Source organism: Lycorma delicatula, chromosome 5, assembly GCF_047948215.1.
Source record: "Lycorma delicatula isolate Av1 chromosome 5, ASM4794821v1, whole genome shotgun sequence".
Classification (NCBI taxonomy): domain Eukaryota; kingdom Metazoa; phylum Arthropoda; class Insecta; order Hemiptera; family Fulgoridae; genus Lycorma; species Lycorma delicatula.
Genome location: NC_134459.1, coordinates 20297707 through 20441885, shown reverse-complemented (window position 1 = coordinate 20441885; position 144179 = coordinate 20297707). Strand labels below are relative to the sequence as shown.

The window sequence follows — 144179 nt, the reverse complement described above, 5'->3', positions numbered from 1 at the left end:
TTTCCAAAAAAACTGTTAATACCTATTACTTATGCTTTTACCAGTCGCAGAATTTCCGCAATAGATTCGAATATAATTTCTTTGTTCGACAGTTACTGATTTTATTACTGCGATTCCGGGGTTAATCATTTTTATTTTGTAACACTCAAGTGTTTCATGCGAAATCTTGAAGCGACAACAATTAAACGTCAATTTACGCATTTTTCGTAAGATAGCGGCTGCGTTAGACTTTTGCACAGGCTTTTATGAGTCCGAATTTCTGTACAATGATTTCGCTACAAGAGACATCATAGAGAGAACACCGGTTCTCATAAATATATGACTATCGAACAAAACAGTTATACTTGAGTTTACCGTAGAAATTTTCCGAGTTATAAAAACACACGTAAGAGGTGTTAAAATTTTTTTTGGAAACGGGAAGCGTTCTCAAAAAAAAAAAATCACCTGGTAAACCTAAAACAAAGCCGAAAACTCAAAAACAATTCGACTGTCTTTAAAACGAAGTCCAAAAGTTGAACTGGTAGAGTTATACGTCAACTAAATATTCCTAAAAGCATTGTCCATGTTGTTCACATGAATTAAGACTACGTGTTTATAAATTGTAGCTACTCCATGAAACCTAACGATAAGTCATAAATAGTTCAGTTTGTAACAACCATGTTAGACTTCATTTCTGTTAATGAAAACTTCCTGAAGCGCATATCATTTTCCGGTAAAGCAACATTCTATATTCATAGAATGGTGAATATTTACAATTTTTAAGTATGCGGCTCAGAAAATCCACATGAATCGATGGAATTTGTCAACAAGTGTCTGACAATGAATGTTTAATGTGATATCATGCATACCGCAAAATTTTGGACCATTTTTCTTCCTTAAGCAAACTATTACGGGCATAGAGTATTCGGATATGTTAGAAAACTTTGTCTTTCCGTAATTGAAAATACGAAGAGCCTAATTTTCCAACAGGATTTAGCCCCTCCGCATAAACCAGAAGTTGTGCGGACTGCGTTCAACGATATTTTCCAGAAGGTTAAATAGGCAGAGAATCTGTTATCGCTTGGCCACTGTAAAGCCTTGATTTGACGCCGATAAATTCCTTCTTTTGTGGCTGCGTAAAAAATATCGTATACCAAGAAAAAATTTAGTTACTAAGCCGCCTGTGCCAAAGAATAATATATTATAGTGGTAGTCATGAATGCGATCCTGCATACATTCTTTCCAGAGTTTGGAATGAGGTGGATTATTAGTTTGACGTCCGCAGGATGCTTATTCTTGATAGAAAGTGAAAAAAATAACTTTGGACTTTGTTCTTTCATGTAACAAAACACATACACATTAGTGTATGTGTTGTAAATGTAATAATTAACTGTAAATGTAATAAAGTAAATTTAATATAAACCGTGGAGTTCTTTTTCGGATACGGTATATATAAATGACTAATTCGCTAAATAATCTGTGAATGAAACAAGGAATGGAAAATTTTAGCGTATTAAAAATACAAAAAACCTTATCTGGATGGGATTCGAACCCGCGGTCTTCCAGATGAAAGACTCAAATGATACTAGTCAGCCACGAAGGTTAGAGAAATCACTTATGTTATGATTCTATGTTCGGAGTTCCTTTTCTCATGGTCATTATCTAAGTTATCTGAAGATAATGGCAAAGTTACACCCAATATATTAAAACTATTTTTTCATTCTCTACCTGGTAAAACGTAAAAAGGACAATTTTATGCAATTAATGCACTAATAGCATATTAGTCCATTTAGGGGTGTTTGAAGAAAGTTAAAACTGTAAGTTATTGACTTTTATACAATTATAAAAGCGTTATTACAAAATACATTTTAAGAATATTTAAATATAATATTCCCTCAATCAATTTTTAATATCTATATTTTTCTTAAATTAGGGTAATTTAAGTAATTTATTTTTTAAATGATTTTTTTTCTTTAATGGAATTATCATTAAACATTTAAAAATATTCGTAAGGATTCCATGTTTTTGAGTTGAAAATTCTATAAAGCATTATATAATTTATTAGGTATGCCTAAATTAAATAAAGAACTTGGCCTATTTCAATTTATATTTGTTGTATAATTTTAAATTATATTATATTGATTGTATTCTCATAGCATTATTATGAATAATATTAATCGGAAAGCAAAATAAAAAAGGACCTCACAAGATATAAATCGCGAAAAGCTAAACACAATCAGTTTTGGACAAGTTCGATTTCTTAGACTTTGTATTAAATACCAAATGGGAGATACTTTTTAATTATTTCGGGTAGGGCAAGAAAAACAAAAAAGATCCACAAAACGTTAATAATAATATAATGATACCAGATAAAGCCACACATGATAAAATTAACAGTCACGAAAAACTACAGAAAATACATCATGAAAGAGAAGATAGTAACAGATACATGCAGAAATTCCTACAATTCAAATAAACTATCAAACATATAACGGGAGATTGTAAAATGCTCGCTGGAACAGTCTACACTGAAAGACACTACAAAGAAGCGAAAATAATTCAAGAACATCCACTAAGATACGGACTTATCGCAACACACATTCCGTATTACAAGTATACACCTGAAAACGTACTAGAAAACTCAAACTACAAACTATATTGGGACAGATCAATTCATCAGACATCATATAATCAAGAAATCAGAAATTCGTTCTTAATAGTGTATATATATATATATTCTGAATATGAGCCAAATCGGACCATAAATATAATGTTTTCAAATATCTCGACCCCAGCGCTAGGTAGCGCTGAGGTCCAGATATTAAACTAATTCAGAACCTTCGCGGGCATACACACAACTCACCAAACTTTCATCGTAATCGGATGAATGGTATAGAAATGCATACAGAACAAACAAATATTCATTTTTATATATATAGAAGATATAAACTAAAGATTAATCTCGTATTAAAGATTTCTTCATGAGGTTTTTTAACATACCAAGTCATAAGTGCTCAATACGTCCCGCTTCGGATGCACGGCATACGTCTACACGGTAGTCGAATTCGTCTCACACCTTAGCAAGTGTTTCTCTGTTCACTGCTACCACGGCTGCTACTATGCGATTTTCCAGTAACATAAACGGAATCTTTTACAAAACTCCACAAGTAAAAATCGCACACAATGAGATCTTCGAACCCAGTGACGTAAAGCTGAATCGTTAGGTCCCATTCTGCCGATCCATCATTGAGGAATCCTATCGTTCAAAAATTCTCGTACGTACAGACTCCAGCGAGGCAGTACTCCGTTCTGCTGGAAAATCAAATCTACCGAATCGGGCTCTAATTGAGGGAAAAGTCAGTTTTTAAGCGCATCGAGAAAATCTTTACCCGAGAAATTGCACAAAAAACATTGACTTGTGGATAGTCTCTCTCATGCTGTACAAATTCATGTAGCTTCTCCGTACCCATATTCTATTACTGTGGCGGTTTACCTTCTCACTTAAATGAAAAGTAGCCTTGTCACTAAACACTAAGCATTTTACAAAATTGTCATCTTCTGCCACCTTGTTAAGGACGAATTCACAAAACCCCACACATTGTTGTTTATCATCTTCATAGACCTTGGAGTAACTGATTCCTGTACGGTTTCATAAGCAAACGTCGACGCAAAAAATGTAAGATAGACATTCTGGGAATGTTCAGTTCTCTACAGGCACGACGAATTGATTTTTAGGGGCAACATAAGAAACTCTGATGGATGCGGTTCGCATCTTCATCTGACACAACTGGACGACCTCTTGATTTCCCCTTACACAGACATCACATGTCTTTAGATTTTCTATATCGCTTAATGGTCTGAGCGGTAGGAGGTTCAGCACCGTATTCACTACGGGAATCACTTAGAACAGTAATTACCGACTCACACTGCGATGATTTCTGTTGTGGAGCCGCCATTTTCTCTAACGCTGAAATGAACGAATTTCTGGTGCTACCTAGCTGCAAACACGTAAAACATGAGAATTCTTTCTAACAGTAATTTTCTCGATCAAAACTGATTATAACCTGAAGAGTTATGAAATTTTAAAATCGGCAGATTGTTTTAGGGACACGCGATAAAGATAGTGTTATAGACTTAAGTAAGCATTTTATTAAATGTTACGTTTGGATTGTACTTCTGTATGAAAAAATAAATCATGAACGGTAACAAGAAAAATGGCTGGTGTCATTTGAAACTGAAGAAGATTTTAGAAAAGTAAAAGGATAAACAGAGTAAAAAATAAGGAGAATAACCAAAACAATGCCGATATCCGCGGAGAAATGATTTCGGCCTTCTATCAGAGGGTCTCGGGTTCGAATCACGGTCAGGCATGGCAGTTTTATATGCTTCAAAATCCTATTTCCATAATCGTACGTACAAGCTTTTCAAAGCTTATGTGGTGAATTAATTTAATAAATAAACAAAAACTGCATATCACAAGAGGAAAACAATTGATTAAAACAGTGCAAAAAGGGTTAAAAGACAAATGCTAGAAAATTATAAAAAATTTAATCTAACTAAAAGGAAATCGGAGTTATGAGTAACTTAAAATTTCAGCAGTATATTATAGAGATGGTGCATAAAGTGTGCATTGCGTATAAATCTACATATATAAAAATGAATATTTAATTGTTTGCACCGTATGCGTTCCTATACAATTCATCCGATTTCGATGAAATTTTGGTGAGTTGTCCCCGCTAAGTGGTCCTGGGGTTGAGATATTTAGAAAAATGTATCTATAGACCGATCTGGTTCTGATTCTGAATATATATTTAATTATGTGAAAAAGAAGTTTTGCAAAACCTATATACCCGTTAGGTGGCGCCGATATCGAGATATTTACGAAACAAACAAGCAAATATACAGACAGACTTTCTTCTTCTACATATATAAAAGGCTATGCTCATATGAGTGTCCGCTATAAACTAAAAAACTACTGGACCGATATACAGGCGGGAAAAAGGGAAAAAAATGATAAAATGGAAAAGGGAAAGGGGAAAAGGGAAAAGAGAAAGAGGAAAGGGGTATAGAAAGAAAAAGAGAGAAATGAGGAAAAGGGGGTAAAGGGAAAAGGTAAAAACGCATAAAGGGGGGAAAAAGGGAAAATCGAGTATGGGAAAAAGAAAAAAAGGGAGAAGAGTGAACGGAGAAGGTAGAAAGGGAAACAGTGAAAGGTTAAATTTTGTGAAGTTGCGTAATTTCAGTTTTTTAATTTTTTATTCAACTTTTAATTTTGTTCATTTATACACACATCTAGCAATGGCGAGGCATTGTCGAGTCTTCTAGTCTTATATAAAAATCGGCCAAAAACAAAGAATGCGATTGGTTGGAATTTTGTGTCGATAATGATTAGAATTACTCTCACCTTATGATTGGTTAAAATACAAAACAACAGTTGGTTGGAATTTTGTGTCGATAATGATAAGAATTGCTCTCACCATATGACTGGTTAAAAAACAAAGAATACAATTGATTGGAATTTCGTGCATGATAATGATAAGAATTAATCTCACCGTATGATTAGTTAAAAAACAACGAGTACAATTGGTTGGAATTTTGTGCCCGATAACGATAATAATTACCCTCACCTTATGATTGGTTAAAAAACATCGAATACGATTGGTTGGAATTTTGTGCCCGATAATGATAAGAATTACTTTCACCTTATGATTGGTTAAAAACAACGAATAGGATTGGTTGGAATTTTGTGCCCGACAATGATAAGAATTATTCTCACCTTATGATTGGTTAAAAAACAAAGAATGCGATTGGTTGGAATTTTGTGCCCGATAATGATAAGTATTATTGTCACCTTATGATTGGATAAATAACAACAAATTCAATTGGTTGGGAGTTTGTGCCCGATAATGATAAGAATTACTCTCACCTTATGATTGGTTGGAATTTTGTTCCCGATAATGATAAGAATTATTGTCACCTTATGATTGGATAAATAACAACGAATACAATTGGTTGGGAGTTTGTGCCCGATAATGATAAGATTTAGTCTCATCTTATGATTGGTTAAAAAACAAAGCATACGATTGGTTGGAATTTTGTGCCCGATAATCATAAAAATTACTCTCACCTTATGATTGGTTAAAAAACAAAGAATACGAATAAATAAAACAAAGAATAGGCACCACGTACCGGGTCCGTTTTTTACAAAAATATTTATTTTCACATAGCTAATATATACGCGTAGATAATTCCTCACCGAACTACAATTTAATATCAAAAGAAAGAAAGAAATTAGAAAAATATATCCCCCTTGCAATAGAACTGAAGGAAATCTGGAAAGACAACTTTATAACAATAGCACCGATCATAATATCAGTCACAGGCGTAATAGGAAAAACAATCACACGATACCTGATGCAAGTAGATCTCTCAATACGTATTTACACCAACATACAGAAAGCCGTAATTCTAAAAACAACTGCCAGGAATTTTCTGCAATAGAAAAACATGTAAATTTGTATACAACACTAATAGTAAAATAATAAATTCACTAATAATAAATAATAATAATAATAATAATAATAATAAACAATAACGATTATACTAAAATAGCAAACTCCAAAAATATAAACATCTTAAATAAAAAAGAAGTCTACAGTTTGAAATGTGAAGACTCCATTTAGAATATATAGGTATGACCAACCGTTATTTTTCTGTTACTGCCAAAGAGATTATTAACAACATAAAGCGAGGCTATTTGGATAAACCAAATTATGTTAACACATTTTTAAAAAATGAACACAACTACAATCCCGATAATTTTATTAAAATATTAGATATTTCTATCGACTTTTATAAAAGCAGTATCCTCGAAAAATTCAATATATACTATTACAACAATAAATTAATCAACGATCAGACCAGATTCGAGAACGATATTTTATTCAAACAAATATTTTATTCAAATCTAAACTGTCTCCCTCCAACCACTAATATTCATAACAACTGCAACCTTCTATCACAAAAGACATGACTTATATTATGACAACCAGTTGTTGGAATTTTAACATTTTATAAATTTTCATTCTACATATTTTAATTTTAATGATCTTAAATTGAAGAATAACTTTTTCTGAGGATGGTCAAACGACCGAAAGTGCTAGAAAAGAGAATGCGGACGAATTGTTTGTAAGGTTGAATTTCATTTTATTTATGTATAAATATTATATACTAGCTGTGACATGTTTAAAAAACTTAATTTTTAAATTGATTAGTTAAAACAGTCAAAAATTAGAAAAAAATATCTTTAAAAATCTTTAGAGGAAAAGGAGCTGTTTTTTTCAAATATATATACATTTTTTCAACGTAGTTATTTTTATTGATAATTTATGTAAATATTATTTTTTTCATAAGCTAAAAAATACGTACCAATTATGCTACCACTAAACTACCACACTCAAATAAATTTCATGATGGTAAATCAAACCATTTCTGATATAAAAAAAATTTAATCGTCGTCAAGAACTCCCCTGAGGTAAACAGAAATCAGAAAATATAGATGAATAGCATTAGTAACCCACCATTAATTAATATTTATTCAGCCATTTCCTATTATTAATAATGGTAAATTTAATAAACAAATATTTGCACCAGTTAATCAATCGTATATTCACACTGTCAAAAAAATAGGGAATATATGATTAACAGGGCATGCGTAGGTAAATATATTATTTGGATAGTGTTTGAGGTATGTTATTTGGGCAATTACCAGATTAATAATTAACTAATTAACAATCTGTTCTAATTAAAGAGGAACCCGTAATGGGTAGTTATTAGTTTAGAAAACTGGCTACTCCGGCTGCAATAAATGACGTTTTATTTGCGTAATATTTGATAAATTCAGTATAGATTAGTCTTTTTAAAATACCACTCTGTATAAAACGTTTAAGGTGGTTTCTAATGTTGTTACTCATAACACTAAAATGCACGTTTAGTTATCATTAGAATTAAACAAAAGAGTTGGTAAAGTATTACTTTTGAAATAAAATTACAAATTAAAATTCCAATCTATTGACATATTTTGGTTTAGAATGGAGTATTTCATTAGTAGGCTACTTTATGATAACTGAAAAGTAATACCTAATTTCATTAAATTATCTGGTAAATATTTTGAAAAATTAATTGAAATATATTTATCTTTATCTGGAAAGCAAATATTTTAAATCTGAAAGGTAAACTGGTTGTTTATTACTTTTTGTACAAAATATGCTCGCACTTTTATTTGTAAAAAATTATTTTATTTCTAAAATATTAAGAAAGGGAAAAGAAAGAACAAAAATGTAGGATTGCATTATCTCAATTACTATCAGACTCGTTTATTTTCTGTTATGTTCAAAACAGTTAAAATTGCAAAAAATTCGTATTGTAACATTTTTGTTAGTTAGATATAAGTTTACATCTAATTTAACATTTTTACCATCATGTTTTATTAAAAGAAAAAAATATTTCAGATTAACATCTCGATTTATAATTTTTATTTTAAAATAAAAAGATAGAATTGAAATTATACATATTAACCATAAAAACCTTTCTCAAAAAATATCTGTTTTCAATTTTTCCAGTTTTACGTTAAAAAACGTAAAAACTGGAAAAAGAAATAATCTTTATTAGAAAAATGAATAATTTGACATTTTATTTTTTTAAATTATTTTAATATCTTTTGAATATACTCGTATATATCTTTTTTTACGATCTGATTCAAATTAAAATTTACGTAATGAATCATGTATAAGACAAACAACAAAATATCAATAAAGTATACACAAAATTCGTAATCTGTAAAACCAATCAAGAATTATAAACTAATATAAAAATTGTACCACGAAGTCTCCAGACTTTCATAACAGAAATTTTTAACAATAATTTTGTTTTCACAAATTTTTCACATAAAAAAAAGTTGGTTTTTGTTTACATTAAATGAATATTTTTCTGACAAATATAGTAATGTACTGTTTCTAAATACAATTTGAATTTTTCTAACTTTTATCCGATTCATTGAACTCATCTTCGACCAATTTGTTCAGAATTAAATTCTCTATAAGTTTTGTTTAAATGTTTTATGTGTTTATTGCTCATTTAAGAAAGTTATTGGACTTCAAATAAAAAAACAAGTTTTTTACACCAATTTTTTTGGTTTTCACTCCAGATTTCTCAAAAGCTACTGCAGATACGGTTTTGGGATCTAATTTATTAGATTCTCAGGTCAAAACCTATATGAAATCACTAATTCTGTTCCTCAATTATCGTCTTAAAAATTTCAGTACGACCTCATTTCACTAGGATAGCTGAAATTAGAGCGAAATCTTTTCACTAGCTGCAACTCGAAAACGAAGCATTTTAGGACATATGTTTATATCGGCTTTTCTCATTATTTTCACGCGTAGAATAGTTTGTGAAAGTTCGGGGAGAACTTTGTGATGTAACCTGTAGAAAAAAAAAACTTTTTGAGTTACTTAAATCTCGCGCCGTCTTAAAAAATTCGAAACATAAAAAAGTATCAACTTTTAATGTAGATGTTTTAAAATAAACTGTTTTTTAAAGGTATATATTACATTTTTTATTTGTTATTTAAGATTTGATACTTAAAAACATTGTCTTATGATGAGAGCCGGTTGCAGGAAATACAAAGTTGAGAAACCTGTCTCATAACGAAAGTAAGAAATTTAATGAAAACTGCTACTGAGTATGAGGCTCTCTGGAATGTGGGAATATATATATATATTTTTTACTGCATTTCGAGAAAAAAATTTATTTATAGAAAAGACGTAAAAGTTGCTGATAGGCTTGAGATAAAGCTTTTTTCAATTAAATTTCTTCATTTTTTGCGTGAAAATAATTTAAATATCAAAATATTGCCAAGATCCTTTTGAAAAGTTTTCGTTTAAAAAAAAACTTTTTTTTAAACGCGCGCGCACACAATAACACGCCTACTTTCACGAACACACACACACACACACACACACAAATACAATTTATATATATATGTATATACATACATACACGTAGAGGTTTAATTGAGAAACTTCTTTTACTGAGATCGATTAATTGAAAAAATTAAAATTATCGGAACCTGGAGCGAGGTAAATTATGTAAAACCAAGAAAAGAAACAATTTACTGCAAGAGCCGTGAATTTCACGGAAAAAATAAATTCATGCCTTTTTCACGAGTTTTCATGTTATTGTATTCATCTTATTATAAAAAAATCAACAAATGAAAAATAAAATTTGTAAAGTTAATTTTTGTATGTATTTTCATACACCTAGTTTGTGATATTTATTTTCTATTAAAAGAACGTAAGATTTTACATTGAGGAAACATTATTTTCTAATAAAGTTACCCTTATTTTAGAATTTACGAATGTGTATTTAAAATAATATTTAACAATAATTTACTTTCCAATAATTAATAATATATTAATTAATTTACAATATATAATAAATATTGTAATTTAAAAAATATAATATTGTAAATAATTAATTTAATTTTTTATAATTAATAACTTACGAAGTTTTCTATTTAAGAGGGACATAAGATTTTACATTGAAAAAACATTACTTTCTAGCCAAGTTACCCTTATTTTATAATCCATGAATTTTCGCGTAATTAACTTCTTTTTTGTTGAGACTCAGTAACTTTGTAGTAGATAGATATATTTACGTAACCGTTGAATCGATAGGTGCAATCGCGACGTCAGCTGATACTCCTATCAGTTATAATGCAATGATAACAAATTTATTTAATAAATTATATTTTATTACAAAGAATAAAATAAAATTAACGATAATAAATAACAATACATTTATATTCTTGACCTATAAATATCTAAAACTGATATTTTTATAGTTTTATTTTCTGCTTATAATGTGAATAAAAGCACCTGATATCGGAGAAGCAAATAAATAAAACTATGCAACATTTATTATAAAATGTACCACAAATGGTGAAATACCGTGTAATGTTAAAACCGTTATTGACAATACTCTATAACCCATGATTTTTTATTATTAATTTAATTATTATAAATAATGACCGGGCAATTAAACAATAAAATATTAAATAACCTGGTAATAACAATAAAAGGAAAAAGTAAATGGCCAACAATAAACATTGTTTACAACATAAGTCTCAATAAAACGGTGCTGATTTAACCCTGTATGAAAAATGGTCGAATAGTATTCCGTGGTCAAGCGTCATAAATTTTGTTTTATGACTCAATTGCTTTGAAGGACTGAGCAAAAGCCTAAACGACTCTGTACGATTTCTTTTATAACTGCGGCAGTTTATTTCCAGACGATTGACTGAATTTTTTGTCACGCAAAGTCGTAATTTAACCTTTCCTTTAAAAAAAGTTAAGAAAAATTATAATAAAAATAAAATATCTTTGACGAGATTTGATGAAAAATGTAGCAAATATGTTATACTAATTATTAAAAAAAAACTGCACAGGCATTTTCTTAAATCTTAAATAATCGTAAATAAAGTTTTAATAAATATTTTTTCAATAATTTTCTTTTGAAAATGCACACTCATTAACTGTATGTATTCTATTTTCTATTGTTTAACATGAAAACAGATGTCTACGTTCCCATTGATTTAAATATTACTTAAAAAAAAAGAAATATTATTTGTAAAATTAGTTTCTTGGAAATTGATTTTATTCAAATTATATAATATTAAATGAGGATTATTATTATTTCCTTTCTCTGTTGGAAAAAATGTTTTTTTAAAGCCATCTATTTTTTAAAATATCTGTAAAAATATTCTATGAAATGATTTTAAATATTTCCATTACGGTAAAAATGTTAAGTAACTGGAATAAATTAGTAACCATAGAAATTATTTTTTTTTAAATTATAGAATTCAGGTAAGTACTTCCACAATTTTTTTTCGATATTCAATATTTTGTAGCGTTATTAAACCCTAGACCATTTTATATTTCTAAATTGTGCTTCAGGATTTATTTATAATTAAAACAACTTTGAGTGTGTGTGTGTGTGTGTGTGTGAGTGCGGATGGACACATGTTTAGTAGAGTACTAAAGGAAAATAATATCAGGTGATAATTTTTTTCCGAATAGTTCACCTTGGAACACGTTAGAGAACATTTATTTTTTGCGGTTTTTTTTTCTGTTTTTCTATCTGTCCAGCACCTCTTCATTTTTTCTGATATCTTTTTCCTTTATTCTTCAGAAAATGCAGCTCTGTTCTTGCGTTTTGGCGCTTTTTGGAACCTTTTATTTTCATCTTTTAGTATTCTTATTCTCTATAATTTCTTCAGTAATCTTCATTTCTTTTAGGTGTTCTTGGACTTTTGTGATCTATTTGCCTTTAGTTATTTTACTTTGGAAGAAATCTAAAATTTCTTTAGTCGATCTAAAGAAATTATTGATTTAGATTAAATAAGTTATTCATTCTACCTAAATGGAAGTATAATGCAATTTGTCTTTTTTTATAGTATCTGACAATTTTCTAATTTTAATATAAAGTTTGTTATTTGGAATTAATTTTATCTGATCTTTTTTTTAATTTCAGAATGTAAACTTTTTCATATAATTTTCCTTTTCTTGTAGACTTTTTCGCAGTCTTAGGACTGATAGAATGGTCCCGGCTTTATTACAGTTTTATGAAAACTTAACTTCATTAGCTTTCCAGCTAACGAGATTTTCAGCCTAAAATTTATTATTATTATCGGTAAGTTTTATAAAATTTAATACTAAATTATAAGTTTTCAAGTATCTGTGAAAAAACAACGCTTTTGATACACTTTCAGTGAAACATATTACACTGGGAGTCCACCAACCATGAATGCTACCGTAGAGTATTGGAGCCAAATGTCGGCCGGTGCTGTGAGCCATAATTCTCAGGCAGAATGAATACAGAAGAAAGAAAGAAAGGTGTACTTCGGGCATGGATGCGCCCGTAACTTCCTCCGATGAAATAAAGTAAGTTGTGGGAAAGCTACATAACTGAAAAACAGCAGGACCTGATTGGTATTCAGAATTTCTGAAGGAAGTACTTAGTAGCTCTCCACGTCCCTCTGGAAACGATTGTGAATGATCTGCTCCGAAATCCTTCCGAAGCACTCACTTTTATCTCCCAGGCAGTCACATACCTGAAAAAAGTCTAAGGAAACTCAGAATCCAAAAAAACTGTGAGCTAATCATGTATTTAAATACGGTGTATAAAATTATCTCCTCCTTATTGGCTCGTAAGATCACTAATTATGTAATATCTGAAAACATTCTTGCTGAGCAACAAAAGGGTTGCCGGAACGACGCTAGAGGGTGCAAGTAACAGTTAGTCATAGATGCAATAATAGGGGGCAGGTAAAGAAAAGGAAGAGGAATCTTTCAGTTTCGTGGATAGATTATCAGAAAGCCTATGACTCGGTATCCCATAGTTGACTGTTACACGTTTTATAAATATCGAACAACGTATCGATCTTCTTAAGAGGTTAATGAATTCATGGTGTGTAGAGTTGGTACTCCCTGGAGGAGGAAATAAGTCAACACCACTCCCAATATAACGCGGTATTTTTTCAGGTCGAAACTTTGAATCCCCTGTGATTTTGTTAAGCGATGAACCCAGGACTCGCTTTCAAAATGGTTGAAAAAGAGAAAAGTGTTTACTCTATTAACCATCTAGACGATCTGAAATTGTAAGCTTGCAATGATATACAGCTTACAAGTCTACTGAATATTACGGCCATATTCAGCAATGACATCCAGATGGATTTTGGTATCGGGAAATGCGCTATTCTAAAGATTTTAAAAGCAGGAATTGGGGATGTCCCAAAAGCCTACAGTTTGCCGGGAAATGGATAGGTACGACCACTAATCGCAGAGGACACTTACAAATACCTTGGTTTCAAACAGATCCTCATGATAAATAGTAAGTAAGCGAACAGGAGTTGGAGAGGGTGTTCAGAGAGAGATTCCACAGAATCCTGGAGACAGACATCAACACAAAAAAACAAGATCAAACCCATTAACTCTTGGTGTGTCCCAGTTCCCACATACTCGTTTGGAGTTGTTCATTGATTCCAGACAGATTTTAAAAACCTGAAAATCTTGGTACGCACAAAATTGACAATATAAGATGCGTCACCTTGCAGTAGAACGTTTGTATATCTCTCGGAAAGAAGGTGGTAAAGGCTTCCTTCACCTGAAGTCACTTTGTAAAAGACAAATTGCTTCGATGAGATATTTTCTCTTCAGATCTGAAACATTTCCCTATTCTCTCGAAAATGCTGATGAGAACGCGTTGGCTAAGGGATGGGTTTCTATTTGAAGAAATTGAGGGGTTTATCTATGCCATCCAGGACTAGATCGTTGTAACGAACAATTACAAGAAGTTCATAGAAAATTAGGACATCAGTGATGAGTGCATGATGTACCACCAATCGTCATTTGATACCACCAATTGATCATTTGATAACTAGATCCTCCAGTTTAGCTAACACGGAATATCTGCATCGTCACAATCATATAAAGTTTAAACATTGTTTAATCATATAAAGTGGAGGTTGGCGGCGGGGGCTCCTCGGAGTCGTTGCTCGTCGATCGCCCCCTGGGAACGCCTTCCGGTCACACGGATTCGGATAGTAGAGTGCCTGGGTGATCATGCAGGGGCTGTACATACCATACGGCTTAGATCCGACTCCTGCATGGTAGGAGGGGAGGTTTTTTAGCGGGTGAGAGCCCCGCACCGCCATCAGTGTGGGCCTGACGGCGGCTGGCAGAGCTTTTTCCTTCCCAACTGAAAGAAAAAGAAAAAAAAAATCATATAAAGTAAACATTGTTCATCAGGCGCTGACGTTGAAATTAGGACTCATAGATAACAGGGAGAAGTGTCCTTATTATGAATATAAGACCAAACCTACATTGGAAAATGATCACTATAGAATTTATTGTGATCTTTCCGTACATACTGATAGATTTATTGCTGCGAATAGGCCAGACATGGTTTTCCAAAACACTGTAGAAAAGACTGCTCTTCTCATTGATGTGACTCACCCACTGATCATAATATTAATAAGGCTGAAGCAGATAAAATAATCAAGTACAACCTTCTGGCAATAGAGTATAAAGAAATCTACAGACCGAACTCAATTGAAGTCATTCCCGTTGTGATAACAGCAACTGGATTAATTAATAAAAATTTGAAGAAATGGAAAGAAAAGGTTGGCCTGGATCCTAGACTCATAATTCCAAAACCCCAAACATCGGTAATTCTGGAGAAGAGTAGGATTGTACGGACTGTGTTAAATGTACCACAGCACTGAATGAGGTATGCCTCAATAGCCCCTCGTACTGGAGTTCCGGATGTGAAACAGCTCCGAGACGATACGATAATAATGTGTTGAATAATTCACAAAAAGTGTAAAACAATTTCAGGACATATACGAGTATATACATACTACTGGTGGAAATAAAGAATATTTTTAACAACTTTTGATTAAAACCTGTATGTGTTTATTACCGATTTAATAAAGTTATTTTACGCCTAACATAAAATAAGATGTTTCTCAACCCATTTTCTTTCTTTTACCCCAGATTTCCCGAAAACTACTAAAGGTACAGTTATGGAATTCATTTTCATTTTTTCAGGTCAGATTTTATATAAAAACCACTAAATTTATCCCTTAATTTGGGTCCCAAGAATTAACCTGACTTAATTTTGTCGAAGACGCAGAAATAAGGGCGAAATCTTTCGTTAGCTGTCATTCGCTAACAAAGCGTTTACGAACCCATGTTTATATGAAGTTTCTTTTTTATTTTCATCAGCAGAACATGCCATGAAAATTTATTACATTCTTCTTGTACCTATCTACATGTATGTTTATATAATGTAGTTTAAGAATTGATAATTCCAAGTGGAAATTATTAAAACTGGAACAAATAGAGAGTTGTAAGATGATTTGTTAGGCGTTTGGTAATCGATCTACATAGCGAAGTAGTAGCAAATTTTCTTTAGGCTTGGAATTTTTTAAGCTCTAAAAATGTATTTTTCATCATAACAAAAGATGTGTTGTTAAACTTGATATTAATTTGTTGTTAAGAATTTCAGTCAAAAAAAAAAAAAAACAATAAATAATATTAAATGCAGCTTTACAATACACGAAACGAAGCAAGGGAAATAACGTCAAATAAACTTCAACAATATATGTGAACCATTTATGTAGCTATCCTATGTTAAGTTCTAGATTTGTTAGGACTGGGTATTTATTATTACAAACAAATTATTCTTATAAGACTGAACTGAAGGGAGACGATAACATTCAAATAAATTAGTACGGTTCCGTTTAGTCCCCTTTTCGAAAAAGAGGGTAGATAAAGTGTATGATATACGGTTTTGTCGTAAAATAATGTGTAAAATATAATGATGGTGAAGCTTACAAATCGGAGTGATGTGAAAATTTTTATCCTTTGTCATATCATCAATAATTATTTATAAAAATTAATTTCTGAGAGGTAAAAAAATTGTAATAATGAATAAATTATACAAAAATGCGAATATTTTAGATATCATAATGGAGTAAGAAGGAAAGATAAAGTTAAGAATGATCGAGTACGGAGAACATTGAACATGGATAAAGTAATTGGGAGAATGAGTATGAAGAATAAGAAGGAATGAATACTAAATTTGTACTGATAAGTGTTAGATTGTTACAATTTAGCTCATAGGAAAGAGAAAGTGGAAAGATCTCATCAAAAATGGATTAATAAGGGGAATAGAATATGTAAGAATAAACGCGTAAGAAACACATTGATAGACAACGAATGATAGAAAAAAGGATACATCTAATCAATGCTTCAAATGCGAATGATACTTTCCGAAAGAGGAATTAATATGCAGAGAATTTAAAAAAACAATCGAACAAGAAATTTTTGATACCTCCAAAATCATCACTAACATAAAAACCTTCAGTAAGGTTTAAAAAAAAGTTGCTAAAGGTTTCATGAAAAATATTTCTCCTTTAAAAGAAAGGAAAAGGTTAATGCGCTAGAAGCTTACTGAAATCAAAAAGTAAAAAATAGAATTTTAAAGGCAATATATCTCAATCTAATGTAATTTAAATTCTAATTTCTTCTTCTACCACAATTTATTAGTCTGCGCTAGAAGATAAAGAAAAATGTTGAATTTTTGAAAAACATTTTAAAACTATTTTTAATACTTGTGATTTATTTATAAACAAGACTTTTTTAAGTACCGTGTATATTAAAATGAATGTTTGGGTTTTAAAGTTATGTAATATTTCTTAAGTTCAGGTACATTGATTAATTATACATGAAATGAAAGAGAAACTCGGTTAGTTTTAGCTGTGTGCAAGTTTTAAAGACTACAGATTATGGTTGCGTCTTAGTTTTGCAAATGAAATGATGCACCGTGACAATGCCGATTTTCTTTATCGTGTGGTGTTTGGTGTTGAATCAACGTTTCAAGTTAATGGAAAAGTAAACTCATAATGTCCGTATCTGGAAAACAGAAAATCCTCATAAAATAATGCAATGTAAACAAGACTCCTGAAATTGATTGGTTTTTGTGCCAAAAAAGAAAAAAAATAGAGAGAGAGAGAGAGAGAGAGAGAGAGAGAGAGAGAGAGTGAGAGAGATCGAATGGGTGGACTGAAAGCAGATGAATAAAAAAAATCTCTTGCGGAGATTTTGTCGTTTCCGACGCCCTCACTACTCGTAGTCAGAAACGCCCTGATTTTCAAAGTACAACGCTCTACATATGTTCGATTAATTAGTAGACCCGAAATCATCAGAGTTAAGACCTTATCTAGTTAGATAACGTCATGAGACAGTTAATAAAGATAATTACTTGTTACAACGTTATAATCACACGTTAATTAGCTGTAAATAACTATAAATTTTGAACGAAGATTAATCTATTTCTAACATAACATTTATCGTTATTTTTTTTTTTAATCTCAAAATCTCAATTAAATAAATGCGTTCCTATTTTTCTATCACATAAACCCCCAACAAAACATACAAACGACATCTATAAATATATATATATTTTTTTAAATCCATGCGTCACATTTAAAGCTAGTTAGTTAACTTACTAAATAACACGAGACGTCATTAGCATTAATATTAATTATCGTGATTTAGATATGAATCTACATTTTTCCTACAAAGGCGAATGTAAGATAACCTAAACAAATGTTCATTAAGGTTATACTGTGACAGACTTAGGGGGAATATTTTTTAAATTGTTTGTATTATCTACTTACATACAAATCATGTAATTCTGACTTATATATGAAGATCCATGGAGTTAAAAGTAATAAGTAATAAGTAGTTTTGAGAATTGCTTGTACGAGTTTATGTAGTGTGCAGGTAATAATAATTGTGTTAAATAATTTGACTAGGGATCGATGAAAATTTATTCTAAAAAAAGATTTAACAAATATAATAAAAAAACTGACACTGCGTTAGTAAGAAAAAAAACCATTTATTTCCAGAAATTTCTTCAAACTATTTCAGTTCTATTTTTTTGAATTATTACTGTTGCATGTGTGTCTGTGTGTGTGTGCACGCGCGCGCACGTAAAACAATATAAAATTATATATTTATATATAAATGCACATATGTGTGTCTGTGTATATGGGTTAATACACAGATATTTTAATTCATTTATCTATGTATGAAAGATTGTTATTTATAAACCGTTCCAAATTTTACTCATGTTTCGCGATTTCATTTTTTTAATTATTTACTCTGATTGTCTTTTACCGCAATACCACTTCCTCAGCAAAGTTTAATGTACCTTTGATTTAAAAATATTAAAACGTTTATAAAAATATAATTAAAAATACAGAAAAAGGTTCTCTTTATTAACAGATGCTGATTACAAAAGATTTCTTAACACTGAAAGATTTTACTAATTTTCTCTATTATTTTATAACAGAATTTCTTTTGTAATAATTTAAAAATATAAAAGAATAGCTCGTCTGAAGAAGTTGTATTGCACTAAGAAAGTGTTCAGGTTAAGAAAGACAGTGAATTGTGAAAAAAAAAATTAAAGTATTTTTTATATTAAATATATTCTATGACAAGGAATGCATTTTGGTAAAATATTTACGTGTCTTGATTAAAAATTGCATTTTAAAAAACATTACAACTATTGTAATTCTGATAGAAATTAATTGTATGTATACGTTAAAAGTGAAAAACAAAACCTTTCTTTCTATTTCCTGTTTAGCCTCCGGGAATTACCGTTCAGGTATTACTTCAGAGGATGAATGAAGATGATATGTACGAGTGTAAATGAAGTGTAGTCTCGTACAGTCTCAGTTCGACCACTCCTGAAATGTGTGGTTAATTAAAACCCAACCACCAAAGAACACCTGTATCCACGATCTAGTATTCAAATCCGTATAAAAGTAACTGCCTTTACTAGGACTTGAACGCTGGAACTTCCAAATCAGTTGATTTAAGAAGACACGTTCACCACTAGACCATCCCGGTGGATTAATAAACAAAATCTGAGACGAGATAAAGTCACTCATGGAACTGGAATAGCTATTCTCAAGAAGAAAAAACATCCAATACTAGGCATATTAAAAAAAAATTGAGGAGATTTTATGTGACTTTCGACGAGCCAATTAACGGCTTCGGATATAACATGCCAGCCAGACAAGTTAAACATTAGCTCTGTTAACTACAGACTGAAAGTATAATGTAAATTCTTATTCTCAGAGATAACAAATTTGATTGTTTCTCGTACTTCAGATGCTTTATATAAATTGTAACAAAAACTAAGACAAATATTTATAAAACAACAAATTGATGTTTCTCTTTCGTTAAAACAATATACAGTAAAATCTCCTTATTCCTGCTTCCCGTATTCGCGATTTCTTTATTCGCGGTGCAATATTTTGCGATGTCTTTTCTATATTTGCGTACATTATTATGTAGTGAAATTAAAATGAAAATATTGAAAGATTTAATGGCTCAGGTACAGTATGAACGTGAAGAGGTAGAAAGAAGATACGATCCCTGGAAAACCTTACATGGTAAAACACTTATTAAAGGCATTAAACTATCCCAAGATGTTTTCCCGTTTTTATAGATGCTGATCCATCTTTGAATAGAAGCTTAATCTTTAAGCGCAAAATTGAAGATGTCGTGCGAGAATACACAGAATTTCACACGGATTTAAAAACAAGAACAAGACAAGGAATAATTACAAATTTTTGTAAATGCAATCCAAAATACTGTAGGTTAGTTTTGTAAATTTCCTTTACAATAATTATAGTATTAGTGTACGTACCCACCGGGTTGGTCTAGTGGTGAACGCGTCTTCCCAAATCAGCTGATTTGGAAGCCGAGAGTTCCAGCGTTCAAGTCCTAGTAAAGCCAGTTATTTTTACATGGATTTGAATGCTAGATCGTGGATACAGGTGTTCTTTGGTGGTTGGGTTTCAATTAACCACACATCTCAGGATTGGTCGAACTGAGAATGTACAAGACTACACTTCATTTACACTCATACATATCATCCTCATTCATCCTCTGAAGTATTATCTAAATGGTAGTTACCGGAGGCTAAACAGGAAAAAGAGAGAAAGAAGTTTTAGTCTACGTAGTAGTCTCCTAAGCTTTTTCAATTGTTTCAAAATAAACATCTGAGATTATTGCACTCGACTTCATAAATTCTACTAAAAAAAATTCCTTTAGGGTTACAAAAAGAGTTAACCAAAACATTTGCTGGAATTAGTTTGAATTTTTGGGACTTGTTCGGCAAGTGTGTGTACGTCCACTATGTGGAATGTCTTTTTTTTGGTCTCAATATTGATGAACTTACCCCATGTTTCTTCTCCATTAACAATACTTTCAAAAAATCTCCTTCTCTTATTTTGATATTATTGAAGAGAAGTCAATTACTTTCGGTTTGTGTGAATCTGTAAGCTATTTCCATGTGCATCGTTTTACAGTACTTATGAAACCCCAGTATGTCTATAACGATTCTGTAAAGAGTGAACCTCGAAATTTTAGGAAAATTTCGCTAAGTTCAGTAATTGTGAAGCGGTATTTATTACAAACAGCATATTCAGATTTTTTAAAAAGTCGGAACTTAACGCAAAGGTGTCGGGAGATATGTTATTGTTCTCAGAGCCTGGATATCGTTCCCTTGCAGCTGGACTTTTCTAATTATCGGGTAGGAATTGAAATTTTAATGACCGTTATATATTTGTTTTTATTCTAAGATGGTTGGAATTGGGAATTGCGTTCCGGTCCTGTGTAGATCGGGTTTTGAAATGATATTTTAATTTGGGTTATTCCTTGGGAGATTAGAAAGATATTTCCATCTTTCGATCGACGTGATTTCCCTTCAGTTCGTCGACTGAAGGTCTTTCAGTCTACCAGGAATGCTCCTGATGGGGCCTATTTTTGGAGGATGCAAAGCACTCCTTTTGGGGAGGGAATCGCATGTTATCTGTAGGTTAATAATTGTAATTGTAAGATGAGGTAACGAAGGATAGTGACTTGATTTTGTAGATTCTTCTTCTTCCTCTTCATTATCTTTGTCTTCTTTCATGATTTATCCTTTTTGCCACACTCTCCGTGTTTGTTATAAATATTTATAACCATAACTTTAAAAAAAATCGAGAATTCTGAGAAGGGCAACAGATTGGAAAGTGCAGGTCTCTTCGTTCTCTTCGTCGGACGGCTGCTGGATTTCTTCTCCGTTCTTCGTCGCTGTCTTCCACCAATCTTCGTTATCTTCTCAGTTCGTAGGAAAAAGGATTGTAGGGGGGACTTACAACTCGGCCGCAGATATTCCTTCTCCTTGAAAAAAAATAATAAACGAATGACACTGCGTACCTCGCAATTGGAATCAGCCACAACAATTGCCTCCGTATTCCTTAAAGTACTACTCGAGTTGTATAGAACCAAATAGAAAATGACTGTACGTATGAAGATATTTAAGCTTATCTGATATCTACTGCGCATGCGCTATTTTGTTATGGAAACCGGTTTCTTTTTAACGCCATCCGAAAGTATAAAGTAATAGCCTATATATATTCTTAGCTAATTAGTAAATATTTTTATTTTTAAATTGCGAGATTTCACCTTAGGCTAATTTTTAACTAAAATATTAAAGCTCCTTAAAAAAATTAATTAAATTAAAACCTAAGTAAAATTTATTTTGGCCTTAAAATTCTGTAATTATTAAAATACTTCTTGCGCTATTAAAAAGTTCTAGTGCTGATCAACAACTGTCTGGTAAAAAAACCGGGTGAGTAAGTAGTCACTCCTGAAAAATACAATATCTGTAACTAAAGCATACGAAGCATTTTGTGTTAGGTGAAGTGAGAAGTGAAAAGAGTAATAAAAATAAATCACTTTACTTCTAAGTGAGAAGTGAAGTGATTTATTTTTAACTTCTCTAGAAATTTAATGTTGCATAAGAGCATCTGAAATCCCGTGTAATGCAGCTGGTAATCCTTTTTAGAAAGGTCCGTAAGAAAGACTTAGATAAAGTAAACCGAGATATTAATGTAATTTTTCTGCACGATACTATACCATTAAAAATAGAAGCAAAATTGAAGGTCAAAGTGAATATTGGGTGACAAACTTGATGTGTTTTTCTACGAATTGAGACTTCAACCGAATCTGTAAGTTATGTCAATTAATTTTTATATACTTTTAAAGTTGAGAAGTCCTTTTTGAATCATCTCGAATATTAATGCAACTTCAGTAGAGGGAGTTACATATATTGTGGAATTTAATTTTTTGTAGGTACTTTATTGGTATATTACAAATAATCAAAATATTTCATACAATGGGTAATCATGTGCAGCAGAATTGTTTTTTAATTTCATTTATTTAAACGCGTTTTAAGTTATTTTAAATTATTATTATTTAATAAGACAGGTCAATACATTTTTAAATATAAAATTTAAGTGTATATAGATATGTTTTTATTCATTTTTATATTACGGAGTTTACGGGCCATCGCCAGATGGAATGAGCAGGGTTTTCCAATACTGTCCTATACAGGAAAGTCTATCAGTGAGTGTGGAATGACTGAATGTATGAGCGTTAGGTGGTAGCGCTAGCAATCTTTCTCCCTTCCAATACCCAGAATATACGAGTTCACCGTCATTTCACTGCGTCGTCGATATCCCTTTGGCTTCTGATATAAAATATGTTTTCCATTAGCACAGAAGCGCACACCGCCACCCCATCAGTTGAGTAATGACCTTAACGGTTCTTCTTCCTTTGGTAAGCCATAAAAAAAAAAAAATAAAATGAAACGCAACGCAACGCTGGTCTTTCCGTTAATAATATCGATAGTTAAAAGTATGCAAAATATAGAAATTACAACCAAAAAATCAATTAAACAGTGGTGTTATATAATTCTCATAATATTTGCCTGTCACGTAAAGCCTTTATCATAAATGAATATTATCGTAGTTATAAGAATAATACCGTTTTTTATGACAGATTATATAATATGTGTTTGTTACAGTGTTATCAAAATGATCTTATGATAATTCTATATAAAAATCAAATTCAATCTAGTTGATTTAAAATTTATTCTAAATCAAATAAACTCAGGCCAAAATCAAATTTTCATTAACTTTTCGGGGAATAAATTGCCATTAACAAATAGTTAATTAGTTAACTATAGTTATCAGTTATTATAGTTATTACTATAGTTATTAGTTCACTAGTTACCAACAACAATTTGTTGATTTTTAACTACCAAATATATTTTTAAATCGTCAATTTGTTTTAGACTACAGTCAGTACGATTTAGATTACTTTACTGTTAACATTTTTTTTTTATGATAATTTAGAACCAGCTTTAAAATCTAACAATTTAACCTTAAATGAATCTCCGTTTGATCAGTATACGTTGTTCTTGTTTCAGCTAACCATAATTATTTTAGAACTATTGAAAAAGGCGTAATTAAGTTTACAGCCTGTTATGAAGTACTACACTAAATATCAATTAAAGAAAAGGAAATACATTCCAAAATAATATTTAGTTGAAAATTATCTATTTCAAAAATTATTTAGGGAAATTTTCATCAATTTAAAACGATATTAGATAAAACAATATTTTGTTTTTAATTTTTAGCAGTACTACATTACTCTTATATTTTGTGGATTTAAATATTTAAGGATGATTATAACAAGCCGTAATTAAATTAATAAGAAAATTCAGAAAAGGTTACATTCAAGTTAAATACATGTTTTTATTTAGTAATTAAGCTATGGAGTTCTCGATTATAACCAAAACTGATTAAAAAATTAGTATATCTGAAACAATAATTTTATCGGGTGTCTTATAAGGTTGTGAGACTGGCAGATAAAGGTAAATTAAGAATTTTCGAAAACCCAGCGGGTTGGTCTAGTGGTGAACTCGCCATCGCAAATCAGCTGATTTCTACGTCGAGAGTTTTAAGGTTCAAATCATAATAAAAGCGGTTACTTTAATTCGGATTTGAATAGTATGTCGTGGATACCGGTGTTCTTTGGCGGTTGGATTTCAATTAACCACGCATTTCGGGAATGGTCGACCTGAGACTTTACCATAATACATTTACATTTACACATACTATCCTCATTCATCTTCTAATATAATACCTTACGGTGGTTCCGGAGGCTCAACAGAAAAAGAAAGAGTTGTTGTTAATAAAATTTTGAGAAAAATATTTTGCCTTGTAACTGACAACATAGTGGGTAGTGAAGGAAGCATCACATCTTTCAACTGTACATATTATATTAAAGAGTCCGAATGTAGTTAGATGATTAAAAGTAGTAAATTGAGCTGGGTGGGACAAATCGCGAGAACGGATAACAACAAAAAAAACCGAGTTAGAATATTTAACTGGGAGATTCAATAGAAGTTCGGATAGACCCAGGCGTCGTTAGGAAAATAATGTTATGTTTGATTTAGGGCAAGTTGGGTCAAGGGACCGTGATTGGCTCAAGGTAGGGAGAATTGGAGGGCTTTGGTTAGTGCGATTATGTATTTTCGAATTCCTAAGGCCGTGGAATAAATAAATATGGAGTAAGTAGTATAAAATTAAAATGCATTCTTGTTAATTATATCACTTGTAGGATTATATCTTTATCGATTAGGTTTAATCTTCATAATTTGCTTTATGATAAGTGTATAAAAATGTGGAGTGGATTATTTTATTCAGTAACTTTCTCCATGAAATTGTACAATTTTATTACATTATTCAAATTTTTCAAATTATTCAAAATATGAAGAAAAAAATTAATAAAAAGTCATCTTTTTTGACAAATTTATTACCTGACCTTAAATAAAAATGTCTAACCAAGTAATAACTAATACCAATATATCTAATAGGCTATTAATAAATAATACATTCATATTTGTTCTCAAGTAATTTTGATTTTTTTGCATCGTAATTTTTCAGTTAACGATCTTTTTACACGACTGTCCAAAAAGGAGTATAATGTATTTAGGGTGTGTATGTGTTCATTTATTTCACCGTAGCAGCTCAACGACTAAACGATTTAGATGCTTGACCCCGCGTTGGAATCCTTACGTTACCGGAAGTGTATTAGGCTATCTAAATATGTATATAGTAGTAGAGATTTTATGGTTAAGTACAAACTTTAATGAATTCAATTAATGAACTGTGAGCTTCTGTCAGTGTGTGAGCTGGATTTAATAGAATGAATCGAATCAGTCAACTGAATACTATTACAAAACTAATAGAATTAAATTTACTTTAAATAAATAAAATAAATTTAAAAAAATGTCTATTTAGTAAAAATTTCTGTTTAATAATAATGAGTTTCCCGCGGGGATTGCGTGTGAGACTAGAGTGATAAGATGATGCTAGTACTTCGTGCGATGTAAATCAATCACCATCAACTGGAAACAAACGGAGTACCTCGGGGAGCAGTTTTGGGAGGAACAATGGGATGCTCTTATAATATCTCTGCAAACAATTGTCCGATTTTCAAAATTCAAATGGGATATTTGTTAGTAGGCGAAGGTTAACTTTTGCATGAATCTGGTACACTCTCGATTTAATACATCACGGTTAACCAATCTTCTGATTTTCATTCATTAACGTGATCTGTATATTTTCATCTGTGTTAATGACATTAATGAAACTGCACGTGTTCTTGAAATATTTTTTGCCCAAAAAGGATTGAATGTATTTAAGGTGTATTCCTAATGTTTGTTCCACCCGGAACGCAAAAACCAAATTCGTCCACAAATAAAACGAGAATCTATAACCGCCACTAACTAATAACCCGACCGACAAAAGAAAGACTCAGCAGCAAGGAACATTGTCCAATTGTCCAGGTTCCACCATTAATAGGAATAGAATAATAAACTTCCGCTACCCTTGGGTTCCGTTCTGTTTGTTCCACAGTAGCAGCTCAACGGCTCAACCGATATAGGTGTATGTCCCCGCGCTGGAATTCTTATATTACCGGAAGTGTCGTAGGCTATCTTTATCGTAGGCTATCTTTATATATATATTTCTTGTGTGCGTGTGTATGTCAGTGAACTCCTCCTAAACGGCTGGACCTATTTTGATAAAATTTGTTGTGTGTGTTCAAGGGGATTCGAGAATAGTTTAGATTCACAATTTGATCCGATAGAAAATGTTTTTTTAATTAATTTATTTATTTATGTGTTGTTGTTGATCTTGGGATAGTTAAGGTTCACAATTGGATCCGGTAGGCAGAGAGAGCTGCGATCGCGTTTTAAATTTTTTTTTAATTTTTGGCGTATCAGTCAGAACCGGTCATTGGTGCTGCGATCGGATTCTAGGAAATTTTTTATTTTTTTATTTTTCACATACCAGTTACTTGCGTCGTAGCTTAATGTTGTTATTACATTAAAATTCGTATTTTTAACGGTCTACTGTGTTTAGAGAGTAGTTCGAATTAAATCGGATAGGTAGTGCTGTTCTGACAATTGGATTTATTTACATTCTGAATTTTATAAAGTTAAAGGTGAAATTTTATGAAGTTCCGTAATGTTTTGTAAGTTTCTTAAAGTTCAGTATTAATTGTAATGATTTTGCAGCCACAACCCTTTTCGTTAAAAAATTATTTTCAACCGAATACTGTGATTAGAGAGTGGTGTGAATTAAATCCGATAGGTAGTGCTGTTGTTTTGCCATTTGGATTTATTTACATTCTGACTTTTATAAAGTGAAAGGTTAAATTTTGTGAAGTTCCTAATGTTCATTGTTTTTAAGGTTTTATGAAACTTTCAATTGTATTCATTTAATTTGTATGTACTCAAATTTAGCAATAGCGAAGCGTTGCCGAGTCTGCTAGAATTGCGCGCTTATTGAGAATATTATTTATTTAAAAACGTTTTAAAGTGTAATTAAAAAATATACATTGTGCAAATTTGTAAGATGCAGTATTGACGTGAGTATTTTAAATGATTTTTCAAGAATTTTAATGATGTATACACGTGCATTCTATAACAATCAACTTAACCTACAAATTTAAATTGTCAGTTCTCATTTGATTCTATGCAACTTATGAAGTATTGAATAGCTCTTTGAAAATAAAAATGTCCGTTTGTAAAATAAATTATAACATTTATAAAATTAAAATATAATTTACGTATAATAATTATAGTTTAAAGTATATTTTAAAAATTGAAGTTATAATTTTTGTAGCTGATTAATTTTATAAAAATTTTCTAAAATTGTTTTTAATTTACAATTATCTAAAATTTGGTAAAATAGATGTTAAAATAAAGAATGAGAAAAATGATAAAAATTTCTACTAAAATTTTAACTACGTTGCTTTTTTTACAGTGCTTTAATTTTTTTTAATTGATTAATTAAGCTATCACATGGTTATGAAACTTCAAAATTATTACTTTTTTAAAAGTACTTTTTTAAAATGATCTTAAATGAAAATTAGAAGTAGGGTGGATGAAAATTTATTAATTACACTAATTATTAATTTTACGACGTTTCGATTTTTTAATTCAATTTTCGTTAGACATCTCAATATTTAGTGAAAATAAATATTAACCATACTACACATAAATAATGAATAAATCCATTACAATAATACAACAATCACAAACTGATAATACTCATACTAATGAAATTTCGTCCACATTCCTGCCAATTTTAACTTAAATAAGTTACTTATATTTAGGTGTTGTGCATTTATTACAGAACAATGCCACGTCAGGACAACTTCTGTCGGGTCCGCTAGTGTATATATATATATATATATATTAACATATATTCATATATAATTGGAAAATTGGAAAAAAAATTATAATATATACAAATACTATACGTAAAATTGTCACCCGCACGCTTTTTAATTATCCTATATTAAAGAGCAATGTATTTTTTTGACAGTCGTGTATTTTAATTTTTAATATTTAACTCTTTTTTTTCAAATAATTACAGTTATTTTAGCAATAATTATTTTTAAAAATAAAAATAAAATCTTATTTTAATATACAATATAAGAAAGAAAATTTATATAATAATTATTATTAAGACATACACGAAGTAATGCAAGAGAGAAAAGTTTTTAAAATAATTATTATATTGGCTATATTGTCAGGGAAATTTTAAAGTTGCGATCACGTTACAGACAGATCACACAGTTGCACTTCATAATGCTATTCAACTGTGTGATCTGGTGTGATCAGGTAACGTTTTACGAAACTTATTAGCTAAATTGCCGAAAAATATTTGAAAAAGTTTTATTTATTAATTCACTTTTATTATAATGCAATGGAGTGGCCTAAATGATTAACTTATTTGACTGCTAATTCAAGTAGTTAATAGTTTTAATTTAAAATACCTGACAATGTAACTAGTAGCAGGTATGCTCATTATACGAACAAGGGACTCAGTTATCGACGAGATTCAAAGCAAGAAACCTGCATGAGTATGAAGAAACGGAAAAACTTTCAGAACATGTTCTACTGGTCAAAATATGAAAAAAAAATCATATAAACACAGACCTCAAACGATTTGTTTTCCAGATACGGCTAGCGAAAGATAAGATAATAATACGGTTAGCTCTTCTAATAGAAAGAAGTCTACTGTATTCGGATTAAAATTAAGGAATAAAGTTAGTGGTTCCTCATGTAATCTGAATCGGGAAATAGGATAAAACAGGTCCCAGATCTGTAACTTCAGTATATTTTAAGATATCCGACGCAAAACACAAAATTCGGTGTCAAAAAAAAAATTTTTTTTAGGTTTATAGTACAATATAAATGGCTAATAAATGCGGAATATTTAACAAAACTTGTAGAAGATTTAATTCTGAAAACATTTATGTAAATACAGGCAATAAAATGTATACAAAAACTTTTAAAAATCTGATTTTTATTGTAGCAAAACAAACCAAAAAAAAAGACAGAAAATCGTATTATTCATTCTGTAAGTAATAAAGATTCTTTTTAAACATTCTTCGATGCAACAGCATTTACGAACGAAAGGGTAATTTCCAACGAGATCGTTTTCTGTTGAACGCCAAGTAAATCATCGTGTTAATGATGCATATCGGTGTGATTGAGCATATCTAATGTAGCCCAGGCACTTGTACAAGCGGAAATTCATGTTGCACTTGTTTGTTAAAAAATAAGAAAGGCGGATCCTACGGAAAGAAAGATCTTTATCCTTTCCTTTATCTTTTTCCTTTCAAACTTCTGTCATCGGCTTCTAGATAGCGTTGATATAGTAAATTCAATTTTATTTACTGATGAACCCCCTTTTACGAGAAAACGTAGACTTCAATTCTAATAATAGTCATTTATGGAGGGGAGTCAATCCACATGTTACTGTGGAAACTAGTTTCCAACATAGATTTCACGTTAATGTTTGGTATGGCAGTATTTATGACAAATTTCACGGACTATTTGGTGTCAACCTTACGGAATATGCATAAAAAAAATAATTTGCCGGTTCTTTTGAAGGATGTACCTTTAAAACTAGATTGCAATTGATTTTCCAGAACGGTGGTGCAACGCCACATTTTTCTATAGTAGCTAGAAATCACTTGAATGATAATTTCTTAAACTGGATGGCCAATTGATTGGTCCCTCACGATCATCCAACTTAATGCTACTAGATTACTTCATTTGGGTCTATCATTATACTAACAAAATGCTAATACTAAAGAAGAGTTACTCATTAAATTCGAAATACTGTTGAATTTGAGGTGATACCGACAGGAGATACTGAGATAATATGGAAAAACACTGGAAATATTTTACATCAGGCAGAGTGTTGTGTACATTGTGAAAGAGTGAATTATTGTGACTGGCGATAATATTTCCAAAAACCACTAGCATATTAATTTTATTAAAATTAAATATTGTGTAATTTATTTATTAGCACAGAAACAACAACAAGTCTTACGCCCACTTAGGGTTTTACTGATGGATGAAAATGAATTTTGTAGCATGTGATAAATGCCACACGCCTGACTGCGATACGAAATCGAGACCTCCGTATAAGAGGACGAGACGCTACCATTCCTTCACGGAGATTGGCAATAATAAGCAGGTATAAATAGTAATTGAAAATAAGTAGAATTTTCAAATCCAGAAGATAATTATTATATTCCTACAACTTTTTTTCTGTTAAGAATAAAAAAATATATATATATATGTATATATATATATATATATATATATATATATATATCATGACTGAAGTGTTTTCAGTACGTTTTGACCTATTTATAAATATTAAAATAAAATAAAATAAATTTTCTAACTTCCTACACGTCGAGATCATATTTCGCATATATGTACATTTCATCAGAGAACCGTAATAATATTTTTAACAGATTAAATTCAACCACGTTATGTTTGGTTAATTAATTATGCTTGCAGGTATATCAGATTTGTAACTAGGATGTGCGACTGATAGCAAAATATCAAATAGGATACATCAACGTCAATATATGTTCAACGTCACATCATATACGGTCATTATCATTCATAATGGGCATTCATGCTTAACTATTTTGGCATTGATATCTGATAACGATTATGACATAAGTTTCTTGTAACATACAGTTGTTCTTGTCTTACATTAAAAATTAGTTTTCAAGTTAGTAAGCGTGCCAATTTTATATGAACTAAATTTTTTCGAAATCGGATAAATTGTAAACTTAATTTTTGTATCTTTATACATAATTCTATAATAACTTACAGAGAATTCGAAATATGATATTTTATAATAAATTCGTATACAATAATTTCATGCTTATGCCAATCTTCGAGTCGGAGCGGTAGCGTCTCGGCATTTCATACGGAGGTACCCCGGGTCCGAATCTCAGTGAGGCATGGCATTTTTCATAAGCTACAAATTTAAATTTTCACGTTCCCACGTAAAAGCTTCTATGTAACCTTCTGTGGTAAATTAACTCGTCAGTAAAAAAAATAAATAAATAAAATTTATAAAAATAATTATGATATAAACTATTTGTACACAGTAAACAACGTACGCTATTGTATATGAATAATATTTTCTATCGTGTTTTTGTAATTAATAATTGATTTATACAAAGAATAAGTTATAATAAACGATTATTAAAATAAAATTGGTACAGAGAAACTCAAAAATTGTTTACTAAAAAAATTAATAAAAGGAAAAAAAATAAAATTGGGTGTACATCCTGACTATTAAACAATTATCCTATATTATTCCCTTGTATATGCAAGGGAATTAACAAAAATTAAAATATCAACACAAACACACTTGGAAATAAATAAATTTAAAAGAAACGAGAAAAATGATGGCGAAAACCTTTTCTCGTAAATGAATAAATGTCTTCGCTTTTGAATTGTAAGTAATCAAAATTGTAGAAACTGTAAAATTGTGGGAGTAATAATAGGAAATAAAACGTCTCGTAGTAACTTTTACTTTCCCATCTAGATAGCGCTATAGCTCTAGAAGGGAAAGTATTGTAATCGGTACAGTTTGACCATAAGCGATTTTCACTGTTTATTGAAATTTGAGGTGTGAATACGTCAAGATCCTAAGAAACCCAAAAAACCGGATGGAAAATTTCCGGATGTTAATATTCGTACGTACACGCGCGTTCAATGTTGGTCCCTAAAATTATCCTATATTTTCAAAACTACTGGACCGATTTTTATCAAACTTGGTGAAATTATATCTATCTATATATGGGGCATTGATGCCATTAAATTTTCAAATTAAAAGGTCAAGGGGGTGAGGCTGTAGAGCAAGACCACCATCATTATCTAAAGATTTCGCCTAATTAAGGTCACATTTGTTAATAATTAAAAAATAACAATATTTGCAAAAAAAGTTTGCAAAATCGCATCCCCACCGCAAAAAATGCTGTTGTAGTCTTTGTTATGTCGTGACATCACAGATGAGCAGTAGAATTAGATAAATAATAATACTTCAAAGTGTAAAAAAACTAACTCGGTCTGGTTGGGTCTCGAATTGGATCCCGGTTGACTTGGTACCTGGTGTGTTAAGCCTCTCGGATACACCAGTCTGCCGACCGCACAAGCGAAATTTGTCGTGAAATCACACTAGTTTAATTAGTGCCGATTTTCGCCGCTAGTATCGCCATACCCAAGCGAATTAAATATGCGCGCGCTTTGGTTAGAACCATTAAATTAAATAAACGAAAAAATATTATTTGCGTAAGATGATAAATATTTTAAATTAAGTCGTGTGTGTCGTGCATCAGAAACAACCCATAGTTGTCAGGTTTTTTTTAATTTGTAAACAAAACAATTAATTACTAAATATTTACTTATTGAAAGGCTTATTTTTTATTTATTTTCCCGGTTATATATTATGTAACTATACAAAATACTATGTATAAGTGAACGTATATCATGTCAGTTGTGCGAGTCGGGATTTTATCAGATCTTGACATCTCGTGATCACCTCTAATAAAACGCAATTTTAGCATTGAAATATTCTTGAAGAATATGTATGTATACGAATTTACTAGTGTAGAATAATATTAAAGTATGAGAACGGCTTCATAATATGAAGCCGTTTTGAAATATTATTTCATAACGGAAGGATAGTTGGAGGAAGAAACAATCGCGATCTACACAGTTACAAAATTAATACTAAATAGTATGTTGCAAATCTTTGTCAGCCATCTTCGATTCAATCAAACAGTTCTTTTTTCAAATAGGAGAGTAGACATCCGATAAATTATTTTTATGTACAATCTTACGAGAATAATGATGGAAAAAACTCTTTCTCGATAAATACCTTCATTTTCGAGTTATAAGCAATTACGTTTGCAAGAACAGAAAAAGCGTGGTAGTAATAAAACGAGGTAAGACTACTTGTAGTATCGGTTTAATTTCATATTATCTTCAAAATTACACCCAATAACAATCTTTAAACAGTTAATATTGTTATTAATGGACTAAATACTAATAATAACAGCCTTCGCAATAATAAATAACAATAATAATAATATAATAATTTGCAATATTACTACAAATTAAATGGCTAGGTCAACTGATATTATTTGCTTTATCACAATATTTTTAAAAAAAATTAGTAAATCTTTTCAGTCCTAAATAACTTAATACAATAAATTTGAAAATTATAACAATTTAAAAATTTTGAAATTTAAAAAAAAATATATATATACTCGTGTATATATATATATATATATACAGGTATGCAGATATACAGGCACACAGCGTATGCAGATAAAAAGGAAGAGGTGACTCATTTTAAATGTCAAAATATTTCTTTAGCTACAATGAAGATAGCGGAAGGTCAGGGAGTTCTGGCCTCCCCATCGGGGTCCTGACGGGGGGAGGGCAGTAAAGGCCCTAAGCTAGGGTGGCTTTATTCGTCGCCACGGCTCACGGGTGCGACTGAGGTAACGTCTATTAGGCGAACGCCGGTCGCCCCTTGTGGGTTTAAAGATGGCATAAAAAAAAAACTACAATGAAGATATACTACGTTACTGACGAGTCACTTCCGTTCGTCATTATAAGCGATAAAAGTCACATTGCAGTAGAAAAAATGTCATAATTTTTGTAGTTATAGTGTCATGTCGGTATGACACTACAACCCGTGTAATTATAAACAATATTACATACTGTATTTATATATTAAGAGCATACCAAACAAACCAAGAGAGAAGTTTTTGAAGTTTGGTCACTAAATCTGATATGTCATTATATCCTATGTCACTATAAATGATACTTACTATATATATTCTCTAATATATATATATAAGTAATATATAACATATATATATATATATATATATATATATATATATATATATATATACAATAATATTATATATATATATATATATATATATATATATATATGTATGTATTAGAATAGTAAATCATCTCATATTTTACAACAATGAGGTTTTGTTGTATTACTTTACAAAAATGAAAGTTATTACTTTTCATTTTGGCTTCTCACTTCAACATCTTAAGTATCTTACTTTATTTATTTTTATTAATTTAGTTTTATCAAATAATAATACATCTAATAAGTTAAACTGAAAGATGATGTATGTGTACGGTAACAGAGCAATGCCTTTAAAACTAGTACTGATATATTTAATAATAAATTTCAGAACAGAAAAGGAATAAGTAAATCAGTGACCAGAATAGTAGAACGATTTGAAAAAACCGGTCGTTCTTGTACAAGTCGTCCTTGTACAAGGAAGCCAAAAACTGCTTTTAATGATGAAAAATTATTAGATGATTTACAGACTTTTTTTGAGGACCGTCATTCAACAAACCTGTAATCCAACATGACATGAATTATTTCTCAGTTAAAAAAAAATGAGAATAAAAAAATTTTTTTTAATTTCTGAACTCAACGTTATATTCTTGTATTAATTAAGTGATTCAATTACATTACTGCATCGCTTCGGTTATGTATTTGGTTTTTACTTCCTTCTGCGAAGTAAAGGAAGTATTGTGATCGCGATAAATTTCGATATTCAGATTTTAACGGAAATACTAATTTTTACCATCCCTGAATCCATTTTGATTAGTTTCGGCGTGACGTATGTACGTACGTACGTATGTATCTCGTAGAACTCAAAAAAGATTAGATTTAGAATGTTGAAATTTTGGATTTAGGATTGGTGTAACATCTAGTTATGCACCTCCCCTTTTGGTTGCAATCAACTGAACCAAAAGTGCCCAAAAAAGACCAAATTAAAAACAATGGATTTTTTTGCTTTTTCTTAACTGTAATAAGCCGCATTGAGAGCTTTTCAACGATATATCGTAAGTGGTGCAATTTTCATTGGTTCCAGAGATATAATCAAATTAATTTTTAATTAATGAAATATTTCGATTTTACAAGGGACACATCGATTCGAATCAGAATTCATCTCCTTTTTTCTTAACTTTTTTTTTTTAATTTAAACAAATTGTAATAAATCAACCTCTGATTGTATTAACCTCTGATTGTAAACAAAATTTTACGATAAATAATAATTCAATAATAACAATAAAATAAAAAAAGATAGGAAGAAATATCAGAAGTTATGAGTGAAATAAAATCTTATGTACGTAGTTTTAAAAATGTGTATATGTTATTTAATAGGCGTACAAGAAAGTCATGTGGTGTCCACATTAGTTTTTTTCGACAGTTATCGTTTTGTTTATATCTTCAGAATGAAGTGACCGACTTTTGAGAAATTCTGTACAAAAATTTCTGAAGAATGTTCAATATTGCCATCTAATTTAAGTTACAATTGGTCAAAGGGGTAAAAGATATGGCCACTTAATTATAAAAAATTGTACCTATAGAGTGAATAATATTAATACGTAATTCTTTACTTGTAAGCCCTTGATATTTGAAACCCGTGGTATTTTATATATTCTCTTAATTTACACAAAGATTCAGTAAAACGAATATGACCAGTAAAATACTATGAAAATTAAGAAATTAGCTAAATAGGAAATTTGGGGTTAAGTTCTAACTAAAACATTGCCACTGCAATGCATAACAAGAATATATTTTTTATTACCCCTCTTTAATATAAAATATTTAATAATTGAAATAACATTTAAAAAATTAAAATACGTATTTCTAACAGTGTTTTAAAAACCAAATACTGTCTCGTTAAATGTTTTTAGGAACAAAAATGGTTATCGTTTTGTGGGTTTTATGAAAATCTTTGTTATATATTCATTAAAAAGCGATCTCTTTTCGGCCTTCCCTCGTAACGATTTCAAATAGTGAGCTCTTCAACCATTTTGAAAATTTTATTTTCAAATTTTAAAAATTGTTATTTTCATAAAACAGCATAATTTTCTTCATTTGTTTAATCATTTTTCCTGATCACACTCTCCTTTCTGTCGGTTTTAAAACTTCCACATATTCATGTTCAATACTGAATAATATTTCTTAATTTCTCTGTATGAAAATCATAAAATCTACTTCCGTTAACTACATACCGAAAAAAAAAATCTTAAAGATATTTTCAAAGACTTTTGAAAGAATCTCTATTTCAAAGACTTTTATACGTGACGTAAATAAACGAACTTAAAATCTTGTTTTAACACATATTTAACATTTTTTAAAACCATAAATGTATTATAATCAAGTTAACAAGCAACCTCTGGTAGCTCAGTTGGTAGAGCGGTGGACTGTAGTGTGGTTATAACCTTGAAGATATCCATAGGTCGCTGGTTCAAATCCGGCCCGGAGGAATTTTTTTATTCAATAAATCCTTTCAAAAGCTTAAAACTGAAATGAAAATTTTACAGATATAAAAAATCTGAACACCACATTACTTCCTTGTACGTCTATTAAATTAAATATACACATTTTTGTACAATCAGAGGTTAATAATTATTAATAAATAAATATATTTAAATTAAAAAAAGGAAAAAAACGGAATGAAGTCGCATTCGAACCGATGTGCCTTCGCCTTTAAACATCAAAATATTTCATTAATTATAATCTTATTTGGCTGTAAGTCTGGAACCAATGAAAATAAGTACCACTTATGATATATAAGTGAATTATTAATTATTATTATTATTTATTGTAAAAAAGTTTTACAATCACAGGTTAATAATTATTAAATCAATATAGTTAAATTAAAATAAAAGAAAAGTTAAAAGAAATAAATATAAAACAAACCGTAAAAAATAAAACAAAAGGAGATGAAGTCTGATTCGAACCGATGTGCCTTCCCTTTAAGATCCAAATATTTCTTTCAAAAAGGGAAGTACGACAGTGTTTAAATCGAAAATTTCAACATCCTACGGCTAATCGTTTTTGAGTTATGCGAGGTACATACCTATACATACGTACGTACATACGTCACGCCGAAACTAGTAAAACTGGATTCAGGGATGTTCAAAATGGATATTTCCGTTGAAATATGAACACCGAATTGTTTCGTGATCACTACGCTTCCTTTAATTCGTACAAGGAAGTAAAACATCTGATATGGACACCACATGGCTTCATTGTACGCCTATTAAATTACATATAGAATTTTTTTTTTTAAATGAAACGTACATAAAATTTTATTTCATTAATAACTTCTGATATTTCTTCTTATTATTTTGCTTAATGATATTATTGAATTATTATTTATCGTAAAATTTTGTTTACAATCAGAGGTTAATAACTATTAATAAATTAGAAAAAAAGTTAAGAAAAAAGGAGATGAATTCTGATTCGAATCGATGTGCCTTCCCCTTGTAAGATCCAAATATTTAATTAATTAAAATTGAATTTGACTGTATCTGGAACCAATGAAAATTGCATCACTTATGATATATCGTTCAAAAGCTCTCAATGAGAGCTTATGACTGCAATTAAGAAAAAATACAAAATTCAAATTCTTCAGATTTTTTCGGGCTTTTTTGGACACTTTTGGTTCAGTGTCATCAAAAAGGGAGGTAGAAAACTAGAAGTTACAACATTTCTAAATTCAAAATTTCAACGTTCTACGTTTAATCATAGTTTTTGAGTTATGCGAGACGTTACATACGTATGTTCAGACGTCACGCCGAAACTAGTCAAATTGGTTTCAGGGTTGGTAAAAATGGGTAGTTTCGTTGAAATCTGAAAACCGACATTTTTCGCGATCACAATACTTCCTTTACCTCGTACAAGGAAGTAAAAAAAAATTCCTTGGTCATTACTAAAAAAGAATTATTTTGCAAGTAATTTTAATTTCGACTAATGGATCTCCTTTGGGTCGGATTTAAACCGCAATCTATGGATATCTTCAAATATTTTTAATCACTACAATCCAGGAATTAAGTACGGTGAATAGAGTAATACCTTTAAAAGAGATGTGGGATTTATTTAATAACAGATTTCAGAACAGTAATTTAATCATACAATTAAAATTTATTATAATCCTTTATACGTGACGTACAATATATGCGTATTATAAATCTTGTTTTCACCCATATAATACATTTTTTTAAAAATCTTAAGTAAAATACAGTTACGATAAAATGTATCCTCTGGTAGCTCAGTTGGTAGAGCGGTGGACTGTAGTGTGTAACAACCTTGAAGATATCCATAGGTCGCTGGTTCAAATCCGGCCCGGAGGAATTTTTTTTTCTCCAATCCAAAAAAAGCTTAAAATTGAAATGAAAATTTTACCGACCAAATAATCAGAAACGGTAGATTAATTAATCATTAAACAATTATATTGATTTTCCAATCTCCGTGGCCGAGTGGTAGCGTCTCAGCCTTTCATCCGGAGATACCTCAGGTTCGAATCCCAGTCAGGCATGGCATTTTTATTATTCGCAAAAAATTGTCATTTGGACAAAATGACCACAGTAGTCAATGACCGTAACATTGAGATTTTTTTAAAGTTATTTCTGTTTTTAGTTGAACATTTAAGTTTACTTTTTTTTTAAAGAAAAACATAACGTAACAAAGATATTATTACATAATTACATGAATTATTTATTGTACTTAAGAATTCGTAAGTGCATTACATACTATCACAATAGCCGAAAAGCCGCCGTATACCAACTGATCTATATTCTGTCTATCCGCTTTTCCAGAGCGTATAATTTTTTTAATTACATACAAGGAAAGCATTATATAAACGCATATTTTTATGTATAAGTGAAAACGAAAATAAAAGAATTATTGTAAATTGTTTTTACATCAATCAACAATGTATAGGACGTAGGTGGAAAATGAAATATATTCGCATTATTGCTTGTAATTATAAATACAAAATATAAATATAATCAAACCAAACTTAACAACCTAGACTATCATCGCTCGTTAACCTTGATTAGCGATCAAAGGTCAGCGAGCGAAATGAGCGTAGGTTAAGTTTGAGTAGATATAACTATATGGCCGGCCGCCGTGGCGCGAGTGGTAGCGTATCGGCCTTTCATCCGAAGGTCCCGCGTTCGAATCCCGATCAGGTATTACATTTTTCACACGCTACAAAAATTGCCATTCATCTCATCATTTGAAGCAAATACCTAACGTTGATACCGAAAGTTTAAAGATTATATTTATGATTTCCAATTAGCGAGGGTGCATGCAATAAGCTTGATTTTTTCTATTCGCCTACAACTTATACATCGATATACGAGATGTTTCCATAAAATTCTATGCGTTGTATAAAACTCACAAAGTATTTACATTTATTTTAGTTTCTGGTTTCTTTTTGGGGGGGCGAAAAACTTTTACATGTTATCATCGTCCGGAAAACAAAGATAAAATATAAAAACAAAATATAATCTAACAACAAAATTTAAAAACAAAAACAAAAAAATAAAAACTTAAGCTAGGAATTTAAAAACAAAATTAAAACCTAAACTAAAATATTAAACACAAAAATATACAACTAAAAAACTTAAATAATATTTAAAAAACAACTGCACATACACACACACACACACACACACACACACACACACACACACACACACACACACACACACACACACACACATATATATATATATATATATATATATAGAATAAAAATAAAATAAACTTAACAAACTCCGAGAAGAATATAAAAGGTTCCTTCTCAGATAACAAAAAAAAAATAAAAATTTTTAACGAAATTCGTAACGCTATTAAAAGGTATCTAACATATACTAATATTTCTAAGATAAAAATACCCGGTCCAAAACTTTTTTATCGTTGTCCAGGATTCGACAAATGTTCCTGGGCAATTTAAATTTACGACATATCAGCCCTGTTGGTCGCCTGAATTTATATGAGCTTTAATTGATGTCGCAGTAGCAAAAGAGACACTCGGTTTAACGAGGTTTCGAAAGTTAACTGTCTTTTTTTATATTCTCTTAAGGCGGCTGGGAAGGAAAGCTATTGCTTGGTACAGATTTTAAGGATTGTCTTCACTTCTATGAAAGTTGGGCATCTCGATTGTCAGGCAATAAGCTGAATGTGTTCCACAACAGTTAGCACATTTTTCTTCTTCTTGGCAGTTGGTGTCGTTGTGACCTTCTTTCGCATATAGTGCGCAAATTGCAGATTTCGAACAAGAAGTTGTGGTATGGCCGTATCCTTGGCATTGGAAGCATCGTCGTGGGTTGGGGATGAAAGGTCGCACTTGAACCGACAGGTAATCCACTTTAATCTTCTCTGGTGGTACCGGAAGATTAAAAGTTAATACAAGTGTCGTTTCTTTATTCTTTTCATCTCCAAATTTTCCTTTTCATTTCCAAAATTACGAAGTTCATCATTAATTTTATTTATATCCATCTCCAGAAGGTCACGCAAAAAATTACACTCCCCCCCACCCGGTTGGTATTTAGGGTCTTGTGGCAAGTCGAACTTATGTTTATGACACCCATATTGCTGACACGTAACAGGGAGCGACTCTGCTCATCATTAAAAGTTTCTATCAGAATCGTTCTGTCTCGTAGTTTTCTGATGGTTTTTGAAGAAACCAGTGACACATTTGTTTATCAGAAAAGGTGAGACCTTTTGGAGGGAGCCACCCTCCTGATTATTTCGAAGAACAACAAAACGAATATTCTTATATTTTAGATTTGATTCATTAGAATTCAGTATATTTTTCTAGACTAAAAACGATGGTTTTTTCAGATGGACCACCAACCATAATAGAAATTATTTTTGGAACTGAAATTTTTGTCCCACGAGTACCGGCGATATAACAGACCACTCCAACAGAGCGCGCGCTCTGTTGGAGCGCGCTATTTTGCTCTAGCTCCAACTGGAGCTAGAGCAAAATAGCAAAATACAACTGGGTTCGCTCCGGTCCTCAGAGGACATCGTTCGAGACTCATTACGTAGAGCCATTCACCCGTCATCACGATAGTTGCCACCTTGGGTTATGGTTACGCTTCGTAAGGTGTCGCAACATCACCGAGTGTACGTGTAAGAAGAAATAGTGTAGGATGTTGTAATGAGTTGTGTAAGGGTATATGTTGTAAATTGTGTAGTGTTTGTGTATGTATATAGTGTAAAGTGTTCTGCAGCTCATTGTGTAGTGGGAAGTAAAGCTGCAGTGGCTAGGGCCGTGGGGATGCCAACCCCCAGAGTCTTAAAGAATAAGACTCCCCGTCGGGGTAGTTTCTGATAATTATTATTTTTTTAAATTTTTTCTATAATTATATTACTTTGAACCTAAGTTGATGGTACCTCCAAAAAAAAGATAATCAAAATTTTATGATAATTAAATTGTTTTATTTTATATTTCTGCTACGATGAATTATTAACTTGTTATAAATCTTCGTACATGTATTTTAACATAGATATTATTTATTAAGTTATCTTATAGTTAATTAAATATATTAAAAAATAAACAGTGATAAAAAAAATTTACAATCTATAACTACACGTACGAGTACACATGAAGATAAAAATACTTTGTCGGATACATAACTTATTTTACTATATAATTTAATTTATTTCTATCCATCGGCTGTTTATTTAATAAAATTGGAATATAAATGGAGAAATTACATTATCCTTTGCCTTTATTATATTTTATTCGCATTGTGATGTGTCATTTTTTATTTTTATTATTAATATTATTATCTATTCCAAAGAACCAAAGGATCACTAATACCAAGTAATTTCTTCTTTTTTTTTTAACTTTTGTTACAATAGAAATAAAACTACATGTGGTGAAATATTTTTAAGAAATAAATCAATTATTTTAAATATATAACCTTAAATAAATGATGTTCATGACGATCAAAAAATAAATCATAAAAAAAAAAAAAAAAAAAAAAAAAAAAAAAAAAAGAAAATTTAATAGGTACAAAAAAATATAAGCAAAATTAAATACAATTCAAGACAACAAAAAAATATATACAAAAACTACACATCAACCACATAGTTTATTAATACTTAAGTCACATATATTCAATATACGCGAAATAAATTAACTTACACAGTAGGAAGGATGTATAGTAATTGTAAATCGTTTTTATTCAAAATATAAAGAAAAAAAGCTGACAACACAGTTGTACAACTTTCCCGTCACGCGACCAAAAGTGCGTTCCGGGAAAGTCCACAACTGTGGGTTGTTTCTGATGCACGGCTTACACACACATACACATAAAACTTAATTTAAAATGTTCATCATTTTATTTAAATGTAATATTTATTCGTTTATTTAATTCAATGATTCTAACTTTCTTTTTTCTTTTTCTGTTTAGCCTCCGGTAACTACCGTTTAGATAATACTTCAGAGGATGAATGAGCATGATATGTATGAGTGTAAATGAAGTGTAGTCTTGTACATTCTTAGTTCGACCGTTCCTGAGATGTGTGGTTAATTGAAACCCAACCACCAAAGAACACCGGTATCCACGATCTAGTATCCAAGTCCTTGTAAAAATAACTGTCTTTACTAGGACTTGAACGTTGGAACTCTCGACTTCCAAATCAGCTGATTTGGGAAGACGCGTTCACCACTAGACCAACCCGGTGGGTTTCAATGATTCTAACTAAAGCGTGCGCGCATACCGTATTTAATTAGTGCGGGAATGGCGATACTAACGGCAACGGTCAGCACTAATTAAACTTATGTAATTTCACAACTTACATAGAACTAATTTCGCTTGTACGATCGGCAGACTGGTGTAGCCGCGAAGCTTAACGCACCAGCTACCGAGTCAACCAGCTGATTGAGTTCGAGAGTTACTTTTTTTACACTTTAAATATTATTCATTTATTTAATTCTACCGTTAAAATGTGACGTCACAACGTAGCAAACGATTACAACAACTGTACATCAGTGCTACCAACGTTTGAATGAAATATTAACGAAATAAAATAAAATGGTAATTGTAAGCCTGAACGTCCTTAACCTTAATCTTTCTGAAATTGAAGTATGTTGAAAAATATGTTATATAATTAATAAAAATACAAGTTTCAAAAGTCGGAAGAATGAAATTACCTCATTATTCTTCCTCAGAATCTGTATGGCAGTAGCGTTGTTATCAGATGTTTTGGGCACCTCCATAATATAGTCAGGATACAGTGAAGAAAGACTGGATCATAAATGATGTACTCGGGTCTTGTAGTCCCTGTATTTTCTTTTGAAAAAGAACTCTGCGAGATGCCCGTGAAAGTGGTGCTTACAATTTCCTACCGAGGAACGTTTGAACGCACTTCTCACCACGCACGCTCGATTGTCTGTGTATGGGCTCCCGTGTCCGGATGTATGAAATTATATTTGTGATTAATCGCTAAATGTTGATAGCCCTCGTGTTGTAAATAATTATTGTACCGGGAAGAATATACTTTTTACTATAGACAATAAGGTGGCCTGTGTGATAGCTGTTGTAGCTAACTCTACAAGGTGTTATATTGTTAAAAAGATCTGAAACAGTAATTTGGATTTACAAGGTATACAAAAAAAGAATATCGGTACTTACCGGTTATATGGGACCTCTACAAAAATCCAATCGTTTGCGTATATAAAAATAAAATCATCTATACATATAACTTATTGTATATCATTTTTATTTTAAACGTTAATTAGACGAGGTTAGCGAGCGTAGGTTATGTTTGATTTAGATTATGTTGATTCCGTGTAATGACGTATCGCGCAGTATATCAATATAATCTAACTAAACATAATCTACGCTCGCTTCGCTCGCTAACTTCGTCTAATTAAGTTAAATATACAAATTTATATATTTTACGTATTTAAGTGGCCAATAGACAGCTTCATTGTATCCTCACTATATGATGGAGTTACCCAAAACAGCTGATAACAACGCTGCTGCCATTACAAATTCTGAGGAAGAATATAAAGGTAATTTCACTCTTCCGACTTTTGGAACTTATATTTTTATTAATTATATAACATATTTTTCAACATACTTCAATTTGAAAAATATTAAGGTTGGAAACGTTCAGGCTTACAATTACCAATAAAATTAATATTTAAAGTGTAAAAAATAATTTGGTTTGCAACCCTGTGGAATTTAAAATTTTTCGGTCTAAGAGGACGAGAGAAAATGGAATTTCCCAGAGGGAAAAAGAGAAATTCCAAAATGGCGGAATGTCCAAAAAGGCGAACTGCGACACTAACGATCCTTACGGTGACAGCGAGAGACAATATGCCCACTGGGCCACTAGTTTAGAGCATTTTTTGGGGTGGGGGTGCGATTTTCAAATATTTTTTTGGGAATATTGTTATTGTTTAAACGTTAACAAATGCGCCTAAAAAAAATATGACCATAATTAGGCGAGATCTCGAGGTATTGAGGGTGACCTTGCTCTGCAGCCTCACCCGCTTGACCTTTTGAGTTGAAGGTTTAACGGCATCAACACCCCTTATATACAATTAATGTGACCAAGTTTGATCAAAATTGGTTCATTAGTTCTGGAGATATCAGATGATTTACGGGTCAAAACCAAACACACGGGCGCGCGCGTACATACGAACATTAACATACGTATAATTTCCATCCGGTTTTTTGGGTTCCTTAGGTGTCAAGACGTCAAGATTCGCTAAAAACCGATTATGCCCAAAGTGGATCGATTAGAATAATTTCCCTTCTTGAGCTATAGCTGTGCTAAGTTAAAAATTGTATTGTATTACATTATTATTTTACGTAAGATAATTTTTGTGTTTTTATTGATTAATTAATTAATTAATGTCTAAACTGTTTCTCTATCAATAAATCCATTTAATGCCTACTCTTATTAATGATATAATTAAATGCTAAAAAGAATAAACAGATAATGGTTACACCATATAGCATTAATACTTATTAGAGTTTATAAATAAAAAATATTAAAAATACGACAAGAAAATTTTCAGAGTCTTTTAAGTATATCATTACTGCTAGCGTACAGGTTGATTTTTTCAATTAAATTTAGAAACTTATGAGATCCAAAGAAAGAATTTTTGAGTACAGATGGAAGCGACGACTGGGATGGACATCGATAGGGTCAATCGCTTTGAACAAAACACCACATCAAGAGACAAAGAGTTGTTGGGAGTTCGGGAATGACAACGACGTCTAATAATGTGGAAAGGAGAAGAAGAAGCATATTTTTTTTATTACTGATTTCCCTTACATTTTCATAAAAATTGTAGTAAAACAGCAAATTTAACAAAATAACAATTGACATTATGAATATGTTTCATAATGATATGTTTCATATGAATGTTTATTCATATATAAACAATACACATTAAATATTTCTTCAATAATATATAAAAATTTATTAAATCTTTCCTTGTATTGCAAAGTAGGTTAAAATGAATCCTCTGGTAGCTCAGTTGGTAGAGCGGTGGACTGTAGTGTAGTTGTAACCTTGAAGATATCCATAGGTCGCTGGTTCAAATCCGGCCCGGAGGAATTTTTTTTCTTCAATCCCTCAAAAAGCTTAAAATTGAAATTAATATTTTACCGACAAAAAAGGACACTACTTGACTTCCTTGTACGTATATTAAATTACATATACAAATTTTTTAAAACTACACACATAAAATATTAATATTATTATTATTTTTTTTATTGTTATTATTGAATTATTATTTATTGTAATTTTTTTTTTAAAGATTTTATATAACTCGCGTTAGGAATAATCAAGTCTTGCAACTGCTGTATCTTTTGATCTATCGTATGAAAATCAATGAAATTTGGTACACGTATATAACTTCGATGACAATACAGCACTACAGTATCGGAATTTGATATTACCTACCCCCACGCCACAACGCGCTACCCCTACGCTAAATTCATGCATTTACTTGAAAATATTCATTTCTCATGAACTATCGTATGAAAATGATTGAAATTTGGTACACGTATGTAACTTCAATGTGTAAAAATAAATATTTTTACTTTTTTAAAAGCTTTAATTTTAGTCTTAAAAAAATACAAAAAAAAAAAACAACAAAAAAATTACAAAAATATGTTTGATTACATATAAAAAATTATTTTTGAAAAAAGCTTTTATTTAACTAATATTAATATTAACATTAATAAAAAAGGAAACAAATTAGAAAACCCCTCTAAAAAGTAAAAAATAAGAATTATTTTATTGAAAATGAAAATGAAGATTAATTGTAAAAATAAATGTTGGGTTGTTTTAAATAAATTATAAAAACTGCGCCACGCTTTTATTTAACTAAATATTTTCATTACTTTTAATTTTTTAATTTAATAATTATTACATTTATTTATTGGTTATTTATTAGATATTTATATAATTGAATTTTTTACTTTTCAGTGCATTTTTATCTTTGTTAATATATTATATTATTTTGTTTAAAATTTCTCAATTTGATTTAATTCTTATTTTTTACTTTTTAGTGGGTTTTTCTAATTTGCATCCTTTTTTATTAATGTTAATATTAATATTAGTTAAATAAAAGTTTTTTAAAAAATAATTTTTTATATGTAATCAAATACATTTTTGTAATTTTTTTGGTTTTGTTACAATCAGAGTTTAATAATTATTAATAAATCAATATATTTAAATTTAAAAAAAAAAGAAGTAAATGAAGTCGGCCTTCCGCTTGTAAGAAAAAATTAATTAATTATATTTTTTTTTGGCTATAACTCTGGAACCAATGAAAATAAGTACTACTTATGATATATCGTTGAAAAGTTCTCAATCAATAAGGGCTTATTACTGCAGTTATGATAGAATCAAAAATCCAAATTTTTGGCGATTTTGGACTTTTTTAGGAACTTTTGGCATAGTCGACTGTAATCAAAAGGGGAGGTGCACAACTAGATGTTACAGCAGTCCTAAATCCAAAATTTCAACATTCTACGACTTTCGTTTTTGACTTATGCGAGATACGTACGTATGTATGTACACACGCATGTACAGACGTCATACCGAAACTAGTCAAAATAGATTCAGGAATGGTGAAATGGATATTTCCGTTGAAATCTGAAAACCGAAATTTTTCGCGATTACAGTACTTCCTTGTACTAAAAAAGAATTACTTTCAAAGTCATCTGAATTTCGACTAATCTACTCCGGGTCGGATTAAACCAGCGATCTATTGATATCTGCAAGATTTTTAATCATACTACAATCAGGCGATTAAATACGGAGAATAAAGTGATGCCTTTAGAAGTGATATGGGATCTATTTAATAATAAATCCCCAAACAGAAATTTAATCATATAATTAAGATTTATTATTTGAGTGAAAGTAAGATTTAATGTGCGTTTATTATATGTCACATATAATAGGTTTATACGTAACATATAACAGACGCACATTATATGTTGTTTACACTCGTTTAATAAATGTTTTTAAAAATCTTGAATGTGTTACAGTCACGATAAACAGCATCCTCTGGTAGCTCAGTTGGTAGAGCGGTGGACTGTAGTGTGATTATAAACTTGAAGATATCCATAGGTCGCTGGTTCAAATCCGGCCCGGAGGAAAATTTTTTTTCAGTAAATACAAGAGCTAAAAATTGAAATGAAACTTTTACTGATCACATAATCAGAAATGGTAGATTAATTAATAATTAAATAATAATATTTTACCAATTTCCGTGGTAGAGTGGTAGCGCCTTAGCCATTTTCGGGATTCCAAGTTCGAATCCCAGTCAGACACTGCATTTTTCATACGCTAAAAATTTAATTTCGGCAAAATGACCACAGCAGTCAATGCCCGTACATCACAGAAAAAGAATTAGCAAAATTATTATTTATTAATTAATTACATTAATTTTATATTTAATCATTAGTAAGTAAGTAAGTATTTACTTAATAATGTTTAAATACAACTAAAAAAGATCCAGCGCATTATCAATCAATAATTCTTAACATTTATAATTCGTGATGGTGGAGACGATATCTAGCACATAGTTAATTTTGATCTTTAACGTTAATTATTAGCATTTCCTATCACTATTATAACGCCTATTTTTGGAATCTTTAAAATTATGCGTCATAAAGTTCAGTTTCACAATAATTTTATTAAAATTAATATTAACAAATTTACTCGTATTTTAAATATCTCATAATTTCTATTTTATTTCTTACATGATTAATTTACATAGGTAAATATATTACTTCAGAATTAACTAGAGTTTTTGATGTGTAAAAATTTATTGAGGAGGCATAAATTTATAATATTATATATTATTTCTTTAAAAACATCACATCAGCATTATTGTACCGTTGTCGCAACACAAATTTAACCAGTTAGGAATCAGTAAGTTATAAGCGTATAATCCATTGCTATTCTATCAAAATAAAAAGAAATAAGTTTGAAAAGATAGGAGCAAGAAATTAATTAGTTATTAATAATGAATTTTAATTAAATTTTTTTTTTAAATACTGAAAACTTAAAAAAAGTTTCCGAAAAATTTATTAGAAAAAAAAATCCTGTTATATTTATACTTAAAATACGTAAAAAGTATTGTTTTAGCTTTTTTAAACACAAAATATATTGCATATATAAAATATAAGCATACATAACTTTTTAATCATTTTTGCAGTATTGAAATAGAAGTTTTAATTTATTGGAATAGATTTTGAATCAGCTTTCAGATATTATTAAGAAATTTGTAATTTTAATCTTATTTAGATAAAGTGGACAAAAACAAGATAATATAAATGAATGAATCAACCTTTATTTGTCTTTGAAAAAATATGGCATAAGAAAGAATTACAATATATAATTAGGAAACATAATACTTGCAAAGGATTACCTGTGTGCAGAATATAAGCCACGTTATATAATATTTCTAAAAAGGGAATATAAAATGTAAAGATATTTTTAAAATAAATAGTAAAATTTAAACTTATCTTAGAAAAACGACAAAAGAATAATAAAAAAAAATTAAACAAAATAATACTCGTATTACAAATGAACATCCGCGCACATTCATTAAAATTCAATGTTGTAGAATTAGTAATATCAAGAAAATACAAGAATATGAAGCTAATGTAAATAATATTTATATTGTTGTACACTTTAATGCTTAGTATATTGCATAAATTGAAGTAAAATTAACATTGTTTTATCTGTTACGTTGTTAACAGTGTTTTGTAACAATATAAAATAATGCTAAATAATCTTAGTATTAATATTAAGAATAAATAGGTTTATCCTGAATAAGTTTGCCATCCTTAACTTAGATTAGCTCCGTTATAGGATTTTATATAAAAAACCAAAACGTTATTAAGACTGGATTAGAAAATTAACTTTTCATTTTCCTGATTAGCCTCCGATAATTACCATTCAGATAATAATTTAGACGATGAAAGAGGATGATATGTATGTGTAAATTAAGTGTAGTCTTGTACAGTCGCTGTTCGGCCATTCCTGAGATGTGTGGTTAATTGAAACCCAACCACCAAAGAACACCGGTATCCACGATCTAGTATTCAAATCCATATAAAAGTAACTGGCTTTACTATGACTTGAACGCTGGAACTTCCGACTTTGAAATCAGCTGATTTGGGAAGACGCGTTCACCACTAGACCAACCCGGTGGCTTAAGGCGTCACTACCTACTGCATTAGAACTTTATCACAAAAACACTTTCCTGAAAATCTCTTCAATAGAGATTATAACTTTTAAGGAAAACCGTTCACGGATAATTAGTTAAAACTGTATTAAATAATTTTTAAAGAAAACAGTCTTCATTTTCGAATAAAATGCTTACTGTATCCAAAAGGATACCTAGGTTACCTAGGCTTTACCTAAGCTTACCTAGGTTAAGAGTTAGTTTCTTTTCAGTCTACTGGAGGTGGTTGGTTGAAGTAATAACTCCTACATATTTTATCAGATGAATTATAGTATTAAAAGAAAACCTCGTCATTGGTTTAATTGTTCTATGTAGTACAAACACACAGGAGTGCGCGCGCGCGCGTACAATGAAATAAACTAATAGGGCTGTTAGTAAATACAACAAACCCATATTTTATAAATACTAATTTAACATAACTATTTTTTCATCCAACGCAATTAAAAAGATTTTTAGAAAACTTTCAGATAAAATTTTAGATTAATCATAAAAATGCAGACAAAATTTATATCTAACCAGAATCATATAAATTTTATAGAAAGTGGAAAGAGTAAGTGATCACTATTTATATCGATTCTATTTTTCTTGGAAGTAGAAAATATGAAAAAAGAATAAAATTTTAAAGTTGGTTGTTTCATATTATAACGTCAAAAATTATTTTAATCAATTTTTTCAACTGACTAAAAATATTTTTTAAAAATGTTTATAATTTCTTAATTTATATGAATTTTATATTACTAGTTAAAAATTAACTAGTAAAATTATGAGTAATAGTACTTATTCGTTATAAAAATGTTCAATTCGAAGTATTTTCCTAGTTGAAAGTAAAATATTAGAAAAAATACTTAATACATTTTTAAACCTCTACACTAACTGAGCTGAAGGTTTTCCTCTATGTTTGTCAACTGAACTGTTGTCTAGCTTAGGCGTAATGGTCGAGCGGGGTTTGTTGTACTACCTAATCAGAAGACATTATCGGATTACTAGTAACATAACACATTTGTATATAAAATGCAAACACAGACTAGTACAATACAATGACTTGTACAATAGATAGAGCGGTTGGCGAGAGGCAAACTTTCAGATCACATATTGGATTTGTGTAATATAAGAGAGTGGTTCAATAATTAAAGAGAAAATTTCTCCTTCTATTTCATTACCCATAAAAACTGAATTACCGCAAAACGTATTCCAGGTTTCGACCGAGAACAGTCGAATCAAAATCACAAAAACTCCCGAATTCATATTTGTACCAAACTTGAACAGCGGTTTTCAGTGAAAAATAATTATTTTTTTAGAAGAACAATTCAGATCCGGAGTAACAGTGCAAGGTGAAAAGATAAAGTTACTACGATTTGCTGATGACATAATAATTCTACCCGAAAGTAAAAAAGATTTTGAAGAAACAATGAATGGCATGAATAAAGTCCTTCGCAAGAACTACCACGTGAAAATAAACAAGAACAAAATGAAATGTAGTAGACCACTGAATATAAAAATAGGACGAGAAAAGGCTATGGAGGTAGAAGAATTTTATTATTTGAGAAGTAGAATTACTAAAGATGGATGAAGCAGGAGCGATATAAAATGCCGAATAGCACAGGCGAAACGAGATTTCAGTCAGAAATATAATTTGTTACATCAAAAATTAATTTAAACATCAGTAGAGCATTTTTGAAAGTATGTGTTTGGGCTTTATATGGAAGTGAAATTTGGACGATCGGAGTACCTGAAAAGAAAAGATTAGAAGCTTTTGAAATGTGGTGCTGTAGGAGAATGTTAAAAATCAGACGGGTGATAAAGTGACAAATGAAGAGGTGTTGCGGCAAATTGATTAAGAAAGAAACATTTGGAAAAATATAGCTAAACTAAGTGAGAGACTTATAGGCCACCTAAGGTATCCTGGAATAGTCGCTTTGTTATTGGAGGGGAAGGTAGATGGGAAAATTTATGTGGCAGGCAGCATTTTGAATATGTAAAACAAATTGTTAGGGATGTAGGATGTAGGTAGTATACCGAAATGAAACGAGACTGGCAGTAGATATTGAATCTTGGAGAGCTGGATCTAACCAGTCAAATGAGTGAAGACAAAACAAAAATATAAAAAATAAAATAGTATAATAATTTTCAGATTAAATTAATTTTAAATAATAAGATTTCAGATTTTCAATTTTAAAATTTTATAATTTAATTTTTTTCAGATTTTTAATTTTAAATAATAATTTTCAGATTTTACAAAAACTTGCAATGAAACAACATTTTGAACAGGAATCCAAAGTTCAAAGACTGAAATGGAAAAATCTCGACTTACCATTAGTTTTTCTTTTTATTGTATGGTGTTCTCAAAGAGTTTCTACTACAATGATCAGGTATGAATTCGGTGACAATGAGCGGATAAAGAATGCATGCACTACAAGAATGGCTCAGATATCAAGGTGAACTCCTTCCTGCTGGAATAAAAAAGCTTCTTAATACTGTAATGATAATATAAGACCCATCATAGAAGCTGAAATATATTAGTATAAATGACTTTAAAAGGCGTAACTACCTTTTACTAAATTAGAAACTCAAATTATCAATTGCTAATTTATTATTATATCATACCATCTAATTGGATTCCAGTTGAAAACGTGCGAGCAAAAAATTAGTTAGTTCTTAACTTTTCCCCCTATACCTCTGGACCGGATCTGCAGTCAAGCATGACTCAGTTTAGGGGCGTGTCCTTGCGACACTAACGGGCCTTCCCGCCTGCCGGCAGTAGGTCCGGTATGGCAGGTCGGCCCGTCGGTTCTGGATCTTCTTATTTTAATTTTCTTGCCCCTAACTTCAGAGGCGAGCCTGGCTAGGCCATTCCCGGGACCCACCCCATCCGTCGGGACTCGGTCTTTTCTCCAATTTTTTTTTTTGACCCCGGGGGGGTTTGGGAGTCCCCGTCACTCCTCACTGCCGCTAACCGTGCCACGGACGAAGGGCAGCTTAGCAGGGGACTTTCCTCATGTCTTCCACCCAGGCTTCAGTTTGCCCTCCATTATGTGTAATCCTTTTCCTTCCTCTTTAGGATGTCTGCAATCAGCTTCTCCATGTTTAGCCATTTCCTTAAACCCTTCAACATGTACGGGACAGGTTTCAGGTATCATCCATTCGAGATTACAATTTAACTTGGCTCCATCCCACCGAGGACATTCAAAGAAGGAAGGGTAGGGGGTGTCCTGCAGCCCGCAATATATGGAATTCTGGAATATCCTTCTACCAAATTAGTAGAGTTATTCCTTAAATTCGCCGTGACCGGAGAGGAACTGTGTGACACGATATCCAACCTCTTCATGCTTTTCCCCAGCCACGGCTTCAACCTGGGTATGAGTATGCGCGTCCAGGGGCCATTTCTGTATTGATATTACACCATGTCCATAAACATAATAAATTTTTTTGCCAGCATGAGTCGCATTCTTCCCTTTTAGGTAATAAAATTTCAAAAGTATCGAATTTCTTCTTAATTCTCATTTATTTTCCAGATGCAATTACTTTTAAATAAATAAATTTATCACACCCTTTTTTAAAAATATTAGTGATACATAATCATTCAAAAGATTTTATGCAAGTAAAAGATTTTTTCGCAAGTGCTGTCAGATTTGATTATAGTAAATGATCCATAGTTATGTGATCGTAAAGCTATCTACCAGGAGAATTCAAAGACACTTTTCCCGAAACCCAGTATTGAAGAAGAATGCCTTGAATTTACATAATTTGCTAAATTCAAAATAGACTTACATTTTACAAAACTATTCAAAGAAGAAAGAATTCCATCAGAAATAATTATTTATATATCAGTAATAATACCGTCTTTAATTTTTCAACTAAAACCAAATCTGATGTGGATACTACATGACTTCCTGTACATCAAATTACATATATTATTTTTAAAATGAAAGTGCATAACATTTTATTTCATTAATAACTTCTGATATCTTTTCATATATTTTTATTATTGTTATTATTGAATTATTATTCATCGTAAAAGTTTTTTTTACAATCAGAGGTTAATAATTATTAATAAATCAATATATATCAAATAAAAAAAAGTTAAATAAAAGGAGATGTCTAATTCAAACCGATTTGCCTTCCCCTTGTAAGATCCAAATATTTCATTAATTAAAATTTTATTCGGCTATAACTCTCGAACCAATTAAAATAAGTACCACTTAGGATATGTCATTGAAAAACTTTCAATGAGGGCTTATTATTCCAGTAATAAAAAGTTCAAAATTCAAATTCTTTTGGATTTTGGACTTTTTTGGACACATTTTGTTCAGTGTATTGCAGTCAAAAGGGGAGGTGCACAATTAGATATTAGAACAGCGCTAAATCCAAAATTTCAACATCCTACGGTTAATCGTTTTTAAGTTATGCGAAATACATACGTACGTACAAACGTCACGCTGAAACTAGATAAAATAGATTCAGGGATGGTCAAAATTGATAATTTCGTTGAAATCTAAAAACCGAAATTTTTCACCATCACAATACGTCCTTTAATTCATACAAGGAAGTAAAAACAAATTATAAAATTAGATACTTGTTATAGGGCAGGAATTCATACTTGTAACTTATTCAGTACGGACAGTGGATACAAGATGAATGAAAACCTGTGAGAAATATGAAACTAAAATGGTACATCATTATTACACAGTGGAGTAATTCATTAAAATAGGTTCTATAACTATTGAACTAATGGAGATGGATGATATTTTTTATAAAAAAATGATTTTTAATTACCAAACTTTAAAAATATTTTTCTATTAAGATATCAGGACATTTATCAAATGCTTTAATATACTGTATTATGTGTAGAGTGCATGCTACTTTTTATGTAATTTTTTTGTTAATTTCTTCCATAATAATTGTTTTTGACTCAAATTTTCCAATGATTTTTCTTATTTACAACAATAAATGCAAAAATATCCCTGGGGATATTTTATATTTCTCTCTTTAAATGTTGTGACAATGAATGAGATTTTCCATTATTTGGTGGTTATTAGTCCTGGTCTTTTCGTAATATTGATTAGTTCATATTTTTTTTATAGTTTGCATATATATATATATATATATATATATATATATGTGTGTGTGTGTGTGTGTGTGTGTGTGTGTGTGTGTGTGTGTGCTTAAGTAAGGAAGACACAATTTTTAGGGTAAAATATTTTTTTATTTCGTTTCAAGTATTTTTATTTTTTTTATTTATTTTTTTTTTAACCACTTGAAAGCAACCGGTAACCGCCAAGAAGACGTTACTATGGTGGGTCCCAAGTGACGTGGCTGAAGACTAGCCCCCCGTTAGTGCTGATCTCCTGACGGGGTCCCTCTTGGATCATTAAGACATCATGACATCCCTCACGGTTGCCTTGATGACTCTCCCCAAGATGGCTACTTAGTCTGGGTCCGGGTATGCACCCCACACATACCCCCAAGAATCGCGCGCCCACCTCACAAACGTCGAGCGTCCTCAATGCGTCATCAGAACGACCTGATCCAGCCATCTGCTGGACCCGAACGCCCTCAGCAAAGAGGCTGCCTCCCTGGCACTGCCCTGTCCACGATTCGACCACCTGGTGACAGAATCTTTTTCGCTAGTTCCCCCCGATTTTTTTTTTGTTTCAAGTCTATATACACTTAACACATCGATGCTTAAGTTTTTTATCTCATTCTTTTTTTTTTTTTGTCTTCAGTCATTTGATTGGTTTGATGCAGCTCTCCAAGATTCCTTATCTAGTGCTAGTCGTTTCATTTCAGTATACCCTCTACATCCTACATCCCCAACAATTTGTTTTACATACTCCAAACGTGGCCTGCCTACACAATTTTTTCCTTCTACCTGTCCTTCCAATATTAAAGCGACTATTCCAGGATGCCTTAGTATGTGGCCTATAAGTCTGTCTCTTCTTTTAACTATATTTTTCCAAATGCTTCTTTCTTCATCTATTTGCCACAAAACCTCTTCATTTGTCATTTTATCCACCCATCTGATTTTTAACATTCTCCTATAGCACCACATTTCAAAAGCTTCTAATGTTTTCTTCTCAGATACTCCGATCGTCCAAGTTTCACTTCCATATAAAGCGACACTCCAAACATACACTTTCAAAAATCTTTTCCTGACATTTAAATTAATTTTTGATGTAAACAAATTATATTTCTTCCTGAAGGCTCGTTTAGCTTGTGCTATTCGGCATTTTATATCGCTCCTGCGTCGTCCATCTTTAGTAATTTTACTTCCCAAATAACAAAATTCTTCTACGTCCATAATCTTTTCTCCTCCTATTTTCACATTCAGTGGTCCATCTTTGTTATTTCTACTACATTTCATTACTTTTGTTTTGTTCTTGTGTATTTTCATGCGATATCATCGTATTGTTAATCAAAGACATCAAAACTTTTCATTTCGTGCAAATATAGTTCCATCAAGTCACTTGATATTTGGAAGCAGATAATAGGACGAAGAGGCTAAATCAGACAAGTACGTGATAGGGATGCGGAAAAATGTTTTATTCTATTTCGAACAATTTTTAAATCACAATCGTAGACGTATGAGCTAATGCATTATCTTGGTGGAAAAGAACTTCCTTTTTTGTCAAATATGGAATTTTTTTTATTTTCTCATTTAGACGATCCAGCAAAGATGCATAATATTACCCGGTTATCGGTTTACTCTTCTCCAGAATATTAATGAACATTATGCTACAAACGTGGCCATCATAATGGAGAGAGATCCTTGACTGTAATAAAGTATTTTTATAGTAACAAACTGTTTTGACTGTTCCTTGGTTTCAGAAAAGCGTCCCAGAATCGTATCTGTGAGAAATCTGGGATGAAAATCAATAAATTGAGGTAAAATCCCTGTTTTTTAAGTTTGACGTACAATAACTTTGTTACATGAGTAATAAAAGCAAAACCTTTCTGAACAAAATGGCTAAGTTGAATAAAATAAAGAAAAAGTTAGAAAAATTCAATTTTATTTAGGTTCGTTATCACATTTGGCAGAAAAATACTTGTTTAATGTAAATAAAAAAAACCAAATTCTTCTTGGATGATGTAAACATGTGAAAGAACAAAATTTACTGTACAAATTTCTATTAAAAAATTAAAAAAAACTGGAAATTAGACAAAAATTGTAAAAAAATAAATAAATAAATAAAGATTATTTAGATAATATTTTTTTATTAATGATAGGAATACAATAAATTATTTGAAAAATTATTTTTTAAAAGTTGGCAATAAAATAACGGTAGTTGATCAACAATGCTCAATACTGTGTTAGTGTTTAAATCATTCTGTACAATACATTAAGTATATCAGGTAATGTGAACTGTGCTGTTACCGATGTTTTTCTACGAATTTAGTTTGAACGTGATCGGTTAGCCGTTGAAGTAATGCCGTACTTATTTACAACACAGGAAAACGCTGATATGGTATTCATTTTGGGTGTGTGAAATGCTAATGCTACTGCTACTGCAATAGAATATGAAATACGTTTTCCATCTGGAATCGCAGGATTCCAGATCCCATTAACAATTAGCGCGATTTTTCGTAATCTTCGGGAATCAGGTTCACTACCTACTATTCGTACTAGCTACGAACGATCTGTCCAATACGACGCTGTTATTGATTAAATTATTCTCGATGTACTTAAGAAGTTCAGTTAAGTCCAGTCCAGTCCATTCCAGGCGTCAGTACATAACGTCTTTCTAAGCGGATCGGAGTTTCGCATTCGGTGATTTGGAGGACAGTTCAACATCTAAACACAGGAGGCGCTCCGCTTCGCTTGGAGCTCTGCAACTTGTAGGATACAAATCGACAACTCTCTGATGGGGCAAATTTCACTCGAGATAACGTAAACAACTTACGCAATGAGCATTAATGGGCAGACGTAAATCCTTACGATAATTATGTAGAGTACATTTAAATAATATTATTTGTATATATATAGTTAAAAAAAAAAGTAAAAATTAAAGTAATATATAAAAAAATTAATGTCCAACATTTAAAAAAATTAGGGATGAAATTAAATCGAATAAAATAATTTAGTGACTACAGAATAGTTATTGCTTAATTTTAGATAACCTATACTGAAAAAACCGTTTTATTGTATTTAAAATAAATTATTTATTATTTCAGCTATCGTTATATGAGATAACATTCATTAACCTTTATTAATTTTTTTTTTCATTCGTTCATTTTCCTCTATGATAATTAAACTAATATTTTTTTTTTGTCGAAAATATTATTTTTTTATTCTTTTTTTATAACTGGATATTTAGTTATGTTGAATAAACTGAAGTGTTGCGAGTTTATATATGTATAAAAGTTGTTTTCTTTCTTTTAATTAATTAAATTTAACGTTAAAATAAAATTTTAATCGCTATACTTTTTTTAATTCTATATTACATCAGTATTTTAAAAATATAATTTGTTTGTAATTTTACCAGTATAATTAAATTAATTACAATTAAGTTGTTTTTTTTTTCTTTTTTTTAAATCCTCTATTACAAATTACATTCATTTTATAAATATATTTAATTTAATTAACATAATGCATTGTTTCACGAGCTTGTTTACCTTACCCTAATTTATTGTCCTAATCTTTTCTGTAGCTGAAATACATGTAAAGTACCTGAGAAACTATTGTACCTGTCAAGCACTAGCCAGATTTGCTTTTTCTAATGATGCGTTTATTCTAGCACTATTCTGATGAACAGAATTAATTTATATTTACAGGGCTGTACATTTACAGTATTTTAATAGTTTTGATATACTGATATTCTATAGTATCGGTGAAAAAAGCACTAGGAAACTATTTCTTATCTTCTAAGAAAATCCTGGTATCACCACATATAAATTATTCTATAATAATTTATATGTTGTGAATAATTTTTTAGTAATTCTTTATAATTAATTATATTTACCTTTATATTATTTTATGTATTTATATACGTACTTAAATAAATAATGTATGGTTTTTAGTTTCATTTATTTTTTATTTCATGATCTATTTTTATAATTTATCCTACAATACCGTGACCCATCTTTTTTCTGTTTAGTTTCCGGAACCACCGAAAGGTACTATTTGAGAGGATAAATGAGGGTGATATATGTATGAATGTAAATGAAGTGTTTGTTTTGTACAGTCTAAGGCCGACATTCCTGAGGTATGTGTTTAATTGAAACCCAACCACAAGAGAACACCGGTATCCACAATGTAGTATTCAAATCCAGATAAAAGTAACTGCCTTTACTAGGATTTCAACCTTAGAACTCCCGACTTTGAAATCAGCTGATTTGCGATGACGAGTTTACCACTAGATCAAACCGGTGGGTTTAATAAAGTGACCTATATAACATATTTTTTTACCGATCAGAATAAAGATTTATTTATTTATATTTATTATTCTTGAAAGAACCTTTAATATTTATTGAAGTGGTGTGGGTCTTGAGTAAAGCTAAATTATGGTAGATCAAAGATTTAACTAACAGTGAAGATATGATATTCAACTATTTTACCGGTAATTAGAATTAATTACAGTTATATTTACGTGTAGTAATTTATTGAAACTATTCTAATTTAGAATTACTTTACGATTAGCTGCTGCTGGTAAGATACACTTAGTAATATAAAAATTGATTCGAATCTCACTATTCGGATGAATGATTTTTTACATGTTATATATTTTAAAAATTTGTTAAATTTTTTGTTATTTTTTATGTAACGTTACAATTTTCTTTTGGAATAGAAATCACAAAAATAAAATTAATCACGTTTAATATTGATAATTTATGAGTATGTGAATGTTTGCTCAATTTTTCTGAAAGAATAAGTATTTTGAACGGAAAATTATTTTTATTTATCCGATTCTTCGGTTGCATCACTTTAAACTATTAGAAACTCATTTAAAAAATACATATATTCATTTTATATATATATATATATATATATATATATATATATATATATATATATGGTTCATCTAATTCGTCAGAAAGCTTACTACATAGAAAGAAATTTTATTTAAGGAAAGCTGAGCACAGTAGTTTTACTAGAGAAACCTTACTGTTTACAGAAAACTATAGATAAAATTTTAATAAAAACAAAAATCAACCTTAATTTGGAATAATAAAGAAGAATGAGACAAAGCGTTGAAAAATTGAAATTGACTTCTTTAAAATAATATAAAATTTCTTTAAAAACGTCAAAAGTAATTTTTTTTTTTTTTTTTAAATATTTACTCTAATTTTGTATTTGATAGCAATAGATAGGTTTCAAATTAACTTAAAATTTTTCCACTGCATTTAAGATAAAATTTGTAAGAAAAAAATTCGAAAAAATAAGAAGAAAAAACTGTAAAGAATGATAAAATAAAGTAAAATTATTCCTCCGGGCCGGATTTGAACCAGCGACCTATGGATGTCTACATTTATTCTACACTACAGTCCACCGCTCTACCAACTGAGCTACCAGAGGATAATAAATCTGTGTACGTATACCTACATAATTTGTAATCATCATTAAAGTGTAACTTTTGTACTCTTTTGTTTATTAATATAACAAGCATATTTAAACATCCTAATCAAGATCGCTATTTCGTCGATGATTTATATCATTATGTTTTTAATTTTTATTTATTTATAACGGCGTAAGAAAAGAAAGTAATACAAATAAATTAGGTATCTTAAAGATATATTCGTTAATATCATAATATATCATCTTTTCTTTAAACTTTTAACTAACACGAATGTGGTATAGATCCATCCCGTTGGTGAAACGTTACTACTATTAACACTGGTATATTATTAGACCACATTTATTATCCTGCATGATCTAGGTTCAGATCTGTGTAAAAATATAGGCTACTTATTTTTAGTAAAATTTAAATACTCCTTTATCGGATTATTTTGTTCGGTTGAGTTTTAGAGTAGTACATTACATCATCACTATTTGTAACTGTATCAAGTCAAGATGTATGACTGCCGAGGTATAATAACTAGACTTGAATCTATTTATGAGATACTATAATCCATAAGTTAAAAAAAAGTACCGATTCAGGTGCAGTGAGATATATTTCAATTTTACATTTTCAAAGTGGTACTGTTGTAAAATTATTCACCCTATCTTATTAGCAAACCTCATCAAATAATTTTTGTAATTTAATTTGAGGGAAAATCCAATGAAGTTGTTTTTGAAGGAAAACACTGTTTTCTCATTCAAATATATTACTTCCTATTCAAAACTTTGCTTTCACCATTTTCCAGTTGAAAATAATGAGATATTTAATCTGTTTTATAAAATGTTATAATTACGATGATAAGATCATCAGAACTGAACAGTATTGAAGCGGTTTGAGCTTCCATTATACGACACGACTATATGATAGGAGGTTAAATTAGTAATTCTAAATTACTAATGTAAAATAATTAAATTAGTAAAGCTAATTAAATTGATTATGAAAAATAATCATGAACATATAAATATATATAAAAAATATTTACAAATAGTAATAATATAAAAAAAGATGTATGATAAACGGTTATCAAGATAAATTACGAAAATGTAAAACCTTTAAAATCATTTACAGTAAAAAAACAAAGCAAATAAATAAAACAAGATAACTATTTTAACTGTTAATAACCATTGTCAGTAGTTCTGAATACATAAAAAATAAATAAAAAGAAAGAGTTAGTATAAATAAAGGAAAAGTGGCAATAAAAATAAATTAATAATGAAAGAAACAACACTAGAAGAGTATTTCTAGTTGTGTATGAAATAAAGACAACTGTTGCAAACACTTTTCATTTAAGCAATCCCAGTCGAAAGTGAAAAGTTAACAGCCTTTTTTTCTGTTTAGCCTCCAGAACCACCGTATGATATTACTTCAGAGGATTGTTACGTACGAATGACTACACATCATTTTCATTCATAAATCGGGTTTGCTTGGCATGTCTCCAATCACCACCCCATTCAGTCGCCCTAAAGCATAAGACCGAATGTCTGTGCCACAAACGGCTACTGAGACTTCAAACAATTTAGCGACCAGTGACCTAAAAAGCTTCTAAAGAGCTTACCTAACAGCATGAGCGGACTAAGCGCCGTGCAATAAACCACCGGCTTACGCGTCCCAACCGTTCACTTGTCATATATTTACTAAAATTGACAGGCGCACCCCGTCAACAATTAAAAATATATATGACATCCATAAATTAAAATTTACTTCGTCTAGAGCGCAATTCTCTGCCACGCTTAGGTCGCTGAATGCAAGCAAGTGTACCTGTCCACCATATTACAGCGCTTGGAGCCTTAATTGGCTGGTGGTCAGCCATATATCTCCAGGTTAGCTTCCCACAGCGGTACAGTAGGAGTCTTTTCCTTAACTAAATTACTGATGTCGGTTGAACAAAGCAATCGCATCAAGGAACTCCCATACGGTCCGACAATGCGGCTCTCGCCACATTGACTCGCCGTTTGTGAGCGGCCAGTTTTCTCCTTGTGCATTCATACATATCAACCTCATTCATCCTCTGAAGTGGATTCATCCTTACAGTGGTTCCGAAGGCTAAACAAAGAAAAGAGAAAAGAGAGACGACTACAGCAGTTGTACGTCAGTGCTACACTAGCGCTCCTTGTGGCGAGAGTGGGGTACTAATGACGCAGTATACCCACTTATCCACTAGTTTATTTAGTGCATTTTTTGGTGTTGGGGTGTGATTTTGCAAAAGGTTTTTTTGGAAATATTATTATTTTTTAACATTTTAATATTAATATTTTTTTTTTTTTAACAAATGTGTCTAAGAAAAATAAGACCTTAATTAGACAAAATTTCGAGATCCTAAGGGTGACCTTGTCACCCGTTTACTGGTGTTACATTGTCACGTTTATTGTTGGATAATCTACACGTAGGATGAATGAATGATAAGCCAACCAGAGGTAATTTATTTATTCCGGCACATAGAGATGATACCCTATAAAGTGGAATATATTACTCTGCGGTTAATATTAGAATTAAACTTGTTTTCATAATACACATCACACTGTAGAGTACTATATATAATAACTTACAATTTATATTAAAATAATTAATTACATAATACAATATTAAAATTTATAGGAATTCTAAAGGACGTAATAAGGAAAATATAAGTTCAAATAGTTTATTTTATTCATATAAATATATGTACCATTGATTATTAACTTTTTATTCGGATTTATTAAATTATGATTACTCTTTAGGAAGTTGTGAATAAAGCTTTAATTACGAATTTACATGAGTTGAGAAACTTATTAAAGATTTTTGAAGAATTAAAATAATGAACCGAGGAAAACTAGATAATCTCTTGGAATTAGTTTTTTTTAGTTTCACGTTTAGATTGCGCTATAGCAGAGCTATAGTTCTAGAAAGGAAAGTATTGTAATCAATTCAATTTGGGTATATGCGGTTGTCACCGGATCTTGACTTTTGACGCCTAAGGAACCCAAATAACCGGATGGAAATTTTTCGGATATTAATATTCGTATGTACGTAGGTGTGTCTATGTTGACCTGTAAATCACCTTATATCTCCAGAATTATAAGACTGATTTTGACTAAACTTGGTCAGATTACTTCTATATATGGGGCATTGATGCCACTAAATTTTCAACTTAAAAGGTCAAAGGGGTGAGGCTGTAGATTAATGTCACCCTAAGCACCTCGAGATTTCACCTAATTAAAGTCATATTTTTCTTAGGCACATTTGTTAACAATTAAAAACAACAATATCTGCTAAATGGTTTAGCAAAATCGCAACCCCACCCCAAAAAATGGTGTTGTAGTCTTCTGCTACGTTGTGACGTCACAAGTGAGTGGTGGAATTAAATAAATTAATAATATTTAAAGTGTAAAAAAGTAACTCGGACTGGCTGAGTCAACCGGGCGATCGAACTCGATCGCCCGGTTTACTTGGTACCCGGTGCGTTAAGCCTCGTGGCTACAACAGCTGCCGTCCGTACAAGAGATATTTGTTCTCTGTAAGTTGTGAAATTACATTAGTTAGTGCAGACCTTCGCCGCTAATATTACCTCAACCGCGCGAATTAAATAGGTATGCGCGCGCTTTAGCTACAATCACTGAATTAAATAAACAAAAAAATATTATATGTAAATTAAATAATAAATATTTTAAAATAAGTTGTGTGTGTAAGCATCGCGTCAGAAACAACCCGCAGCTGTAAGACTTTTCCGAAACGCCGCTAAAACCTTGCAGGAAAGTCCTGCATTTTTTAAAACTAATTATGTCTTAATAAAAAAAAAAATTTATTATGCTTATTAATATGTATCTACTAATATAAATTAGTAGATTTTAATAAAATAAAACTCATTTTTCATAGATAACATATACGAACAGTAGTCTTGTAAAGAGAATTGTTTCGTTTTTTAAATTTACCTGCTAATCATATTTCTAAGTAGTTTAACTTCAAAAAACGTCTGTAAACATTTATATAATTTTTTTAGGTTACAGAGATAACATCTCTAAGTCAGTACTTAGAGATGTTTATTTTTTATCTTTAAATTTACGTATACTTTTTATTTTATATTTGATAAATAATGTTTTTTTGATTTTATCATAATATGTAGTGAGAAAAAAAATACCAATTTAACTTATTATTTTATTAATTAAATTAAAAATTTTGATATCTTTTTTTGGTTTTATTTTTATATATTTTTCAACTGTATTCCCCACATTTCCGCAAATTTGTGGCGCTTAAAATTTTCATTAGCCACAAAATGTACATGCAGATGTTATCGGACAACATACTATAATGTCGTATCAAAAACCACAATCGTTTTACCACTAAACATAGTAAGAGAGAGTTTATTACATAACGTGCAACCAAATAAAAAAAAAATCGAAAAATTCATAAAATAGTACATTATAGAGTACAGAATTAGCTTAAAATTAATCTTTTTTTTTTTTACAGAAGTATTAAATAGTCAATATTTAAAAATATTTACATTTAAAAAAAAAATTGAATGTATTTCAACATTATATTTTGGGTGATGAATAAAAAAAAAAAAAAAAAATACTGTCAGTAATTTTAATTTCAGACTATTATTGTTGAACTATAGATATTAATTAAATCTTTTGCGAGGCTATATTATCAATTAAAATAAATAAAATAATAAAGAGAATCCTCAAAAATCATTTAAGTAATAAGATGTAAAAATATAAAACTAGATGCACATTTCTGTTACATAATAATATTAGTGGAAAAAATAAAACGTATTTCATTTTTACCAAAGAAAATTAAGTATAACATAAATCGTTCCCATTACTCCAAACTGCTAATTATAATTTCATCAATGAAGAGGTGCAATTGTCAGGGCTCCAGTTTTGCATACTTTTGGTTATTTATGCAACTAGTCTTGGGGTTATTAAACAAATACCTAGGGTATTTATTGAATAACTACTGGCAAACGATAGGTATTTGTGGTATTCCTTTGTTAATTCGTCGCATAATACTCGTATTTATCATTATAATAAATGAAAATATCTGTAATTGGGATCTAATCTGTTACATTTCGTGAATTATTTTACATGCGCATTATATTTTTATAATTATCTTTGAGACAGAATTCTTATATTTAATATATACAAATCTTTCAGCAAAAGTAACCTGTTAATAATATTATTTAAATAAATTTCGTTGTTCTGATGTATTTAAAATTTATTTAAATTGCAATACTTAATTTAAGTTTTAGTAATATAAAACTTTTAAACAAAACTTGCAGAGAACTTAATTTTGAACAAAATAGTGTTAGATAAGGTGAAAAATCAAAGAAAAGTTAGAAAAATTCGAATTTAATTTAGAAACAAACCATTAGACCAAAGTGTACCAAATACGTACCAGTTTATAATAAATGCTCAAAAATGATCCCGCCAGTTTCAAACACGTTTCTTCGCACGCTTCTGTACTTGGTTTTTTGCTCTTTTTAGTTCTTTAGGGCTGTCCTTAAGTTGCTCAGCCGAACCTATAATGCAGACAATTAATTCCTCAGAAAAATATATTCTTACTTTCTTGTACGAAGTAAAGGAAGAACTGTGATCGCGAAATATTTCGGTTTTCAGATTTCTACGTAAATATTCATTTTGACCACCCCTGAATCCATTTCGACTAGTTTCGGCTTGACGTTAGAACATACGTATGTATCTCGTATAACTCAAAACGATTGGCTGTAGGATGTTGAAATTTTGGATTTAGGACTTTTGTAACATCTAGCAGTGCACCTTTCCTTTTGATTACAATCGACTTCACCAAAAGTGTCCAAAAAACCCAAAATCCAAAAAAATTGGATTTTTTCTTAACTACAGTAATAAGCCCTAATTAAGAGATTTTCAACAATGTATCATAAGTGGTATTTATTTTCAATGGTTCCAGAGTTATAGCTAAATGAAATTTTAATTAATGAAATATTTGGATCTTAGAAAGGGAAGGCACATTGGTTCGAATCAGACATCATCTCTTTTATTTTTAACTTTTTTTTTTAGTATAAATATATTGATTTATTAATAATTATTAACCACCGATTGTAAAAAAAAATCATGATAAATAACTCAATAATAACAATAAAAAAAAGAAAAATATCAGACGTTATTAATGAAATAAAATTTTACGTATTTTCATTTAAAAAAAAAATGTGTATATGTAATTTAATAGATGTACATGGAAGTCTTGTGGTGTCCACATCAGATTTTTTTTTTTAAATACCCTAATTTTCATCCATCCCCAGAAGCAAAAATCGAAAAGTATTAGATCAAGCGATCTTTGTGGCTAGGAATGTGAACCTCTAAGATCAATCCATTTCTCACGGGAAAGATGCCTTCCACCGTTTCATGAGGATTTACTTACGGTCATTGCGTAAGTTGTTGACGCCATCTCGAGTGAAATTTGCCTCATCGGTAAGCAAAACATACTTGTTAGGGTTGTCGATTTGTATTCCACCAGTTACAAAACTCCAAGGGAATCGGACCGTCTCCTGAGGGTAGATGTTGAATTGACTCTTTACGGTAAGGATAAAATATTTAAGTGTCCTCCGAAACATCGAATACGAGCTCCGATCCGCTTAGAAAAATATCGTGAACTGACGCCTGGACTGCGCTGAACTGCATCGATAATAATTTCATCAATGACAGCGTCGTGTTGGACAGATCGTTTGTACCTGGTAATACTAGGTAGTGAACTTTTTTCCCAAAAATTACGAAAAGTCGCGCTATTGTTTTGCGATCTGGAATTCTGCGATTCGGAAAACGTATTTTATATTCTACAACAGCAGTTGTAGCATTACCCATTACACACACCTAAAATGAATACTATGTCACAGCGTATTCCTCTGCTGTAAATAAGTACGGCATTACTTCAACGGTAAATCGATCACGTTCAAACTCAAATTCACAGAAAGTGTTCGCTAAAGAGGGCACAGTTCACAGTACCCGATACAAGTTTACTTAATGTACCTTACAGAATGATTTAAATATTAATACATATTGCGCATTGTTGATCAGCTGTTCTTATTTTATTGTCATCATTGAAATAATAATTTTTCATTGAAAAAAAAAATGTGTATTTGTAATTAATAGGCGTACAAAGAAGTACCAAAGAATGTGGTGTCCACATCAGACATTTTTTTGTATACACTAATTTTCATCTATCCCCAGACGCAAAAATCGAAAAGTATTAGATCAGGCGATCTATAATAATAATTTATTGTATTTTTGTTATTAATAAAAAGAATAATTTTTATTTTACAATTGTTGTGTAAATTAAGTTTTTTTTTTTTTTTTAATTTTTTAACACACAATTTTAACAATTAATTTTATTTTTACAAATCTTTCACGTCATCAAAAAATAATTTAGTTTTTGTTTACATTAAACAAGTAATTTACTGACAAATGCAGTAATGTACTGTACTGTTTTTAAATAAAATTCGATTATTTCTCTTTTTTTTGTTTTATTCAACTTATCTTACATTACTTTGTTCAAAATTAAAAATCTCTACAAGTTTTGTTTAAAATTTTTATGAATTTATTATCCATTTAACAATTTTATTATACGTCAAACATAAGAAATAGGGGTTTTTAACTTAATTTATTGCTTTTCTCAAAGTTTATCGATTATTATAATCAATATTTTAATTATCAATAATCAATATAATTATTATTAATTATTTTAATTAAATTATTGACTTTTTAAAAACTACTACGGATACGCGGTTCTGGGATCTATTTTATTCGATTTTCAGGTTAAAAATTATAAGAATCACTAATTTTGCCTCAATTAATGTCCTGATAATTTCAGTACGACCTCATTTCACCAGTTTGTTGAAATCCGAGAGAAATCTTTCACTAGTCGTAACTCGCACCATAACTTATAAGACATATGTTTATCTTAATTTTTCCCATTATTTTCACGAGTAGAATAGGTTATGAATGTCCTGGGAGAATTTCGTGATACACTCTATACAAAAACCAAAATTTCCTGGATGACAATTCGTTAATGCACGGCTCAAACCGCTTAACCGAGATGGATGAGTTTTGAAGACTACATTGTTTTTATAATGTAGTCACCCACTAAGGTAGGATTTTGGAAAACTTCGTTTACAAGAAGGTAAAAAGTGGAAGAAAGTTTTTACAAAATTTTTCTCCCTTAATAATCAACAAAATTTTTTTGCTTGGTACAAAGCCGAAGGCAGCATACAGTATAAAATGAAATTACCGAGCTTCATGCTGAATTATATTGTATCAACGTTTTATATGTAAAGTTCTGAGTTCGAATCCCGATTGTTTTTATAAAGTACAAATTTTTCTCACCGTATTGAGAAATTTTTTTATCACTAAACGCCTGTAAACACGATTATTCAGTTACTTTACTGTTACTTATATTTACATAAATCTATTGCAATCAAAACTGAAGAAGAAACCCCGTCTCAAATCTGGCCCAGAAATGGGACAAAGGTAATTAAATATCCGCGATTACACACTGGCCACAAAGTGACCCAAATAGCAAGCGAACGCTGTTTTTGGCGTATTAAAGCGCGTTTTTTTGTTTTTTTTTTTTGTTTCTTTTTTAAGCGATGCGCAATGTTACAATCCCAGTAAGTACTCCTAAGAAAAAATAATAATATACACCGGGCAACATATACATACAACTCCACTCACAGGAAAATTTGTTATAACTCCCGTGCCTAGGGAAATTATTGCCTTTTCCCTTCCTATCGTACGAAACGAAATAAAATAAAATAAAACATTTTTTTTTCTTTTTTTTGTGCGTTTCTGTTTCCTATGTTTCAGATTACACAGCCAACACAACATAGGCAATTGACGGCGGACCCCTTCTCGGACGCAGGTGTGTTAGGATGATTTATTAATTATTTTTATGTAAGAACTCCACTTCTTACTGCTTCAAATATCAAGGCGACCGCGAAATTAAACCCCATAATAAGTTCCTTACTTCCTTTTACCTTTCAAAAAAGAAGAAGAGGGAACGAGCCAAGCAGCCACCAGCCGTAGACCGAAGAAATAAGAAACCTGCAGTTTCCTCCGTTCATCCCTTTAGGGCCACGGGATTTTTTAAGGTTAGTGGCGTGTAATTCGATTACTGCCAACTCACGGAAAGTGTAGGCCAAAGAAGAAAGAAGACCCACAACGCGACTCACCGCCACGGACTGGAATCCGGTAGAAATGCCCAGCAGAGAAACAGCACGAAGGGCAGCCGCAAAAGAAGATGAAGATCTAAAATCCTCTTACCCACTATCCTCAAAACTTACAATTTAATTCAGTCACCACATGCGACTCCCTCCAGAGAAGGGAGCACATTTGATCCCTCCAAATAACTAGGGCCCCGGTAGGCGTATTCCTGCTAGCACATAAGGTGCTAGTACCGAAAGGACTTCAACGAACGAACTGAAGGGGAATAACACCAAGAGCACGAGGTTCAAAAGCTTAGTCTCCCACGGTCAGACCCGGTAAATAATTTTTACGCTGGTCCATACGGATAGGAACGCAAATCACCAAATCCGCCCATAAATAAAACTTAAAATTTGTAACCGACACTAAATAACCTATCCCAACACCTTAGGGGAAAGACACCCACCTTGTGACGTTACCGGTCGCCACACTGGTAACGACACGTAATTCATAACCTTGTGGTGGCCTTGAAAAGGGCCATTTTTTGCGTTAGTTCTGAGAAGAGCTGTTGGGTCCGGAAGCTGGTCTCCGGCAAAGTCGGGGAGTTGCGGTTCGTCCATTGAAGTCCGACCGGGCTTTCCCTTAGCGGCAGCTGGGTCCCCACTATAGCGTGGCAGTGGTGGCCCCAAACCCGTAGTGGGAAGACACCCACCTTAGACGTTACTGGTCGCCATATCACCCGCTCCGTTCCATGCTCTGAGGGGCATTACCGGAGGTCGTCTTTAGATCCTCTAACTGATTACATCTCACAGTCATCAGCCAGGCCTCGGTCGGGATGCCGCTGATGTAAATGCCTCGGTAGACATTTGCATAGTAAAAACATATCATATATCGCCTTCACATAGGCGTTAAACAGACATCTTCACATCCAACCTAACATGATTCTCTCAAACTAACTAACCGAAACCACGGAAGCGCAAACCACGCGCCTGATACAGATTTGGCAACACCGTTCGTGACCGTAAATACCTCAGAAAACGAACGAGTTTAAAATTAAATCAGTGCTACATTCATATTAATCAAAACTGTGTTTTACGCAACATAGAAATTCAGACCTACACCCAAGTAAGTCGACCATTTTAAGTCACCTAACAAAGGGAACGCAACCTCATGCCGGTACGCGCAGGAGCCGGGGACAAACCCCGCATCCCTACCCGGTCCCTTCATGGTGCCTCGCGTGGCATTACCAAGTCACGATCAGGACCGCCATCGGCGGAGGGAAGCCACACCTCGCATGGGTATCGCATGGGTACCATACCTATGAAACCCGCCCCATAATAGAAAGATACTGCAGCAAGGGACATTGTCCAGGCTCTGCGATCTGTAGGGAGAAATATTGAAACTCCCGCCATTCTTCCGTTCCAAATCTAGTGGTGAATTAACTGTGTAAAATAATTCAAGTTTTGTAATGGAGCTGTACGATTATTTTAAAAAGTTACTTAAAACTGGCAGAGAAAGAAAACGTGTCTTAAATATGTTAAAACCAATCCACCGGGTTGGTCTAGTGGTGTATGCGTCTTCCCAAACAGCTGATTTGGAAGTCGAAAATTGCAGCGTTCAATTCCTAGTAAAGCAGTTACTTTTATACGGATTTGAATATTAGATCGTGGATACCGGTGTTCTATGGTGGTTGGGTTTCAATTAACCACACAGCTCAGGAATGTCGAACTGAGACTGTAAAAGAAAGACTACACTTCATTCGCACTCATACATATCATCCTCATTCGTCCTTTGAAGTAATACCTGAACGGTAATTCCTGGAGGCTAAACGGGAAATAGAAAGAAAGTATGTTTAACCACTGTTGCTATCTAGTCAGAAAAAATATCTCAAATTATCTGGCTTGTCTTTATCATATAGTTATTATTATTATTACATAATTTAGAACTGTATATTAAGTTATAAAATGTAGAAGTTAAACATATATATACAGTATATATACTATACTATATATTATAACTACTACTATTATTATTAAAGTTTAACGATATTTCTTTTAATGTTACTTGATGAACTTTCAAAATCATCTTTACCTTTTTTGTAACAACCAGTTTTGTTTCAAGGTCTTTCACTTGTACTGTTCTGTTTAATTACTACGTCACGTAATAATCTTGTTTTCTACTTTCTATCAGTTAATTTTCAATTGAACTTACTTTTTGGATTTATTTTACATAAAAATCTGTTTAACTAAATATACAATACATATTGTATAGAAAATTAATAAATACACAATGTGTACATTGGATTTATTATTAAAAAAAAAGAATAAAGTGGAACAATAAAAAGAAATCTCCTCCGGGCCGGATTTGAACCAGCGACCTATGGATATCTATTGATATTACTTTATACAACTACAGTCCACCGCTCTACCAACTGAGCTACCAGAGGATATAGAGATGCGAATATTCAAGTAATTCTTCAGTCGACAAGATTTTATATTGACATATATTATTTATCTCTCTGTTTCTACCTTCTACCTTTCTGCACATCATAAAAATCAACTAATGTTTTTTTTAGTTTTTTGTAAGAAAATGATAGAATGTAATATACCAAATAAAAAATTATTTTCATCGTTCATTATCTACAAAAAATATATTATTGCATTATATAGGAGGTGGTTGATAACACATCTTACGACAATTGCCTATTATTTTAATTGTTAAACTATCCAAATTTGTAATAATAATAAAAAATAGAAATAAAATAATAGAGAAAAATAACACTTGGTAACCCTTTAAGAAAGATATTTTCGATTTTTTTTCTTTTCTAGAGTAATAAGAGAACAAAATATAATCAATCGGGCGATCTTTTCGTTTTCACTTCTCCCCCAATTTTTTCTGTTTCATGTTATTAAAAATCCTTATTTTGCTTTTATAAAATATTGGAACTCAATAAAATATAAACAATTTGTTTTAGCTTTTTATTGATTTTTTTAAAAATATAATATTTCTTCATATTACAGCGAATAATATGTGCCAACACTTGTGTGTGTGTGTGTGTGTGTGTTTGTGTGTGTGTACATATTTAAATGTTAAAATACTCAAAAATGAGCCAAAAATTTGTCTAAATCAATTAAATGATCAGATTTAGACAACTAATCAGAATGTAGGCTAGATTTGTCAAAACTAGAAGAAACATAAAATAAAATTCAACCAACCAATTTTAATACCTTTCTCTTCCTCTCTACATTCCAATTTTACAAAATTCATAAAACTCGGATCTCAAGAATCTCTGCCGATTTCCTCCACCGTGGTGGAATGATAGCGTCTTGGCCTTTTATCCAGAGGTTCCGGATTCAAATTCCGATCACGCATAGCATTCTTCACACGCTACAAAATTCATTATCACCCATTAGTAATTTTGTAAGTGGGTGTAAGCCTGTTGTTATTGTACAAATAAGTAAATAAATAAGAAATTAAATGAAAATATTGTTTTATTGTTTCTGTGATAAAATGTTTTAAATGAAAAAAATTGTTAATTGAATAAAGTTAACAATTTTTATAAATTATTTATCTAATTTAAAATAATTATTCCATAATGTCGAAATTAACCGAAATCAAGTACGGACATTGTCTTTAAAATTTAAATTGATTGTCGTTCAACTTTTATTGCAATACGAAAAGTTTGATATAATGGCTAAATAAAAATAAAATTTGATATAGTGTAATAGATCAATAAAATTTTGTATCTTCCTGGAATTTCAAAACAGGAAGGGGGTAACTGCCTCTCTTTAACAAGTAGATATGTGGTGTAAGTTAGAGGACGTGTCGATCTATAAACATGTCTCTCTTTAAAGACGAGGCTTCGTGGCACAATACCATACCACCGGACTGTATAAGAATTCCTAGATGAAGCTGGCTTCACCTATCATAAACAGAACTAGAAAGATAAGGCTTATATCATATCTAACCTTTACCATATTTTATATTAAAACATTATACGCTTAAATAGTTGAAGTTATTCATAAATAATGCTAAACATCATAATAGTAAAAGTTCCTAGGAATAGAATTAAGGTCTACATGAAAATGACATACTAAAAGTGAGTTGGCGGAAATAAGCGAGTTAACCAATATGATATTTGGTCAACTAGCTATCAGTTTGTTTCTCTTTTAATCCCCATTTTTTCAGATTCATAACATAAAAATTAAAAGTAATCATTATGTCTGCTTTAAAAACTAGTAATTCTTTTTAAAAACAAATTAATAATTTTCAATATTACTGGTTTCGACATTCATTATGGTATTTGAAATAAATTTTCCATACCGGATATTCATTTAACTGTTTCCTTTAAGTTCTTTTGAATATAAATTTGCATCTTAAAATCATTTTAGCATATCCAAAAACTAAACAGGTGAAGCATACAGTCAACCACTTGCGATAAATTTACTAATCATTTAACACAAATATTTAGAAATACAGCTAATCTACGGAGCCGAGGTTATGCGCTTATCTTTTCGATTCTTTATCTATTTTTTGTACAATTAACTAAATTTAATTGAAAGAAAGCTCTCTGAATAGGACTGATGGAGTGCAAACAAAAATTAATAACGTTCACAAAATATTTTCTTAATTTATCTCTTACGTTAAAGTAATTATTAGATTGTAAATAAAATAAATATTTCAACAGACTTATTACACATATAATGTTTTATATATAATGTTAGTAATAAATAAACTATTCAAAAACACGATGAGTAAAAATTTTAAAAATCAATTATAATTTTCAATAACAATTTCAAACTTTTACCAGAAGTATACGATATTTGATATAATCCGATATAATTATACGGATTCTGCTTTGATGTACAAGGGGATTCAATATTAAAATTATCCGAAAAAATAGTTTTTATTTCACGTATTTTAGTTATCAAAGTTACATGACAAGTTGAATAAAATTATCTATAAATTAAATCATAAAAGGTGATTGTTCAAATGTTCAAAAATCATTCTTCCAAGTGTTTCTTCAAAAGTCAATTTTCCAAGACAATTGACATTTAATTCCCAAATAAGAAAAAAAAAATTTTTATAATGAGATAGAAATTAACAAAGATTTTTTAATTAACATAGGTTCCAAAAAAAATGTTTCTGAACTATTTTGAAATATTTAGTGAATCTACTCAAAATAAACTGTTTTCGAGAAAAACGAGTTATTTTTTTGTAAATTTCTACTGTAATGGATAGTGAAATTTTATACACCAAGACAAATAATGTTCGTTTTTCTAAAAAAAAAAAATAACAGCATTAAAAATCAACCCAATGGTTTAGCTTCCACGGACAGCCAGATCGGGACACATAAATCGACTTTTTTATTCTTGATTTAGGAGTAAAAGATACAAAAAAAAAATTTTAAATGCATTTTTTAGTACAGTAGTATTGTAATCGCGAAAAATTTCAGTTTTCAGATTTCAACGGAAATATCCATTTTGACCATCCCTGAATCCATTTATGACTAGTTTCGGCATGACGTCTGTACGTACGTATGTATCTCGCTTAACTCAATAAAGACAAGCTGTAGAATGTAAAAAATTTGGATTTAGGACTGTTGTAACATCTAATTGTTCACCTCCCGTTTTAATTGCAATCGACTGGACCAAAAGTATCCAAAATAGTCCAAAATCTAAAAAAGTTTGATTTTGGACTTTTTCTGAACTGCAGTAATAAGCCTTCATTGAGAGCTTTTCAACGATATATCACAAGTGGTACTTATTTTAATCGGTTCCAGAGTTATAGCCCAATAAAATTTTAATTAATGAAATATTTGGATCTTACAAGGGGAAGGACCATCGGCTCGAATACGACTTCATCTCCCGTTTGTTTTTTTGCTTTTTTTTCTTAATTTAAATATATTGATTTATTAATAATTAATTATTAACTTCTGATTGTAAAAAAAAATTACAATAAATAATAATTCATTAAGAGAAAAAAAATTGAAAATATTGTAAAAAAAAATATAAGTAATTTAATAGGCGTACAAGGAAGTCATGTGGTGTCCACAACAGATATTTTTTTAATTTAAAAATAAGTTTAAAAATATTTTTTCAGACTATATCCTTATACGATAAGGTGGAAAATTATTTAAAAATGTTATTCTCAGGTAAATGCGGACAAACAACACACAGAGACCGAGAGATGAAAAAGGTCATTTAAAAAACGTTCCAAAAAAAAAACCTAACCTAACCTTATCTATACCTTAATGAACGGGCTTGCTTGTTCTTGACTCTCATGAACCGTACATTATTGTCAAGTCTTTCGTTTTATCACAGGTACCCAACATTTATTTCTTACGTTATATTGTTATATTCCCTTTTTCATAAACTTAACGTAATTTGTTTTCCTATTATTCAGCATTTTTCAAAACTTCATGAGAAGGTATAGTTTCATTATGATTTATCTCTAAATTAATCGTAATTAAATTGTTATATTATATAATTTTACGTACTTTGGTAATGAAACATATATTGATCCGACTTTACGTTACATATTATATATTATTTTACGTCGTTAATATTCCACTCGGTAGACAATGAATTAAAGTAATTGCATTTGAATAAATCGGATAAATACAATGTAACCTTTAATTTCAATAATAATTATAATGGTTGATTAGTTAGTTATAAATGGTATTTAATACAAAAACGTTTTATTTGTTTTACATTAAATTTTCAATTATTAATTAATGCTTTGGTTTAAGTAATAAAATATGCGCTTTCAATTACAAAGCGCGTACTTTTTCATTCAGATTTAATAGAATTATTTAACATAGTTGTGTAATTAAAATAAAAATAATTTCCCTATCGGGAGATCCTTGTATAATGTATTATTTTCTACAGAGTTACTCGTGCTTTACATAAGTAACTCTAAGTCTTCTTTAACCAATGATTGTGACGAATATAAAGTATTTGAGGTACAGATATTACAAACCAGAATTTTATTTAGTGAGATAAATGATACTCACTAAAATATCTATGTAAGGAACCCAGGCATAGACATAACTTCCCGGTTATAAGTTGAGGTTATCAGGTGGGTTTCAACAAGGTGGCTATGCAGATATACAACAATGCATCATATTAATTGAAGAATGTAACAGGGAAATAATTCACTTTTTTCTTTCTTTAATAAACCTGGCATGATATAATTACCATTCATATAATAAACCAAATAATTTCCGTTAGCGACTTAGGTTACATCTTATGATAATTTATACACATGTGAATAACATAAACAACAAAACGATTACATACATCTCCACAATACGTATAAAATATACGTATATAAAGATCCATTACATTTACTACTATCCGCAGTTCTGTAATGTGTCATTCGACTTTAGATAGGCGGGAGTATTACAGTTTGAAACAAAAATTGTATAACTCTACAATTTACTGCCCGTTTATCAGAGGTTTATCATAATTTATTTGTATTTATAACTCTGAATCACCTCAAATAAAACGCATAACTCTGAGAAATCTCCTTAAATAGATTGGGCGTACGTATAGGTTATTTGTCATCGATAAATTATTAATAAATAGAGATATTCTTGGCAGGACATCAATCGATTAAGAGTCAAAGGCCAAAATAAAATTACGGTTATATATAATTCATAATGCAGTTCATTTATTATGGGAAGTACATTTAGGGGAAAATCTTTCCCCTTTACGAAAATGCATTTCTTGATTGAATCATGTGTATGGGTTTAGTCGCTAATCTTCTTAAGTATCGACATTCCCCTTTTAAGATGACCTTTACATGCAATGAACTATCGATATACTACAGTCGAAACGAATATTGCTCTAATAAAAATTTTTAGGATAATAATAAAACATACGTATGGTATCTAACAAATTTATATTAAAATAAATATTTCATTTTATTTTCAATAAATTTCTTAGAAAAAAATCTGTTTAATGTTTGTTTATTCAAATTATAATTAAATATTAACCCACTGGCTTGGTCTAGTGGTAAACTAGCCCGTAAATCTGCTGATTTCAAAATCGAAGTTCTCAGGTTCAAATCCTAATAAAGGATCTCTCTGTTTTTCTATTTAGCCTCCGGAAACACCGTAAGGTATTACATCAAGGATGATATGTATGAATGTAAATGAAGTGTAATAAGATTTGAATATTAGATCGTGGATACCAATGTTATTTGGTGGTTGGGTTTCAATTAACCGCATATCTCACGAACGGTCGACCTGAGACTGTACAAGACTACACTTCATTTACATTCATACATATCATCATCTGAAGTAATACCTTATGGTGGTCCTGGAGGCTAAACAGAAAAAGAGAGACGACTCATGAATGGTTAGCCTGAGTTTGTTCATGACTACACATTTACCGGTATTGTTACATTAAACTGATAAATAACTAATGACTTTAATCGTTGATGCGACTATAAATAAAAGTATTAAAAGAAAAAATTTAAATATCGAGGAACGTCAATTTAGTAAAAGCACTCGCCAATGAATTACGATAGTTCAAAACATATTTGTTCACAGAGTTTATAAATAATTAATACACAAAAACGTTTACTAGGATGTAACAGAGTATTCTCTGTTGGCCACGGTTTCGCTCGTGTAGATTTGTATCAAGAATAAGTTTTCAAGAGAAATATTAAATTTTTGTAAAAATTCTACTGCAATTTAAAGGATGACTTTAGTTGGCACATTGGTAAATTGGTCTATTACATTTATTAGTTGAACGACAAAGTAACATTTCACATCGAATTTAGATAATAAAACGATGGAGAAAATAGACAAGACTCGTCTCCTGGGATACAATCATTAGTCATTACATATTGTTGAGATTTATAATTTTCAGAAAAATTTGATCAGTCTCCTTGGCTCCCAAAGTGGATTTTTGGAAAATAGTGAAACATGTGTCTTTTTATTTTCAAAGAAAATTTTAAATAAACTGCAACAACTTTGGTTCCTGAGATATAGAATTATCATAAAAAAATTTGCCCCTCCTTTTCATTCTTTATAGAAGAAGTTTTCCAATATCCTTCCTTAGTGAGTAGCTACGTAATAAAAACAATGCAACCCTCTGAAAAAACGTACCTAAGTTAAGAGGTTTGAGGTGTGCTGGGACACAATGTTTTATATATATATATATATATACAGGATGATTCACGAGGATAGGGCAATACTTTGACAACTCATTCTAGAGGCTAAAAATAAGAAAAAAGTTCATATCAACATAGGTCCGAAAACGCTTCGTTAGCGAGTTATACAGGGTGAAAGATTTCCCCCGAGTTTCAGTTCCTCCGGGTAAATTAAGGCTGTAATATAATAAATTCATTACGTAAAAATTCCAGATAATTTCTCCCTGTGACACGATGTTGTAATATGAAAGGACCAATTAATTGGTCGTCTATGATTCCACACCAAACATTCACTGAAAATCGTTGCTGGAAATGTTTTTCCACTGTAGCATGTGGGTTTTCTTCAGACCACCGATGGACATTCTGTGTGTTGTTTATTCCGTTACGAGTGAAAGTAGCTTCATCCGAAAATAATATAAATGGAATTAAATGTTGATTGCTATTAACCCATTGACAAAACAGCCGGCTAGCGTACTCACCAGGCTGGAGATGTTGCACTTTCTGAATATGAAAAGGATGCAATCCATTATTATTTAATGTCCTCCATACTCTACTTTGTGAAATATTTAGCCGTGTTGCAATTAATCGTGTGCTCGTTGCCGGACTGAATGTTGAACCATCTGCTGAATGTTTTCACCTTCATCAGCATGATTTGCTTGTCGTTCAGATGAAATATGAGCGCCGGTAAGTGCACCATTCTCACGAAGATTATTAAAAATTCTAATAAATACTTTACGATTTGGTAAAACACGACCAGGATACCTATGTCGATATTCCGTAACCGCTGCCGCAGCACTTCCATTGCAAAATCCATAGATGAAAATCACGTCGGCATATTCGGCAACAGTGAAGATACGCGGCATTTTTCAAAACAAAACTAAACAGAATTTCACTTATTTTAACAGACTTGATTTTTATGCACTGTAAAATGAATACAAAATTACACTTCTTAACAGTTTTCTGAAATTTTTACGATAAGAATTCGACGTAACACTGCAAACACGATTGATCAGCGAAAAGTTATTTAACACATTACCACAATTAACTCACAACAGTGAGTAGTATTTAAACAAATTGTGATGAAAAAAATCAGTGTTGCCAACTTGTTTTCCGTAGGTGTAAAATTATTGTACCTACTAGACACATCTGTTTTCTTTTTTGTAACATTTTCTTCTAAGTTTTCGTCGGTTTTGTTGTTAATAAACGTCGACATGTTTAAAATTTTATTTATTTTTTGTTGACATTATTTACATAAATCTTCTTATAATTAAATTCTCTACAATTTATGTTTGAAAAATGTATGATTTATTGCCAATTTAACAACGTTATTGTACGTCAAACGTAAAAAGTGTGTTTTTTACCCTATTTTTGGCGTTTTACATGGAATATCTTAAAAAACTAAGAGAGATACAGTTCTGGGACGTATTTTTTTCGATTTCCCAGCTCAAAAACCATAAGAAACAATTGAATTTGCCCCTTAATTGACCTTTCCAGAATTTCAGAAAGCCTAAATTTACCCGGAGGAACTGAAACTCAGGCGAAATCTTTCACTCTGTATAACTCGCTAACGAAGCGTTTTCGGACCTATGTTGATATAAACTTTTTTCTTATTTTTAGCCTTTAGAATGAGTTGTCAAAGTATTGCCTTAACCTTTTGAATCACGCTGTATATGCGTGCGCGCGCGTGCGTGCGTGTGTGTGTGTGCGTGTGTGTGTGTGTGTGTGTGTGTGTGTGTGTGTGTGTGTGTGTGTGTGTGTGTGTGTGTGTGTGTGTGTGAGCGCGCACGCACACACATATACAGTTAATGTTAGTCTCTTAACTATCAATTGTAAATATGAACTCATTAAAAATAATTTATTTAAAAAAAAAATAAATTAGTTATTTTTAATTATATTATCATAGAAATTAAACCACACCACAAAACTGAAATTTAGTATCATACGGTAACGGTAGTTAGGCGGTTGGCTTGTGGTTACTTCTGTGAATAAATAAATTGTAATACAATATAAAAAGAAATAAATAAGTGGAAGGGACTTCCAAGCAAATTACAAAATTAAATTCATAAACATTCTAATTAAATTCGTTATTTTAATTATTATTTTTTGTAAGAAGACATCCATCTTATTATTTTAATAAATCTTGTTAGTTATAAATAAAAAATAAGTTAATCATTTCGAAGTTAATTAATATGTAAAATAATTTTATCAATCATTAATTTTTTATATATTAAAACAATAGTTTTTTTTTTTAATTCCAAATCAATAGAAATGTCGTTAAAATATAATAAATAATTAATAATAACAGTAATAATATCAATAAAAAATTATTGTTTGATATAATTATTGGTGTGTGTGTGTGTATATATATATATATATATACACACGTCTATGAACGTGCAATGTAATTAGGATAATTTTTCGTTTAATAATTAATAAAATTTTATCATTAAATCCTAGAATGAACTAATTAATAATATTAAAAAAAAATTCTGAAAAATCATTAAATTCTATAATTTTTCAATTTCTATAAATCAAGAATAAACGAAAATATAGACTTGATATAAATGACAACTTCCTTACTTCACAATAGTTATAAATTCATTAATTAGATAAATGGAAAATGATGGAATTAGCTACTATATAAAAGGAATTAGCTATTGTTTCAAATTCATAAAACGAGATCATCAGACTAAAGCATTTCAAACAGTATAAATTATTAGATTATTATATATATATATATATATATATATATATATATATATATTTATTATATAGATTAAAATAAAATTAAATGTAGAGATTAGCTATAATACAACAAAGTTTTAGGACTTTCCCGTAACTTCTTTCAGGAGAAGTTCTACAACTGCGGGTTGTTTCTGATGCACGGCTTACACACACAATATAACTTAAAATATTTTTAATTTTATTTAAATATAATATTTTTTCCTTTATTTAATTCAATGATTCTAACTAAAGCGAGCGCGCATACCGTAATTAATTTGCGCGGATGTGGCGGTACTAGCGATGATGATAAGCACTAACTAAATTAATGTAATTTCACAATTGACATGGAACAAATTTTGCTTGTACGGTAGGCAGACTGGTGTAGCCGCAAGGCTTAACGGTCCTAATACCGAGTCAGCAGTGCGATCGAGTTCGAGACCCAGCCATATCAAGTTACTTTAGATATTATTCATTTATCTAATTCTACCTTCTACCGCTCACCTGTGACGTCAAATATAGCAGTATTTTTTTTTTTTTGGGGAGGGGGTGTGACTTCGCAAATTTTTTTATTCACAAATATTGTTAAATTTAATTATTAACAAATGTGCCTAAGAAAATTATAACCTTAATTAGTTGAAATCTCGAGATACTGAGGGGTGACCTTTCTCTACATTCCCATCCTTTTGACTTATAAGCTGAAAATTTAATGAAATCAATGCCTTATATATAGAAGTAATGCGACCAAGTTTGATCAAAATCGGTCTAGTAGTTCGGAAGATATAATGTGATTTAGAGGCCGACACCGAACATACACTTACATACGAACATTTAACATCCGCAAAATTTCCATCCGGTTTTTTGGGTTCCTCAGGTGTCAAAACGTGAAGATCCGGTGAAAATCGCATATGCCCAAATTGAACCGATTGCAATACTTTCTCTTTTAGAGCTATAGCGCTATCTAAACATATATAGCGCTATCTAAAGTAAAATAACTAAGTCAAATTTTCTCTTGAATCAAAATAAATATGAAGATATCTAAGAAAGAGATATCTATGTAGCCCACCGGGATGGTCTAGTGGTTAACTTGTCGCAAATCAGTTGTTTAACAGCTGATTTTCAAAGACGAAGGTACTGGACGAAGGATTTTCAAATCGTTTTAAAAGTTACCATGTTTTTATACTATTGTGATTTGAATACTAGACTGCGGATGCAGGTGTACTTTGGTGGTTAGGGTTCAATTACCCACACGTCTCAGGAATGGTTCGTCTAAGTCTGTACATGACTACACCTAATTTACATATTATACTTATCATTCTCATCTCTTTTGTCCGCATGGGGGAGGGTTGCTTATCGTTCACTAGTTGGAAGAGATTGCAATGTACACATTAGGAAAATAATAAATAAATATCTGTACACAGATAAATATGGAAACCCTTTACTACTTATTCCATTTTAAAAATTATACCACAATTTACGATGTGTTAGGAAAAATATGCCTAAGAATATCATATGAAAGACTAGAATAATGGCCATAGATCCCCTGGTATGAAACCACATAATCATAAACGGACATAAAGACGAGCTAGTTGAACCGTTTAAATATTTAGGAGAAAATATCACACATGACCTCAAAGAAAAAATAAACTGGAAAGAAAGATCACAAAAGTTCAATTATGTACAAAATACCACCAAAACAACATATAATAAAAGATGGATCTCAATAAATACCCAACTCAGACATTACAAAACTGTAATCGGACTATAATATCATACGGAAGCGAAACACTCTTCAAACTAAGATCCAACATTTACTAATCCGTAGAGATGCAAAGAATATAAAGAAGAATTCTAAGAACATGCATAAATAAAAGACGACTTACTGATCGGGGAGAATGGATACTCATACCAAACCAAGAGGTACATAAAGACGTAGAACCAGCCCTTGGCTACTTTAGAAAGAAAAGAATTATAAGAACAGAACCGAACAGGCTCGTCAGGAAAAGAAACTGGTCGAGAAATACTGGAAAATTTCCAAAATACGGACCTGGATAACCGAAATTAAACAAGATATGTAAGAACTAGAAATCACAATAGAAGATTTACAAATCAAAACTGAAATATAAAAATACTAAAAGAAGTAAACTCCAGATTTAAAATTAAAGAAAGAAAACAACAAGGATTTGTTCAGCAGAACTCAGAAAAGCAAGATCTGATAAAGTATTGGGAAGCAATCGAGAGAAAAAAAAGAAAAAGAAAAAGAAAAGACGTACCAGAGTTGACTAAAGTGGTCCACTGTGATCTCAAAATCCTCAAAAAAAAAAAAATAATATTCAAATATAAAATGATTGATTACTTTTGTTTAAAACATATGTGTACATTACAGAATATAAAAATCGAGTAACTTATGAAAAAGCAACATAAATAATAATTGCTTCAGCTAATTAATAATTTTACTACACAGATAAATACTAAAAAAAAAAAAAACATTTCCTCCGGGCCGGATTTGAACCAGCGACCTATGGATGTCTACAAATTTTTTCTCACTACAGTCCACCGCTCTACCAACTGAGCTACCAGAGGTTACATTTCAATGCAACCGTTTCATAAACTTATATTATTTATTAATAATAATGCAGCTGGTAGCCATTCGTACAACTGGTAGTCAATTAAAGTCAATCATTTGTTGTAACTTTCAGATTCTTTAGAAAAACAACTTTCTCTATTACTTATCTGTCACAGTGCAACCATTTAAGACGTATCCTGTTACTTTTTGTATATAAGTAGACGAATATTCTGTATTCCATATTAACTACATTACACAACATCCATGCAGATATTTATTATAATTTCCAATCAAATTACGTGCCTCCTTGGTTTCTTAAAAATTCATTTCTTTGATCTTTGCAGTAGATTTGCATTTAAATATTTTTGTTCAACTTGATTCTACCATTAATTAACAATAAAACCATTAAGATAATTAATATTTTCAAGAAAGAACGATTTAATAATTCCACGTTATCAAAAATTAATAATAAAGAAATCAAAAACAAAGAGTACATTATAATAAATTTTCCTAATATATATAAATTCAAACAAATCATATATATTTAGTTTCGTACAAGTAATGTAAATTAGTCGATGTAATTTTATTCCTTTGGTATGGGTGGAAAATACAAGAAAAGATAAAGAATTATGTAACTTGTCGGGTTGTACTGATTATTGTATATACTGGATTTAGCTAGGCGTTAACAGGATCAGTGTTAAAGACGGATGGGCCTTAAAAGAGCAAATACACAATAATAATTTAAATCTATGGCTCTGAACGGAACGATTTTATTTTAATAAATTTTTGAAAAATGTTCTATCTTTACTCACCAACACCATATTTGTTGATCGATCAATCGATGCAAATTTGATAAAAAAATTACAAATTTTAACTTCAATTTTGTTTTAAGATAAACATTAAGAAAAAATTCAAAAAGAATAATTTATCAATAAAATAGTGTTAAAATAAAATGTTTAAAAATGTATATTTTATCAAAATATAACATTAAAATAACCGTATTTTATTGTTTATAAGATTGTATAATATTACGGATATCAGTAACGTAGATTATGAGTATACCGCCTGAGATTATTTATTAGTTTCTAGTTCTTGGTAGTTAAGAGGTATTAAGGGATGAGTTCTGATTGTCGTGTGTCTAGTACAGCTTTTTGTATTCGGTTGATGTTCAACAAGCCCAACCTTGAACTCTGGTGCCGAAAACATAATTTATATTAATATAGAAAATGTAATTTATATTATATTAATATTTATATTATATTTTATTAGTAATTATATTAATAAAGAGATGTTTGTTTCAAAATAAATATCGGGGTTTTAAAGCTACGTAATATTTCTCAGCTTTCACGTACATTGATTAATTATACGTGAAATGAAAAACAAACTCAAACAGTTTTAGATGCGTGCAAGCTCATGAACTGTTTCCTGAACCTGCCGCTTGAAAGCGCTAGTAGCAAAGATGGTGACACCCCGCCGCAACAGTAAGCGTTCTGTGTTTTGCAGTTTGCAAAGAGTGAATCTGTAATTACCGTTCAACGTGCGTTCCATTTGAAGTTCCGTTGTGATCCTCCGTATGACAATAACATTCGTAGGTGGTTTAAACAGTCTGAAACCTGTATTTGTAAAGGGAAGATTACAGGATAACCGAGTGTGTCCGAAGACCATGTTGAACGTGCAAGAAGAAAACCGTTAGGAAGGCTAGCCGCGAATTAGCAATTCCAGTGACGTCTGTGTGGGGTTTTAAGGAAACACTTATAACTGCATCCATATCGTTTAAGCTGTTACAAGCTCTAAAGCCTGCTCCGATGATGTATTCGGGACCCTCAGGTGTGAGAGGGGGAACGCGGAGGTTTGCTGGACCCGCGCAATGCGGGTACAGCAACCTAGAGTAGGACAGGGAAGGGCAGCCCACTAGTTGAAGGATGCAGTGGTCGTCTAGAAGGGATGGCTACTGCATCTTGATGAAGCTTGTGGGACCCCGATGGGAAGCCCTATGAGAGGGCAAGACAGGGGGGAAGACGACTGCCACTACACCCTGAAGTGATTGTGTTAAAGCCTAACGGCGAGGACCGGTCACTTTGGGGGTGTTAAAAAAAGGATTAAAAAAAAAGCTCTAAAGCCTATAGATTATGGTTTGCGTGCTATCTTTGCAAATGAAATGATGCAACAAGACGATGAAGACTGTCTTTATCGTGTCGCGTTCAGTGACGAATCATTTCATGTTAATAGAAAAGTAAACTTTCATAATTTGCCAACCTAGGGATCAGAAAATCGTCACGAAATATTGCAATGTAAACGAGACTTCCCAAAACTGAATGTTTTTTTTTTGTGCCGTATCCCAACGGAAAGTTTACGGGCCTTTCTTTTTCGCGGAAGCAAGTGGGTCTGGAACGAACTATCTTGATATGCTACAATTATTGCTCTTTCTTCAACTGCAATACGAACCACAAAACAATCCGACCCCGTTTGATTCTTTCTTTGGAGGTTTATAAAGGATCAAGTATATGTGCCACCGTTACCGGCTGATCTACTCGACTTTAAACAGAGGATAGAAGCAGCTGTCGCATCGATTACTCCAGACTTGCTGATTAAAGTATGGGATGAACTCTCCTCTCGGCTGGATGTCGAATACTGCTCACATTGAACACTTATAGAAAAAATTATTGCAGTTGCTCTTTCATTTCATATATAATTTATGAATTTAAGTAAAACTTAAAAATATATTAAATAACATTAAAGCCTTGATATTCATTTTGAATCACAGGTTATTCTTCATAAATGTAATAAGATACTTACCATTCACTTATATTCACCATTCATTAAATTGTTGTTAGAAAATAGCCTAATGAAATATTGAAGATCCTCTTTTACCAGTCAGTATTTTTTTTAAACAGAGGAACTCAACATTTTTAAATTTAAACCTCAATCGATTACATTTATGTTTGCTGGGAGCTTAATACAACGATTTTAAACTTGGAATAAACACAAGTCACTCATGAAATTATCCAATTCTATACATACTAGAGAAAGAGAGGAATGAAGAATTTTACCTATTATTTTCTCTTATAAGTTTTTAGATATCACACAAGTTTTAAATTTGTTAAAAATAAAAAATCACGACAGCCAAAACGAAAACAAAAATAAAATAGGATTTCCTACCTAGCGGTCGAAAAAAGAAATTTCTGGACAAGGTTTTTGTAATTAACATTTTATTTTGAAATGAGCGCATTCTAAGCGTTAGGCTCTAATGAGCAATGAGCGTTAGGCGTGCGGATGACAAACATTGCTCTTTAATGTAGAATAATTTAAGAGCGTGTGGATGACAATTTTGTATATAGTATAACTTTTTTGCAAACTTTTAAATTTATTTAAACACATGACTCTACCGGTAATGTAAGGATTCCAACGTGGGTTGATACATCTAAATCGGCTCAACCACTGAGCTACTACGGTGGAACAAACATACATACATCCTTAATACATTACACTCTTTTTTGGGTAGTCGTGTAAAAATATTCTCGATAAGTAAACCTACAAACGATATATACTCCCTGTTCATCATAATAATTAATCATATAACGAACAATATTAGTTTCAAAGAAATCCGTTTTGGATTTTTCGGGAATTCAAACGATCGTAATTTTATATCAGGCGAGGATTTTATATAACGTTTAATTTTCCTCTTCAATGTGACCTTTAAAACGTGATATAATTTCATTTTGGTTTACTTTAAAAATTTTTGACTTGTTACCGTGAAGGAAACTTAGGCTGAGTAGAAAACTTTACCTCTTATATAAAATAACAAGTTTTTATATTATTAAACATTTATAAAAATCACAATTTTCTGTCTTGCTCGGTTTAAAAATTGTTAATGGTTTCATGACTTTATTCTGAAGGTGTATATAATATATATATATATATATATATATATATATATATATATATATATACTACATTTTAAAACTTTAATTAAAATAAAGAAATAAAAAATATCGGGTAGTAAGAAGAGGAAAAAAATAAATTGTTAACACCTTTTTTAAATATATTTTTGGATGATTAATTCACGCCATAACTTGAGTGGAAAATTAGTCATTAATTTTCGTTAAGTTAAAATTAATTATAAAAATAAATTAATTGGGAAGTTACTCATTTAATTTAAAAATTATTGTTGACTCTGGGTTAAATTACTTATAACAGTTCAGTAAATGTAGTAATAAAAGTTAGTTCAGAGATAGCTTCACAGTTTGTTCTGTTTTACGCACAGAAATTTGGTAATTACTGTATAAAGTTTGAAAACTGGGACGGGTTAACCTATTTTCACAATGAAAACATACAAAACAGAGTTTCGTACTGCTTCTTGCCTACCTTAATTTAACTTTTGTGTATACATTAAAAAAAATTAAATATAATAATTATTTTGTTCGTTATGGATAATAAAAAAATTCCGTAACAGCTTAAATAAAAAATTTACGATTAACCTAACTTAATAACATTTTTTAGATTAATATAATCTGACAGATCTAATAATATTGTTGTTATAAATTGATTAAAAATTAAATTATGGAAACCTAATACACTGCTATTATTTACATTTTTTTTTTTTTTTTTTTAATAATTCATTAAAGCAGTAAAAGCTTTAAATTATTTCCATTCTGACTACGAGTATTCAAGTTACAAAAATGAGCTGTCAGATCATGGATTAGATCCATCAATAATGTAGGCAACATTTAGTAAATTAAACATTTTAATTTATCCATATGTTTATACGAATGAGGAATTTGTAAAAAAAATTCATTCTTTCTAAAAAAAATTTTCATCTTTATCAAATTAGATAAAAGAAGAGTTTTCAACTCTGCACAATGCATTAGCGTATGAGAAATAATGGCCTAATTATGTTTTTGTTTCCATTTCTAATGAGTTATTTACCTTTAAAAGATTTTCTTTTTATTTTAAGCACTCTCCCTTTAGCGAAGGGTGGCGGTCTTACAAATCGCAAGGGCGCGAAGAAAACCAGTCACTATAGACCATTCTTCACGGATCAAGTTGATCCAAAGATCCAGGAAGGAAAGTATTCTCTCAAGTTCCGTAACAGCTCGTGAACGTTCGAAACCATATCGGGGACAGACGTAGAGGACGTGGTCCACTGTATCATCAGTTCCACAATTCTGGCATTGACTCGAATCCACCGAACGAAACCTAGCCAAACTCGCCCGAAAGGCACCATGCCCGGAGAGAAACTTTGTGATAAAAAGATTGGGGGGACCCATCTAATCTAAATTATCTAAATCACCTAAATTAAACACTGTAGGAAATATACCATGCGAGAAGCGACCTGTAAGGGATTCGTTCCACCTGACCTGCCAAGACACAATCTCCTGCTTTCGCACGGTACGGTAATACAAACCTCAATCGGGATGAATGACTCTACGGATTCCATAAAAAGCATCAGCGGCCTTTTTTGCTACATACTGTAGATGTTCCTTGAACCGAAAATTCTCATCAAGGATAATACCCAGGTATTTTTGAGTCGTAACGTACCGAATGGGGAGACCAGCCATCCGAACCCGGATTCGTCAGGAAGCAGCCAATCGGCTCTTAAACAACATAATTGTGGTTTTCTCTAGGCTGAAAATCATCTTAAGTTGGAGACTTCACAAGGTTGACGGTCCACATAGCCAGCCCTAAACGTGATGCTGCAGCATGAAAAGCTTCCTCCGACGTGCAATTGTACCACCATCTTCGATCATGAATTCTCCCGCTTCACAACAGATATTTTCCTTTCAGTTATGAGTTGTACCAATTGGTACCTCTTGCCTATCATAATGTGCCCTAGGTTTTTCTTTCATTTATTGTGAGCAGCAATTATTTTTACTTCCTCATCCGATGAAGAACTACGTCTTTTTAAATTTTCAGCACCCAAAGTATGGGTAAAAGATTAAAACAGACTGGCGGTAAAAGATTTTACCGCCAATTTATTTAAAATGAAATCAAAATATTTTCTTTTACGAAACCACTATTACTCTGCAGATAAATTTTAAATCAAACCAATTAAAAAATAATAATAAAAATCTTGAATTTCCCTACCCTCTTTTAAAATGTACAAAAATAGCTCTCAATTTTGAAGCCCTTTGGATTATTACTTATTCTAAAGATACTTTTTTTATTTAGTATTTTGAAATACTTAATTTATTATTATTTGGATAATTTATATTATAATGTATTAGTAAGGACATCAACCAGTTCTGTTCTTTATTTTATAATCCAATTATAGGGATTATATATTTCTATAATTTCTGCGTTTCTGTCTTTCATATGAAGTTATATGTTCGAATTCCAATAAGACATTTTTCACACGCAGCTTAATCCATTATAATTATAATTCATATTGTTACTAGCTAAATTGTGTATTTTATGCTGTTCTGATCAAGGTTTTCCTTGATCCTTCCAGGAAAATAAGTACGAGTATATTCTACTTTTTTATTCTGTGGATTAGCACGCCGACTCATTTCTGATGTGATAAAAATATAATTTATTAATATTAAAAATTCAAAATAAAATATTTATTAAAAAACTCATTAAAATTAAATTATTTTTAAATTTACTTTAACATTTTTTTTATAGCTTATCTAGCTTTCTAAACTTATTTTATAGGATGTTAGCTAAGGGCTATAAAATAAGTTTGTCCTAGTCGGATTTGAATCAGCGAGCTGTGGATAACAATTATTAAGTAATATATATATCTATTTTCCTAATATATACGTTGCAATCTGTTCATTTAGTGAACAATAAGCAACCCCTTCACGGACAATGAGTTGAGGATGATATAGATGACATATAATTGAGGTGTAGTCTTCTACAGACTTAGGAGGCCGACCACTCCTGGTCAAATACAAATAATACATTTGAGTATATTACTGTGTCATTCAATATGAATCTAACTTCAAATATCATAAATAAACAGCCTCTGGTAGCTTAGTTGATAGAGCGATGAACTGTAGCGTGATTATGTAATCAATAGGTATCCACAGGTCGCTGGTTCAAATTCGGCCCTGAGGAAATTATTTTATACCTCTTAGTTATAAAATAAATTGTGGCTACCAAAAAACTTAATTTATATTCTTTGAAGTTAAATTAATACTGAATGGCATTAAAATATTACATTCTCATAATTATTTTTGTTGTGCTTTGTTTTTATAAATATTATATTAAATATTTTATTTTGACTTCATTGTGAGAAATGGATTATACTATTCTATACCAAAAAAAAAACTTTCCTAGCATTTACCTGGATCGATAAAAAAATCGTGGGAAAAAGTTAATCAAAGCAGCGTCAACAACTTAGAATTTGAATTAAAATAAAAAAGGTTTGTTTAACATTGTGATAATATCATGATAAATATAATAAAACAAATTTAAAAAAAAATAATTTAATCTTAAAATAAATTTCAAAAAGTGATCCATCTTTAAACCTCTAAGTTTTGTGATTTTTTGTTACTATTTACTGGTTTTATTTTCGATATTTTTCTATGAATAGGTCGTTATTCAAAAATTTTACGATGAATCAACCTATTATTTTTCTTAACTTTTTATTATTTCGAATAACTAACTTGAAATTTTTGTTACTTTTATTATTATCTTACATAAATAAGAGATTATCTGATTGGAAATAGTTTTCAAGTTTTATCAGAATAAAACAATTTTTTTTTCTAATTATCCTCAAATACAGAGCGTTCGGAAAGTCGCTGAGCAGTATGCTTTAGAATAATGTGGTGCATTCTGTTCTTTCGGTGTTATGATGGTTGCCCTGTAGGTTCGTTTTGTTGCCCTGTAGGTTCGTTTCGTTGCCCTGTAGGTTCGATGGGGAAGCTAGTAGAAAAGATGCTGGCTCGCCGCATCATCAAAGAACTAGAAGAGGGAGCCGGAATCAGTCCTAACCAGTACGGGTTTATGCGGGGGCGATCCACCGTGCAGGCTATCTGCCGAATTTCGGGATGGGCCGACGAGGTGAAGAGAGGCACTTGGCGAACCAGGAGAATTCCACTGATGCTATCACTAGACATAAAAAACGCGTTCGGGGCTATTGGTTGGGGTCATATTAATGACGCAATTGCGGCTAGGGGCCTCAGCCCGTACCTGCGTAGGCAAATTGAATGTTACTTTCCAACAGAGGATGTCTGGTAGAAGCACAGGAAGAAACAGTACATTTTCAAATGCACGGTGGAGTTCCGCAGGGCTCTGTTTTGGGGCCGTTGTTGTGGCTGGTGATTATAGATGAACTCCTTCAGAAGGAGTTTCCTGTCGGCGTTCAGGTGCTGGCTTATGCAGATGACCTTGCAGTCCTCGTAGAGGGAAGGACGGTCTTGGAGGTGCGGGAGAGGGTGTATGCGGCCATCGACACTACACAGGAGTGGTTGAGGTGGTTGACGGAAAAATGCCGGTGTATTGCCTTTACGGGTAGAAGAGTGCTAGAACCGTTCAATATTTCCATCAACGGTCATGCTATAGAAGAAGCAAATAACATCAAGTACTTAGGAGTTATCCTCCAGAAAAACGGTAGATACACCGAGCACATAGTCAATGTATGCAACAAGGCAGAAATGATGATAAAAAGTCTAAACATCATTATGTCATCGCAGAATGCCCCTCGGGCCTCAAAGCGCCGTTTACTGGCGACCACCGTCGTGTCTTCGCTTATGGATGCCGTTCCGGCCTGGTGGCGCTCTATCGCCATCAGGCGCAACAAAGAGAGACTGGCGAGGACGCACAGGTGTGTGCTCCTAGGTGTTGTGTCCGCATACAGGACAGTGTCCTATGCCGCCCTGTGCGTGTTATCGGGTACACCTCCTATTGACCTAATCGCAAAAAAGAGGGTGGAGAGGGCACAAGGCAAGCCAGAACAAGAGGTCAGGGATGCCGTTTATAATATCTGGCAGGAAAGATGGTCGCAGGAAGCTGTGGGTCGATGGACGAGAACCCTCATCCCCAACATCAAGCCATGGTTGTCGAGAAGATTTGGTGAGGTTGATCATCACCTATCGCAGTTTTTTTACAGGACATGGTTCCTTCAATAACTACCTGCACAAAATAGACAAGAGAGAAGAACCAATTTGCAACTACTGCAACGAGATAGATGATGCTGAGCACACCTTTTTTGAGTGCAATAGGTGGGACACACTTAGACATAGTAAGGCACTCACAGGTATAACTCCAGAGACAACAATAGACTACATGCTAAGAAGCGAGTCAAACTGGAATAATTTTGCTAGTTTTGTTAGACAAGTTGTTCTACAGAAATACTCCGATGAGAGAAGACAAGGTGTTGGCTAGAATAGGACTGGGTGGACAGCCTTGCTGGTGAGGTCCAGCATGCTGCGGTGTGTTGGCACTGATGAGCCACCAAGGACTCCACGGGTAACAGTCAGGCAAGAGCACACTGAATACTGAAGGGACCCGGTACCGCGTCGCGGCGAACTGGGTCTGGCGTGGTGTATTAGTATTGCCCTTTTGGGTCCCCAAGGGGCCAATATTGATAAAGAACTCTCAAAAAGAGCTAACCGGTAGGCCGACCTGCCTTGCCGGTATATAGCCGGTAGGTGGGGAGGCCTATTTGAGTTTAAAGACACTCCCCTGGGCGGCGTAATACCAACAAGTCGGTCCGGCCCAGAGGAGCTGAGAGAAAAAAAAAAAAAAAAAAAAAAAAGGTTCGTTTTGCGTTGCTCAGTAACAAACCAAGACGTCAGTTTTTGAGTTATGATTGAACGTGCTTCATTTTGTTTTGTTTATCGGAATTAATAGCTGCGAGAAACGTAACGGTTCTTTCGGTAGAGGAACACATTTTTCTCGATGAACACGTCTTTTATAAGGTTGAAAAGTATATTGATTTAATGAAACGTAAGTTCTTTAGAATGTTTCCAAATACTTCTGTTCTTCACCGCAGTGCAGTTTGATCTCTTATCAAAAGATTTTGGGCAACAGACTCTATTGAAGATGCTGATCAAAGAGGAAGACCACCTAAATTAAACGAACATAAGCTGCTCGATAATTTGGATGCTATGGCTGAAAGTCCATCAATCAATACGTAAGTTAGCACAGCAGCAAATATCGCACTTGCTACCTCGCGTAAACCTGTAAAAAAAGAACTGAAACTTTTCCCCTACAAAGTAATGTGTGTTGAAGAACTAAAACCTACAATTTATGCCAAAATACTAAATTATTGTCAGTGGTTGAAACGCTTTATTGACCAAAGTTCCTTGACATTATGTTTTTAACAGATGTATTTTTTTTTTGTTGGTTTCCGCGTTATCATAGCCCGATTAACATATGAAGCGTGGTTTCATCTGGGAGGGTATATTAATTCACCAAATACACGATTGTGTTCGATAACTAACCCCCATAAATTACACAGACAATCTTTACACGAAGCGAAAATTATAGTTTAGATCGGTGTGAATAGAACACGCATTGTGGGTCTAATCTTATTTGAAAATACCGTTAATATGATTTTTATTGTGCTGTTTTAACAAAGTTCATTAATCGGATAACAGAAGTGGAAATCAATCACGGTTTGTTCCAACAAGATGACGCCAGAGCTCACTCAGCTAACAGGTCAATGACTTTTTTACCAAATGTCTTTACTGATCGAATCATTTCGAGGGGTTTGTGGCCTGCATGAACTCTCGATCACTCCCCCAGATTACTTTCTATGGGGACAGTCAAATAAACAGTCAGTCAGTGTATTGCAACGCACCACGCACGATGGAAAACTAAAAACCGCAATAACGGCATACGTACGGAACATTCCAGTACATTAGCTGGTTAAAGTGCTTGAAAACAAATTGAAACGTGTGTTTGTACAAATTGAAACATCAATACAGTGTTGTAATGATGTTGGCTGAGGTCATTTTCAATATATTTTATAAACTATTCCAGAGTGAATGTAATATCCATTTCTATAAAGAATTGAAATAAAAATATAAAATAATAATTAAAAAAGTTTCGCCATTAAAGTTCGATAATTACAATGCACAGCAAATTTCTGAACGCGCTCTATTGTAATTTATTATCATTTTTTATCTAAAATTTTACATCATATCTATTAACTTTTGAATTTGTACAAAATTCAAACTTCATTAAATTTTACGATTTAACTGTTATAATAAATCTTTTTATACAATTTTTTGTTTTTGTAATTTACTTACTCATTATACTATTTTTTATAGCTAAAAGGGAAAAAAACGAGGAATTAATTTCTTTTATTATAAAAAAAAATTGTATAAAATTTTAAGATAAATTTCCTGATATTCACTTTAGCCTTTCAAAATTAAAAATAAATCATACTTTAGTTGATGAATAATATTAAAATTTTATGCTTGTGTGTTTTCTAAAAATATAATTTTTTTTAGTAAACGCCATTTCTTTTTTCTTATCATTATTCTACTGCGTACGTTGCAATCTGTTCAACTTGTAGTGAACAATATGCACCCCCCCATGACCGAATGAGATGAGGATGATATGTATGGCACGTAAATGAGGTAGTAGTCTTTTACAGCTTCAGGTCGACCATTCCTGAGATGTTCGGTTAATTGAATCCCAACCATCAAGGTACACCGGTATCCATTGTCCAGTATTCATATCCGTATAAAAGTAACTAACTTTTACTAAAATTCAAACTTCAGAACTTCAGAACTTTCGACTTCGAAAATCAGCTGCTATACAACTCGACGACGAGTTTACTATTAGATCAGCCCGGTGGGCATCCTAGTAAAGGCATCCCCAGTTTAAATCCTAGTAAAGGTAGTTACTTTTATACGGATTTGATTACTAGATCATGGATACTGGTGTTCCTTGGCGTTTCTTTCTTTTTTCCTGTCTAGCCTCCAGTAATTACTTTTCAGATAATACTTCAGAGGATGAATGAATGATATGTAGGAGTGTAAATGAAGTGCAGTTTTGTACAGTCTCAGTTTGACCATTCCTGAGATGTGTCGTTAAATGAAACCTATTTGTTGTAGATTAGAATTTAGGGTGTTTTGCTGATGATATGGCGGTACTGGCGGAGAATCCAAGTAAACTAAATGAAATGCTTGATGTCTTAAATGAAGCTTACAAAAGTCAAGGTATGAGGATAAATAAAAAAAAGACAAAATGTATGGTATTAGATGGAAAAGAGGAGAGGATTGAAACTATGACAGGAAATGAAGTTTTAGAGTAAGTGAAGAAATTTAAGTACTTAGGGAATTTTATAACTGATAACCTGACTTGCAATAGAGAAATTAAAACAAGAATTTCAAGAAGTAAGCAGACATTTAATAAGAAAAAAAAAACTGCTGTGTGGAAAGTTAAACTTAGCGTAAAGGAAGAGAATGATGAAATATTTCATTTGGAGTGTGATGCTCTATGGAGCTGAAACATGGACGATGAGAAATCCAGACGTAAAACGAATTAAGGCTTTTGAGAAGCGGGTGATAAATCTCAGATTGCAAGACCATGTAGCAAATGAAGGAGTATTAAGGAGAATGGGAGAGAATAAGAAAATGCTAAATGTGTTTGAATATGGGAAAAGGAACCGGCAAGGACGTTGTATGAGAAGAAGGTGTTTATTAGTGGATGAGATAGAATGGAAGGAAAGGAATAGATTTCAAATGGTGGATGGGATAATAGAAAAGGGAAAATATGCGGAAACAAAGAAGTTACCAAAGGATAAAAGAAGGTGAGCAGCAGCCGTGTACAAGACCTGTCCTAATGGCAGAACACTATGAATCTAAATCTAATACCTTTACATCATGGTTTTAACCATGATGAATAAAATGTCGACCACGCAACTACGTTACCTGACCTTTATGTCATAATCCAGCTGTATACCGAAAATTTATTCCACAAAATCTATCAAAAATCATAAACTGTAGTAAAATGCAACAAATCAATAAGCTTTTAAGAAAACAAAATCATTGATATTTCGTGTTTTTCAGCAAACCGATGATCGCTATTAGAAGACCAGATAATCGTATTTTGATTTGATTTCATTAATTTTTTGTTATTTTGAAATAAAACGTGAAAATCTATGTATTTGTACAGAAAGTATTAGGTACATCACAAATTATTTTTTCAATAATTTAACGGAGAAATAAAATTATAAGTCTTAAAACAAAATACGACCTTAAAATTAATAAGTCTACAATTTACGAAATTTCAGTAAAATCGGGAAATTTCGTAAATCGTGGACTTATTAATTTTAAGGTAGTATATATTTATTTATGTATTTTATTTTAAGGTCGTATTTAAGGTCACCTTTATGTCTTAATTCAATCGTATGAGCGTAAAATATTTTCAAATAAAATTAATAGGCTAACTTGAAATTCACAAGCCAATAATATTTTAAGAAAGTAAATACTGAAATATTAATATTGTATTAAAAGTTTCAAACGTTTTGGTTGTAGGACTGTTGTTAACACGTGTTTGTGCTCTTCCCCTTTCGATTGCAATCGACTGGCCAAAATTGTCCAAAAGAGCCCAAAATCCAAAAGATTTGGATTTTGGACTTTTTCTTAACTGCAATAATAAGCCCTCATTGAGAACTTTTGAACGGTATATAAAAAGTGGTACTTATTTTATTTGGTTCCAGAGTAATAGACAAATAAAATTTTAATTAATGAAATATTTTTCTTACAAGAGGAAGGCACATCGGTTCGAATCCGACTTCATCTCCTTTTTTTGACTGTATTTTTTTTTAATCTAAGTATATTGATTTGTAATAATTATTAACTTCTGATTGTAAAAAAAAATTTCAATAAATAATAATGCAATAAAAAAATATCCGAAGTTATTAATGGAATAAAATTTTATGTACTTTTCATTTAAAAAAAAGTATGTATATGTAATTTAATAGGCGTACAAGGAAGTCATGTGGTGCCCACATCAGATTTTTTTTAAATGTTATACTTTGATTTAGATGAAATCTACATTTTCGAGTATTTTTAATATTTGTGATACACACCAGTAAATACGTTACGTTCATATACTTTGATTACACAATTAGAAAAAAGAAATTCAAGTAGCGTTAAAATTCCAAAATAATGGAAAGCGAATATTACTTACTAAATCTATCAAAATAAGGCTCATTCTTCAGTTGATACAAAAAACGATAACTTGAATAACGGGTTTAGAAGTGCATAAAACATACATAAAAAATCACGTTAAGTTTAAAATTTATAACTCATCAATTTAAAATCTTAAATGCATATACACAGAAATTAAATGAAAGAAAAATTACTAATTACTACAAATATAATATTTTCGATTAATTTAAGCATGAAATCAGATCTACAAAATTTCTTAATAATCTGGAGAAAAAATAATAATGTGGAATAGTCTTTCAATAAATATTGCCATATTGTTTTAGATATTCGAACTGGTTACAGTAGAATATTTTTGTTTTGCAAACAAAATAGTCTGCAATTGTCTACAGATAAGTCTCATCTATCCGATGAATTCATGTAACAAACAAAAAATTACAGAGTTACTATGAATTTGTTATAGAAAAAAACATGAAAATTGAACAATACGTATATATTACTCGTATTATAATTTTCAGCAACGAAAGCCTATAAATTTATCCGTAACTTATTTAAATAATAAATATTCTTGTTGCACAAGAAGATCGACTTTTCGGTAATTTATTTGTTTACCTTTATCCCAAACTGGGATAAAGGAGGGATGATGATTGGGTGTGTGAAACACATACCCAGTCATCATTACCCTCAAAGTAGTTAACACTATATGAATACATCGAACAATATTGCTAACAATAGACATCGCAGATAAAGAAACATCAACGTTCCAACTTTCAGCATCATAACGAACCAAGCTTCAATTTGCTCCGCTCAAATTTTTTCGATCTTAATTTGAGCGAAATTCAAGAAGATTCAACGAATCTTCATAAAATTTTCACATTCACACCTTCAGATACACTACTACAGTATGTATAAATTTCAATGAAATTTATCACTAATTTTTATACAAAGGCCTATGTGGGAGTTTCCTATTATATATATATATATATATATATATATATATATGTCATGCATCAAAAATCTTAACTAGAATTCTATACAGAAGAATTGAGATGAGGGTGGAAGAAGTGTTAGGAGAAGATCAATTTGGTTTCAGGAAAAGTATAAGGACAAGGGAAGCAATTTTAGGCCTCAGATTAATAGTAGAAGGAAGATTAAAGAAAAACAAACCAACAAACTTGGCATTTACACACCTAGAAAAGGCATTCGATAACGTAGACTGGAATAAAATGTTCAGCATTTTAAAAAAGTTAGGGTTCAAATACAGAGATAGAATAACAATTGCTAACATGTACAGGAACCAAACATTGAAGAACATAAGAAAGAAGCCGTAATAAGAAAGAGAGTCCGACAAGGATGTTCCCTATCTCCGTTACTTTTTAATCTTTACATGGAACTAGCAGTTAATGATGTTAAAGAACAATTTAGATTCGGAGTAACAGTACAAGGTGAAAAGATAAGATGCAACGATTTGCTGATGATATAGTAATTCTAGCCAAGAGTAAAAAGGATTTAGAAGAAACAATGAACGGCATAGATGAAGTCCTACGCATGAAAATAAACAAGAACAAAACAAAAGTAATGAAATGTAGTAGAAATAACAAAGATGGACCACTGAATGTGAAAATAGGAGGAGAAAAGATTATGGAGGTAGAAGAATTTTGTTATTTGGGAAGTAGAATTACTAAAGATGGACGAAGCAGGAGCGATATAAAATGCCGAATAGCACAAGCTAAACGAGCCTTCAGTAAGAAATATAATTTGTTTACATCAAAAATTAATTTAAATGTCAGGAAAAGATTTTTGAAAGTGTATGTTTGGAGTGTCGCTATATATGGAAGTGAAACTTGGACGATCGGAGTATCTGAGAAGAAAAGATTAAAAGCTTTTGAAATGCGGTGCTATAGGAGAATGTTAAAAATAATATGGGTGGATAAAGTGACAAATGAAGAGATACTGCGACAAATAGATGAAGAAAGAAGCATTTGGAAATATATAGTAAAAAGAAGAGACAGATTTATAGGCCACATATTAAGGCATTCTGGAAATTCTCGCTTTAATATTGGAGGGACAGGTACAGTGTTCAGGCAGGCATCGTTTGGTGTACGTAATACAAATTGTTAGGGATGTAGGATCTACGGGGTATACCGAAATGAAACGACTAGCACTAGATAGGGAATCTTGGAGAGCTGCATCAAACCAGTCAAATGACAAAAGACAAAAAAATATATATATACATATATATAAGGAAACCCAATTTTAAGTGAATGGTATTTTCGTACTTCTTCATTTTGGTACTTCTTCATTTTCATCCCCCCCCCCAATCTCACCATACGACCAAAAGTAATAATGTACATTTTTTTGGAAAGTCAGTGAAAAGTGCTTTTTATTTAAACACTTTTGTTAATTTCCATGGCCAAATGATAGCGTCTCTGCCATTCATCCGGAGGTTCTAGGTTTGAGTCCCGGTAAGGCATAGAATTTTTCCACATGCTACAAAAAATTAATTTCATTATCATCTATCGGCAGCTGTTACAAGATGCCAATCAGAATAAAACGGAATATTGAGAGCTTAATTTGTTGGTGAAATTTCTCTTTTTTAAGTCAATTATAGATATTTAACACATCGTATCATTGTTCCGAGAGAACAGATCGTAAATATTTATGTCAAAAAAAGACACTTTTAACAATCTATTATGTTTTTAACTTAATTCTATGTGATTTTATAATAATAACAAAAGGGAGATTAATATCAGGTTCAGTTTCATCCAGGTTTATGTATTAACAGGTTATGTATTCCAGGTTTTTGTTTTTTAACAGATACTAACGTTAAGTATTAAGCATTACGAGAACTTAAGTATTTTAGAAAAGTAACTCTTCATATTTTCTATATAAAATAAACTTATGCAAAAATAAAAACTTTCCATATATTTACAAATTTTGTTACTTTAAAAGATATTTTTATAGAAAATAAATTTCATTCAACAAGGTCAGACAACCCCCCCACACATACACACACACACCACCCACACATACACCCCGCACCGACCATTCAGAGAGAGAGAGAGAGAGAAATAGAAAGTACGAACTTCTGATATAGCTTATACGTAACTTATGATCGTATTTTTTTTTCTACTAGGTTTAAAAACGATTTAGAAAGTTAAATTCTATACTAGTTCCAAGAATTTGTTTGCAATAGTTGCAGACATACGTAAATTCTAAAATGTTTCAACTTTTATTTATAAGCGTATATATGATTTAAATCCAAATATATGTATAAATTTATTTATTTATGAAGACTCACATACGTCATATATAAATACTAATGTATATATTACATACTCACGTATAAAGTGTTATTCAATTCTGAGGTAAACCACAGAATGATTTATTGTTGGTCCAAACCCGAGAGAATTTTTACAGATAAAAAGTGAGTAAGTACTGCTTATTTAAACAAACATTCCATTACAAATATAAAAAATTTCCATTAATTGGATTGGATTACTTCTATCTGTTTTATTAGAATATGGCGGCCGCATAAATTTTTTTTATCTGTTTTCCCTAAATTTCCCGTCTAGTTTTTATTTTTTTCAAGATAAATTAAATAATTACGTTTCTGCAATTTCCTTTTAATATTTTTTTAATCTATCCATTCAACCGAATTCAACATTCAGGTAAACCGCTCTACGCTCATTATAGCTATTATTTATCATTTATATTTGTACGCCTAATTTGATAGGAAAAGTTAAAAGTGATCGAGTACGGTAATAGCTACATCATCCCAATAGTACCATTGGCTGTAAAAGCAAGTAATCTTTAATGCTTAAACATGTGTTTGATATTATCAGATATACTGAAAAAGCTCCTTGCTTGTGATTTCATACTTTTGACATCTTCCGTAACAAACTATTTTTTAATATATTAATAATAAAGTTCTTTTGCTTATGTTATAACTTTGTTTCTATTATCTTAACTTTTAACTTTTCTTTTCTTTCAAATTTCGTTACTTATATTTTAATTCTAGAAATATTTTTCCGCTGAAATTTCTCTCTTATCATGAATTCAAAAATGTCTATATATTTTCTAAGTAATTTTTAATTGTTTAAAAGAATAATTGAACATCAGTAAAATTTATTTAAAATAATTATTTAAAATTAAGCTTAAGAATTATATAATGTATAAAGAAAGAATTAAAGACAAAAGGAGTCATTATATTAAATGTTATCGATAATATCAAGTGGGAATAGGGAGTGCTACAGTTACACAGTGCCTATATGCGAGCCGCCAATTTAAATATAATTTAGATGAGCTTATAAAATTATATTTAAATTTACTTCAAGTTTACCACATAATCTTATTGGATATATAGTTTTGATTCCTCTCATTGTTTATCTTATCTATAAACTAATTTTCTCTTTTATACTTGATGATCTGGTCATGTTTGAAATTTCTCTATAGTACTTTTTTTAAGTTTTTATTTACTTGTTTTATATTTTCTTATCCATGTGTTCACATCCTTTTTCCATATAAATTTGTGGTTTGCTCTTTTAGCTTGTGTTTCTACTTCCCACAAAACGTTTTTTTATTGATTTGTGGATTTTTCATATATATAAATTTTTTTTTTTCATGCAGCGTGTTTCCTATACCTTTATTTTTTTTTTATTATAAATTTTATTTCTCGTTTGGGTGTCGGTTAATTTTACTATATTTCTTTCTTTTTGCCTTTGTTGTTTTTTGTTGGGGATAATTCTGTTGTAGATTTCCCCTACGTTTTTTTTTTAAACTTGTACGTCGAGTCTCTTCCTATTTTATAAATAATTTGTTGTAGGTTTTCATTACTTTGCTACTTTACACCCTTTACACCTATGATTTCAAGATTGGTTTTTCACTGGTTACATTCCAATCTTTTGATTCTATTTGACATTTCTTGGATTTCTATTTCTGTCTGTATATTTTCTTCTTCTAGTTTGGTGATTTGTTTTTTAAATTCACAGATTTCTTCTTCCATTAATAATATATATTGAGTTAACTTGTCTTGTATATTGGCCATTTTTATTGATAGATTTTCGTTTTGTTCTTTTATTTCACTTTTTAATTTTTTGAAGAACTGTTTGGAGCTTGTATACATAGCATACAGTCTCTTTTTTATTTTTGCTAGAAAGGAGCTAATATCAATTATTGCTAGAAAGTACTGCCCTTGTCACATGCATCGTCCTTTTGTGTTTTGCATGTGATCCATCTATATTCTCTCTTTTTTGACTGAGATATGTCCCTGTATGTTGTTTCTCGTAGTCCTGAACATTCGAAATCGTTTTTCCTTGGCACCCTTAAAATTCCATATAATCTTCACTTTTCGGTAATAAATCATCGCATCTGAAGTATACTACTGTCATCTTATGATGAAAAATAATAATAAAATTAAATAGAATAAAGTTAAATACAATTAGTTGAAAAAAATTTGCAAATATTAAGAATTAATTGCTTTATTGTGTAGTAAAATAAAATCAAAGTAGCTACCATCTGATAAGAAAGCAAATTACTCGTGCGATTAAACAATTCATTTTTTTATTTATTTACTTTTAGCAGACTTTAAAGAAAAATAATTTTCCTATCTGATTTTAATAATGAACTGTTTGAAAGAAACTCCTATTTTTAACTCCACCTTTTTGGAGTTCTGTCTATGTTTTTACGATGACAGAAAAAACACATTTTCTGATTTTTATGTAATTTTGGAATGAGGTTCTTTACTGCTAAAGGAACAACTTATGTGTAAAACAGTTTTCATAAAATTGTCTGTTAAAAAACGGCGATTACTATTTTCCTAGACAAGGGTCTATGGAAGGGAAATTTCATCAACAAGCAAATAACATGTGGTCTTCCCTCTACTTCTGATGACACCTACTATGTTTTTTATGTATGTTCGAAGTACGAGTTAATGTGCACGGAGACCATTTCTCGGATTGATCTTATCGTGTCACCGTTAGATCTCCGTGTAAACTGGAGGAGCCAGGCCGAATAGGCAATAGTGGAGAATTTTATAGTGTACTTGGTAAAGGAGAGGATTGCTGAGGGGATCTAAAGCCGTGCTTGGATTTCTGTTGTATTCTGTTTTTGATAACCTTTTGTTTTATAAATTATGTTTTTGTTGTTTTCGTCCTTTGCTTTGTTTTGTTTCATTGTCACTGTGTTGTTATTGTTCCGTGTAAGATTTTTATATTTCGTGTTGCGTGCTGAACTCACTTTACTTTTTACGGATAGGTAGTTCAGTTGCTTTGTTTAGTTAAGTCCTTTCAGTCTTACTTAAGATTCGATGAGATGCGTTTTATTTTGCGTTAATTAAATAGTAGTACACCGATGAGAATGCCACTCGTGGTATCCTAGCCGAGGCGGACTGGAATATGTCAAAAGCCGAGGTTTCGAAGATGATATCCGGTATAGCCTAAAAGACTATGAACGGAGGAGGGTGTCTTTCCCTACAGGAGTCAGGATGTCACCTACAATTTACAGTCTGACTTTAAGCAGTTACTCTTTTAGATACTTTACTTTACCGTAAACTAATTTTAAGTCAAACGTTTGTCTCAGACCTACTACTCTAAAACATGGTGCATTTCTCACTCTTCTTATGTCAGATATTAATGAATTTATTTTTTACTGTTCTTATAATAATTATTTCATTTACATCTGGTATCCCTGGAATTAATGCTCCCTATATTTCTGATACAATAATAATATTATTATTGACAGTAATTACATTTTCCCTTAATCAATTTCAATCATTATTTTCATTTTATACTTTAATTTCCACTTTATTTATAGAGAACAATTTGTTAAATTCATTATAAAATGAATAAAGTATACCGTTTTCAAAACTACGAGTAATATTTTTATTATTGTTGAATATTAGAATAAATAAAAAAATATTAATAACGTACATGTATCTGGTAAAATAAATATATAATTTACGATGAATTACGTAAATATTATACAAAGAAAACCTCTTACAATTAGACAGTAAATTTTATTCATAATTGCATTACTAGTAAAATATACTGTGACTACAGTAATCGAATTTGATGATGGTAAATTTCAAAGCGATGTCATCGGGTTTGTAAAACATTTTTCAAATACATTTTGTATAATATATTACGTAAAGTTGTTGATTGCATTACATTGTTTGTAAAGTTTCAAAAAGTTAACTTTCAACTTGACAATTGAAAACAGATGAAATACAAGGGTAATAAGTGAATTTTGTAAAGTGTAATTAATTTATACAGTCGGGGAGACAGTGCAAGAGAGATAGAGTAGCGGACTGTACGTGGTGGATGTTTATGGTGAGGGGGCTGATTCGAACAATTATGCATTTAGTATTGAGAAATTTAACACAACGCGTGTATCGAGGGGGGTTGGAGGGTACCAATCATATACATATCGGCAGGTTTATTGCATTCAGCACCCTCTTCGTTCTATTGTATTGTATTTCCCTTTAATTCAAACTAGAATACAGGCCCCTTTACTATGATCAATCCTGTGCTCCTCTATCACGAGGCTCACAGCTACCGTTTTGATACTAACCAATGCTCCTGTCACAAATATTTTACGGTCATAAAACAGTTGCATTATCTCTCATTGATACGTCTGGATATTATAGCGTAACTTATTACATCATATTTCATTTTGTTCTGATATCCCCTCTTCGATTTTGCGACCTCAATTTTACGCTTGTATTATATTTTTTTTATACATGTAACATACAGCTGTATACATTTATATATATTTAAATGAGTCTAACTTATAATCTCTGCATGAAATAAAAATTCTTTTTAAATTGACAAAATAAAGCGGTTTTTAAAAATTCGATGATAAATTAATTGTTCGCACTATTGTACACTATTTAACCGGTGTAGTGTAGCAGTCTCAGATTGCCTCCGATTTCAGAGATTAAATTTTCAATAAAGCATTTTGATGATCGGATTCGGGTGGCGGTTTACCGCTTTACATAAACCGCTGATTGCATATATAGTATTAGTCAAATAATGGTAGCTTATGTTCATAAAATATTCATGCTTATAATCAAGCTCGCTTCGAAGCATGTATTCCAGATTCCGTCGGTAATTTTATTACCAGTATCTAACCGTTTTGTTTTTTTTAATCAAAATTTTCGTAATTTGCAAAATTAAAATTATATTTATCGATAAAATATAATTATTATTCGTTGTTTTATTATTATTTCGTAATATTTTTGTAGTTTACAATAAACTACACTAATACTACAAAATAATTTAACGTAATACTACAAAATAATACACTAGTATTATTTCATAGTTTCCTAAGCTTGCTTTCGTGCAGTATAGTAATAAATATACATGCTGATTACGTAAAATAACGTAATAAGATCTTTTTAATAACAGTAAAAATATTTTTACCATTGGTCGCGTCTATAGATAATACGGAAGTCGTTATTCCGTACCGACTTGGATATAAATGATATTTATAGTTATATAATGAGAACATAGACATCAATATTTATAAATTGATTTTTATTAAAGATATAAAAAAAATAGCAATATTGGCACTGTCCATTCCATTATCTATGATATACTGATTTACCGCAAAACAGTGGTTTACGAGACTATCGACTCAAAAAGTAGAGACACCCAAATTCACATTTGCACGGAACTAAATTGTTTTTAAAAGAAGATTTTATAGATAGATATAGATTTTATAGATAGATATAAATAGATTTTATAGATTTTTTAAAAGAAGAACTATTTTATAGATCGCGTAATAACTTGTGATAAAATCTGTATTCATCATTTAGAGACGAAATACAAACGCCATATAATGGAATGGAAACATCCAAGTTCGCACGCCAGGAAAATATCAAAATCTAGGAGTCAGGGTGTAATAAAGTGATGCTAACGGTGTTTTGTACTGCAGGGGCCCAATTTATTACGATTATTTGGAAGAAAACTTAAAATCAACAGGGAATATTATTGTGACGTGCTAGAAAATAAAGTGAAATGAGCAATAAGGAAGAACATTCAGGTTCTCTTTTTTAAAATGCGTGATTGCGCCTGACCCTAAAATACTACTAAAAAGTAACTGTGGGAAATTATTTAAAATTTTGAAGGTTTTTGCCGTAACTACCTTACAGTTGCGATCTCGCACTATTTATTTAGTGGGGGGTTGGGTTCTCTCAAAGAATTTTTTATGTTTAGTAACAATTATCTGAACAAAAATTGTTCAGACACCGAGGTGAACAATTTTTTTACAAATGGAATAAGAAAACTAATAGAAAATGGGAAAAATGCCTAAGTTTAGTGAATTATGTTGAATAGAAGCATTAGTTTCATTGCCATAGAATAATGTAATAATAATATTTTTATTATTAAAATTTGCCTTTTCAATTACAACGAACGACTGTCGTATGTATCTTTCATTGATATTATCCAGATAAAACTCACTACTCTACCAAAGAAAAGCCCTTTGTAAAATAAAAATGGGTAATCAAAGTTTGTACATTTAGTAATTTGTAAAGACATTTTTAAAATAGATTAAAAATTAATTGAGAAACTCCTGCCCCTCATTGAAATGAATTAAAAATCAATCTTTTCGAAAGTGAGATTTCTGTTGTTGGTCTAACTAATTTCATAATTAAACAGTTTATTTTAGTTTATCATCGTCTTAAGTATCGTACGAAAGTAAAATAAAATTGAATTCAAGATAACATGCACAATTAATTAGAGATATGATGATTCTTCACACAACAGTTATAAGATTAGAAAATTAAAATTCTACCTTACAAACCAACAGAGATAAAAAATACAAGTAAGATACTTTTTCAGAAGTAAAATAAATTATTATCATAATTTAATTATTTTTTAATCTCATTTAAAGCAAATGTATAATTTAATATTTGGAAATTAAAACTAATGTAAATAAATCGTTGAGTTACTAGCAATACCCAAATAAAAACAATATTTTTATTTTATATTAATACGCTTTTATATATTTTTAACTTTAAGTTAAACAAGAAAGATTGCGTGAAACTAAATTATTAATACAAACTTTCAATCAACTTTATGAAGAACATTTTAATATAACTATATAAGTTGAAAGAAGTAGAACAAACTATATAATAAAATGAGAAATATGTCTAATAAAAGAAAACAGGCTTTATTGTACAATAAAGTGATTCATTTGTGAAATACACTGATATGTTTTTTAAGTATATAATCAAGGAAATGTTTTTAATGCTTCTTTTTTGATTAAATTACAAATAATAATCGTAATAAAAATATAATCAAAATAATATATATATATATATATATATATATATATAATATTATTGCGCCCTTATTTCTTTATTATATTTTATAATGTTAAAACACCATAGAGTATTAAGGGCACCATTAAAGTAGAATCCCGATTTAAATGCATTACTTGAATTACGCATTTCAAATGTAATGAGAAAACAAGACAATAAAATGAGAAAATTATTAATGATACGCGGAGTAAAGGAAGATAAAACGTATTATTGACAATAATAATTATTTTAATAATAATAATTTTTTATTGTTTAGATGGCCTCCACATCTCAACATTTTAACCATCCACAATCTACCACTGAAAAATATTTTTAGGAAGCTAGAATGAGGTAGGAAGGGAGAAAATACATCAGAACAGTTTAAAATCTCAATATGGTGTACAAAAAGAATAATAAGAAATAATTATGTATAAAACTAGCAGAAAATTAATAACATTCATGCTGCATGAAATTTTAATTCTTATACTGTGTGTTTCGAAATGAATATCGGGGTTTTAAAGTTGCCTAAGATTTACTTACTTTGATAAATTATAAATAAAATGAAACAACAACTCAAACAGTTTTTCCTATAAGTGTTCAATGCGAGCACCATTCGACATCCAGCCGATAGAAAACTTCATCCCATACTTTAATCAACAAGTCTGGAGTAATTGATACGACAGCTGCATCAATCCTGTATCTGAAGTCGGGTAGGTGGCACGTACGCTTCTATCTTTCATAAACCTACAAAGAAGCTTCCTTTACTAGAATTTGAGTTCTAAGCTTCGAATCCTATTAAAGGCAGTTACTTTTATAAGGATTTGAATACTAGATCGTGCAGACCGAGTTTTTGGTGGTTGGATTCCAATTAACGATATATCTCAGGGACGGTAGACCTGAGACAAGACTACACTTCATTTACATTCATACATATCATCTTGATTATTTTAGTAGTAAAGATCCTCTTTAGTAATACCTTACAGTGGTTCAGGGGAATAAACACAAAAAAGAAAGAAACTTCCATAGAAAAAAATCGCACGAGATAAAACCGGGCGAACGTGGAGACTACAGCAAACAAGCCCTGTCATCTGGTCTCCGGCGACCAATCCAGCGGTCGGGGAGAATTTCATTCTACCAATTTCAATCATAGCGTTTCTACAGTGAGGATGCGCACTATATTATTGCCAAATAAAGTTCTGTGCAAAATAAATAAGTTCTGTGATGTATTGCGGTTGAGGAAAGAGCCATAGTTGTAGCATAGCCTAGGATTTTCTAGTACTACGCACAAAAGACTCTTATAAGTTCAACATTGTCTTCGGATACAAGGCGACTCAGTCGCCTTGTACAAATACAGCCAGTGGTTTCAAATTGTTTATACCATCTACAAATGTTATTGTCACTCGGGGATCATAATAGAATTTCAAACGGAACGTACGTTGAATGGTACAAGTAGTTACAAATTTACACTTTTTAAACTGCAAAACACAGACTGTGGGAGGGATGCCATCTTTGCTACTAACGCTTTCAAGAGGAAGGTACAAGAAACAGATTGAGAGCTTACGCATACCTAAAACTGTTTGAGTTGCTCTTTCATTTCATGTATAATTAATCAATGTACGTGAAAGCTGAGAAATATTACCTAGTTTTAAACCCCCTATATTCATTTTAAAACATACGGTATTATAATAATAGCAATAATAGAGATGAAGGCCCAGTCAAATTATCGAAACAAGTTGAAATAATAAACAAAAAATTTACTACGAGTTACCCAATCATTTATAACAGATGGCTTCACTCATTAATGAATCAACAACATCCACAGAATCAGGAAGATAAATATTAAGTTTTTCTAAGCACCATGCCAAAGGAATCAATGAAGCTGGCTGCTGCTTCCAAAGAAAAAGACGATTCTTTCTAGATCTAAGATAAGGGACTTGTAAATCAATACTGATTACATCACTGAGAATATTTTCTTTAAGTACCTTAGTAGCAAATAAAACATTCTGAAACAACCAACAAACGCCGATCACTCAGGGAACTAAGACCCCCAGTACCTACACTAGGCTTTATAATCAAGAGTAAATAATACTTATTGTAATAATAATTGACCTTCGTGACGTAGTGGTAGCCTTTCATTCGGAGGTATCCGGGTTCGAATCCCGGTCAGGCATGGAATTTTTTCATACGCTACAAATTTCCATCGGGCTAATGACCATATTACTTGATTTTCGTAAAAAAAAGTACTATGTATACAAACTGTTTTGTAAAAATATAAAGTGAAATGAAGTACAAGTAAAGTAATGAAGTATGAACCATTAAGTTTCCTTGTGGTCCATCGATATCATCTGAAACAAGAACTGTTAATAAAAAATAACATTTTATCAATATAGTCCAAAATAATAATATTATAATAAATATTTCATTAATGTTAATATTATTAACAGACTTTAAAAAACGAGGTACATTTAGAAAATGTACCCGTACATATTTTTTTAAATATTTGTTCAATTCAAATAAATTTTGTTGTAACCGATGCAGCTGCTTTTCGCGGTGGTACCATGATGTTGAAAAATTTTTTAGACAAAAAAATCGGTCTCATAATTGAAAAAAAAATTGTTTTTTTGCCGTCCGGCGGGTACGTAGAGGCAGTGGGAATCTTGATATTCTATATTTATGCATCACGTTAGATAATGTTATATTGCCTTTTGTAAGGCAGTAATGTGAGTTTCTGCACAAGATATGTAGCACCATTAATAAATTCATCAAAAATTGAGATATCTCGTCTTAAGCATTTCAGACCCAATATACGATATACAGCATCGATAGGGAGCAGTGGAATTCTATATACGTGGATCACACTAAACATCATATCAGTTCCATTTTTTTTTTTTTTAGTTTTTTTTATAATTATTTTTATTTCATCGTTTAACTTATACTTCTGTGCCCTCTGGTAGCTCAGTTGGTAGAGCGGTGGACTGTAGTGTACGAAAAATATGGGTATCCATAGGTCGCTGGTTCAAATCCGGCCCGGAGGAGAATTTTTTTTTTTTAATTTGGGGTCACATGGAAAAAACAGATTAATTTTTAATGTCTTCTTTTTTCACATTTAATGTTATTTATAAACTGTGTAGATTCTTCTGTTGATAATTGTTCGTGTTATACGTACGAAAATATTTATGTTCATTATTATTATTATTATTGTTTATAATAATAATATAAACTATTTTTATTTATTTAGTTAATTTTTTTAATAAAATAGATGATAATTGTCCTAATATGATTTATATGTAGTGATGTTCCGACAAGAACATCGTCGGAAATTTAGACTAAAAAAATCTACTTCTTACGTTTCCTTGGATGTTTAGAGATCAGTAAGATACCTAAAGGTGGCAATATTTTAATGTTTTAATACGCAGTACACTTTTCTTTTTCCTGTTTAGCCTCCGGGAACTACCGTTTAGATAATTCTTCAGAGGATGAATGAGGATGATATGTATGAGTGTAGTCTTGTACATTCTCAGTTCGACCATTCCTGAGATGTGTGGTTAATTGAAACCCAACCACCAAAGAACACCGGTGGTATCCACGATCTAGTATTCAAATCCATGTAAAAATAACTGGCTTTACTAAGACTTGAACACTGTAACTCTCGACTTCCAAATCAGCTGATTTGGGAAGACGCGTTAACCACTAGACCAACCCGGTGGGTAATACGCAGTACACTAATTCTATTCTATGTAACGAATGTCGGCTGGCGAAAAATTTGACCCTGATTTCTGCGTCTTCGTTAAAATTAAGCCAAACTGTAATTTTTGCGTTTTAAATTAAGGGGTAAATTTATATGAAATCTGACCTGAAAAACATAAATAAATAGGTTCTATTATGTATTTTCAGTAGTTTTTGAAAAATCTGAGGCAAAAGACAAAAGATTGAGATCGAAAAACACACTATTTTATTAAAAATATGTTAGTGTAAATAATTATATAGTATATTTATAAAAAGATACTACTGTAAAAGAAAAACGAAGGAAACATTTTAATCGTAATATTAATACCTTTTCCCCTTCCCATAAGATTTGTTTCGTTTTGAGACTTGTTTCGCTAATCGTTATGATGAAGTATCACAAGAAATGAATTTTTCAACATTTTGGTAAGCTTTACACTGTAATATATAATAAAATAATTAATAAAATATAATAATAATAATAAGGGTAGATAACTTAAGTGTTGGCGGATGATTTTTCGGAAGAAGGAAAGGTTAATTCCTTGAGAAAAGCAGAAGTATTGGAAGGAAAAGTGTGAGCGGTTTGAATGAAAATTAGTAAAGTCTAAAATCAAGTACGGCTGGTAATCCGTAAAAAACGAAAACTCTCTTAGAAGTCCTACATTTTTTATATAAAGTTTTGTTTTATTTACTACAGAACGCTTGTTTTAATTATAATATTATTTTGTAAGTAATGATGTATTTTATTTTTTTGTTGGTGATTGTTATTGTAAAAACGTGTAAATATAGACTTATTATTTAATATTTAATAAGTTCAGTGAAAATTATAATGAAAAACCCACTTCTCTCATTACTTTTCCAAGCTCTTTTTTACAAACCAAGCTTGACTTAACAAGCATTCTAAAAAAAATAACAAGCGTTGAAATGTTTCTTATTTTTTTTAAATAGGTATATTCTCGGAAGTGACTGTTGACTTATTATATCAGAACGCCTACAATCGTTTTTGTTAGCGTCTAACAAATTCAGAAATTATTCTCTTTGAAAATTGTTGCGTATTGATGTTAAGAGTAATAAATAATAATAGTAATAATAACTTATTTAGTGCCTCCTCACATCCCTTACTGCCAACACATCCACTATACATACCTAAAATCAAAGGGGGATACGTAACAGAACAGTTAAAAAAAAGTTGACAACTGTGGGTTATTTCTGATGAACGGCTTACACACACAACTTAATCTAAAGTATTTATCATTTTATTTAAAAATAATATTTTTTTCGTTTAAATTCAATGATTCTAACTAAAGCGCGCGCGCATGCCGTATTTAATTCGCGCGAGTGTAGCGGTACTAGCGGCGACGGTCGGTAATAACTAAACTAATGTAATTTTACAACTTACATAAAACAAATTTCGCTTGTACGGTCGGCAGACTGGTGTAGCCGTAAGACTTAACGCACCAGGTACCGAGTCAACCGGGCGATCGAAGTTCGAGACCGGCCAGACCGAGTTACTTTTTTACACTTTAAATTTATTCATACATTTGATTTATTGCTCTCTTGTAATGTCACAAAATAGCAGAAGACAACAGCATTTTTGGGGGTAGGGATACGATTTTGCAAAAGGTTTTTTGCAAATTTTGTTATTTTTCGGTTACGGAGATCGGCTTGCTTTAAAAATATGTTTCGTGTTTATTCCCTTTTTGTACAGAAGGTTAGAATTTATATTACAAATAAATATCCTTTACAAGTAACTCGTTTTCAAAAAATATTTTGATGTAAAAAATAAAAATATAGATATAACCAGGCTACGATTTTTTATTTTATAGTTGATTAGTTCATTAAGATCTCTAGCCCATTCTAAGAGTCTTTAAGCAGTATTAAGTTCTTAGAATAATTAAATTAAAGAGAAGTTAAAAATTATTAGTTACTAGATAATGTTTTTAATCATTATTATTATTACATATAATTCATTTTTTTTTTCTCATGGAATTATAATAAAGAAAGTAAAATTTACCATTTTCTTTTGTATCCTTACTTTTGTTTGTTTTTTTTTATAAAAACAAAGAAAGAAGAAAAGTTTGTATCTTACACATTATTTGTTGTTGAGGAGATTATATATATTTTTTCTTGCCTCACAATTTGTTTATTTACAACCGGTTCCGAGTAAGGAACCACAAATAAATTGTACTGTAAAAAAAGCACATGATGAGGAGTACATAAACATACTTGCACTAAGTAAGATCACATAGGTTTAATACTTCACAAAAGTGTAATGAAAAAAAAAGAAGCTGCCAGCACTGTCATAGGACTCTCGTCATACGGCTTTTTTCTGATGCACGGCTTACACACAAAACTTAATTAAAAATATTTATCATTTTATTTAAATATAATATTTGTTATTTATTTAATTCAATGATTCTAACTAAAACGCGCGCGCATGCCGTATTTCATTTGCGCGGCTGTGACGGTACTAACGGTCAATTTAAATACTTTTTTACGCTTTAAATGTTATTCATTTATTTAAGTCTACCGCTCACCTGTGACGTCATAACATAGCAGATGACTACAACAGTTATACGTCAGTGCTATACTAGAGCTTCTTGCGGTGAGAGGGAGACTGATAAGCACTATACCCACCTAGTCACTAGTTTATTAAAAGCATTTTTTGAAGTGGGGGTGCAATTTTGTAAAAAATGTTTTTTGGAAATATTTTTTAATTGTTAACAATTGTGCCTAAGAAAAATAAGCCCTTAATTAGGTTAAATCTCGAGATACTGAAGGTGACCTTGCTCTACAGACTTACCCCCTTCTAATCCTATAGCTCTACTATAGCGCTAGATGGAAAAGTAAAAAAAAAAAATTAACATCATTAAACAATAAAAGAAGATAAACAAATAGCAATATAACAAGTTTATGGAGATAAATAGAAAGAGGCTACGTTTCTCATCAAGGTATAGAAAGATGGTCATCACATGAAGCAGCTTAGGAGTCATTCAAATTCTCCCAAGTCCAGCACATGTAGGCGTTTCAATCGCCGGACATCCTTGCGTTGTCTAGGAGAATAACTGCTAAAAAGTTTATATGATTATTTAACCGCTGTCTGTAACTTGATACGTACCGTTAGATCTCTTCGCGAACAGTCAGGTAATTCAAGATTGTCGTGTATTTCTTCGCTTCGTGCGAACCACGGTGCCTCTGCAATGGATTTTGCCAACTTATTCTGGAAGCGTTATATATTCTCGATGTTAATCTTTCTTGTCGTACACCATATCAATATGCCATAACTATTTATTTATATTTATTTCTTTAACACAGAAAAGGAAACAAGGCCAATATTATCATCCACAGTGGCTGAAACGTATGTCATCATGAAATTCCTAATAATATTAGTCTCTAAAATTTAGAAAACTTAGTTTCTATTGTAGTATTAGCAATACCAACGCTATATCAAACACCTCATACATAACAAACACACATCTGTGTTTATACTTTTTAAATTTTGACGAGTAATGCACAATCTAAATACTTACTCTTCGTTGTCGGACAGTACTTAACTTATAGGCCTAAACCAACCCCACATTTCGTTTTTAACTCGGCTTCCAATGTAGTACACTATAATTTTTCTTTTTTTTCTGGTATTTTTTCACTATTAAACTAATTATATTATTATTTGCTAAATTAATATTAAAAGGCATTCGATAACGTAAATTGGAATAAAATATTCAGCATTTAAAAAAAAAAATTAGGGTTCAAATACAGATATAGAAGAACAATTGCTACCATTTACAGGAACCAAACAGCAACATTAAGAAAGGGAGTCTGACAAGGATATTCCCTATCCCCGTTACTTTTTAATCTTTACATACTCGTATAACTAGCAGTTAATGATGTTAAAGAACAATTTAAATCCGGAGTAACAGTACAAGGTGAAAAGATAAAGATGCAACGATTTGCTGATGATATAGTAATTCTAGCTGAGAGTAAAAAGGATTTAGAAGAAACAATGAACGGCATTGATGAAGAAGTCCTACGCAAGAACTACCGCATGAAAATAAACAAGAACAAAACGAAAGTAATGAAATGTAGTAGAAATAACGAAGATGGACCACTGAATGTAAACATAGGAAGAAAAAAGATTATGGAGATAGAAGAATTTTGTTATTTGGGAAGTAGAATTACTAAAGATGGACGAAGCAGGAGCGACATAAAATGCCGAATAGCACAAGCTAAACGAGCCTTCAGTAAGAAATATAATTTGTTTACATCAAAAATTAATTTAAATGTCAGGAAAAGATTTTTGAAAGTGTATGTTTGGAGTGTCGCTTTATATGGAAGTGAAACTTGGACAATCGGAGTATCTGAGAAGAAAAGATTAGCAGCTTTTGAAATGTGGTGCTATAAGAGAATATTAAAAATCAGATGGGTGGATAAAGTGACAAATGAAGAGGTATTGTGGCAAATAGATGAAGAAAGAAGCATTTGGAAAAATATAGTTAAAAGAAGAGACAGATTTATAGGCCACATATTAAGGCATTCTGGAAATACTCGCTTTAATATTGTAGGGACAGGTACACTGTTCAGGCAGGCATCGTTTGGTGAACGTAATACAAATTGTTAGGGATGTAGGATGTAGGGGGTATACCGAAATGAAACGAATAGCACTAGATAAGGAATCTTGGAGAGCTGCATCAAACCAGTCAAATGACAAAAGACAAAAAAAAATCTAAAATATTATAAATGTATTACTCGTTATGGATGTGATTTAATTTACAAAAAAAAGAGAGGGATTTTTTTTGTTCGGGATAAACAAAAAAACTACCCGATCTACCGTTACTAAATTTTTTTTTTTCCATAACTGGGAAGATTTTTAATATATTTCATTTCGAAAAAAATATTTATATGTAATAGTGGAGGTTTGCCTGTTGAAACGAAAACTTTAAATAATTGATTTAATGAATTTTGAACTGTTCGTGTCTGTCACTGAGTGAGCGGGTTTGAACCGAATGTTTATGAATATCTAAAAGCGAATTTCTAGATTTTAGAAATTCCAAGTTGCAACGGTTAAAATGGATTTTTTTATTTATTTTTTTTTGAAACCATGTTATTTCAATCTCTCTGTAACAAATGAAGAAATCAGCCTGATCTTTGGTGAGTGTAATCTTTATGTCGATAAACTAATTTATAGATTTTTGAAATTCAACCCACTGGATTGGTCTAGTGGTGAACGCGTCTTCCCAAATCAGCTGATTTGGAAGTCGAGAGTTCCAGCGTTCAAATCCTAGTAAAGACAGTTACTTTTATACGGATTTGAACACTAGATCAAGAATACCGGTGTTATTTGGTGGTTAGGTTTCAATTAACCACATATCTCAGGAATGGTCGAACTGAGACTGTACAAGACTACTCTTTATTTGCACTCAGAAATATCATCCTTATTTATTGTCTGAAGTAATACCTGAACGGTAATTCCCGGTGGCTAAACAGAAGATTTTTGAAATTCAACCTTGAAAGGTGATGAAAAGGTAAATTAATTTTGAGTAATGATTGTAATTTTTCCCAATCCAGACTATAATTAACGATATATTCATAGATTTGGGCTTGCAAATACTCTTCAGATAAATATTTAAAATCCATTTTCGGATTTTTTAAAATATTTTTTACTGAGTGCGAAGGAATACGTTTCTGTGGCTCAACCAACACAGCCAAAGCCACCGTTACTGTATATGTGACTTGCTACACTGTTACTTGACTAAAAAACATAAAATAAACAGATTTGCCGCTACGGGAAATGCATGTAACCATATAGCGCGGGCGAAGCTTCAACGGGTAGCTAGTACTGTTACAAAAAATAGTTGGCTTGATTTCATAAAAAAATCTATTTTAAACGTAAAGAAATATGTTAGTAATTTTAAGAATGAAAAATACTTTCAATTATTTATATATGAATTAAAATGTGATATAGAAAACACTGTCTATTTTCGAGAAACTGATTTAAGATTCCACGCGTAACATATGTAGTAGCTTAATGTATAAATAAAAATGAGCGTTAATGGTTTTTTTATTGTTTTCTTTCTAGAGGAAAATAATGATAATAGTGCGTTTAATCAACTATAAATCAAAGTGATTTTTTTACAACACTAAATTCAACGGTAGTTAAAAATCAACATCAATTACATAACAGACGAACAGTTCATTAATTTCCTTGTTATTAAAGCTTATTTTTAATTATAGTATTGTTGTAAATTTAACGGTCGAATCATGATAAATGAAAATTTCACTGCAAGATGACTGATTGCCACATTGTGATGACATGATCAGAATGCATTGTCGTGACTCTTCGATATTCTCCCTCTAATTCAGCTCTTCATCTCTTTCCTACTGTATATTTTACTAGTAATTTCATCACAATTGTTAAACCACAAACCCTTATTTAAAGATATAATCTTGGATTCCGATTTTGTTCGATATTATTTTGCATAATAAATATATAAGTTATTTTTAAATAAATAATAATTTATGAAATTTTAATTTTCGTTTGATTAGATTTGTTTTATTAACGTATAAATGAATATTTCTTATCGTATAAAAAACAGGTACACGCGCGCACGTGAACACGACTAATTCGATTTCACTAAGATGACATTGAGTATTGACAATTTTTTTCGCCATTGATTATAACAGTTTCGTAATCTCTTACGTAAGAATTTAGCAATCATAATATCCAATTATATTTACACAGGCTGCTGTAGTACATTAAGGTTACATAACCAATTTTTCTGATATTTATCTGTGCGCCCCAGTGTTACTACACACATTAATACTGGTAAAAATATCTCTACCAGATAGACAAAGATATAAGAAAATAACTCTAATTTAATTCTGTAATGCCATTAAGTATTAACGATAAAATAATGTGAAATAAAATATTTATTATAGATAAAAAATAATAATTGTCTTTACAGATGTTTTATATTTATTTTTTCTGGTACAGCGGTTTATGCTGCTATATCAGATGTACCTGTAACGGGAAAATATATGGATCGGTAAAAAAAAAAAAATTGGTCTATTTTTAAGTTTTGTGCCTTAAGGAGATTTTTTTCAATTCTTTAAGAGAAACATATATCTTAATATATTAATTTAAAAAAAAATTTAATTTTAAATAATGTGCGAAATAAATTGCTTATGCCAATGCTTCCAAATCGATAAAAACGATTTTTTGCCAGACGGACGTTTGTGCGTATGTGAACGTACACAGTTACGTATATTGGCCTGTATTTAGTTTTATAATTATGAACCCCGTGGACCGATTTGCTTCAAACTCGGTAGACAAGAACTACCTTCGGAGAGAAAGAATGAATTAAATTTTTGCAAAAACTGAAAAAACGTGATGGGTGTTTTGACCAAAATGAAATTTCAAATTTTTATTAGGGCAATTTAGAAAAAAATTATTCTTTGAAGTTATTTTATCAAGATCGCAAATAATCAAACATTTTTATTTAATATTCACCCCCTCCCAAAAAAAATGGTTCAATGTATATTTTTTTTTAGTTGTATCTTTTTTTTGAAAAGGAGTAAATGGAAGTTTTCTGCATCTATATTTACTACATTAGTAGGCTTTAAAACCATTAAAACCTTTGGACCATTCTCCAATCATCTGTAGTAACAAAAAAAAAAAATTAACTTCCTTCTAATATTTATTTTAAATTTCAATCTATCTCTCAAGTTACTCATCGGGTTTAGCCCGTACGCACAAGTATTTCTTTAAAAAATTTTCATCACTTTCTAGAAAACTACAACTTTATTTATTTAGAACTACCAGACCCGGTAATGCTTCGCTAATGTTAGATTTGAGTATATATATATATATATATATATATATATAAATAGAGAGAGAGAGAGAGAATGAGTGAGAGAGAAATTAAATGAACACAATTGAAAGTTTCATAAAACATTAACAAAATGATCATTACGGAACTTCACAAAATTTAACCTTTCCCTTTACCCTTTCTCCCTTTTACCCTTTTACCCTTTCCTCCCTTCATTTTCCCCCTTTCAACCCCCTTTCCCTTTCCGTTCCCCATTACGTTTCCATTATTTACCTTCCCCTTCTTTTCCCCTGTCCCTTTTTAATTTTCTCATTCTCCTTTCTATTTCCTTTCCACCGTTTCCCCCTTTTTTATTTTTCCATTTTCCCTTCTTCCCTTTTACCTTTTTCGATTTTTCTCTTTTCCGATTTTTCCCTTTTTTCCTTTTCCCTCGCGCGTATATCAGTTCTATAGTTTTTTAGTCTATAACGGACATACATATCGGAAACACTGAAATGGAATCGTAAAATATTTCGTATAGCGTGTGTTACTTTTACGACCAACAGATAGCGTTGTTTTTTTTTTTTTAAAAAAAACATCTTTTTACCTGTCACAGGAGTGACATCTTAAGTATATAAATGGTAGGTATATAAAAACGCGCGCGTACTCGAATGCAACGTTGTGTAATATTTTAAAGTAATCGCTGAAGAACTTTCGGAGATTTAAGATTTTGAACAAACGAACTTTACATTTTTATTTATATAGATTATGGCTGTAGCTTTGTATTTTTAAAAAAATTTAAATAATTTATTTTTTAAATTTATCACCATCACTTAGGATTATTTTCTAAAAATTATTATTTTTTTTTTAATTAATAAAAATAAAAATGAGGATTACCATAAAGACGATAAAACTTTATCAATCGGGTTTGTATAGAAAAACATATCATGGTATCTGGATAAAAAAAAGAAAAAAAATGACGAATTGAGTGTTATACTACTAAAAAGAGTTTATTAGTATACCAACTAAAATGTAAAAAAAAATTAAAAACATGCTTTGCTTCGAAAGAGGTAAATAAATAACAAAACAACATTACTATAAAGTAAAAAAAATAATTTTGTTTTAAAGAACATTGTTTTTAAAAAATCACTTTCGGGAAAACTGCTTTAGAAAAATCGTTCTATTTATGATTGACTAAAAAGAAAAGCGTGGGCACGCTCTCTCTCACATAGAGATTCTAAAAGAATCTCTATGTGTATAAAAGAATCTCTTTCTTCCTAACCTGTATGTGTAAAAGAATCTCTAATCATAGAGATTCTAAAAGAATCTCTATGATTCAATTAGAACGCACCCCACGCTTTTATTTTTAATCATGCATAACAAGAAAATTCTTGAAAAGTAATTTTCTTGAAAATAAAATTATTTTTTACTTTTTAGTACTTGTTTTATTTTGACATTATTATTATATTCTTTTTTGAAGAAAACAATATTTTTATTTTTATTTTTTTTAGTTATAATTAAATGAAATCGTTAGATTTTTTATTAGTTATATATATATATATATACAATATTGTAATTAATGAACATCATTAATGATGTAGTGGATTGTTTTCGATCAACCAACGTAACGATAGGAAAACCTGTGTATGAGAAATTGAAACTTCTGTGTTATGTTTTAGTTAAGTTTTCAAGATGCTGGCCTTCGTGGCGCGAGGGCCGGGTTCGAATCCCGGTTAGGCATGGCATTTTCACACACGCTACAAATTATTCATGTCATCCTCTGAAGCAATAACTAACGGTAGTCCCGGAGGTTTAACAAAATAAAAAATAAAAAGATTTTCAGGATAATCCGTAACGACCTCAATAATTACATCTTCTGCTAACCTAGGTAGCACACGTTTTTTTATACGGATTTGAATACTAGATCGTGAATACCGGTGTTCTTTGGAGGTTGAGTTTCAATTAACCACATAGCTCAGGTCGACTTGAGACTGTGCAATACTACACTTTATTTACATTCATACATTTCATCCTCATTCATCCTCTGAAGTAATACCTTACGGTAGTTCCAGAGGATAAACAGAAAAAAAGAGGTAGCATACGTGACAATTTTTTGCTGATGTCCTGGATGAAAAGAACTGGTTATCCTTTGAAGCTATACTGCTCGAATAAATCAATAAATTTGATGACCTTGACGAATATTATTACGTGTGGCAGTAATCATTGTTCTGATTACAAGGATATTTTAATCCCGTTTGGTTGAAATAGTTCCGATAAGCCTTAGATGGTGCTATCGTTGTTCGACTTGATATTATGAGTTTTATAGGGATAACAAAGTAGCAATAGATTTTTTTTTAACTGGATGGTATTGTTGCTGCAATTCGAAATCGTTTTGTATAAATTTCACAGATGTTATCACAAAACCGGCTGATCGCATTCTCGAATGCTACTCAGACGTCATTGATGCCTGTGCTCTAAACTAATTTCATGTTCTTGTGGCGTCTCCACTGCCTTACATTCTCACTAGCACTGGCGTTGACTTTCCAAGAGAGCTTCATGGTCTTAACTGTCTCTGTTAAACGATATTGCAATTCGCGCCAATCGAACTTCCCGCTGTTGTGGTATTTCGGCAGCTCTCAGGTTACGAATATTCAATTTTGTCCGCTTGACTTCTTTATCTTCATTTGCTTTCTTTTCTTGGCATTCTCTGACCGTCTGTTTCGCTGAGTCGCTGTCCCTTTCTTCATCATTGTAGTATTTTATTTGTTTTATTTCCTACATGTTTGCCGAGATTAGGCATTTTTAAACACTTCGTTTAAAATAATATTTGAGGAATTATATTATTCCGTTTTTAATTCCTCTACAGAATGTTGTTTGAAATTATATTTGAACAATTTAAATTCCCATAAATTATAAAATCTGTTCGTAAAGTGTTAATCTTACCGTTATTTCTTTTCTTTTTTTTAATTGTATAAGTATTTAAACTGATAAGTAAGCTTTCACTTTTAGTCGTTTTAATTCTTTAGCAAACAAAAAAAATTTAAAAAATTGATATGCAGTTTTATTCTATATTATAATCTGGAGAATCCGGAAAAGTCTCTATTACTATAAATGATAACATTTGCTCATAACTAAATCAGATGATTAGCGTATATACATTTTAGAAGTAAAGTTACACTAATTATATTAATATCCACTTCAATAGCCACCTAATCTACTCTTATCTACGATAAGATAAGATCTTATCGATTCAGCTACCTTCCTCAAGATGTTCCCCTTAAATTACGATTATAATATGGAAATTTATGAAATTAACAATGGAATAGTATTGTCATCCGACTTACATTACTCTGTAAAATTTCACCATTATACGACGCCAGGAATTAAGTTTAATTAAGGTTGCAAGATATCGTATGTTAAAAAAAATCCCTTTCGGGATGCCGAAAGGCGGAGGTAGATTTAACTTATGCTAAGTAGAAGATACAAAAGATTTCTACCTTAAAATTAAACAAACTTCAACTATACTTAATACGACAACGGTTGCATGTGAAAAAAGTTTCACGTGTTTAGCATACGACAAGCCCCATATTTTTACAATTCCAGCAATATTTTGGTCATCCCTTGCCGTAAGGGTTGGTCATATCAAAACTTGTTTCAGACAAAAGTTTTAGGTAATGTTTAGAGGACTAACGAACACTTTAAATCAATAAGTGTACATTAAGGGAGGTACGATTCTTGTCTTCGAAACCCCATTTTTTCAATCTCGTGAGCCAATGGTTGGTGATATCTAAAAAACTTTACTGAGATAAGTTTTATGCCCTTATCCGAAGGATAGTAGGAACTTTAAACGAATTCGATATTTTACTTAATAAGAAAGTTATAGCGATATCTTGTTTTCTCGAAAAAGCTCCCCATTTCCACCCCCGTGGTCCGGTTTTGGCCGTTGTCTACTAATGTCTACAAGAAAGTGAAATATATATATATAATATAAACGTTTGAGCTGACGGTGGTTTTGGGGTCTGGGGTATGTGAAACGCGAAGATATGTCAACACTTTCCGGTAGTTGAATTACGGTTCCCATTAGAGTGGGTAGCTTTCTTATGAAATTTACCTAAAATGCATGTAAAAAGTTTGGAATTAAAGGGTCTATCTATGTAGCTAAATAGCCATCACATGTCTGGACGCGGCGATATTCAGTTATAAGTACATAATAGATTAATTTAAACATTACTTTTTTAAATTAAATTTCTGTATAGAAATACAATAATTTTGTGTATAATTAACCAATAATTTTCAAAAATATTCAACGAACGCGCGCGTGTTTGTGTGTGAGCACTCGCGTTTAATTTGATATCGGTACAATTACTAGTACTGGATTGTTAAAGAGTAATGATTTACAACCAAATAGATTTTTGATATTCATGAAAAATTAAGAAAAATATTAGTTAACTTGTAATATATCTGTAGTACAAATTCCGCATTAAAAATAATATCTTAATAATTTAATGTTTCGTAACTCATTAACGTATTTTTTGTTCATTCCTTTTCTTATTTAACACAGCATAAGTTTTATCATTTTTCATTTTAATGAAAATATAATTTTTCATACAGAAGGAACTATAAATAAATTTAAATAATTAAATAAGTAAATCAGGGTTGATTTTTATTTTCGATTCGGAATAATCTCAAAAAGTTAAAATTTTAAGAATAATTTAAGAGTATTATTTTCTACTTGCTATGAAGGTTTTTCACCTTTATAAAAGTTGATTTAAGATACAAAATTATAAAGTTTCTGTTTGGTAAATAGAAAGCCGATTAACTTTTCATAACCGTTTAAAATCGTACAATAATTTATTAATTTATATACTGTTCTTAACAGTGTAAATATTGACGTTATTCAGAGTTGGTAATAAATTACAGGAATATACTGAAAAATTAGTTTGTACCAACATATCAATAGTTTAGAGCATTTTTTTGGGGTAGGGGTGTGATTTAAATTTTTTTTTTACAAATATTATCATTTCTTAATTGTTAACAAATGTACTTAAGAAAAATACGACCTTAATAAGACGAAATCTCAAGATAAAGAGGGTGACCTTGCTCTACATCTTCACCTTTCTTGACATTTTAAACTGAAATTATATAGAATTAATGCCCCATATATAGAAGTAATCTGACCAAATTTGATTAAAATTGGTCCAGTAGTTCAGATGATATAAGGTGGTTGAGAGGCCAACCCCAAATACACACACGTAAATACGAACATTAACATCCAAAAATTTCCATCGGGTTTTTTGGGTATAAAAATTGGTTATCAAATACATAGGTGTCAAAACATCAAGATCCGGTGAAAACCACCCATGTCCAAACTAAACCAAAATACTTTCCCTTCAAGAGCTATAACTTTGCTACAGCGCTATCTTGACGGGAAAGTAATAAATATGTAAATAAATTTTTACATTAAAAATTAATAAAAGTTTTGTTACCGTAGTTCAAGTCAAAAAAACTTTAATACAAATTGGGTTTTATTTTCAGTTCAGTATGAAGGCCCTATAAATTGCTTCTAAAAACAAGATTATATGAAATTTTATCACATTTATGTGTACACAGGTTACTGTAACACTCTTACAATAAAATGCCTCATTACTTCTACAAAAACATACGTACTTTATATACATCTGGTAAAACATAAGCGTCTTTCAGGTCTAATAAAATATTATCAGAACAAAATTTTATCTTATTTCCACTAAATAAATTTTTTGAAACGGAAATATATATTTGTTACAATAATATTTATGAAGTACATCGAATGTTTTTTTACACATTTACTCCTAAATGTTATCAGCATTCCGAACATGGTTTCTATTTTAGCGTATGTGATTCATTTATAAAACTCTGTCACCTGACCTTTATCTATATGTGCATAATAGAAATTTATGTTAGATATGTGAGTAAGTTACGTAATATCTTTTGAAGGCAATGAATTCTTTGTTATTTAAATATGCATAAGCCATAGTTATGAATAAAAAGATATAGAATAAGGAAGTAAGGTTAAAAAAGGAATAAAGAAAATATAGTTTTATTTCTAACTAAAATGTTATATCAACTACTTAGAATTCTAAAACTTCTTGAGGTTAAGTATATTCTTTAATATATTTTTACAAATATATAAGCAAATCGTTTGAACTGCATGTCACAGGCAAGCTGCATAAATAAATATATAAAATCAATCTGCATAATACATTTGTTAAAAGACAAACAACTCCCAAAGATATTAGGGAGCGTATATATGTTTGTCAACTAGATGTCAGCGGATTTTTAAAAATTATTTAAAAAAAATATAAACACTTAAAAACATACTAAGAGCGTAAAACACTTTAAATAACTTTAAGTTGCATGTCTGATCATTTTAAATATAAAAGAGGAATTCTACAGAAATATTTTTACCTTCGTATTGGCCTAGTACCGTCTCAGCCTTTTATCCGAACCGTGCCGGGTTTGAATCCCGGTCAAGTGTGAACTTTTCATTACAGTACAAAACTTCCATTCCGTATTTTTATATCCAACCTTCAAGTTAAGTAATTAATTAATTAGGTATAAAAAAGAACTCACCGGGTTGGTCTAGTGGTGATCGCGTCTTCCCAAATCAAGTGATTTGGAACTCGAGAGTTCCAGCGTTTAAGTAACTAGGTAGCACACTTTTTTTATACGGATTTGAATACTAGATCGTGGATACCGGTGTTCTTCGGTGGTTGGGTTTCAATTAACCAAACATCTCAAGAATGGTCGAACTGAGACTGTACAAGACTACACTTCATTTACACTCATACATATCATCCTCGTTCATCCTCTGAAGTATTATCTGAAAGGTATACCAGAGGTTAAACAGGAAAAAGAAAGATATAAGAAAAATAAAACATCAATTATGTTGTATCAGTTAGTTTAGAGTGAAGAATAAACAAACGTTGCGATTGAGTGAGAATTCATCATAATTCTGCTGAGTCACGGGTCGTATATCAGTACCGATTCAGAACTTGGCCATATATGATTATACACACCTAGTCACCAATTAGTCATCTAATGTAATCAAACGTTTATATAACGTTATGTCTTCTCAGTTCGCTTAAAACTCTTGATCTTTTTATATGATCACTCTTTTGTTCTCGAGTCCAATTTTTGTATTTCTCTTATTTATTTATTCTAATGTTATTTGAAGTTAATATAATGCAATTTTGTTTAAGTTAACTGGAACGTAAGTGTAGTGTATTCCTAGATTTGTGTCTGTACGACTGGAGTTATACCATTATTTTGACACCATTGCTGATATCCCATTGCACCTCTCAAAACAGCGTTCCAGGGTCATTCTGTGGCAGTAACTAGTCGATGGTGATGATTGATATAGCCTTGCACGAGGTACACCTCACCACTCTAGCGTCACACGATGTCCCCACGGAAAGCCCATTATTATTAAAAATAACTTTTTTTAATTTATTTAATATTATTTTATATAACGTAAATTTAGTTTTGTTATTTTTTTTAATATAATTTATTCGATTGATTCGAATCATTCAGTTCAAACCCAGCTCACAGAGTCTCACAATTCACAGTTCATTAATTCAATTCATTTACGTTTGCGTTTCAACCGGCAAATTTCCACTACTACGTGTGCACACATACATGTTATAAAATCAGTGACGCTCCCAGTAACGTAAGAATTCCTACGCAGGGTCATACATCTAAATCGCTCTGAATATATTACACATCGTTTTGGGCAGTCGTTAAATTACAGCTGAATGGAGATTTTATATAATTTGTTTACTAAAAGTTTTAAATATTAAGCTGATTAATATATCGTATATATTTAAGTAAGCTGAGCAGATTGTCGTGATACATTTTAATAAATACCAATAACTACCATATTAAAAGGGTCTGTGAATAAAAATGTGTTTTCTTGTTTTACTATTTTTTTTTTTTAATTGGCTACTTAACACGAATAAAATGATTCCACGAATGATTTTGAAAGTAGGGGGAAATACTCAATGAATTCTAGCAAATGTAAATTATCTTTTCCTCATCTCAACTGCATCCGTTTGCAAACATAGCGTTTCAATCTTGAATTATTATTAGTCTTTTTTCTTTTCTTTTTTTGAGCAATCATCACTCAGTCGATTGGTTTGAATTTCTTTCTAATTTTTATATCCATATTTGACACTACCAGATTTCATTTCTGCCATGAATGCGCTTCCTTGATTGTGCCATTCTTTTTTAATCTCAGCATTATTTCATCTATCCTTCATAATTTTACACCCTAAATAGAAAAATCCTGTAACTTCTGGTATATAATCTTCAATTTTAATATTTCTCATTCATCTCTTTTCTGTCACATTTCATCATCTTTGTTTTACTCTTATTTATACTGAAATATAATTATTTTTTATTCAAACTGAATTTCTCTCTTAGCAATGTATCTGTGACATTTATTATTTCTTCCAACTAATTTTTCGGTATCTACCAAAAGAATAACGTCATCAAAGAATCTTAAAATAAAAAAAAAAATTTAATTTTCTTAAAATGTTACGAATTTTATTATATTCTACATTATTAAATTAAATTCATTCTCCAAATTTATACATGAAATTTATAAATTTAGTTTATTCTTTACCCTTCTAAAATTAATCAACACTCCTATCTTTTATTCATTCTCTTTCTGGAATCAGACTGGTCTTTTTAATACACCTTTTGTTGGCTCGAAAATTATTCTAAGTAATATTTTCATTGCATGAGAATTTATTTAAAATGGCAAAGCGAAAGTTATCAAATTTTTCTGGTTCTGCGTTCATGTTTATGGCAACGATTATACTGTTTATCGTGTATAAAAAATTCGTAGTGCCTTATCTTAGTTAAATTCTTCAAAACTCCTTACCAAATCCAAATGTATTATGTTTTCAAATTCTGATTCATGTAGAGAAGAAACTTAAAAATTTTACAAACAGATTTTCAGTGATTTAATGATAGTAATGAAAATAAAGATAGTAATGGACACCTCAAAAACAAACGAGATCTGGATCTGACATCTAACGGAGTGAATGATCATTATTTTGTATACAACCAAATGATTTTTTCCCTAAAATATTGAAAAAAAACGTAAAAATACTTTCTAAGGTCTGTTGTTTCATGACTTTTCATATAAAAATAATTACTTCCAGCAGATTTTAAGTTGGAATAAGAAAAGAAAAAAGATTTACATCAGTGTATCTACTCTACTGCATTCGAGCCTCGGTTGTCTGGTTATGAAAAATTGGTTTTTAAATTTCCGTTGCTGGGATTAATTTTATCATAGCACATAATTTATAAATACATATATGTTTTTAATGTTCACATAATTTAAAGAAATCATTAACAAAACTCATTGTGACCGGTTGATTTCTATCACTTTTCGTGTCAAAATAAAATTTACATGAAAGTTTTATGCTGAAGTAAAAAATGAAATAAGAAACCTACGTCACCATAATTATCATCGGATTCCAAACGCCGATTGGCTAGTTTATATTATAAAAATTTCACTTTTATGACTGCTTTATTTCTTAAAATTTCTATTGTTTAATTAAAATTTTCATATCTCTACACCTTTTGTGAAATAAGTATAAAATTTTCCGAAGTAATCTTACATTTTTCACTAATTTATAGAAAACTTTTTAAAAATGTATTCTTAAATGCTACATTCTATCACTACATTTATCTAGGTAATTTTCAAGATAAATTCTTACTGATATAAAAAGAATAATGAAATAAATCCAAATCAAAAAGTCTGTCTCTTCACCAATACGAAAAATATGTAATCATAACACAGAGCATTCGGAAAGTCACTGAGCAGTATACATTAGAATTATGTGGTGCATTCTATTCTTTCAGCATTAGATTTGTTGCCTTGAGGGTTTGTTATAAGAGTAAGATATCGGTCTTACTACTATACATAAAGCCGTAAGAAAAGAACTGAAACTGTTTTCTTACAAAGTAATGTGTGTTCAAGAACTAAAACCTTCAAGTCATGCCAAAAGACGTAATTATTGTCAACGGTTTAAACGCTTTATCGACCAGAATTCCGTATGTATCCTCGACACTACGCTTTTTACAGATGAGGTGTGGTTTTACCTAGGAGGTGGTTTCATCTATAATGAATTATACTAACAATCTTTACACGAAGCTAAAATTGGAGTCCGAGTCGGTGTGAGTAGATCGCGCACCATGGTTCCAATCTTTTTTGAAAATGTACGAGTAACTTAAATACTATTTTAAATCTATTTTACCTGTTGTTTTTGTTTAATGCTTTTGGTTCAATCCGCTGATGTCTTATACAGAGTGAGCAACAAAAAACCGAACCCATAATGGAACCGCTGCAGAATCGGTAGGTTATGTTGGAATGAGATTTTATGAATGATACGGATAAATGAAATAAGCAAAACATAAAACGTGATTTATTTACCTTATTGTCAAAAAAGATGTTCAAAATGACCTTCGTGGGCATCGATACACTTTTGTGCTCGACTGATCATATTGAGAGTCGTCTGACGCAAAACGTTGTTGTCAATTCCGTTGATTTCTCGTTGAATGTTCACCTTCAGTTCATGTTCGCGAATTAATACGGCCGGATAAATGAAACTATTCATCTGACATGAAATAAGACATCGGGTCTATCTGTCAACCAACAATGTTTTCGATAAATCAGTGCAGTAATCAAGTCGTTTCGGTTTGTCTATCTACTTTAGTTGTGCCACAGTTGGAACGCGGTACGGTTTCAATTTTAATTCATGAAGAATTTTACGACAAGATGTGTATTTAATACCAACTTGCGTAGTGATTTTTTTGGACCGGCAGTAATTCTCCGAATGGTACCTGTAAAAAAAACGGGGTAAGAGTTTTTTTTCATACCTCGAGGTTCATGATCCAGGGACCCTAAAAAACCAAAAAAGTGGAGAAGTAATATTCATACGTACGTGAGTATGTAGGTATACTTTCGTGTTTGAATCTTTTGACCGGATAAGCCGATTTTGATGAAATCTGACACAGATACTCGTGTAATATGGCTAGTTTGTTTTTAAAATTTTGGGGTCAATATCGTCAGGGGGAGATATACAGTTTCTTTGAGGTCAATTCTCTCAAAATTTTGTAAACATAACCCCACTTTATATTAAGCTCAATACATGGTGCTTGGTTAACTTAACATCTTTAAAAACATTTTGCCCCAAAATTCGCCGTTCTCCAAAAACTAAAAAAAGCTATCTTTTTATCTAATTCATATTTTTTAACCGAATCTTATTTTATGTCTTCCTAGGCATAGATCTACAGTACGTGATCCAAAAAATACATTGGGGCTATATTGATGGTGGAGTAGCTGATAAAAGTTTAAAAATATCGATTTTCTGAATTTTGTAAAACTTTTTATGGTTTATTTTCATATATAATTTTTCCACACTGTAAGAATAAACGTTGTCAGCTTTTTTTTTATGTGCGATTTGTTAATCATCCAAAAAATTTCACTGAATGATAATGCTAAAAAATTACCTGCACAGATAAAACGGACGTGAATCATGCACAAAATTAAAAAAAAAAGTTATTGCATTATTCTATTTTATGATCGATAAAATAGTTAATAGGAATACAACCTAGTTCCTTGGACAATAGGTTCATGTAAATGTACAATTACCAATGAACAATAGTGTGACAGTATGTGTGTATTTGTGGAACAACTACGTATATGTATTCAACTCCGTTCGTCAACAAGTGATTAAATCAATATATACATTGATTACAATTTTAGGTATACAATTGTTTATTTTGTCAACATGCTTGTAATTCATAAATGATGGTGCGCGAAATTTATCAGGTTTATAAGCTACGCTTTATTTTTAAATACAAAGATTTTATATATATGTTGATATATATTTTTTATAATACTAAATATAAGTTACATTTTTAAGTAATCTTATTGAAAACCAAATAAATTTATAGAAGGATTATTAATACATCGATGTGAATTTTTTCCGCATTTAAAAGGAATGTTGAGAGATTTGAAGATCAACGAATAATTAGATGTGAATTTAGTATGAGATTACGCTTTCAGAATTAGAAAAAAAGGATTACTCTGAATTGAATTTAATTGTTAAAGCTGTTTTATTCCACAAAGATGTACTAAATAGAAAAAAAAAACAAAAAATAATTAATTCTATGAAGAATTGTAAAAGTGAAAATTAATCATAGTTAAAGAATTCCGACTCCGCGACCTATGTAAAAAGGTGCACCGTAACATTCGCTCCTTCATACGTGATCGTACATACGTGCCACTTCAAAAACCAATAGGGTTTTGAAGTCCCCTGAGAAACATAATTGGGATCTTTCTGAAGATGATGATTGTAACATATCAATATGATTTTCCCAGCCCATTCTATTAGACAGTTTTTTTTTTATTGGCTAAAAAAAGAACGACTGAAGCTGCTCTCGGTCACCGCTGATGTTGCTGGGAGCTGATAAATGCTACTTTACTTAGATCAGTACCGCACAATAGTCCTGTATACCACTTTATGGAGGAGTCCATACTTTCTAATTAACTCCACAGTAAATCTTTAAACCAGATATTTCCTTTCTTGCTTCCTGTTGATTCCGCAAACAGATCTCTCATTCATGGTCATTTTTTGAGCTAACTGATCGATGAACACCATTCCGTCGATTAACTCCGCAGTTTTAAACGTGCGGTTTGACCCCTGGATTTAATAAATCAGCTGCGAAATGAATTGGGAGCATAGATGTCTTCATTTTTTCATAAAAATATTTCCGTTAATTTTTTGTTCCACACTTGAGAGGAATCTGTTTTGTAAAATACCAATAAAATCTTTATCTAAATTCTTTAAAGTGCCACGCACTTTCTGGATAAGTATTTGTCGCCTTCCAGAACAAGAATTGCATTGGTTATTGATTTGAAATAATCAAACCAATATTCATCATATTAAGATTATCTTTTCTACGAGAACCAAAAAGCTCTTGTCTATTAAAATATTAGTTTTTACCTCTTTAGCGTTTTTAAATAGGTCCTTGATGTTTTTTCCACGGCCAGTTGCTGCAAGCAGTTTTTATTGCTGTATAAACTTTCTAGGTAATGTAAATTTTACAAACAACGAGTTTTAACGGAAAGCTTTAATGATATATGGCTTTTTTTATCTTTCTTTTGAAGTGGCAGTGAGCCTTTGGCTATTCTTTATCGTTCTAGCTATATTAATGGCACTTTTAATCAAATTAGATTCTGTTGTGGTAGAAAGGATATCCCCAATAACTAAATGTAGCGTTTAGTTGAAAGGTGTACGATAAAATGCTCTGAGTTGTTCTCTTGAACAACTTCATAAACTTTTTGTAGATTTCTGGTGTTGTCTCCCATCAGATCCAAAAGTTTATGAGCTCCATACTCTTGAATATGAGAAGCGAGGTAGTTGAAATCTTGCTTGGTTTTTTCTGTATTCACTAAATCTAGAATGGTCACGCGACCGAGGAAATCATCGAGATGAAAACAGTCGAAGTACAACAAACTTATCGACGAATAATCATGATCATAAAAGGAACATCGTGTCAACGAAAAATTATTTATTACTGGAGAAAATATATCAGAGATTAATAACAATAATAAGCAAAAATAGATTAGGGAAGAATCAGATAAATTGGATACTCGCTAGTGGTTGCATTGCTCAAACTGTAAATGATACAGTTTTTGATGAATATACAGAGTATATTACAAAGTTCTACCGGGACTTTCACTTTTCTTGACATATTTTGTAATGTACTGTTTCTAAATAATATTCGAATTTTTCTAACTTTTCGTTGCTTTGTTCAACTTATCATACATAATTTTGTTCGGAATTAAATTCTCTACAAGTGTGTTTTATAATTTTTTTGTCTTTATTACCTTTAACAAAGTTATTGTACGGAAAACATAAAAACAGGTTTTTTTACTCCAATTTATTAGTGTTTTACTCCAGATTTCTCATAAACTACACCATATACGGTTCTAGGACCTATTTTATTCGACTTTTCAGGTGAAAAACAGTAAGAATTGAATAATTTTGCTTCTTAATTAACGTTATAAAAATTACACTATGACCTCATTTAACCGGGATAGCTGAAATCCGAACGAAATCTTTAACTAACCGTAACTCGTAAACGAATCATTTTAGGACATACGTTTATATGAACCTTTTCCATTATTTTCAGGAGTAGAATAGGTAATGAAAATCCGGGAGAACTTCGTGATACACTCCGTATTATTTTGGAACAACCAATCGATGTAAAATTAGAAGATGGTTCTAACTGCTGCAAAAATAGGCCAGAGAAACGGAATATTTTCAAGTCTGTGTAAGTTATAAAGAAGGCACTCTATTTGATGTTTTTTACGTAAAGAAATGAAACAAAATTTAATAAGCTAATCTAAAGTAATAATCTATATAAATAAAAATGTAAATGTTCGTTTGTTCAAAATCTTAAATCTCCGAAAGTTCTTCACCGATTTCTTTGAAATCTCGACACAACGTTGCATTCGAATACGCGCGTGTTTTTATATAAGATATCCCACCTAAGATGTCACACCTGTGACAGGTAAAAACATGTTTTTCTATTTTTAAACAGCGCTATCTGTTAGATGTAAAAGCAACACCCGCTCTACTAAATATTTTACGATTCCATTTGAATGTTTCCGATATGTGTCCGCTGTAGACTAAAAAACTACTAGACCGATTTACGCACTGGGAAAAAGGGAGAGAGAGAAAAATCGGAAAATATAAAAGGAAAGAAGGGGAAAAGGAAAACTGTAAAAGGAAGTGGAAAGGGAAAAGGAGGAAAAGGGGAAATAGAAAATTTGCGGATAGTGAAGGTAGGGGAAATGGGGGAAAGGGAATGTGGTAAAAATGAAAATTTGAAAAGGGGAAATTGGGAAAAGGGAGAAAGGGTAAAAAGGAAGAATGGAAAGGTTAGATTTTGTGAAGTTCCGTAATTTAATTTTGTTATCGGTTTATCAAATTTTCAGTTGTGTTCATTTAATCTATGTATATACTGAAATCTAGCAATAGCAAAGCATTGCCGGGTCTGCTAGTGAAAAATAAAATAGTATCATGTTTTTAATATTATAATCAAAATAGAGAATTAATTAAACCTTCTCAGGTACTACTACTCTATTTTCAATGAAAGTCCATTTTCATTATTTTTTGTCACTTCTTTTTAATTCATTTGTCTAGATGAAAGAGATACGGGCTAGATGGTCTGATATTCATTCTTTATGCGTGGGTAGGTAGGACCTGCCAGCCTCCATGGCGCGAGTGGTAGCGTCTCGGCCTTTCATTCGGAGATCCCGGGTTCGAATCCCGGTCAGGCATGACATTTTTCACACACGCTACAAATCATTCATATCGTCCTCTGAAGCAATACTTAACGGTGATCCCGGAGGTTACACAAGAAAAAGAAAAAAGTAGGTCCTTAACACCATACGTGAAACACGAATATATTGTGTACGTGGCTTAAGTAAATTTATTAAAATGAACGTCAATGCGTGTTTATGCTAAAAAAAATCCCAATTATTTCTAAGAATTTATTTTTTAGGAAATAAAAAATAAATAATAATTTATTTTCCCAAGAAATAAATTCCTTTTCAGGAATATTCCCGACGCACATCCCTAATTATGCATAAATTGTTTTATTCAATGTTACCAAGATATGAGTATTACCAAATAGGCATTAAAAAATATGCTAACGAATATTAGGAAAATATGACTTGCAAATTTTTTTCTTTAAGACGAGTAATTTATCTCAAATTGGAATCTCTTATAATATCAAATCTGTTTATATAAATACATAATAAATATCTTAAAAGAATAAATTTAAAAATAATACTTTTAGTACACCAGTAGAACTAGTGATTGTATATCTTTACTAGAAAATAATACTTGAAAAAAAATGTTAATTTCATACAAAATTTCGACTCCATATTTAATAACGGAGCCAGTTACATCTACAAGTTCTAAGCAGTAATGAAATGCCCATTCATCAGATTTATAGAAACGATAATTTTTCAAAATATTTACTGACAAATACAATATTAGAATGTTTATATTCGTAGCTGTAAAGTATATGAAATAACTTTAACTAGGCAATGAAATACTTCGATTTGTATCGCTTTATTTAATTTTTAAACTCTACTAAGAAAACAATGCAGAGCTTGTTTAAATTCAGAATGTAAAAAAATTGTCTAGTTAAGAGCACGGTTTATTTTGTTTCTGAGAAAGATATCAGATTTTGTTAGCGAGAAAGCCAAGACTCGGGTTTCAATAATCAGATACACTGATTTGACCTTTCATTATATTTGTTTAATTCCTGTTTCAGACTTAATTTAACATTATTTTCGTAAGGAAAGTGATATAATTCAATACAATGAAAATGTTTATAGTAATTTAAGAATCAAATGAAAACTTAATGAAACGATCTAAATAAAAAAATATCACCGCTCCGCTTCCTCAACAGAGAATTTATCAAATTTTATTTTTAAGAATCAGAAATATATTGTTCTCAATTTATGGTAAATGATAGACTATAGTAAATTTCAATTAATTAACCGAGTTTTAAGATATTATTTAAAAGTATCAGGATACATCGATTTGAACACCCTGAACCCGTAGGGGAACACACCCTTCATTTTTCGTTGTTTCGGTAGCCACACTACTCCCTCCGTACCTAGCTTTACGGGCTTTACCGGAGGTCATCTTCAGAATATCGGCAAAAGTCATCTCTCAGCCTCGTTCTTACCTCACACCGATTCGAATACCACATGTGATATTCCCGTCGGTAAACTACTAGGAAATGAACTCTTTAAAACAAAACACATCTATATCCGGATACATCGATTTGAACATTAATTATATATGTTCAATCTAAATTTTAAATCTACATAAACATATTATTTTGCTTTGTCCTTGAAAGATTTTTATGTAAAATACGCCATAGGGTTTTTAAATACTACTAATTACTTGACAATTAAAAATTACAAAAAATATCAAAGTGTCCAATAATAATAAAATTTGGGTCAGATGTGGCTCCCCTTATAAAGTGATATTTTTACCTTAAAAATTATGCAATATTAAAAGTAATATTAAGAAAAAAATCAAAATTCTTATCCCAATTCACCAAACGTAGTTTTTATCATCAAAATTGTACTGTATTTATAGTAGAATGAAAAAATAATAAAGTTTTTTGTAAAAAATATGAATCCTACTTGACGCCCTTGCTTGGCTTGACAACTACTTTATATAATGTCTTTAATAACAGTTATAGGAAAAACAAAAAAGTATCAGAAATTATAAAAAAATTTAATTTCGGATCTCATGGGAACTTCTCTTTTTAAACGTTCCCATGTTATCTATATTAATACTAAATAAAGTTGCATTTTCAGTCTAGAAAATTAAATTAAAAAAAAATACTTTAAATACTGGTCTCATTCTCCCCCATGTTTTTGGTGGTTAAAAATTTGTTTGCTGGAGTAAAAGAGGTCCAATTTGATGCAAGGTTAAAAAAATATAGTTTAATAAAAAAAAATATCTGTACAATAATTGGAGTCAAAAATCAGGCCGAAGCTGGAATGTATAGATAGAAAAAATATGTACCGAATTTCAGATATTTTAGTTGACGGATTTTCGAAATATGAGGTAAAAACTGTTTAGAAATAATGTTGAATATTTCCCTCCCCCTAATCTGATTGACTTAAAACACTGGAATGTTTAAATAAGTAGTTTTAGCTCACTAAATAACAATTTTCTACAACTATTACACAAAAAGGGAAAAACTCAAAATTACGAAAATTACCCCTCCACTTTTTTATTTATTTCAAAATTTTATTGCCAACAATCCGCCATACATAATAATATTTGATCCATTTTTGAGGAATTTATGTTGTCCCAGTTTGGATATATTAATGTAAGTACAGGGCAACATATTACTTTCTTACAACCATCTTTAGGAAATTTCTATAATTTTTTTTTGAGTTTTGTAAACTGAGGAAGCCTTGAAATGTTTTATTTGCAAAAAGCCCTATAACCAAACTTTTGGCCGATCGCTATATTTTCCCTTTGTAGCTTTCCAGTAACAATATAGCTACAGCCATGAAATTAATTATATTATGGAAATTTATTTTGTAATTCAGACAAAAAATGAAAATGATACGGCACGATCTAAAATTTCCGACTCTATGATACTTATGTAGAAATTTATAGCAAATTATTGAGGAATAATTAAAAATTTTTGCGTTTATTTATGGATAATGATAAATTTCAGCTATCGAACAGAATTTTAAATTATAGTGCGTTCGAAAAGTTTCGAGCACTGGAATTATGGAACTGTAATGGCAAAATTTTCTAAATTATTACTTTGTATTTTTATTTCATTATTTTATAGAAACGGATACTACAATAACTGGAATAATTTACCAAAGGTGTTGAAAATTACCTCCTCCAGAATCAGTACAGCAATGCACACGTTTTAATTTGTTTTCAAACAATTTAACCAGCTGATGTACTGGAATGTCTCGTACGTAAGCCGTTATTGCGGTTTTTAGTTCATCAATCGTGCGTTGTATGTTGCAATATACTGCTTGTTTCGCTGCCCCCATTAAATAGGGCAATCGTGCAGGCCACATACCCCTCGAAATGATTCGTTCGCAAAAGATAGTTCGTAAAAAATCATTAACCTGTAAGCTGTGTGCGATGTGGCGCCATCTTGTTGGAACCAACCATGATTGATTTCCACTTCTGTTAATTGACTAATGAAGTTTGTTAAAATAGCAAATAGCACAATAACGACAACTATTAAGTACGTATATATATATATATATTATGTATATATATAATTGTGTTGTGTGTTTGCGTGTGTGTATATGTGTATCTTCAACATACACGTATGTTGTATAATTTATATCTTCAGCTGATGTATAATCGATCGACAAATCAAGCTAAATTAAATTTATAAGATACAATTTCTATCATAAACGAACGTCTACGGGTTGGGCGAGAAGTTCCTTTACACTAGTTATGAAATTATTAGGATAGGTGCAGCTTATCTTCTGTGGATCTAAAACGTCTGAGTGGGTTCAACCACGTTCAAAGCACCTTCATGTCGATTTGTTCATTCGCAACAGCATATCATCCGCTCTTTTTTTCATATCTTCTGTAAATACAGACCTCTTCTCTCTTCTTTTACAAAACCCTAGAATGCATTGTCAGGTGTGGTGAGATCAGGAGCCGGTGATTCTTCTCAGCCACGTCCGATCCAGCGATTCCAAAAATTTTCATTGAGGCGTCTGCGAACATTCAAAAAAAATTGCGCTGGAATACCGTCTTACTGAAACGTAATGATGTCAGCGATCCCTTTGCCGTTAATTCTGGAAGCAACAACTCGTCGATCATTCTCAGATAATTGTGTTGATTAACTGCACCATCGAAAAAACAACGAGATGTTCAGCAGTCATCCCAGCCCAAATCATAACATGAGACGGATGATGTTCGATTTCCTTAAAAAAGTGAGAATTATCTTTCGTCCAGAAAAACACATTTCGGTTACGAGAGCTTCAATAAATCCCAAATTCGTCTGAAATATGACATTCTTTTCATCGTTTGCTCTCGGAAAGCGTTCAAGCAATAACTGACATGCATAAACACGTCGATCAAGATCATTGTACTAAACTCATTAAGTGTGGCCGGATGAAAACATTTAACTTTAAAGTCCTTCCGTGTATGGTTTCGCATAATACATCTTGGAATTTCAACGGTGATCGTTGAATCGGTGTCTCCAACAACACACGTCTCAGCTCGAGTACTCGGGCTTCCACTGTGTGGCGCATCATGAACAGTTCCCGCTGCAGAAGATTTCTACTCCCATGTCAGTAACGTTTGCCGTGAGGGTGATGATTTCCCAAAATACACAAAGAAGTCATTTATAATGTTATCCAATGTTTTATCGGTACGTGAACATTCATGGACCCGCACACAAGCTAAGAAAAGCTCTTCTACAGTAAACGCACTCGTATCTGCCATAATTCCACACTCGACTACGACTAAGGTCATCCGATCACGAATGAACGAAGTGTAAAGGGACTTTCCACCCGCATAGAACTATATAATTATTAAACCTGTAACGGAGTTTATATTTTGTAGAAACGATGAGTTCACCGCCTAAGACTGTATAGATTATTAGAGCAACTCTTACGTCACTTCGGTTGGTGTTTCTCTTCATCTCAGTGGAGAAAGGAAGAGATAAATTATTTATTTAATGATAACCTTCGTAGATTTTCATACGGATGAACCTATTGTACACCGCTTCATTTTAGAAAATAAATTTTACTCGCACAGACTGAGCCGGGTGAGCTCCTTTTTTAATATCTTCTTTCTAGTGAGTGGATTCAGTGAAAAGGTACACAGTAAGAAGATATTTGGTCCTTTATCAAATTAACATACGTTTAGCCTTTGAATTTTGACTTATTATTACACTTATATTACATGTGTTATGACGTTAGATGTACTGTACTTGAAAAGTTGCATTGGATGACTGCTTCCATTATTAAAACCAGATTTAGAATAACTTTATTTGCTGACAATTCTTCCTAAAGCAAAATGAAATTATTTATTTATTTTAAAAAATTAAATATTTTTTTTATAAATGATAATCTTTTAATTTTCAATGTACCGTTTTAGATCAGTGTGAAAATATTTAGTAGCTCAATAGATCAATAGTAGGTCAATACTTTAAAATCCTACTCTGTATTTTTTTTTTTTTTTATAGTCCTTGTAGAAATATAAATGTACGACTATATCGTACAAGCTGTCCCGTTCGAAAATTTCGCAATGTAAATTTTATAAAAATTAAAAAAAAATCACATTAATTGCAGTAATAATTTATTTTTAAACAGAGGAAAAGTAAATATAATGATTGAAATGTTACAGCAATAAACGTTAAAGAACATTAGAAAATATGAAAAATACAGCTGCTACAAAATATTAGTACTTTCATAGGTACATTCAAGAAAGCCACCGGGTTGTTCTAGTGGTGAACGCATCTTTGTAAATCAACTGATTTCGAAGTCGAGAGTTCTAACGTTCAAATCCTAGTAAAGGCAATTACTTTTATACGGATTTGAATACTATACCGTGGATACCGGTGTTCTTTGGTGGTCGGATTTCAATTAACCACACATATCAGGAATGGTCGAACTGAGGCTGTACCAGACTACACTTCATTTACACACATACATATCATCCTCATTTATCCTCTGAAGTAATATCTGAACGGTAATTCCCGGAGGCTTAACAGGAAAAGAAAAAAGAGACAGCTAGCGTGCCAATGGCTATTGGACGCATCAATGGGGCAGTGAAACAAATTTAAATTTTAACTAATTGTTTTGCACCTTTAACACTTTTTCACTTTCTTTTTCGTCTTAAATCTGTTTGATGCATACCCGAGATGGAAGGATAATTCTCTATCCAACAATACTATATTTACGGTGGTTTGGGTTGATGGCGTCTTTTTAATGTTGGAAAACCGTCGTCTTTCCTTAGTGTATTATATATAGAGAGGGATTAACAACAATTTACGATGTAGGTTAGAATGTTATGATTTATAGTTTAGTTTTGTTAAAACTATTTCGCATGCGATGGGAATTACATCAGTTATTTTATTCATAAGTCTAAAATAATTTAACTAATGCCTGGTTAATGTGAGTTATTTTGTTTAAATTTGTTACAGAGCTTTATTTTAATAAGAAACAAAATGTTTATTTAAGAAAATAATTTCACGAAGATAAATATATTTTTTAATCACTTTTAAATAATTTTACATAACAGTTCGTAAAGCTGTATCTTGATTTTTACACTTTAAAAAACTCATCATAACTTTATTTATTTGAGTTTTAACAAAACAACTTGATAATAACTTTTTTAATTTAATCATGGACTTTTTTAATTATATTCAAATCTTATAAAAATAAATATTCCAGCACAGTGTTTTTTTATTCATGCTTTGTTGTAGCTAGAGAACACAAAACAACTTGGCAGAAAAGTAATCCGCTTTATAAATTTTACGCAGTGTTAGCTTTATTTGTACTGCAGATTGAGATTTTGTTTCTTTTCTAAATGGATTACTTTTAAAAAGAACAATAACTATAGCTTGTCGATAAAAAAAAAATAAAATATTTTCGAAAAGAAAAAATTAAATTGTTATTTACAATGACGTTACTGAATTTGATTTAATAAAGAATTAATTTGTTATTCGACAATGATCGATGGAGTGGATTAATAAACTTCTTCATTTATTTCTCTTTGAGCTAATAAAAACATTTTTAACATTTTATATCTCTATAATTTGCTATTTACTCATAATAGTGTATAGCTAATCAAATTTATCTTCAATGAATTTTGATAATTGTAAATGATTTTACAAACTATACAAATACATACCAGAAATTTTAATTAAAAAAAAGAAAAGACGTTTTCATTTTCATTGTTTTACTCTAACCTCTCAAAATATGATTTTAAAAAAAAACACGAAAATATCAGGGAATTATAAAACAAGGGAATAAAGCCTACACATTTTTTTTTTCTTTTTCGTCTCGTTTTGATTAAAAACCTACTTGCTTTATGGACTTTTAAATATTTACAGTTTATCTGAAATGAGATTTGATCGCTTTACTAGATCAAAGTTTAAACAAATTTTTTTTATCCCAATATTATTGTATTCTAGATAAAGTTTTATTTATTTAAAAATAAACATATATGAGTAGCACAGTCAGCTTTAAAAATCATGGAAAAATAATTTAATATAGAAAAATATCTCCCTTGTTTTCCAATAACAAACTAGATAAGTATTTATATTCATGTTTATTAGTCAGTTCCTTAAAAGAGAAGCATTCATTCTTTTCTGTACGGACAAAGAAAAAAACGTCAGCACGCGCACGCACACACAAAATAAATTTTTTTCCTAATTTTTCGTTCATTCATGAGGACAAGAAATAATTTTTAAGTATTTAATACGTGAAATTTCAGTATATTCAAACGACATCATAATAGTATAAAAAATACTAATAACAATATGATATGAATAAATTTGTTTTTATTATACGTCTAGAAAATTTGTCAACGTTAAATATCTATTTACTTTCACATGAAAAAAGAGGTTTTGATAAATGCATGCCAAACTTCCTTCTGCATTTTTCCCTTTTGATAATCGGGATGTCTGATAAAACGTATTTAGAAAACAAAAAATTAATACAATCCGCTATTTAAAAATGAATTAATATTAAACCTTTTTTTTTTTTGTTACAGCGAATCGATCCGTTTTCACTGAAATGTAACGAGAATATCAAAATATCTGCTTGGACACAAGCCTTGTGACGATCCCGGTTGCCACACCACTTCCTCTGTTCCATGCCCTGATGGCTTTACCGGAGATGGTCTTTTAAAACCTTTAAAATTGAACACAACACAGCCATCAGTCTGGCCTCTGTCAGAATGCCAACGATGCAAATGCCTCGGCAGTTATTTCCATCAGTTTATTTACACAACCTACTCTCGCCTTCGTATGGCCTCTTCCAACCACGACTACTTATTATAACATATAAAATTAACCGATTCGCGGAAGCGTGATACCCGCGCCTTCCTCTAACTCAGAAGGTTTCACACAAAAACTCTTTCTATATCTAACTCAATTAGACCTATGCATTCAAATCATTACTTTATTGAGTTTCTAAACATCAAAAACACTATTCTCATATCAACAAAGCAAGTGTTGATCGCAAAGACCCCCCCCCCCACGGTTTAACGTCCAGATCTGCTACCAGCTCCGCCCGGGTTTTCGCCTTGACCTCCTTAATGGCCGCACAAAGGGACTTTCTTGCTTGGTGGTATGCAACAAGTAACTCGTCTACATCATCCTAAGCTCTCCTCGTTGCTCTCTAAAGTTTCCTTCTAGCAGCAATTGTAGCTGCTCTCCTGGTAGCAATCTCATCAATCTCTTTGCCGGCCCCTGAGGTCGTTCCCCTCGACTGTATT

General features: G+C 31.0%; 7 non-coding genes across 7 annotated transcripts; 5 read left to right on the top strand and 2 right to left on the bottom strand.

Annotated features, from left to right (window-relative positions):
* Nucleotides 1-36650: 36650 nt before the first annotated feature.
* TRNAY-GUA (transfer RNA tyrosine (anticodon GUA)) lies at nt 36651-36744 on the top strand. Its single transcript has 2 exons — nt 36651-36687; nt 36709-36744. It is a non-coding gene; the product is annotated as a tRNA-Tyr (tRNA).
* Nucleotides 36745-38523: 1779 nt separating this feature from the next.
* Nucleotides 38524-38616, top strand: TRNAY-GUA (transfer RNA tyrosine (anticodon GUA)). The gene is made up of 2 exons: nt 38524-38560; nt 38581-38616. It is a non-coding gene; the product is annotated as a tRNA-Tyr (tRNA).
* A 7154-nt stretch (nt 38617-45770) lies between these two features.
* Nucleotides 45771-45864, top strand: TRNAY-GUA (transfer RNA tyrosine (anticodon GUA)). The gene is made up of 2 exons: nt 45771-45807; nt 45829-45864. It is a non-coding gene; the product is annotated as a tRNA-Tyr (tRNA).
* Nucleotides 45865-47824: 1960 nt separating this feature from the next.
* TRNAY-GUA (transfer RNA tyrosine (anticodon GUA)) lies at nt 47825-47918 on the top strand. The gene is made up of 2 exons: nt 47825-47861; nt 47883-47918. It is a non-coding gene; the product is annotated as a tRNA-Tyr (tRNA).
* Nucleotides 47919-60437: 12519 nt separating this feature from the next.
* Nucleotides 60438-60528, bottom strand: TRNAY-GUA (transfer RNA tyrosine (anticodon GUA)). The gene is given in 2 exon segments: nt 60438-60473; nt 60492-60528. It is a non-coding gene; the product is annotated as a tRNA-Tyr (tRNA).
* Nucleotides 60529-84091: 23563 nt separating this feature from the next.
* TRNAY-GUA (transfer RNA tyrosine (anticodon GUA)) lies at nt 84092-84183 on the bottom strand. Its single transcript is given in 2 exon segments — nt 84092-84127; nt 84147-84183. It is a non-coding gene; the product is annotated as a tRNA-Tyr (tRNA).
* A 27302-nt stretch (nt 84184-111485) lies between these two features.
* On the top strand, nt 111486-111576 carry TRNAY-GUA (transfer RNA tyrosine (anticodon GUA)). Its single transcript is given in 2 exon segments — nt 111486-111522; nt 111541-111576. It is a non-coding gene; the product is annotated as a tRNA-Tyr (tRNA).
* Nucleotides 111577-144179: the final 32603 nt, after the last annotated feature.